Genomic DNA, 144,179 nt, shown 5'->3' with positions numbered 1-144,179 from the left:
TATGAAATAAATGTTGCTACTACTGCTACTAATTCTAATTCTACTGCTAAACATATTATTATTATTATTATTATTATTATTATTATTATTATTATTATTATTATTATTATTATTATTATTATTAACAAATAATAATAAAAATAATAAAAATAAATCATCATTAACATTAACATAACAACAACAACAACAACAACAACAACAACAACAACAACAACAACAGTGATTTATAACCCCACTATCCATTGTCACTCAGAATAGGTTTCTTTTGATTCCTGTGATCCTCTTAAGGTTTCTGTTTCAAGCCCCCTGAGTTCTTTGTTGTTTGTTTGTTTGTTTGTTTGTTTTATTGTTTCATTGACATTTCAGCACAATGGCAGGTTGATACTGAAGAAGTGCTTTTGCTATTAAATCATTATTAGTAAATGTATACAAATATTAAATAAGACAAACGATTTCGTTAAAACTGTATGAAATGTAAAACAATTATTGTTTAATGTATTATTATTATAATAATTATTATTATTTTTAGATTATTATTAGTTTTATTAGTTTTTATTAGTTTTTATATTATTAGTGTTATTAGTAATTGTTGTGTTATAAAATGTCCCCATGTTGCCCGTGATATAATAAAATGTAAATAAATTAATTTTTTTGTAACAAGTAGAAATTAAGATAATATTTTAGCTAAATAATAAAAAATATATATAAAAAAGCTAGAAAATGTATGTAAAACCTGCTTATTAACACCGTGTGATAAGTCTAAATCAATAAAAAAAATAGACGAATTGTGTTTAATGTAAAAAAAAAAAATTAAGTAAATTAAATTTATCTATTAAATACTCGATGAACGCGGATTTCATGTCGAGTAAATTTGACCTCTCTTGCGCTCCGTAGAATTAGAGTTGTTGCTATGGTGACGGTTGCGCGTGTACTGTGTAAGGGTGGGTTTCTAAGTGCTGCTTATAAACACGTCTCACCTGCAGCTTTGTGAGCGCGTGAAGAGGAAGAAAAGTAGATTTTTATAAAAGAAAGACAGAGTTGACTTGTTAAGTGGTTTATTAGTGTCATTAATGTCGTTCTTGGTGATTCGGGATGACTTCCACTGAGACGAGGAAGAAAACACTCAGATCGACAGGCACCAGGTCTCAGAGACTCACTCCTAAAGTCCCCATTATTACTAAGGAATCTGCACTAAACAGCCCGGATTTAACTGAGGTGAGGAAAACACTTTACTCTCAGTGGAATGAAAAAGAAAATGTAATAAAATAAGACACGTGGGCTGGACGACAGAATATAATATAATATAATATAATATAATATAATATAATATAATATAATATAATATAATATAATATAGTATAATATAACAATATATAATATAATATAACGTAACATAACATAATATAACAAAATATAATATAATATAATATAATATAATATAACATGGGGTCACGGTGGCTTAGTGGTTAGCACGTTTGCCTCACACCTAAAGGGTTGGGGGTTCGATTCCCTCCAACGCCTTGTGTGTGTGAAGTTTGCATGTTCTCCCTGTGCCTCGGGGGTTTCCTCCGGGTACTCCGGTTTCCTCCCCTGGTCCAAAGACATGCATGATAGGTTGATTGGCATCTCTGGAAAATTGTCCGTAGTGTGTGAGTGTGTGAGTGAATGAGAGTGTGTGTGCATAGGCACAGGCTCCCCGTGACCCGAGAAGTTCGGATAAGCGGTAGAAAGTGAATGAATGAAAGAATAACATAACATAACATAACCTAACATAGTATAATATAATATAGTATAATATAATATAATATAACATCCACATTATAATAAATTCTGTCAGGATACGCTTTACTGGCATATCTTTTCTTTAAAACATTTATAATATTTAACAAATAACTAACAATTGATGAAAAAAGTGATATTAAACTCTACTTAATCTAAAACTAGTCCAATTTATTATAGATTATTATTTAATAGTTTCAGTTTTATATATATTTAATTGCTTCCATATTTATTTATGTATTTATTTATTTACTCATTTACTTGGTTTATGAGCTTAAATACTTATGTGCATGGTTATTAGTTATTAGTTACTCAGACAACACTGACAGCAAAATGTGATGGGAAAATTAATTTCTTTTTATAGTATAGTATCAAAAGTCAAATAAATCCAAACATAAGCAACATTTTGTGAATTTATTTTTGGAATAAGCAATGAAATAGAGACAACCATGAACATTTTTATGCATTCAAAAAATTCAGTAATATAAAGCTGATTATAGACAATAAAAATTAAAGCACAATAAGGAAACATGATGGTGGAACAAGGAAGTACAGGACAGCATTCAGAGGAAGAGGCTAGTTAGAAAGGTGTGGGATGTGGAAAGGACTGAAGAAATTAGACATAATTGCAAGAAATCGCAGAGTGAATCATGAAGTGACAGCGGCCAAACACAAAGCATACCATGAGTTCAGAATCAGAATCAGAATCAGAATCATGTTTATTGCCAGGATCTGTAGGGTTTACATGTACAGGACTTTGTCTTGGTGTGTTGGTGCATAGTAATAGTTGAGAAGGAGCATAAATATAAGAAAGATGTAAAAAAAAAAAAAAGTAGCAACACGAATTGTACACTAAGGCAACATGTACAAAGTGGCCAGTGGAAAATATACAATTACAAATTTGTTTTTTAAAAAAAAAACAAAAAAACTCTACATTAGTGCAGGATATACAATAGTGGACCAGTATGAGGATGAAAGGTGCATCTATATGTGATGTATGGGTTCATGACTGTAGCAGTGAGGAAAAGACATGAGGCAGAGATGGAGGTAGCAGAGATGAGGATGTTGAGGTTGTCTTTAGGAGTGACGAGGATGGACAGGATTAGGGACAAGCACATCAGAGGGACAGCTCAGGTTGGCTGTTTTGGGGACAAGGACAGAGAGATTAGATTGTGAGGGTTTGGACATGTACAGAGGAGGGAGATGGTTATATTGGTAGAAGGATGTTGGAGATGGAGCTGTCAGGTGAGAGGGCAAGAGGAAGGCCAAAGAGGAGACATGGATGTGTTAAATGAGGACATGAAGGTAATTTGTGTGAGAGTAGAGGATGTTGAGGATATAGTTAGGTGGAAACTGATGATTCACTGGAGGTCACGAGACCTCTAACGGGAAAAGTTGAAAGCAGCAAAAGAATTTTTATAGTGTTTAAATGATTTTTGTTCTTGCTCGTGCAGCCAATAAACTTATAAAAGAAGGTGATGTTTGTATAATAACACATAAACTGACATTAATAAAGACATGTATAAATATAAATATCAGTGATCAGTGTCATGGCTTGGTTGAGAAGTGGGCGGAGCTTAAAGTCGCCTCCAGAGTTTCCATAATGTCATGAAAATAAGAAAAGAAAAAACTCCACCTATTTTCTGTTGAGTTTTGACCATTCTATCGATACAATCATGTCGAATCTACAGTTATGTCGAATGAATGTCTACAGATGCAAGTGAATCTAAAAACAAAAATCTGTAAAATAAGTTGAAATAAAAGTCCCAATGCATTTTATTTATATTCTGTTGTTTTTCAGGCTAGGAGGCATCCCGACCTTCCCCGTGTCATCAACCTGCTTCAGGATCCTATATCAGTAAGTCAAATAACCAGTCACATGTCTAAATGCTGTCTCATAACCCCACTTCCATCACTGATTATGTTATTCACTTCACTGGTGCACAAATGCAAATGTATTGGCACCCTTGAATTAGGAGAATGAAATAGATCACACCTGCACTGAGACATTTTGAGCTTCATCATTTCATTAAATGAATTCTAGGAAATTTTGAACTGTTCCAGAGGTTCCTATTGTGCCCCTAATTGTGATTAATGTTATTTCAATCCTACTGTAATGTTCCTACGATAAATCAAGTTAATAAACTTAATGCCACTAATTTTGCAATTAACAACAAATATTGTTTTTATTTTTTTTAGTGCACCCTGAAAGACCGACACATCTCCGCCTTGAAGCGAGTGACGAAGAGATGCCAAAATGGCTATGTATCCTCAATGGCTTATGAATTAGGAATATCACTAACATTAAAAAAGGGAAAACATCCCCAAGCCCCTCACAAATCTTCTCAGCGTTTGCATGCTTGCTCTGACGCTATCTGTTATCTGTGAAACACTTAGAGCGCCCTAGAGGGACCTCGAGCTACCTCATCACGAATCCTCCTGAGCCCAATTACCGACTCTTCACCTTTCTCAGCCTTTGGTGCTAATTCACATTAAGCGATTGAGATTTTGTCTTCTTCGTCTTTCTATGTTAAACGTCCAGTCTAATTCAACTCTCAATATTATCTATACATGCTGAATATTTGCCTTAATTTGCGTGACTCAGTATTTGCGAGATCTCCTGGACATCTTTCAGATTTTAAACATCTGCGCAGAAAAATCCGAAGAACATCCCGATTACACATCTATGCTGCGTGACCTTGTATACATATGCAGGTCAGATGAATTACCTACAGATGTTTAAGAGGCCATGCATTGTTATATTTTTTCTTTCTTGTTTCTCTACATAACAAAAGTTTTCTTCTCGTTATCTCGGCTTAATCATCTCGTGATCTTGACATGACAAAAGTTGTCTTCTCGTTATCTGGGCTTAATCATCTTGTGATCTCGACATAACAAAAGTTGTCTTTTCGTTATCTCGGCTTAATTATCTCGTGATCTCGACATGACAAAAGTTGTCTTCTCTTGATCTCGACTTAATTTTTCCAAGATCTCGACATGACAAAAGTTGTCTTCTCGTTATCTTGGCTTAATTATCTTGTGATCTCGACATGACAAAAGTTGTCTTCTTGTTATCTCTGCTTAATAATCTCACGATCTTGAACATGACAAAAGTTGTCTTCTTGTTATCTCTGCTTAATAATCTCACGATCTTGAACATGACAAAAGTTGTCTTCTCTTGATCTCGACTTAATTTTTCCAAGATCTCGACATGACAAAAGTTGTCTTCTCGTTATCTCGGCTTAATTATCTTGTGATCTTGACATGACAAACGTTGTCTTCTCGTTATCTCGGCTTAATTATCTCGTGATCTCGACATGACAAAAGTTGTCTTCTCGTTATCTCGGCTTAATAATCTCACGATCTTGAACATGACAAAAGTTGTCTTCTCGTGATCTCGACTTAATTTTTCCAAGATCTCGACATGACAAAAGTTGGCTTCTCGTTATCTCGGCTTAATTATCTCGTGATCTTGACATTACAAAAGTTGTCTTCTCATTATCTCGGCTTAATTATCTAATGATCTCAAAATGACAAAAGTTGTCTTCTCGTTATCTCGGCTTAATTATCTTGTGATCTCGACGTAATAAGTTGTTTCCCAGTGATCACGATTTATGTTTTTCGTGATCTCGAATTAACAGGCTGTTTTCCCAGTGATCACGACTTAATTGTCTCGTGATCTCGACATGACAAAAGTTGTTTCCTCGTTGTCAATCACTGACAGATAAGAAAGCAGTTTCAGTTGGATTTGAATCCCTGACCAAAGTAAAAGCGAATGCGATCATCCATGATGCGCTACTGCGCTTTTGCTAGAACACGTTCTTATGCCGAATTCACGAGAAAATTAAGTCGTGAAAACAAGAAAGAAAACAAATTAATAATCCATGGCCTGTTACTACCGTAATTACCTCTGTAATTCATGCCAATGTTTATCTTCAATACTAATCACTTTCTTGCTGTTTTATCATGAAGGTTTCCCTTCTTAAAGGAGAAGGTGTCTGATGAGATGAACTACGCCAGAGTTGTGACAGACTCGCTCTCTCAGATGGGTACGTCAACATCCTGCCACAGGGAATGTACAGTATACATTGTTGGGAATGTACAGTATAATATAGACAAATATAACAAACAATCCCTGCATCACCAACAAGCTATTCCCACCCTATAATGCCTTTTTTTGTATAGCTAACCAATCAGCATTAATACTGTTTCAAGCTCCGCCCCCAAAATATAAATCTTAGATACCGGAGTGCTGGTCATTGGAGAAGACAATCAGTCTACAGTTATCATGGTGTCTTGTTTTGTGTTATCTTAATCAAGCTGTGATTGATGAGAATCTGTTGTTGTTGTTGTTGTTGTTGTTTGTGGTTGTTTGTATTCTGCAGGTTGTCTGATGCGGGTGTCAAATGCTGCAGTCCAAGAGCAAATCTGTGCTTCCATCATATCACTCTACAGCTCTGACAAAGCAATGCACTATGAAAATGGTGAGTCTCTGCAACACAAAGTGTAAAAAGCTCTAATGTAAATGAACAGCAGGGAATAATGCAGGGCTCTCAAGTTTTGAAGACAGGCAAGAGTGACAAGAAAAGAAAAGAAAAAAGGAAACTGTGTTTCACCAGGATCACTGACCACATTTTAACCAAATACAAAGTATTTGTTCAATTTCCATTTATTAAGTTGTGTGTGTGTGTGTGTGGGAGAGAGAGAGAGAGAGAGAGAGAGAGAGAGAGAGAGAGAAAGAGAGAGAGAGATAGAGATTATGACTGGTGGTGTTTATTGTAAGTGTTTGTTGTCTTTTTGGACTCCTTTATCATGTGTAATGTTGCTCCCATTTAAAACAGTTCAGCACAAGCCCTGACATTTTTAGGGTCATGATTGAGGACAATGTCCCGTCCAGAGACAAGCTTTGTTCAAAGCGACCATCGAAAATACCCTCTCTAATGTATATGTTGTTTTTTTCATTGGTTGTTGTGTTAATTCTTACCCAGATACAATAGTGATATTTTCTGAATGGCTGTTGTGTAGCTTCTTCTTTTGATTGGCTGATAAGTGTCAGGCTCGACTAAGAGCTCCAGGGGAGACGCACTTGATTCCTGCCCAGTTCCATAGAGACAACGTTGCGGATAGATACGTTTTGGGCGCTGCGGCTTATTAAATATATAATAAATAGTACGTTTTTCTGTGTGAGAAATACAGTGTGTGGCGGGAGAGCGTGACAAAAGACCCAAATGTGTGACTGTCACTCTCAATTGTACTGAATGATACTTGACAGCCCTGATAACGTGTATGAATGTACAGTATGTGGCTGTGTAGGACGAGTAACTAAGGAAACCCACTTTACGTCATACATATTTAATAATTATGTGACATATAATGAACCTTGCACCATTCGTTGAACTGAACAGACATTTTTTAAAAAGGACTCACATTCGGATTTAAAGCCGAATACAGATATTTGGATCACTAAACAAACAGGTAGAGACCATCTCTCATTTTGTGATTCAGGTGTGTGTGGCACGAGCCTGGTGTACAGACGTGAGCTGGTAGAGCGCAGCGGTCTGGCAGAGACTCTGCTCATGTCACTGGCTCTTCTGGAGAAGCAGCTGGAAGTCAAACTGCATGTCCTACAGGCACTCCAGATCCTCTCCAGGGCTTCTGGTATTTAGCTCCATATTTATTCTGCAGTTTGCTATCATGCATTTAGTTTGTGTGTGTGTGCATGAGAGAGAGAGAGAGAGAGAGAGAGAGAGAGAGAGAGAGAGAGAGAGAGAGAGAGAGAGAGAGAGATTATCCAGCATTTTTCCTCTTTGTAGCAGTGAACTGTAGCTTGATCCTGAAAGCAGAGGGAGCCCAGAAGATCTGCTTCCACATGAACGAACCGGATCCATCTGGACAAATGCTTTTCCGCTCCACGGAGATCCTCTGGAACCTTTTAGACAACGGTTCTAGAGAGGAAGTCACCAAGCAGCTCAGCAACATGGACTGCATCATGTACGTTTAGTTTTGTTTCTTAAAGCTTCCTCCACTGGGGTACAGTATGTGTAGATGTTAGGGAAAATTTGTCCTGTGTTTCTGTAAAAAGTCTGCAATGCTCCTGCACCACAGTCTATGTCCACAATCAAATCTATACATTTATATATACTATCCATACTTTCATGCTTTTTACTGTTGCCAGATTGGTACATTGATAAATGATGGATTAAAGCAATAGTGCATTTTATATGTACAGCTAGAGTCGAGTCGAGTGTAAGTGGAATATTGGACCAGGTGTTTGAGACGATGTAGAGAATTTTCTCACTTCTCAAAATAAGTGGATGGTTGAATATCGGATGAAGATGGAATGATCTCTTGACTGAGTGTGTTTTAAACACCAGGGTCCTGAAAGAGGCTTTTTTGCATCATCTTCTCAACGGCCTCCGACATTACGACCAGCAGTTTCGCAACGACCTTCTGGTAATTACGACCTTGATCGCAGAAAACCCCAGCGCCCCGCTAATTGTAAGTACGGTGGCTCGACTACATGTCCTGCACAATGCTGTTATTATCCTCTTTGTATTGTTGTTTTAAATCCCACTCATCATTTTGCAGGAAAGTGGGTTTGCTAAGCAGCTCGTCCACTTTGCGACTGTTCCCGAGTGTAAGTTTTGTGAAATACCGTCTAATATATCGTCTTAAATAATGAGATGTTTGTCAAAAGTGTGAGCGGTTTGAGTTTTCTGTGCCGTGCAGTGAAGAGCCATAACCCGCTGATGCGAAATTTCAAGCTGTCCTTCACTAATGAGGACTTTGAGATGAAGAAGCTGCTGCTGAACCTGATTGTTGTTCTGTCCAGAGATCTGGCAGCTGTACAGGTGAGGATTCAGTACTACAGGTGCTTAAAGGAACAAATTATCTTCTGCATAACTCCAGCATATAGGATGTGTATGTGTGTGTCAGCTGTTTAAAGAGTGTCGAGTGATGCTGGCGTTGATGCTGCTCGTTCGGCCCGGTTCGTCCGAGAGCAGACGCAGCGGGAAACCCCAGCAGAATTGGACAAGCGTCCAGCAGGAGGAGCTTCAGCTGCAGGCGTTGGCCTCTCTGGCCACGGTGGCGCCGCTCATGCAGGACGAGTACATGGCCTGTCAGGCTAACACCTGTCTGCTCGTGCTTCTGGACTGGTGCACACAACAAGGTACACACACAGCCAAAGCAGATAATATCGACAACTCGGTCAATATCACACCCTGATCTGTATTTGAATTCTGTTCTCAACACAGCACGTCGATAGTCCTTGAAATGGGAAGTAGCATCATCCTAAGGGTCATTGTATCACATTATCAGCACATTTCCTGTTTGTTACGTGTCCTCGGGCCGTTGAGCTTATTTATCTCTTTTCCTCAGAAACAAAAAAAAATGGAATTTGCTCCTGTTTTGTTGCGTCTGTGTTCAGCATTAAATGCCTTTGTCATGTCCCACTCCACGGTGGTGAAGGGTTTCACAAGTATTTCTGTTTTTTTCCTACTACTAGGGAAATATATCCATAGAAAAGTAAATGTAAAAGTAAATGTCGATATCAAACCCGTTTCTGCTCTCTGAGATGCTAAGTGTTTGGTCATAAGCATCTAAAATGTGAAGGTGTTTATCTTCATCCACTAAAAGTCAGCATAAGGTTATCAACAGGGGGGAAAAACACACGTCTCACACTGAGAGCCAACAAAGTCCTGACTCACTTTACATCAGACTCACAGACAGAACATCATTTGTTTATGCTGATGGCAAATGTCCGATAAGTCGATTTCACTTCCACCGGTGTACTGTTCAAAAAGTCATTTACTTAAGAATTGAGGATGAGAGCCATTTATGATGTCAGATAACAAAGGATTAAAAAAAAAATACAGTGGGTGATATAGCAAAAATATCATCGATCACGATACTTGAAAAAAATGTCCAATGATACATGAAAAAAGAAACAGCAATTTAATTAATAAATATTTCAAGATGATTTCATCCGAATTGCTTTGATCAGAAAAGTGACGGTACCTAAACTAGGCTTGGAGTGACTCGTGCTCTTTTTCCTCTGTACCAGAAACCGACTCCGTCTTAGGCCAAGGTCAGGGCTTCCATTGCATCGGAGGTCGAAGTGGAAGGAAAGCTCAGATGCGCTACTGTCTGCGTCTGCTTCGCTGCATGGCCTCGCTTAGCAACAGCCTCATCAACCAGGACCTCTGTGACCAGGGAGCCATCAGCCAGCTCATTGGTGACCATACAGAGTTTATCTTGTGGCTCACACCTTCTAGGTTCTACATGCAAAATTTCATTCAAGCAGAAATTCCAATATTTTATTTTAGTAGAACTTAGTAGAAGAGTTCTTAGTGAATACATGCCATAAACCGATAGCAAAAGGAAAGCTTGTGGATCAGGATACAAATCTTTTGACTGTAAGAATTGATAGATTTCATATTGATAGATGTTTTATGGTTTGCCAGTGTTAGCCATCAGCTCTTGGATGGTAACAAACGCAGCAAGTTCATGCAGATCATACTGATATTCTATATATTGACTACATTTTATGGTGCTCAGGGTTACTGAGGCTATTCCAGGAGAGGAACGAGGAAGAGGATGCCGTGTCTCTGGAGATCCAGACCGACGTGTTGGTCACTCTGTCCAGCCTCTGTGAAGGAGACATGCACAGGAAGGTCAGACCGGTCATTACAATACTCTTATGTTTGAATAGAAGCTGGACGGTAACTAAAACTCGTGTGTGTGTGTGTGTAAGCAGGAGTTGTTCGGAGCAGAGGGCGTAGAGATGGTGGTTCGTTATCTGCAAACAGACCCGGTTCAGTTGAACAGCGGCCTGGGACACAACAGACTCGTTGTCTCGGCTGTGGACTGTGTGTGGTGAGTCATGTCCACACCGTACACACCTCAGAAATCTCTCGAACTAATATTATTAGTGTTCTAACAAACCTGACACACCTGACAACCTAAATTGTTACATGAAGACAGACCTGCAGTATGTAGAAATAAAGTCAGAATGATGAGCGTCAGAAATATTCTGTAGTATAAGTTTGTATATACTTTGCGTACAGTGATCACGTGAATGGTTTTTCTCACCAACGTGAAATCATGCAGGTCTTGCGTTGTCGGTTGTTACACCACAGAGGATTTGTTTTTGGAGAAGGAAGGAGCGTTTCTCTTACTTGACTTCATCCAGGTAAGTAACATGTGAATACAATAAGCTCAGATTTACAGACCAATCAGCAAAAAAAAACAAAAAAACTGCATCATTCGTCATTCGCTTTATTGTCAGTCGAGTCCCAAGAGCATGAATAGCGTATGGCTGGCGACGCTGCTTGAGCTGTGCGACAACCCCAAAACTCTGCCTCACATCGAGGCCTGGAAGGGCAAGAAAGGGCTCACTGCTCAGGCCATGCTGCTGCAGCTTTGGAGAAAGGAAGAGGCAGAGATCGGAGTCAAGAGAGACCAGCATGGCCGAATCGCTGGTTTGTACAATACACCTATTTTTGGTTCAAAATGTTAAGGGGCTCTCTGCTAGGTCGCCATTTTTACTTTACTTACGTTTTTTAAGCTGTAGAGAAAGGTTGTGTATATACATTAGGGACATTCAAAATGCATACATTCAATTCACTTTTTATTTGTATAACATTTCGAACTGTGCCACAGAGCAAATTTACAGAAATCCAGTGATATATAATTGAAATTTACTCATGATTAAATTCAGCCTAGATTTCATTTATATTGAGAATTTTGTATAGTCTAAAAATCCAGGTAATATTTGGCTTTATAAATATATGTCTCAGGTCATATTTAGGTTTTTTTTTCACTTATTAGAGGTGGTACAGTTTTCACAACACGTGCCGTTGAGAGATAAATGGAATTTTAACCATCATCTTTGTACACCGTGAGGGTAAATTGCACAATAACGCTGGGTTTGGAAGTTTTGTGATGAGGGGTTTCTCGCTGACAATGCTGTACATTGAATAAAAAAAATTGTGCAGCCACAAGTCCATGGCAGCACACAGATGCTGGACACAGGCCCCTCAGTTTGCTTCACTAACCTACAGTGAACTCAATTCAAAGCCTTACCATATCATTAATCTGCTCAGTTCTTTCAGTGCCAACATATATCACCGTTTCTTCTTTAATGTGTAGATGAGACGAAGCCTCTTCTCACCGTGCATCAGGAACAGGAGCTGCTGGAGTCCGTACCTGAAAACACACCAAGCCGTGCTGTTATGGATATCTCAGAAAACTTGCGTGCCAAAATCTATGCTTTGTTCTGCAGACTAGGTGAGAGAGGGAGAGGGAGGGAGGGAGGGAGGGAGAGAGGGAGAGGGAGGGAGGGAGGGAGGGAGAGAGAGAGAGAGAGAGAGAGAGAGAGAGAGAGAGAGAGAGAGAGAGAGAGAGAGAGAGAACAAATGCTAATGAGAAATGATTGTGTTTGCAGGGTTTGAGGATCCACCAGGTCTGACTATTGAAGACTCCATCACCTTGAGCATAGTGAGAAGTTACCTGGACTTTAAGGTTAGCAAAGAGCATGTGTCACTAACCTGAGAAGAAATCTCCCACTGGAAATACTGTAATACAATAAATTATGTTTTACTAATTCTGAAATGGGGGCACGGTGGCTTAGTGGTTAGTACATTCGCCTCACACCTCCAGGGTTGGGGGTTCGACTCCCACCTCCGCCTTGTGTGTGTGGAGTTTGCATGTTATCCCCGTGCCTCGGGGGTTTCCTCCGGGTACTCCGGTTTCCTCCCCCGGGCCAAAGAGATGCATGGTAGGTTGATTGGCATCTCTGGAAAATTGTCTGTAGTGTGTGATTGTGTGAGTGAACGAGAGTGTGTGTGTGTGTGTGTGCCCTGTGATGGGTTGGCACTCCGTCCAGGGTGTATCCTGCCTTGATGCCCAATGACGCCTGAGAGGCTCCCCGTGACCCCCCGTGAAGTTCGGATAAGCGGTAGAAAATGAATGAGTGAATGAATAATTCTGAAATGACACCGCTTTAAACACAATTAAACACAATTAAACACAACTGGTTTAATCAATCAATTTGATTCAAATGATTTTTTCAAAAAAGAGACACGTGTATATATATATATGGTTTTCCATTTTTAACGGTTGCTTGCTTACTTTTGTACTGGAGCTACAGATTTCGGCTAATGTAGCTAACAGGTAAGAGAAGGGTATAGCCTCTAGTTTAGCATGGTGGCAACTACAAAGCTTACATCATAGTCTTGTTTCAAACCATCGCTAATTAGCTAGGACGTCAGTCGTAGTACCAACTTAAAGCTGTAATTTTAGACTCGATTAGGAGGCGTGGCCTAAAGTGTGTAGGCAGGGTTTTTTCGGTTAGTAGTGATTCAGCTCATAATATTATACAAAGTTCTGTTATTTATTGAAGGCTTACGTAGCAGCTTATTCACAAATGAACCAAACCAAACTGCATCCTTTAGATGTTCACACAAGGCTAAACTGACAGCTCTGAGCAAACCTCCCACAACCAACATGACTCGTCGAATCAATAAACGTAAGATAAAGTGAACGAATGTTCCTTTTAAAAAAAGGTCTATATCCGTGCGCAGGTAGCCGAGGTGTGGAGCGAAGTCAAGGCTGAGCTGGAGCTGGAAGGTGTGAGACTCGTCAGTCCAGATGCAGAGACTCTCAGCTCCATCACCCAGAAGAGCGTAGAAAAAGCCAAACACATCTTTTTGCTGCAGAAGAGCATTATAGACCTGAAAGAGCAGGAAGACCTTCAGCAGGAGAAACATGCATATGAAGAGGTGAAGGATCTTTTTTTTTTGGGTTCACACATTTGTCACACTGACAGATCCAGACTGCTTATTGTTGTTTGTTGTTGACGTTCGTCACGCAGATCAGCTTAAACCACAAGCAGCAAGAGCTTACAGCTAAATCCTGGGAGAATCATGTTGCTAAGACGTCCAACTACAAGATCTTGAAGGTGTGTCTTATTCAGATTACTGACTGGGATGTGACAGGGTTCTGGTGTACTGATGACCCAATTCATTATACTATACAACCAGAGGTGGCAAAAGTACACACATCCTTTACTCAAGTAGAAGTACAGATACTCATTTTTTAAAAGACTCCAGTAAAAGTAGAAGTAGTGACTACACTCCTTTACTCAAGTTAAAGTAAAGAAGTATGGACTCTGACATGTACTTAAGTAAAACGTCGCTGATACTACTACCTGTTTAGTGTCATGCTGGTAACTGGACGTCATGTTTTATTTTATATATATATATATATATATATATATATATATATAAGAGCCACAAGAGTGTTACGAAAGGCAGGCACTGATGTAGGTGAGGTAGGGTGGAGTCAGCGTTCACATTCATCCCAAAGGTGTTCAGTAGGGATGAGATCAGAAAACAACCACATATAGCAGGGAAGGTCAGGTGACCCAATACTTTTGGAAATATAATGTATACCAAGTGTATCACCAAGGCCATATCCCAAACTGTAGGGAGATTCCAGCTCTGTCCTTGAAAACAACTCAATTATTGTGATGTTTTACAAATGACAAAATTAATGTTAATTAAATTAAGCACTTCGTGTTTTTTGGGTTGACACCAGGGGCGGCTCTAGGATTTCATCTTTAGGGGGTTTTTAGCCCTCGGTGAGAATTTAAAACAAGAAGAGTTTTATATTATATATTATATGACAACTCTGGTAATAAGATTAATGACATTTCACCGCTTTTGGTTGCCGTCTTTGCGTCTTTCCGCTGATTAACGTTATAGATAAACGCCTCCAGCTCTGACTGCGCGTGCACGCTGCGCGTACCTGTGCTTTTCTGTTCAAATAAAGCAGACAGCTGAAGATGCACTTTTGAAAGACTACAACACACGTGTAAAAGTATGGAATAAAAGCAAAGTAAAAAAAAAATCGCTCCTGGATCAAACTGATAATTTTCTTTCCCATCGACGACATGTCCTGCATTTTTACGTAATTGTTATTGTTTATTTATGAAAGTAAAAATGATCCTTATAGTTTAAGGGTGGCTGAGATTACAGACAGGGGGCTGAAGCCACCCTAAAAAAGGGCTAGAACCGCCCCTGGGTGACACAATTCACAACGCATTCGCCAGGAATCCTTTTTGACGCCGATTATTACAAACATCTCCCTCATATATGGCCATGTGTGTTCAGGAATGTCCTCGTTGTTAGTTATTTTAACATCGGTGACTCCCTCTGAATTAACATTAGCCATTCCTTTTGTAGGTGCTGCTCATTGTTAGCTCCGCTATCCTTAGTCTATGTCTGATAGCCAGTAAATAATACAGTACACCAGTCACATGGGGAAAAAGCCACACAATGATAGGATGATAGGCTGGAAACAGCGCTCAATGAGAAGGAATAATACTAAAAGTAACGAGTCCGTTTTGAAAATGTAAGAAGTAAAAAGTACAGATATTTGTGTAAAAATGTAATGAGTAAAAGTAAAAAGTTGTCCGAAAAATAAATAGTGGAGTAAAGTACTGATACCAGAAAAATGTACTTAAGTACAGTAGCAAAGTATTTTTACTCCGTTACTTCTCACCTCTGTATACAACAGCAGACAATATCACACACATGAAATATGCATGAAACCTAAAAATAAAAGATCAATGTGTTTCATAAATATTTGCCCCCTGTTCAATGGATTGGGTGTCATGGATCTAGACGAAATGTCCAGAATGTTCACGTGATTGTTCACGTCAATATTGTTTGAATTAATTTCATTAAAAAATCGGATAAATATTTACCCCCATTGCTGTGAAACTCGTTAATTAGTTCTAATCTAATCTAATCTAATCTAATCTAATCTAATCTAATCTCCTGAAATCTAATCTAATAGGCAGTGTTTAGAGTTTTTCTGTCTTTTGGGTTTTGTGTAGGAGGCAAAGCTGCTGCAGCAACGATCTATCGAGTCATCACGTCCGAAAGAGAAACCAGAGGGTTTTATTTTCCACTCCACGCAGATCCCCGGCCTGCAGACAACTGTAAGATCTGTATGCATGTATGTATGTGTGCGTGTATGTGTGTGTGTGTGTGTGTGTGTGTGTGTGTGTGTGTGTGTGTGTGTGTGTGTGTGTGTGTGTGTGTGTGCGTGTATGTGTGTGTGTGTGTGTGTATGTATGTGTGCGTGTGTGTATATGTGCTGTAATAACATAACCTCTTTCCCTTTCTCTCAAACACATTTTGGACATGTCCCTAAGGTCCAGGTGGTATCTGTTTTCATTAAAAGAATAACAGAATATTAAGAATGACTCTGTGTGTGTGTGTGTGTGTGTGTGTGTGTGTGTGTGTGTGTGTGTGTGTGTGTGTGTGTGTGTGTGTGTGTGTGTGTGTAACAGAATTTCTGTGGCCGTGTGTTGGCGATCGACAGCACCCCTACAGAGCTGACCGGTGGACCCCTGGCAAACACAGACCTCGCCTTAGAGAGGGTCCCTATTCAGGGCGGGGCGCTAAGGAAAGCGTCCTCTTCCAACTCGGACCTGGAGTTTCCAAACACCATCACTGTGAAATGACTGGATGTCAAACTCAAGCTCAAGACTGCAATTCTGCTTTTCTGTTGCTCTCTCTCTCTCTCTCTCTCTCTCTCTCTCTCTCTCTCTCTCTCTCTCTCTCTCTCTCTCTCTCTCTCTCTCTCTCTCTCTCTCTCACTCACACACACACACACACACACACACACACACACACACACACACACACACACACACACACACACACACACACACACACACACACACACACACAATGTAACAGCTCTGTGGCCTTCAGCAGCTGGAGTTCAGCTTAGATGAACTCTGCTGTCACTTTCACTCAGATATTAAAACCGTTAATTTAATTAGTTGTACTGAGATGATGTAAATCAGTATGTCACTGTTGTTGAACCAGATGTTACACTGAGTACTATTTTTGGGATTATATCACAGATGTTGTCAGATTAAATGGAAAAAAAAACAGGAAAATAAAAATATGTTGGATAGTATATCTTATGAGGAAATAATTCACACACACACACACACACACACACACACACACACACACACACACACACACACACACACACACACACACACACACACACACACACACACCTCAAGCATTACCGTATTCCATTTAGTTTAAAAATGGCCCGTGATAATAATAAGCAGACTCCCACGCAGTTACAATGCCAAATGTACATTTACAGTTAATTCATAAAGCTGCCATTTTCCCCCAAAGTAACTAAATTACACATGAGACAAGCCACAAGCACACAGTTTGTGGGTTAAAGATTTACTCAACAAACCAGCAATGTCAGCTTGACCTCATGGCCTTCAAGTCTGTAAGCTGATGCCTTAACCACTGAACTCCCACTGTAAACATGAATGGTGGATTCCAGAGAAACAGGAACAAAAATCCTCTATTAGCTGCTATATCACTGCTTATATAGTCTTTCAAATTGTGATAGATAGATAGATAGATAGATAGATAGATAGATAGATAGATAGATAGATAGATAGATAGATAGATAGATAGATAGATAGATAGATAAAGCAGAAAAACAAAGTAAACACTGTGGACTTTATTAAAAAACAAAGGATTAAATCAGGTAAAGATATTTATTGTAAATAGTTATTACTTGCAGTTATGGCACTTCTGGTTAGATGCATTTTGTTGCCTTGTACTTGTACATGTGTAATGACAATAAAATGTAATCTAATCCAATCTTATGTAATAGTAATAGTTATGTATATACTGTATATATTGTTATATGTTATAATCATTTAAATATCAGGTAGATGATAGCAGGTAAAGGCTTAAAAATAAAGGACTGGGAGACTTTTATTTTGAAATGGAGTGTAACGGTGCAGCTCGATGGAGGGCGCTTGATCTCCCGTGTTTTAACACCATATAGGCTTCAGCACAGCGAGTGTGTGGACTGCTGAGATTTAAAACTGCTGACCACTGAAACACTGTGAGTCTGATCAGATATTTATTCTGGGTATATTTACTGCCACTCTTACTGTTACTGTGTGTGTGTGTGTGTGTGTGTGTGTGTGTGTGTGTGTGTGTGTGTGTGTGTGTGTGTGTGTGTGTGTGTGTGTGTGTGTGAGAGATAAAGAGATGTGGCATGCAGGCATACATCTGTTCAAATCAAACATCTGGATCCGTCCAATGTTTCAGTGGTTTTATCATGTAAATAATTTTTTTTTGCACACACACACACACACACACACACACACACACACACACACACACACACACACGGGACATCTGGTCATTCAGGAGCATCTTTGTGTATCCAGTACCGGCTGGTTGTGCGGCCCTCCACCATTTCCACACAGTTTTTCTCCAGATGCACAGTTGCACTTGTGTGTGTGTGTGTGTGTGTGTGTGTGTGTGTGTGTGTGTGTGTGTGTGTGTGTGTGTGTTTAATGAACATACTTTGTGTCTTCTTGCAGCGTCAGTGATGTTGCATAACGCAGGATGAGTCTGGATACTGTTTTGCTCTAATATCTGGGTTAATGTGTAGCGCTGTGGGGAGTAATGAAGAAGCACAGCACGATTTCTGTGATCAAAGTTCATTTTGTCTGGAAGTCCTGCTGTACTATGTCTAGTGTCTTCTTACTGATTCCTATCAAATCATATCAGAAATATTCAGATCAGCAGTAAGAGCACAAGTGACTGAACCTTAATCCATAACTACTCCAAATAATGTGGAGACAGAAATGTTGGGTTTAAGCTGTTATCTCAGAATATGTGTATTACCAACGTGAAAGGGAAAACAAAACGTTTGGAAATCTGTCAGACGGTCTGGGATATATTTATGTTTGTTTGTATTTGTATTGTCCTTAATCTGGGATTAAGATCTGTCCTGAGCGATCAGATCGTGCACTAAAAATGAAAAAAAAAAAAAAAAGCAGATCATTTACAGTAATTACTTCATTTGTTCCGATTCATACGTTAGCTTCACGTGCTTGATGATTCCACTTATAAGTTTAATATTGAAATTTATATTTGTTGCTAAGCAATGAGCAAGTCAGAGGTGACGTGACAAGGGAAAACTCCCTGAGAAGACATGAGGGAGGAGCCTTGAGAGGAACAAGACGCAAAAAGAAATCTAACCTCATCTGGGTCACACCATAGATTAGATTAGATTAGATTAGATAGATAGATAGATAGATAGATAGATAGATAGATAGATAGATAGATAGATAGATAGATAGAAATACGTGTACAAATATAGATATAATAATGTATAATAATGATAACACCTATTGTTATCGTTAGTTTTCTTATTATTATTCTTCTGCCATTGAAGTCAATGGCAGCCCATAGAACCGTACGAAGGAAAGTTATGAAATTTGGCACACATGTAGAGGCCAGTCTTAGACGTTACTATAGCAACTTTGGTGTGTCTAGCTCAAACCCTCTAGCTCCACCAGTCCAAACAATTTGGGGACAGGTTGGCACACAATATGTCTTGGGTTCTAATAGAACCAGAATCAGAATCAGCACCACAGTGACACACACAGACATTTCGCAACGTTTCATGACAGCGCCACCTAGTGGCCACGAGATTTTCACGTTAAGTCACGTATTTTACGAATGCAATGCCATATCGCTACGGAACTTGGTATGGTTCATCAGCGACATATTCTGAGCGCATCTGATCGGCTTGACCCCGGAATCGCTGCTTGCAGCTATTATTATTATTATTATTATTATTATTATTATTATTATTATTATTATTATTATTATTGTTGTTATTAATGATAACAACAACAATAATATTAATAATAATGAACAAAGTATCATGCTTATTATCCCGATAACATCTATAAAACAGGTTTCTGTTATCACTTACATTAGAGCAGCTAGAAACAGTCCCTTCCTGGCCATGTATTTTTCTGTCTCTAAACAAGATGCATAAACCAACTTCAATCCTCAACTACCTCGATCCTCGAGCACTACAGCTTTACCTCATTTTGTCACAAAGCACAGACACTCGAGAATCATTCCATAAATCTCCTTACAGAAAACTTCACGTATCACCAGATTTCAAATAACTTGTTCTTAATCTGTCGGATTTTATAATTATTTTATTTTATATGTAGCATGAACCATACAACTTTCTGTTCTGGTTACTATAGTAACCATAAAATACTATCTTAGAATGAAATAAGATATGTAAAGCCTGAAATATTGACACAAGAGCTACAAACAGAAAATTAATCTTCTGACTAAAACAGAATTGAGACCTGTGGTTTTAAAAAACATGTAAGAATAAAGGAAATTAAGACTCATTATTAGATTTATAGATAAGATTAAGTTGCAAATAAATCCTGAATGCTTTAGTATCACAAATTCAGTACAAGAATTCAGCATTACTGCTGAGGGGTAATGAGGTTTTCTGGTTTAAAAAAAAAAGACTGGGCAGTTAGACACGTCTGGGCTTGTTTTGTCTTGTCTTTTAGACAGACGCTCTATAATGCTCTATGAACCCAGTCCCGGTTAGCATGTTCGCCTCACACCTCCAGGGTTGGGGGTTCGATTCCCGCCTCCGCCTTGTGTGTGTGGAGTTTGCATGTTCTCCCCGTGCCTCGGGGGTTTCCACCGGGTACTCTGGTTTCCTCCCCCGGTCCAAAGACACACATGGTAGGTTGATTGGCATCTCTGGGAAATTGTCCGTAGTGTGTGTGTGTGTGAGTGAATGAGAGTGTGTGTGAGCCCTGTGTTGGGTTGGCACTCCGTCCAGGGTGTATCCTGCCTTGATGCCCGATGACGCCTGAGATAGGCACAGGCTCCCCGTGACCCGAGAAGTTCGGATAAGCGGTAGAGAATGAATGAATGAATGAATGAATGAATGAATGAATGAATGAATTCCTTCACTAAGGCAGAAATTCATGGATTAATTGTCAACAGAAATATTTTTCAAAGCCATTTTCCCTCATAATCACTATACTTACTTAGCGTCATCTGAGTGGAGTCTCATTTCCAGCTCAGGAACTTTTTCAGGATTGCAGAAGTTGGTGAATTTTTTATTGACTAAACCAGGAACTAAATCATTGACTAAACCTGTATCGACTGCAGGAGTTTTCTGTATGACACACGGCTGACAGAATGGATGTTAAATTTGACAGACCTTTCTGTTCTGTATAATTATGTCATTTCCTACCTCTGGGTATACAAAAAACAGAGGGTTTAATGCTAGTCTTTTGTTAGCAGCAAGCTAGGATGTACAGATGAATATTGCCTTCATCAGCAATTAACAAGTCTGAATGAACAAGATTGATCTAAAGCAATTACAAGTGTACAGTACAATGGATCTATTTAGTGTTGATGCTGGGAGCCGCCATTTTGTTTTGACGTCGCATTGCTGGACTCAGGCTTCCAGACCTTTCTGTGTTGTCGTTTTTTTTTTGCAAGTAGTTTAATTCACAGCTATTTAATCTGACATTAAAGGCATAAATTAGCATTTTGTTTTCCTCTGGTGGGTCAAGTGGAGCCTTAGAGCCCATTTTAACCACACGGGTGGGTTAATGAGCTGACAGGTCATGTGTTTGAGCAGCTGTGCAGTGACTTGGGTTTCTTCTAGACATGCTTCAGGAGACACCAAAATACAGCTGATCTATTTTTTGCTCTTTTGGCTTCCTTGCCAGAGAAACGGGCAACAGATGGTTTAAATACTGTAAATGTTTATCCGTCATTTCTTCATAAGGAACTGTGTCGCCTGGCTCTGATCTGACATTTGTCTTGGCTGTAAGAAGAATGTATCACATTCCTAATGCGGAAGTGGTTAAGGTGTTGTGCTGTTAATCAGAAGCTTGTGAGTTCAAATCTCAGGTCTACCGAGCTGTCACCGGAGGGCCCCTGAGCAAGGCCCTTAACCCTCAAGTGCTCAGCTGTATAAAAAATGAGGTAAATCTAATTCGCTCTAGATAAATACATCTGCCAAAAGTAACGCTTCAGTGTGTACATGTGTCCGGTAGTGCATCCCAAATCTCATACTTCCACATTATTCTACTCCATTGTGTGAGTAGTTTGTTCACAAGCAAATTTTTATAGTTTATACTTTTTATATATATTATATTATAGTTTTATAGTTAATAGTTTTATGCTTTAATAATAAGCATTTTCTCTGACATTCTAATGAATATGAAATACTGATGTTGGGTGCTAAGTCTGCTCACAGCAGAGATGGGGGACTCGAGTCATATGACTTGACTCGAGTCAGACTTAAGTCGCAAATTTGAGACTTGATTGACAAATATTAAAAAAAGATTCGACTTTGACTTGACGTTCATGACTTGAGACTTGACACGGACTTGAGTTAAATGACTCAGAGATGCGGGACTCGTCATATGACTTGACTCGAGTCAGACTTAAGTCGCAAATTCGAGACTTGAGATTTGCTTGAAAAAATATTTTAAAAAAAGACTCGACTTGACTTTGACTTGAGACTTACATGTGTGACTTACTCCCACCTCTGGCTCACAGTAATGCCTTATAAGCTATTCTGTGAAAAACTGTGGTGTACAGTACAGACCAAAAGTTTGGACACCCCTTCTCATTCAAACAGTTTTCTTTATTTTCATGACTATGAAAATTGTAGATTCACACCGAAGGCATCAAAACTATGAATTAACACATGTGGAATTTTATACGTACATAACAAAAAAGTGTGAAACGACTGAAAATATGTCATATTCTAGGTTCTTCCAGCTTTTGCTTTGATTACTGCTTTGCACACTCTTGGCATTCTCTTGATGAGCTTCAAGAGGTCGTCACCTGAAATGGTCTTCCAACAGTCTTGAAGGAGTTCCCAGAGATGCTTAGCACTTGTTGGCCCTTTTGCCTTCACTCTGCGGTCCAGCTCACCCCAAACCATCTCAATTGGGTTCAGGTCCGGTGACTGTGGAGGCCAGGTCATCTGGTGCAGCACCCCATCACTCTCCTTCATGGTCAAATAGCCCTTACACAGCCTGGAGATGTGTTTGGGGTCACTGTCCTGTTGAAAAGGTGGTGTGTCCAAACTTTTGGAAGGTGTGTCCAAACTTTTAGTCTGTACTGTATATACTGTATTAATACCGGTTTATTATCATCATCTGCAAGAGATGATAATCTTAGACACATGCTAATACGTTAACGTGTTGTCGGCTGTCTGGTACACTGCTGCTTTAAGAGAGCTTCAGCGAATCCAGCACGCATTCTTACTGAAAAAGCAAGTCTGAGCACATTACTCTAATCTTATTAAAATACACTGGCTGGATAATTAGTTCTACACTGAGATCAAAGTCCTACTGAAGATGGGTTCAGCTTCAAAAGATTATTAAAAGCCTTTCTTGAGGCGTTTCTTTCCGATCTCCTCGAGCGCTATAGCACGACTTTGATGACTTTACGCTTACTTCTGATGACCGGTCATGGCCGAGTTATTAAAAAAAAAACTTTCTTAAAATCGCTTTTAAACTCTGGGACGGTGCTCCAGAGAGCATGAGGAACATCGTAGCATTCAAAATTCTCATTTTTTAGAATCTTTTACATTTTTTTTTGTCACATACAAAATAAAAAAATTGTCAAAATAAATATAGACAAATTTAAAAAAAAAAAAAAATATATATATATATATATATATATATACACACATACAGAGAGAGAGGGAGAGAGAGATCAATTCAGTATAAAATTGACTGTGGTGTGTTTCTTCTTCACTGTACATTTTATGACTCGTGGTGTTTGTTATTCATGATTCAAGATCGTTTAATATGAATAAATGAATCGTTTAATTCCTAATACACCGAAGCCCTTCAAGCGAGAGAAAAGCGAGCAGCCTTTTTTTTTCCTTTTTTTTCTCCTTGACCCTGGGCTTAGTGGTTTCCATAGCAACACAATGTGCTGATACAGGGCTTTGCAAATCCAGGCGGTAAAACGTGATGGTGTATTTTTAGTCCGTGTTATTTTAGGACACGTACAGCTGATGTCACTACGGATAGAAGGATAGTTCTCATCATGAGGCTTCTTGTGTCAAACCGAGCTTTTTGACTTTGCATCCCCGAGGCTTTTCATAGCAGGGAACTGAAACGAGTTTAACCTGCTGTTCCTCCCCGAGACACATACGAGTACAATGTGAGCAGAGCTTCTCTCACACGTTGGTTCCTCCGCAGGCAGCATGGCGGCCGAGCTCTCCACCTCCATAAACATCAAAGAGCCTCGCTGGGATCAGGGCACCTTCATGGGCAGAGCTAAACATTTCTTCACCGTCACAGACCCACGCAATGTTCTGCTGTCTAATGAGCAGCTTGAGAAAGCACGCAGGATCATTCAGGATTACAGGTACCTCAGAGTCAAACACACACACGCCGGTTTAATATCTGCTTGTTAAAGTGTAGGTCTTCTCTTTGGGGAGTTAAATTAAGTATTTGTATGAAAATATTGCATGCTTGTCATATAGTTGGTTCATATTTTGCACCCAGACAGGGTGTGGTGACTCCAGGTCTGACAGAAGACGAGCTTTGGAGAGCCAAATACATTTTCGACTCTGCGTTTCATCCAGACACGGGTGAAAAGATGCTGCTGATTGGACGCATGTCCGCTCAGGTGCCCATGAATATGACCATCACCGGCTGTATGATGACCTTCTACAGGTGAGTGTGAGAAAACACGTTTCAGCCAGAACAGCGTCCACACATGAATCCCGACGTTCCCGTATCACACTCAGAGGCACAGCCAGTCTGTGAGATCATGATTTTAGAAGAGGTTTAGAGCTTTACTTTGAGTGTGACATGTCTAGCAGGAAGCCTGTGCAAGCCTTCAGCTTCCCTGATTTGTTATTATACCAAAGCACAGAGAAGCATAGAGTCCACAGAGCAGTGTGGCTGCTTTCTGAGTGACAGGAATAAACTTCCCTTCTGCAATCAGAACGATGCTCTCTTCTCACTGACGTCTGTTATGCATAAAGTCTTGTCCACGTTGCAACATTTCCGTTATAATCATATCATAGAATAAAGAGTATATTGTTACAGTTTGAGGGAAAAGAAGCAAAAGTCTTGTCACTGTATTGTATGTGTTCCTCACACTGCATGAGTTGTCGTATGTGCATCAGGTCTCCGGTGAGCTTTAGCTGGCAGTGAAGCCAAGCACTAAAAACAAGACATATAAACACCAGAGTAAATTATTTATTAAAATACAGGTGCGTCAAGTTAATAACATTCAACGCATCTCAAACTCGAACTGCTTTGGTGATGATTTAACGTGAAAAATCCAATCAGCTTGTGAGTAAGTGAATAACTACAGTATTTGTTAGCTGTGGCACAAGATATAATACAGAAGAGGCAAACTGATACGATCCGTCAAAAAGCATTACACTGTATAACATAATATGAACTGAAACTCCTGACCTGTGCATTCAGTGCACGATTTGTGCATTACACTGCAGCTACGTGATTTGCTGACTGACTTCTGTTCTGTTACTGTTTATTGTCTTTTGTGTATTGCATTTTTTGTACTTTTTGTATCGTCTTGTAACTTTTTGTCTACACTGTCTTTTGTCCTGCACTGTCTTGTCTGTCTTGTTTGTCTTGTCCTGCACGGTTTGCACCAGGTTGCACAGTTGCACTTTATGTGGCTAAAGCCCTATTCGGACAGGACTAGTTTTCCGAACGACGGAGTGTCTGTGTTTTACATGTGGGCGTTGCACAAGACCACATGTCCAGGATGCGTGGATTGCGTATGGTCATATGACCGATCAATAGTAAAATAGCGGCGAAAAATAAAGTGTCACAACCCTGGAGTCGGTTTAAGTGTTTAAAAATGTTATACACGTTATAATAATATTAAAAATAATAATAAAAATATTTTTAAAAATGTTTAACATCATATGGTTTTATATAGAACTTCTCATAAACCCACTGGAATAAATACGTTTTTATATAATTTTTACGTTATGTAATTGACTATAGAAATGAAAAACTGATACCTAAAACTGATATTACAGGAGCCAGTCTTAACAATTTACGTATTTTGGCTCTTCTTGTTGATTTCATTTTTTTATTTCTTCGCAGGGTAACAAACACATTTAGAGCCATTATTGGTGTGCAGAAAGCAGAAACTTGAATACCGGTGCGCTAGGGTTAATACGGTAGTTCACGTTGACCAAAACAGACAAGAAAACGCGTTTTGGAAAAAACATTTTCGGCAATCACAGACATTCGCATTCAGACGGGATTAGATTTCTCAGAGGAGCGCCGAGTTTGCTGAAAAACAGTAGGTCATTTGCTCTGGATTTTTTACACAGGTCGTGTGAGAAAAAAGACAGACATGGCAGATTCGGACGGGATTAAAATCACAAAGTACGTCTGTGAAACTGAAATTTCTCTAAGGACCACCTGTAAAACTAGTCCTGTCCGAATAGGGCTTAAGACTACTTACAAGCCCTGTCTGTGTTTTATATAGCACCACAATCCTGGAGAAACGTTGTCTCATTTCACTGTGTACTGTAACAGCTACATATGGTTGAAATGACAATAAAAGCTTCTTGACTTGACTTGACTTGACTTGCATGTGTTACAGGGTGTACCTTATAAAATGGCCAGTGAGTGTGTACATAAGTTATGAGTTACATATATTCTATCACACTAAAACTGTTACACCTGTTTCTTGTTCTGTCCCATCACCAGGACGACCCCAGCAGTACTCTTCTGGCAGTGGATCAATCAGTCCTTCAACGCAATAGTCAACTACACCAACCGTAGTGGTGACGCTCCCATTACAGTAAAGTGAGCGGCTGTTTCATTAAATCCTTTCTAAATATCTTCCCAGACACAATGAACATCGTTAATAAACACCTCTCACCTCCTGTGTTCAGTCAGCTTGGCACGGCGTACGTATCGGCCACGACAGGTGCTGTGGCCACGGCTTTAGGACTCAACTCGCTAGCAAAGGTAGCGTCCTTCAACAGTGTCTCTAAACTCTTACGCGTGTGTGTTAGCGGGGAGACGTTTCAACACGAGGGCTGTTGTAAAAACACTCACAGGCTGTAACATGTGTTTTTAGTTTGTAGCCATTTTACCTCAGGCAGAAATGTAAATACAGACTTTAAGGCCTCAGGAAACAATTCCATTCTTTAATTTTTTTTCTACTGATTGATTAATTTATTGATGTTAATGTAGAAGGACGAATTTCTCTTTGTTTGAAGTATTTGGAGCTTAGAGAAAGTGTGCACAAGCTTTATTGATTCCAGATTTCATACAAAACTGTTTATTAACACTTTTTTTTGGGGCTTAGCAATCAAATGAGGAAAAACTAAACTACTAAATGAGCACTAACACAGTAAACACAAAGCTAAAGTAACAAATAAACAGTTACAGCTGAAGTTTTTACTCATTTATGTGAATCCTAATGTAAAGATTTGGATAACAAATGAACACTAACATAGTGAGCAAAAACTAAACTAAAAAACAGAATGCTAAGATGGTGAGCAAAAACTAAACTTATGAGCAGAATGCTAACATTGCTAGCAAAAACTAAACTACTATACTAACATACAGAATGTTAGCATAGAAAGCAAAAGCTAACCATGCTAACATAGTGAGCAAAAGTTAAACTAATGAACAGAACCATAACATAGAAAGCTAAACCACTAAACTAACAGAATGCTAACATAGCAAGCAAATGCTAAACTAACAAAGAGTATGCAAACATAGTGAGTAGAAGCTAAAAAAACGAACAGAATGCTAACATAGCGAGCAAAAATGCTAACCATAACAAGCAGAATGCTAACCTAATGAGGAAAATATAAATTTATAAGCAGAATGCTAACATAGCAAGCAAAAGCTAAACTAACAAACAATATGCAAACAGTGAGCAAAAGCTAAACTACAAAATGAACACTAACTTTCAAGCTAAACTAAAAGGCAGATGCTAACACTGTGCGTGAAATCTACAGTAAATATGCTAACCTCATTAGCAATTGATAGCAAAGTCGGCAAGCACAGAGTATTGTAATAATGTTTTTAGGGTCAGTGAGCACGATTCCTCTCTCTTGTGCTGTCGTGTTTAATTCTACGATCGAATGAAAGCCACAGAAAGATACAGATGTCAATCAAGGTCAATTTAGGTCTTTTTTTGTGCACAATGAACACAACACTCCAATGTTGATATCAAACGGATATTTTATTTGATTTATTTTTTCCTCAGCACGTCTCACCACTCCTAGGACGCTTCGTGCCGTTTGCCGCCGTCGCCGCGGCTAACTGTATCAACATTCCACTGATGAGGCAAAGGTAAACATGTCATCACTGATGTGTGACTTTCAAAGCAGCAAACAGCTGGATGAATGCGAGTCATGAGTTTGTGCTGTGTTTCACTCCAGAGAGCTGAAGCATGGCATTCCAGTGTTGGATGAGAATGGGAATCGTTTAGGGGAGTCTTCGAAAGCGGCGCAGCAAGCGATCTCACAAGTGGTGATCTCCAGAATCCTCATGGCTTCTCCTGGCATGGGTTCGTTCTTGGTTTATATCTTTACAGATTCCTTTTCGGTTCTAGTAGAACCAAGATTAATAACAAATGCTAAATAACATATGAATAATTAAATAATTGTGAGCTGACACATCCTGGAGTGTAAGGTGCATTCATTTCTTATACATTATAATGGTTGGAGAAAGTGATTTAAAAAAAAACAAAAACTTTCAGTTGAAAAAAATTGTCTTTATTTATTTTTATTTATTTATTTTCTTTTTTTAATAGCGATTCCACCGTTTTTAATGAACTCCCTTGAAAAGAAAGCGTTCCTGAAGGTAGGTCTTCGCCTGCTTTCTACAGTATTTATTAGCTCCTCGCTGTTCATGACTACAGCACAGCATAGTTTCACATGTTTGTTCTGAGCATGCTCAGTCTTCACGTCCCAGAGCATATATTACCCCATACAACAGATTCTATAGAAGCTCCGCCCCTCACGGGTTGATTTTGTGTCCCTGGTCTTTTCAGAGGTTCCCGTGGATGAGTGCACCCATTCAGGTCGGCCTGGTGGGATTCTGGTGAGTTGCCGCGGATGAAACGCTGGTGTATTAAACAGCTATTTTACAGCCACCTGTGACCTTTGACCTCTGTAAATGTTTCTTTCTACTCAGTTTGGTCTTCGCTACCCCACTGTGCTGTGCGCTGTTCCCACAGAAGAGGTGAGAAAATCAGAGCTGCTTTTATTTCTCAACTAAACGTCCAATTTAACAATTAAGTTTCACAATAAAACCCCCCGAGAAAGATTTACATTTTTATCAGAAAATCTATAAAATCTTTTCACAGTCTGTCATCCAGCTCAACGAGGCCATAATCTTTGCTGGAATATTAAAAGTTATATATATATATATATATGTATATGTATATATGTATGTATGTATATATATAGTTTATATAATTTATATATATATATATATATATATATAGATAGATAGATAGATAGATAGATAGATAGATAGATAGATAGATAGATAGATAAAGAATAAATAATGTACCATACATTATATCCATTAAATATGTGGATATAAAATTAATAAATAAATGAATGAAAGTAAAATATCAAAGATAAAATCATGATGGTTTTCATTACACGGAAATATAAATGACTTCATCTGTTAGATAACTATAATATAATGTACTATACGGTATCTACTCAAACACAGGGTTTATATGGTTCATAATTAAAAGGATATTAAATTGCATATATAAAATTTATTGAGCACATCATATAAACTAAATAAAAATGCCAAATAAAACAAGGGCTTAGGTTAAATACAGTAATTGGATCTGAATATGGTACATCAATGTGTGTGAATATGAACACAGAATGTTGTATATATCGTTAAAGTGCATGTTGTGCAAGTTGGGCAATTATGGAAAAGTCTGGCTGAGGTAGTGGGTGTTGTGCAAAGTACAGAAGTGCAGGCTCTGGGTGTACTGAAGGACTAAATACTGTGGTTTAGTACTGAATTTCTACTTCCATACAAAACTATTCAGCGGGATTAACTAGCATTGTGTGTGTGCGTGTACGTGCGCGCGTGTGCGTGTGTGTGTGCCTTTGTGTCTGTCTTTCTCTCTGTGTGTGTATGTGTCTCTCCCTCTCTTTCTGTGTGTGTGTTTGTCACTGTGTCTGTGTTTTTGTGTGTGTCTCTGTCTTGTGTGTTTGTGTCTGTGTCGTTCTCTGTGTGTGTGTGTGTGTCTCTCCCTCTCTTTCGGGGTGTGTGTGTGTGTGTGTCACTGTGTCTGTGTGTTTGTGTGTGTTTCTCCATGTGTCTGTGTGTGTGTGTGTGTGTGTGTGTGTGTGTGTGTGTGTGTGTGTGTGTGTGTGTGTGTGTGTGTGTGTGTGTGTGTGCATGCCTCTGTGTGTGTTTGTGTCTCTCCCTCTCTTTCTCTGTCTGTGTGTGTGTCTGTGTCTGTGTTTATGTGTGCATCTGTGTGTGTGTATGTGTGTGTCCATGCATGTGTTTGTGTCTCTGTGTATCTTGGTGTGCTTGCGTGTGTATTTGCTTTGGTCTATGCTTCTGTGTCTGTCTGTCTGTCTCTCTCTCTCTCTCTCTCTCTCTCTCTTTCTGTGTGTGTGTGTAGCTCCATGGCTGTGAGCCGCCTGGAGCCTGAGCTTCAGGAGAAGATCCGCTCCAGTCACCCAGGAGTGGAGAGAGTTTACTTCAACAAAGGATTATGAGAAGAAAAATACCTCATCTCCCTCTCATCAAACACGACCATTAAAACCCCGCTCGTCTCATCGTGTTTTTACAACGTGCCAAAGTTCCGCTCCTCTGTCCCTCCCGTCTGTCCTCGAGGATGTCCCCGACTCAGCTGTTTTGTAAGATGTGGTTCATAGTGACTGGTTTTTAATCAGGGGAATATTTTGGATGGTGCAGTTCTGTGCTAGTGTTAGAAAAGAAAGACTATTTGTCTGAAATGGTGCTCTTTCTGATTGGCTATGTCCTTTTATTTAATTTATTATTTCTTAATTACAGTGCAGTCTATCAGTACATACAATTCATTTCAGGTTTTTTTCACATTACATTTTTACATTACATCGGATTGGATTTGAAATGAAACAAAACATCAGAATTATGCTAGCTTTATATCCAGCTTCTTGGCATCATAGCTTTTTTCTACACCATTTCTGGGACCAAAACTACTTCCGATCATTGACGTATCTGCAAATCGAACATCACGATACTTTCGAAACGGTCGATGACTGCGCTGTAATTCTGTTTACTGCCAAACCAAAACCAAACCATCTCCATGTGCCATCAGTAATAAGGAACAAATGTGCAGGTGTATTTTCTGTTAGTGTTTTTATTGAGTGAGTAGTAATTTTTCGATGTTCATGTCTGAATGAAAGCTGCTTTCGACTTTTAATTGCCAAAAAAAAAAGTTAAAAGTATTAAAAGTTTACTTTAAAGGTACACAGAGTAAGAGTTTCCCTTTAATGTTCACAGTATTAAGAAAAAGAACTACTAATAACACTAGTAATAATATGTACGGTAATTATGATTTGCAACGATTTGGATTTTTGTACTTTTAAATTACTTTGTAGTCAGTTAATTATAATATTATAATAATATTTAAAGCTAAAATGATGGCGAAAAAAATTTCATTAATGGAATATGATGCAAACATGTGAAATGTGAAAGATATTTTTATTTTCTCTCTCAACTTCACATTCGAAATCTTTTTCTCTCTTTTATTTTGTTTCTTTTTAGAACCCCATGGCTTTATCGGAAAGGCTCATGTTTGCCTTGAATAATAATAGTAATAATAATAATAATAATAATAATAATAATAATAATAATTGGTTTACAAGCCGTATTATGAGACTCCTGCTTTGTGTACCTTTAATGAACAATCACGTGACCTCTTTTACCAGTGCAATTGATTTGACACGCCGCCAAATGAGTACTTCAGAAGAACTGAGCTGTACATTCATGGACAAAAAAAAAAAAGATCAATAAAGTGTTACAGACTGTAAAGTTCTCTGTATTTGAATCAGACATGATTTAATAACATTGCTCATGCAGGGACTCATGGTTCAGGTCATGGTTAATGAGTCCCTATGAAGTGTGTCAAAGTCCATCGAAACAGCGGAGCAGGTGATAATCACAGCAAGCTCACTGTTCACTACGACCTCATGTGTGTGTTGTTTAGGCCAAAGGTGCACCCTGTTTTAAGTCATCCAGGTTACCGGTCTGTTGTTGTTCATTAATAACTCATCATTAACAATAATACAGTAATAAACATGTAAGGAAGAAGACACTTGTGGTGTGCTGCTAATGGAAAACAATCAACCGAGGTTGGAGTAGGTGATGCGGTTAGACAGAAGACTACTTTCGACTATTAACCGCACTAAAGTTGATTAGTTTTCTGTAACAGCATTTTTACCAAAGTGTTTTTTTTTTTTTACTTGTAGACTTTTAATCTCTTCGTGTAGCTGAGGAAGCACTCAAGTATAACACTCTACCTGTAGTTATACTGACTTTAAAGGTGCAGTTTGTTTTTTTAAGTGTTTCTAGAATTTCAGAACAACAGTAGCACTACTAACTGTGATTTACAATCCCGTGCAATACATTTACTTGGTTTGTTTAGCTCAGAAATCCGTTTTATGTATTTTCTGGCCCTGAAATGAGTTACGCCTCCAGCTGGAACATGGCTGATCAGCTCCACCCCCTTTTCTTTTAGGTTTGTTAGTTGCAAACTGCTCCTTTAATGTGAGGGGTTTAGTGGGTTGATTTCATTGACAATGTCAGTATTTCATCCACGTTTTTTTTTTTTGTTTGTTTTTACTAATCAACCTAGAGTCAGTCAAATTTTCTAAAACCACACCACTCACACACGAGTCGCAATGATTAAAAACTTTCTTGATCACAACCTGAATTTCAGCATGGATTTGAGCTAAAAATCTTCAAAGCATAAAAGAAAAGCTCAGGACAATTTCAAAAAAACAACCTAAGATCGGTTTAAACAGAAATTTGTCACACAAAGACACAACACTACAAAGCTTTACCCAGTACTATCGTTTATTTCATTCTGTAAACTCACACACACTTTGTTTTTTATCTGTAACTTGAATTGTGATTTGAGAGAAATAAATCACAGGGTAAAACCAGCTCCAAGTGAAGAAGCACAATAAACCAACAATATTATTGATATTTAATGAGATGTTGTAAACTGTAGATTATCTAAAGCAAATAAATCATGTTTCAAAATATGGCCTCGTCTTTTGTCATTTTTTTAAAAGTCTATAAATAAATAATAATAAATAATAATAATAAATTTTAAAATGTGAAGAAATGATGTGACAAATATTTGCTTTTTGCAGAATTTGCAATTTGCAGACATCAATTAAATAAATATTAATTCCAACATTTTCTGTCTAAACAAGTGCACTTAGTGTGTAATAATCCTACAACCACCATGAGTTTGCATCTTCACCCCAGATTTGGGGGTTTCCTCCTAGTGCTCCGGGTTCCTCCCTCAGTCCAAAGATGTATTGTAGGCTGATTTACATGTCTATGTCTATGTGTGTGATTGTGCCATGTGATGCATTGGCACCCAGTCCAGGGTGTCCCGCACCTTGTAACCCTGGGATAGACACTAAGCTCCCTGCATCCCTGTGTAGAATAAGTGCTAGAGAAAATGGATGGATAGAACAGGGGCATTGCTAGGGTTAAAAGGGATGAGGGTTTTAGCCCCCTGAGACTATGACTCACCTTCTGTTGCGTTATTATTACATCACCAACTCTTCCAATGAATGAATGAATGACGACTAATGGTCGCATACTAACAACAGTTCCACCTGCTGACCGGAATAGGTACTGTTCTGTTTGACAGCTCAACATTTATGTTTTAAAACTGACTGTAGCAGAATGAACGTGTAAAGTAAGCACTAACGGACTGTTTGTACTAAGTCTTGTACTTTATTTGTGATGTAAAAAGTTTTCAGTCCTCACCTAGGGCTTTTTACAGGACATGAGGGATTTAAGCCCATGAAGCCCCTCACAATGCCACTTGGATGGAATATGATGATGATAATGATGATTGATGATGATGATGATGATGATGATGATGATGATTAGTAGTAGTAGTAGTAGTATATACTTAATAAATCTTAAAAGGACTTAATCTTAGTAAATAATTTTGATCTTTATACTGGTGTCTGGGAAAGAGAGTTATTATTTTGTGAGGTGAGACATCTACTGGTAATGAGCTACTAAACTAAACCAACTCACCAAACTTCATTCAGAGGTTTTACAAGTCTCTGGAATTGTACTGAAGTGAAAAACAATGTACCTCCAAAAATATATTCTTTCAGTTGCTGTTATGATGATGATGGAGGTACTTACTTAATTTCGGTCCTCATTAAACCGGTTACTGAGGCCTCGTGCCATGGACATGGGGGCGGGGTCATCATGCAATAGACCACGCCCACATTGAAATAACTTGTCGGAATTCATCACACAAACTTTGCCAAGAAGATAAATAAATGCCTCCTCACAGAATAGCAGAGTTAATGATTTTCCTTTAAGTGGCCCAGTGTGGAGTAGAGTTACTTCACTGTGTGTGAAGTGTGATTATTTTCCTACAGCATCATGCTCCAAATTTTATTCCACTTATACCACAGCGGTTTGTCCCAAAATAACAATATTCTATTTATTAACTATCGATTTGTTCTTTAACTATTAAACAAAACTTTGACAGTTACTTAGACAACTTCATATTATGTCATTCGCTCACTAGCTTCTCTGGTGACTCTCTGGAGACTCCTTCCATAATTGTAACAAATAAACATCTCCCTACAGAAAAATTTCTCAGTATCAAAAAAAATGATCAGCTTTTCTTTGTTAAAGAAAATCACACGAGGAAAACCTATGCTGAGTCATCAAGAACCCTACTCATGCTAAAATTTAGGATTTGTCTGAGTCAATGATTCTGACCAATCAGATAAGAGAATTCACCAGATAGAACTGTGTTTCAAAAAATGTTATCAGCCTTTTCTAAGTCTGTTGAATAGTTAGTGAAGGTAAAACACATGCAAGTAATCATCGATATGGGGTGTATTCTCTGTGCACATCTCTTCAGGGTAAGGCAGAAATCCCGTGCCAGGACGTTAGCATGCTCGGAGGATGGCATCTCAGCTCCACCAGCTGCATTTTAATGTGAAGGGGGAGTTTCTGTCAAGGGGCCCTGCTGAAAGTGTCAGAGAAAACGAAGTATCGGAGACCGAACAGATGAATCTGTAGACCTTCAGCTTCTCTTATAGATCAGAATGGCTGCTGTGGATGCAGAAACGTACCCTGTAAGTGTCCGTTTATTTACTCTGTATCCTCATGGTCATTTGATCTGCAGATATATCTATGTGGCGAAACCTGAGAACATTTGTAAATACACAGAGACAAACAGTTTGGATGATTACTGTCTTTCTTCATATCATGTCGTTATATTTTGAATTTGCTTAGTTTTAATATTTTTTTTTTCCTTAGATGTTCAAAATTGTTTTTATCACACGAGGATGTTTAGCTTTGTACAGTATTCACTAGACATTATAATGCTCTATTTGATCGTGTATGCGTATAGAATACAGGGTTGCCAGATTCTGCAGTGTTTGTCAGCTACCATCAAAACATTTTGAAAAAAAGGGGATCTTGTGTATTTTCGAGAAAAGTGACAGTGTTGGGAGGGGGTGTGTGTGTCTATAAAGAGGCCTTTATGTCGCTTGTGTGCATACAGTATGTGTGTGTGCGCATTTGAGAGTTGTGTATCAGTGCCAGCGTGTGGAACGGACTGCTGTGTGAAACACTTTGCTTGTGTTTGGAGAGAAGCTGGCACTGTGAATGTGGCACAGCTCTCCATTCAGCCCTGTTTAAAGCCTATCGTTATACTGTACATGATGCAAAAAACAAAACTGAACTCTTCTTCCTCTCTGGGTTTAAAAAAAAGGAAGGAAAGAATGTATCAAGATTTTATAGTTTATAATTATTATTAGATTTTATTTAGTTCATTATGTTTATTAATTAATAAATTAATAAAGTAATAAATAAATAAATAAATAAACAAATTAATCTATCTATCTATCTATCTATCTATCTATCTATCTATCTATCTATCTATCTATCTATCTATCTATCTATCTATCTATCTATATTTTTGTTTGCTTTCTTGTTTGTTGTTTATATTTACTTATTTGTTAGGTGCTTCACTCTTTGTTCTTTGTCTTTGTTTATTATTGATTAGAATTTTTGTTTGTTTGTTTGTTTATATATATGTAATAAGTTCCTATGTATTTTCATGCATAGTTATTTGTATGATTTTTTTTTGGTTAGTTTATTGTTTATTTGCTGGTTTCTATGTACCTGTTTGTTATTTGCTTGTTTGTACATACATAATGAAATATTCATAACATCAGACATGAAAACCTGAGCATCACTCTGTCACACACACACACACACACACACACACACACACACACACACACACACACACACACACACACACACACACACACACACACACTTTACTAGCACGAGCACTTTCTAGTGTTAGCAAAGTGTCACTGATGTTTTTTTCCCAGTTAGTGGTATTATATATACAATATAATATAATTATAATTGTATAATTTGGTAATTTTTTTATATTTGAAAGACTTTTTAACATTTGAAAGCATGTTACTTTAATGCTACTTTTCCTATGACATTTTTTTTTAGTTTAATCTGATCCGAACGAGCAGATGTTAGAATTTGGTGTAAAGTGTTTGGGTCATTTCTCTCACCACTCAGACTGAGGAAATGAGGACTCTGACACTCGGCGGCCATGTTGGATTTGACAGCCTCCCGGATCAGCTGGTTAGCAAATCAGTGTCTCAAGGCTTCTGCTTCAACATCCTCTGTGTCGGTGAGCAAGAACTCTATACAGATATTCTGATCACTCAGAATTCCTTCTTAGAGTCATTTAACTTCGATTCACACATGACAATCATTCATTCATTCATTCATTTCTACTGCTTATCTGAACTTCTCGGGTCACGGGGAGCCTGTGTCTATCAAGGCAGGATACACCCTAGACGGAGTGCCAACCCATCACAGGGCACACACACACTCTCATTCACTCACGCAATCACACACTACAGACAATTTTCCAGAGATGCCGATCAACCTACCATGCATGTCTTTGGACCGGGGGAGGAAACCCGTGTACCCAGAGGAAACCCCCAAGGCACGGGGAGAACATGCAAACTCCACACACACAAGGTGGAGGCGGGAATCGAACCCCCAACCCTGGAGGTGTGAGGCAAACGTGCTGACAAAATATCCAAGAGTTTCATTTTATTCATTATTCGCTATTCTAGCACACCCTCCTCATTTTTGTGTTCTTAATTCTCACTTTTGACCTTATTACCTATTTTGACCTCCTTACAACCAAACCCAATTACCAATCTCTCAAAAAAAAGAAATATATATAAAACACACTGGATATGCTATAAATATAATATATAATATAAATATGCTAAAATTACAAGATAAATGTCTGGTACAACTTTTGTGTAAAACCATGAGGCCTGATTTCTTTTCAGGTGAAACCGGGATTGGAAAATCAACACTAATGAACACATTGTTTAACACAATATTTGAAAATGAGGAGGCCAGTCACTATGAAAGCGGGGTGTATTTACACCCCAGGACATATGAGCTGCACGAGAGCAACGTGGAGCTCAAGCTGACGATCGTCAACACCGTGGGGTTTGGTGACCAGGTCAATAAAGAAGAGAGGTTTGTGAAATGATGTATTTTAACACTCTGGACAATGAAGTGGGAATAAAAGCTAAGCATGAGTAGGACATTTTGTTTTAGATTGCTAGCCTTTTATAGATTTCTACATGCTAATTTTTATTAAACAAACAATTTAGCTTTGTAAACAATACTCTTGTCTGTCAAGAAAGCAAATCTTTCCACATACATCAGATGTCACCAATCAACCAAGCCCTTTTTTTTTCTTTTTCTTTTTTAAAATCAGAGCTACGTGGCTAACGTGGCTAACAATAAATTCTTCATTCATATCAAGTTTCATGACACATTTACCTCAGAAAACAGATGCTAAATATGGTTTCTTTTCATCCCAAGCTTGTATTTAAAGAAATATTCGTGCTAAACATATAGCATATGATGATCTGAGCTTTCAGTACCTGTTAGAAAGTAAAAGATAATGGTACATGGTGTTATAAATGTTTATAGCTTGTGAAGCTTTAAGTCTAAGCTCATAATTGTCAATGTTAAAATGATGTTATGTATTATAGATTTTGTTTTCTGCAGCTATAAACCCATCACCGATTATATAGATTCCCAATTTGAGAATTTCCTCCAAGAGGAGCTGAAGATCAAACGTTCACTCTTTAACTACCACGACACGAGGATCCACGCCTGCCTGTACTTCATCTCGCCGACAGGCCACTCGCTCAGATCCCTCGATCTGGTCACCATGAAGATGCTGGACAGTAAGGTAAGATTTATTCAGCTACAGCACTTCTGCTGATTTGTGAACATACAGTAAGTGCTGTATCGTATGCATGTATACATTTGTTTATTTGTTCATACTTATTTATTGTTTATATTTACTTGTTTGATGGTTCACTGTTTATTTGTCTGTTTACATTTATTTCATGTTTGTTTATTATCTATTCATATTTTTGTTTGTTTATTATTTTCTTGGTGTTTTCAGGCATATTTTGTTTTGTTTTTTGTATTTGTTTTTGTCTGTTTTTGTTTACTGTTTTATATTTGTATTTGTTGTGTTGTTTTGTATTTGGGTTTGTTGCTGGTTGTTTGTTTATACAGACATCATGAAATACTCGTAACGTCAGACATGAAAACCTGAGCGTCATTCTGTCTGTCCTACACACTTAACTAGCACTAGCACTTTCTAGTGTTAGCCAATTGACACTGAAAAAAGGTGTTTATTTTTATTTTTTTGTTAAATTGCAGTTAGTGATATTAGTAGATATAGGAACAGTGAATTTGTATAGTATACCTGTCAGTATATCTGTCAGATCAGTGAATCAGTTTTTAATTCCATTTTTTTTCTTTTCTGCTTGGTAGGTAAACATCATTCCCATTATCGCTAAAGCAGACACGATCTCCAAATCTGAGCTTCATAAATTCAAGATTAAGATCATGAGTGAGCTTGTGAGCAATGGCGTCCAGATTTATCAGTTCCCCACAGACGACGAAGCTGTAGCGGAAATCAACTCCTCCATGAACGTGAGTGAAACTCCACCTCAGAATGTTTGAAAACGGTTATTGTGTTTGTACCGCTGTTGTGTCGGAGTGTTCGATTTTTTTGTCACAGGCTCATTTGCCATTTGCTGTGGTGGGAAGTGGAGAGGAGGTTAAAGTGGGAAATAAGCAGGTTAGAGCCAGACAGTACCCATGGGGAGTGGTACAGGGTGAGTGCTGATACGATACACTGCTTTATTTAGCATATCATGGGATATGCTACTGTACGTCCCAGAATGCATCGCTTCACACTTTCAGAATCATTTCTAAATCTTTCTCCTTCCTTCCTTCCATCTGCAGTTCTATAGGTTGTAAAATAAAATGTAAGTAGAGTGTGTGTGTGTGTGTGTTCAAGCGCAGTGGAGAATGAGAGTCACTGTGATTTTGTAAAACTGAGAGAGATGCTGATCCGGGTGAACATGGAGGACCTGCGGGAGCAGACACACGCACGTCATTATGAGCTCTACCGTCGCTGCAAGCTTGAGGAAATGGGCTTCAAAGACCCCGACACTGACATGCAGCCCTTCAGGTACTGCTCACAATGTTCAGATCAGTGTTTCTCTTCACTTAATCCTCAAAACAAGGCATAATTGAGATAAGATATTAGAGAGAATTTTATTAGATTATTCATAAGACCTCTCAGATCTCTCATATCTCTCAGTCTGCAGGAAACGTACGTGGCTAAGAGGAGAGAGTTTGTCGCAGAGCTGCAGCGCATGGAGGAGGACATGCGGCAGATGTTCGTCGTTAAAGTAAAGGAGACGGAGGCTGAGCTGAAGGAGAGAGAGAGAGAGGTCAGAGGTCATGGGTATTAATGAATCTAAACTTTAGTATACATCTTTATAATATTATCAGATTTAAATCTGCAGGTTCGTTTAGTGTGTTCTCATGTGTCTTTGTGTGTGAAGCTGCACGAACGTTTCGAGCGTGTCAAGCGTATGCACCAGGAGGAGAAGAAGACTTTGGAGGAGAAGCGCAGAGAGCTAGAGGAGGAGATGAACTCCTTTAACAGGAGGAAGATGGCAGCTGAAACACTGCAGGCTCTCTCACTCCAGACCTCTAAAGACAAGAAAAGGTGAGTTTTTACAGTAAATACACACCTTGTCTCCCCTTGTGTGTGTGTGTGTGTGTGTGTGTGTGTGTGTGTGTGTGTGTGTGTGTGTGTGTGTGTGTGTGTGTGTGTGAGAGAGAGAGAGAGAGAGAGAGAGAGAGAGAGAGAGAGAGAGAGAAAAGCAAAAGGTAAAGAATCTTCAGAATAAAAGTCACTCAGCAGTCTAAACCATCTAATCTTTAGCCTCTTCTTCCTTTAACTCAGAAGCTGCTGCAGCGTGTAACTGTATTTCTGTCATTCAGTTTCTCTGTCTTTTCTTTTATAGCTGAAGGATTAGCGGTTTTACATATTTATCAGGACAACATCATCTAATGGAGCTGCACCTTTCCTTCGTCTATAATAAAACACCAGCTCACAGCTCACCTGTAACTCCACTTACACTGTGCACATACAGTAGTAGCTGTGACTACAGAGGGACTTTCTGTGTCGGGTCACTACAGTCATCCAGTGTTACACACCATAACTCATCTCTCCTTCTTTCCTTCCTTCCTTCTTTCCTTCCTTCCTTTCTATCTTTCTATCTTTTTTTCTTTCTTTCTTTCTTTCTTTTTCTATTTTTCACATGTATTTAGCTCTTAGATTATTTTTTTAAAGAATTTCTTTTTTTGTAGTCTTTTATTCCTAATTCATTTCTTATTCTTTTTTCTGTCTATTCTGATAATTCTTTTTTTTAACTCCTGCATTTTGCTTTTCTTTCTTTCTTTCTTTCTTTCTTTCTTTCTTTCTTTCTTTCTTTCTTTCTTTCTTTCTTTCTTTCTTTCTTTCTTTCTTTCTTTCCTCATTCTTCACATTACTGATGATACTTCTTCTATATTTAACTGATAAAAATATCTTTATTACTTGTCATTTATTGCTTTATTTCTTATTCTGTCTTACTATTTTTCCTTTCTTTCTTAGTTTCTTTCTTTCTTTCTTTCTTTCTTTCTTTCTTTCTTTCTTTCTTTCATTAACCTCTGTAAAGTATCTCAGTTTTCTTTCCTACACTTTCCTCCCTTTCTCTTTAGCTCTTTCCTTTCCTCGTGTTGGGAAGCACTCATTTTAAGGTTGGTGACTACTGTATATGAAGCTGCATGGAATCAGAGCAGACTTTCTAATACACAGTCTTATTCAACGTTGTTGCTTAAATTAAGGCAGCGGTTGTAATTGTAAATGGTCTGTTATTAATACTGAGTCTGATATTAATCGAGTCTGATACTAACTGATCTGTTACACATCAGAATATGCTACCAGATGTTAATGGTCTTGTATTGAGTAAAGCGTGTTTTACTATTTTATAAACCAGTGATATTGTACTGACAAATCATGTGTTCATTTCTCAAATTAAATACAGGTTTTATGTATAAATTTACCTGACTATGCTTCAGAGCTACTATAATAGGATTTATTTCTCAGAGCAAAGGGACAGTGTTTTTGTCGTACCATGTGGCCTTGATAAAGCACCTGGAGAAGAGAGGCATTCTGGGACAATGAGTTTGGGTCAGATAAATGGCTTGAGAAAATCGTGAGGCTCTAAACGCATTACTCTAAAATAGAAATATGAACTTTTTAAAAACTTTTACTTCAATTTGGTAGTTTATATATTAAAAAAATACATATCCAATTTCATTAACATTTCTAATGCACAAATATGGCAGATCATATTTTACTTGTTTATTTTAAATTGTTCATGAAAACCTCTTTCGATATCTAAGATGAGTATTCTTCAAGTTGCATCGTAATTAGCGTTTGTATAACATTTTTTTTTTATTACTTTTGTTGCACTTAATATAAGCTAATAAAGATATAAGAAAAATACATTCTTAAAAGGTGTAATGTTCACTTAGGGTAAAAAAAAAGAAAAGAAAAAAGAAGACGAAGAAAGCAGCCGAGGTTTCTTCCTAACAGACATTTTAGCAAGATTTGAAATAAATGTTCGTGTTTAATGATCAGACTATCATACAATTGTAACACGAGGTATTGTCAGACCATTTTGGGGTCCAAAATCTCGAGACCATTTTGGTTTATAGAATCATTTTAGTTTGTAACTGATACCAAAAAAAATATTTAGTATTAAATTTTTTTTTTTAATTTTTACTTTTGTGTGTGTGTAATTTTTGTATTTCCCAGTAAACATTTTTTCAGCACATAACAGTTTCAATTAATAATAATAATATTAATAATAAAAAGACTTTATGTTGTTTACGGTGTTGATTCGACTTTGTGTTCATGTTCAAGTTTAAAGAAAGTTTGTATATTTGTAAATATTGCTGCTTTTAGAATATTTAGGCCTTAAGATTTACCAAAAAAAACAACAAAAAAAAAACAAATGACCATGTGTTTCATCTTATTTTAGTACTAATCACTACACACATGATGTGTCTCCTCCATACAGTGTGTTGTGATTAGTGTTATATTACTGTGGTAGTTTCTGGAACACACACACACCATGGTAACGGCGATCATTTTACACTGATCTGCAATCAGTTCGACTGGCACTTAAGCACTAAAAAGGCATCGGTCGTTGTAAGTAGGCGTGGCTTGTGACTCTACAACTTGACACCAATAAAAACGCAGTATGAAAGAACGCCCTTTTAACACCAACCAATGAAATGGTTCTAATGTTCACGACGCCGTTGTCTGTGGACTATAAAAGGTCGACGCGGCTGCTTGAGCAGCTGCCTGACACCAAGGGTCAGGGAGTGTGCTGGGCAGAAATTTAAATTCCTCGCTTTAAACATACACTTTATAACTATTTCAATTTCCTTTCTTTATCTTAAGCTTTTATTTAGCCTTTTTTTTAACTTGTTAAATTATTTCTCGCGCTTCTGAAAGCCTGTATAAAAGACCCGAAGGTAAGTTCGCCATTTTGTATTTATGTTCACTTGCTAGCTCGAGTTACACATGCTATCGTTTATGCTTTAAAACGTTAAAGGTGCATCGTATCTCATGATTTGTGTCGTACAAAAGATTGTGTGGTTTTCTTTTATCGTCTAAATTCTTATTAAACCTCATTTATTCTTCACGTAAAGCAAAAAAAAGACCTTGTGTAAAAGTTTCTAAACAATGTAAAGGTGTATAACTGTTTGTTTCAGTTTAAATGCGATTTTTATCCGTTTTATAAGTTTATAAATAACCGTCCATATGTTACAAAAGGTCAAGCTGTATCGTATCCTGAGCATGTCCAGACATAACACCCGAAGCGGTGACTTCATTTCTTCCCACCCGTATTCCGACACGTCCCGCCTCCATTTCTAGAATCGCCTAGATACGTTCAGCGCTTTCTTTGATTGGCTAGCGCTTCACTCAATCTGAATAATTAGGAACGACCAGCCAATCCTCGTGTAGGATTTAGCCCTTGCCATAATACGGTTGGGAAACAAAATCCTTGATTAACAGCAACCAATATGGATGACTGGCCTCCATATTCTGTGTTGCACTAACTGTGTATAATTTAACAAAGATGCATGAATTGCTGTAGTTTGATTAAACGTCTTGCTGACTTTTAACCAATAAATGATTGATCTCGTGTGTATTAATTCATTTAACTTTTTTCTGTCTTAAAGGTGCAGTATTCAGTAATTATACAAAATGTATATAGCTATAATAAACAAATGGATTCAGCCAAAGCCTTGGCAAAAGTTTTAGTTGCTTAGAAAACTTTGGAATACTGACTTTTCAGATTTGTCATTCATATTAGTCACTTAGCAAGCCACCTGTGATCCTTCACCATGATGGGTGTGGATGAGGGCTTGAAGGATTTTTCACTTTTCTCCCTCAGCTCCCATGATTAGTGCCTAATTTTCACTAATGTGCCTTTAAATGTAATCACAAACTGAGAAATTGACCAACATTTCAGCTGATTTTAAAGCTGCACGACGTGCTGTTCAACTTCATGGTGGTAACAAGTTGTGGTGGGTTTTTTTTTCCTGCAACAGCACAAGTGTTTCACTCCTTTACACGTTAGTGAAGTCCTAAAATCCATGGTGTTTTAAAATGGACACGAGCATAAATGTACTGAAATTTTCCAAGGAACAAATTTATGGTCTGTAACATGGGCTTGAACCTATTGTATGACCTTTTTTTAAATGTAGAATTACTTGTACTTTCAGGCTGACTTTTATTTAATAAAGGTTTATGCATAAATGACCTTGAAGGTATTTCTCGTCTGTGTTTAGATGATTGAGACGGTGAGTGGTGCAGAAGGTCTGCCTTTTGTGCTCCAGCTGAAAGCTCTTCTAGAGCAGGAGGTCCGGTGTCAACCTAAACTGTGTGGCCTCCGTGTCCTGGAGTCGGCCCATGACAACGGTATGAGGATGACCTCGAAGATGAGGGACTTTGAGGTGAAAGATCTTCTTTCTCTGACTTGCTTTTTTGGGTTCGGCGCTGAGACGTTCGCCCTCGCTGTGAGCCTCCTGGATCGCTTTTTGTCTGCGATGAAGGTATGACTCAGGTTGGCGATACAAGATGTTTACACTGTATATGTAGGGATGTCATTTTTCAAAACCCCCTTATCACAGTACGTGTCTTTGTTTTGTTTGTTCTGTAAAGTTGCTTTGAGACAATGCCAATTGGTAAAAGTGCTACACAAATGCATTTGAATTGAATTGCCCCTTTATTCTAGGGCAAAGTGGGATGAGGAACACAATTGTTTTGGCTAAACCTTTTTATTGTGTTCAGTTTAGATAATGATCCATGAGTTACCTGACCTGTTTGTGTAAAACCTGAGTTTAATTTGTCTCTTGTTCACAGATCCAGCCCAAGCACCTGTCCTGTGTTGGCCTTTGCTGCTTCTACATTGCTGTGAAGACCTCAGAAGAGGAGAAAAACGTCCCTCTGGCTAGCGATCTGATCCGAATCAGCCAGAACCGCTTCACTGTTTCGGACATGATGAGGATGGAGAAGATAATTCTGGAAAAGCTCTACTGGAAGGTTAAAGGTCCAACAGCACTGCATTTTGTCCGACTGTTTCACAGCTACATACAGGAGAAAGTGGATGCTGACAGGTGAACAAAACTGCCACTTTCTGTATTTACTGTATTAGGCACAGGGTGATTCTGTACTTAAGTTCCAGATGATTCAGTGGCGTTGACTCTTACCCCCCCCCCCCTCTTAACACACAGTAAAAAGATACTTATGGAGAGGCTTGAGGCTCAGCTGAAGGCCTGCCATTGCTCCTTTGCATTCACAAAGCTAAGGGTGAGTTTTTTTCCCTCCCTTTCCCCATAAATGGAATTGCTTTAATTCTTATTTTCACCATTTGTAAAACTTTATACCAAGTCCTTGTGGCTTCTAATGAATATATAACTGACTGCTGAAATACTGTGCAATGATTACTCTACTGCTACTGTCAGGGTGCCACTGATGGTGTCCTGCAAGTTGCAAGAAACCAAACAGTAATGACCTGTCTCTCTGTACAGCCATTTGTACATTTCATACATTTAAGTAATTTATTCATAACTGGGAGTTAATATTAATCACTTGCATTCCTCCTAAATGGTTCCTTTGCATTACAAGTGGGGCCTAAGGACAAAAGTGGCTCAGATTTATCCACAAATGACACTTTACAAATAAAGTTGCATTTGAAGTGACATTTTTTTTTTTTATTATTTAAAAATTTCCCTGAATGTTACTGATTTTATCTTTCATCAGCCTTCATTGGTGGCGCTGGCTCTGCTAGCTCTTGAGGTCGAGGAACAGCACGAGTCCGAGGCAGTACAAGCTCTGAGAGATGCAGTGAAGGATCTTCAGCACCAGCTGACAGTAAGTCATGTCTGGGTGTGCGTTATGTACAAGAAAAGCAAAATGCTAAGAAGGAGGTAATGTCAAAGTGTTGTGTACGTGTTGGGCAATTACTACTGTGAACCTGGAGGCTGAAGTCATTCAGCTGTATCTGTAACGTCTATCATGGCAGCACAGCAAAGACATGCTTATGTGGACCATATAGGACTAGTCAAAGATGTGAATTACAGGAAATCTTGCTTTTAATTTTTGAAACACTGTTTAAAATCGAGTTACATTACACACCCTGTTTGTCCTATTTTAATTCAGTGATTTTAATGCAAGCCCTCTGTCATTCTACCCCGTAGCTATCGCTCTGCTAAATATTGACCATGACTAACAGTTTTGTTCACCTGAATACAAAGATTTGATCTAATGAAGGTTCTCATTTGGGGTTTCTTCCTATAGATTAAAGATGGGGACCTGGTGTGTGTGAGGGAGCTCATCTCTAAGTGCCTGACTGATTATTCTTCCACCAAGAGCTGGAAGCCCAACAGCCAGAGACTGCGCTGGATCATCTCAGGTCGAACAGCTCGACAGCTGAAGCACAGTTACTACAAGATCGCTCATTTACCCACAATCCCTGAATCTGCTTTTTAAAATCTGCAGTGTGGCTTTTTTTTTTTCCTTTTTCTCCATTTTCTTTAATTTCTGACTAAATGTACTGTCTTGATATTGGCTTCTAGACAGAATGTCTGTATCAAGTGTGAAGATCTGTAAAGAAACTTTTTTTTTTTTTCCTATGAGCTTGCAAATATTTGACTTTGGGGAAACTCTAGTCAAGTTTTTTTGATGGCCCTCAGCCAGAGAAGGTTGTAACTCCGTGGTTTGACCGGCTCAAGGGTGTCTACGTGGCCTGCTCATTTAAATCGGTGCCTGATTGCGCCGGTTGTTTAAAGCAGTTGAAAGTATTGAACCGCCTAGGTCCTCAGTCCACTATGTGGAAGAGGAGGGAGAAGGGTTTTGTGATTAAACGAACATCAGAGGAACCAAGAAATCGGCCCAAAGCCCTTAACTCCCACCCTAGGTTGTTGCTGTCCTCTAGCACACTCCTGCCCAAGGTGATTATATAGAAGTTCCTTTTTTCTTTTTAACTGCTGTTTTGTTCAGCAGCGGTTAGTTAACGTGATCCGTCACTGAACGCTAAAACGACTGACCTTTTTGATTTTGTAGGTCAGGGTTTAAAATTAAACTACATGTATGGGGTCTAATGGCTAAAATTGTTAATCAGGACAAAAGTCGTTGTTTTCTCAAGGGTACTAACAGACAATTGAGTTGATTTAAATGTGTAATTTGATTTAACCAAATTAATGAGTGGTACCCTGAATGTGGACCTTTCAATAAAAGACTTATTGAAATGCTAACTTTTGCTCGTGTGTCTATTTTTTTTTTTTTTGTATCTGATTTAATCACCAATGTGTCGACACTCTGTAGTCCTTTCAATAATAAATACATGTTGCCAAACATTTCACTAGCCCACGAGGTCCTGAAATAACAAAAGGGGGGAAATGGTACCTTTTACTTGGATCTGTATTATGGGCCCAATGGCTTTGTGAGAGACTTTACATTCTGGCTTTAAAACAATCAATGAACATTTTATTTTTGCAGAGTTGGGTAGAGAATCGCACATCTCTTAACATTGGCTTTCAGAGATGGTGCACCCTGCCTTTATTGTCCCATTGAGCACAAAAAAAACCCCTGCAGTCTTTACAAAGTCTTATTGTCCTGAGTTATGTTACTTCTGTAAACTGCTGAAATCCGGTCCACCGCTGTGGAAGTTTCCAGAGATTTCTGCTCCACTGAAGTCAAACCCTGGATTCTGTAAGAGACCAGAGATGATAAAAAGGGTCTTTAATCTGATTCCCACAATCCTCCTGAAGCACATCATTCACCTGCTCTACTGTGCATCATGTGTACTTTAAAAGCATAATTGAAAACAGGGAAATGTTTGAATAACTGTTACGATCAGATGGGAAAGTCCAGTGTAATGGACTATATATATTACAAATATGATCCACAGAATATTACAGATGCACTCAAACACTGAAAAGTCATGACATTAAACCCCTCTGTCTAATTGTGTAGGTTCTCCTTGTGCCACCAAAACAGCTCTGACCCTTTGAGGCGTGGATTCTACAACAGAAAATCCTGTACGCTGCGAGTTGGAGCCTTCGTGGATCGAACTTGTTTGACCGGCACGTCTTACTGATTCTCGGTCGGATTGAGATCTGAGGATGTCGACTAAACACTGTCATGTTCCTCAGACCATTCCTGTACAACGTTTGGGGTGTGGTAGGACACATTATCCTGCTGAGAGTCCTCTTATATGAAATACTGTTACCATTAAGAGTTTTACTTGGTTGGTAACAATGTTTAGATCGGTGATACATGTCAGAGGAACATCCACATGTACTCCATGACTGAACGTTCACCCAGCAGTAGGCATCCTTGTGCCATATCGTCCCCAGGTAAGTGCACCAGGACATCCATGTGATGTAAAAGAAAACATGTTTCATTAGTTAGTCTGATGCTCACATCCCCATTGTAGATGATTTCAGTGGTGGACACGGGTCAGCATGAACACACCGACTGTTCTGCAGCCACACAACAAGCTGTTCTAACACCTTTCTATCAGAGCCAGCATTAACTTTTTCAGCAATCTGTGCTTAAGTAGTTCTTCCGTCAGATCAGACCAGACTGCTAGCTTTTGCTCTGCATGTGCGCCATCGATCACTGGCCTCTCATGACCCTTCCACTGGTTCACTGCTTGTACTTCCATTGAAGCATTTGTGGTAGGTACAAAACACCAGACACCAAACCTGATGTTTGGGAGATGCTCTGACCCAATCCCACCCCTTTAGAGGCACCATAACGTTATGGCAGTTCATACTCTAACATAAGGATTATTTTTTACAGAATTCTGGATCTGTCCTCAGACACAGGCTGTGAAACAATGGGGTAAATAAGTGAAGATTTAGGTGAGGTACCTCTCTCTGGAACCTCTCTAGGGTGAGTTTCCTCTGCATCTGGTCTTGCAGCCATGGGTCAGCGGCGTACTGCTCCTCTAGCAGTGACGTCCAGCAGTTCCCCGCGTCGCGGTTTGTCTTCATCAGAATGATCCTGATCAGCTTTTTGTCCTCTTTGAACCATTAAAAAGTCTTGATTAAGCACTGGCTTGGATTAACATATGCACTTATAAGACTTTAGTAAAAAAATAAATTCACCAAGTGTCCATGTGGCTTCATCACCCACCGTTGACCCGAACAACTTGCCCTGTGGTAGGAAAAAAAAAAAGGAGCCAGATTTGACAAATGCATCAAGCTAATTTCCGACACACTGCATCTCCAATGACGTCAGCAATACTTCTGTGTTCCATTACTATCAGTTCTTACATGACTAGATCGGTGTCTCCAGTTTGATCCTGTCTGTGTAGACAAGATGGTCAAGGTTTATTGATTTAGATGTGTTTTGGGCATTTGCATGCTAATTCTAGCAGCATATACACTGGCTTTAAATGGGTTTGGACATTGGCAGGTTGGTTTGAGCGAGTCAGGTTGGTCCTCGCAGGTATATTTTGATGGTTTTTATACGGCTTTAGACATGTTCAGGTTGGTTCTAGGCTATCAGGTTGGTCCTTGCAGCTTATTTGATGGTTTTAAAGTGGTTTGGACATTTAAAGGTGGTTCCAGCTGGTCATGTTGCTTCGAGCAGCTTATCTGATGGTTTTAGAGGGTTTAGCCATTTTAAGGTTGGCTCTAGTCATTCAGGTAAGGTCTTTTTTGGCGGTTTTAGAGGGGCTTGAACATTTACCATTGATTCCAGCTGGTCATGTTGCTTCTAGCAGCTTAACTTATATGCTTTTTATGGGGGTTTGGACATTTACAGTTTGGTTCTAGCTGGTTATATTTATTCTAGCAACGTATCTGATGGTTTTTTAAAGGGTTTAGACATTTACAGGTTGGTTCTAGCTGGTCATATTGGTTCTAGCAGCTTATCTGATGGTTTTATAGGGAGATTTTGACCTTTACAGGTTGGTTCTAGGTGGTCATGTTGCTTCTAGCAGCTTATCTGATGGTTCTAGAGGTTTGGACATTTACAGGTTGGTTTTAGCTGATCATACTTCTTCTAGCAACGTATCTGATGGTTTTATAAAGGGTTTGGACATTTACAGGTTGGTTCTAGGTGTTCATGTTGCTTCTAGCAGCTAATCAGAATCTGATGGTTTTAAATGTTTGGACATTTACAGTTTGGTTCTAGCAGCTTATCTGAAGGTTTTTTAGGGGGTTTGGACATTTACATGGTTTTATCTGGTCAGGAATGAAGGGACACTGACATACCAACTGGACCAGGCTTAAACCTGATGTTCAACATGCTAGTAAACCTCTAAGTAACCATCTTAGGGTCTAAGCTGTATTCTCTAAGCATGACTTTTAAATCTTTATAAACTACAGTGTACCTGGAGGTGAAATTTTACAGTTACTCTTAACAATAGTAAACTTACCTTGAAGATTTCCTTTCCTTTCACCACGAGCTCTATGTGTTTGCTGCCCAGGCTGCACTTGATGTCTTTGCTAGATGTCCCAGGAGGAACATTCACCTCTATAAACACCTCTTCCATGGTCTGGTACCACGAACCCCAGGGAGTTTGGCACACAACCGCTCCGCTCCTCTCCTCAAAGTGCACAGACATCTTCTCTTCCTGAACTCGTACTGAGAGCTACTAACAGTGAGTGTGCACTTCTCCTGGCAGTGTTTATAAACACACGTGTGCACACAGGGGTTTAATCCTCATTAGCGTTTTACAAACACAACCATAGACTAGTGACGATGGTGCTATCATGTTCTCGCTTGTTGTGGCAGTTTCTCTTCTTCTACAAAATAAAATCAGCAGCAGCTCCAAGACTCCACACCGCCACCTGGTGTCAGCCTGCGGGATAGGATTCATTATCTATCTATCTATCTATCTATCTATCTATCTATCTATCTATCTATCTATCTATCTATCTATCTATCTATCTATCTATCTATCTATCTATCTATATTACAAAACATGAAAGTGGATAATTATTTTTAAATACGTTAATTAATGAATTAATTGAAATTTATGATAGAATTTTTGAAATACACTAACTAACTAACTAACTAACTAACTAACTAACTAACTAACTAACTAACTAACTAACTCTCTTTGTTTCATAAACAGTGAGATCGTATTATCAATTTATTATTAATATTGTTATTATTATTATTTTATCTGATTTACTTTTCATTATTATTATTATTATTATTATTATTATTATTATTATTATTATTATTATTATTATTATTATATCATTCTGATATCTCTGATTGAGATCAGATTATGTTCAATAAATATGTTCCTTTTTTAATTAATTATTTTATTGACATTTTTTTGCTATCAAATTAAACAAAACAATTTCATCTGTGTCAGAAAGTGAAGTCATTATTATAATTATTTAACGAGATAATGAGACAAACAAACAAACAAACAAATATCCATACTCACTGGTATCAATTTTTTTTAATAAAAATGAAATAGAATTATATTTAGTTTAAAGAAATAAATGTATTTGTTAGTTTGTGTGTTTCGGTGTTTGTATATTTTAATGATGTAAAATGTTCACATATACTTAATTAATTATACAAACAAATAAACAAACAGTGAAATTAAGATATTTCAGTAGTGTTAAAAAGTTTATATTACAATAAATGCATACGTTTCTGTTTGTAGGTGTGCGTGTATGAGTTTGTGTATGTTTGTGGTTGTTTACATTTGCCCAAATTCTTGTGTTTTGTCTGATATGCATGTGTTTTAAACATTTGTTTCGGATTTACATTTAAGCTCCTTCTTCTCCAAAACTATACCCAAAGTAGATTTTCCTAAATCCTTTAACTGGATTATCACACACACACACACACACACACACACACACACACACACACACACACACACACACACACACACACACACACACACACACACACACACACAAGTCTGGATGGATTTTCTCTTGTTACTGAAAGATAACGCAGTTAGCACATAAAGACTCCTGGATAAGATGGACATTATATTATGCTTATTATGTTTAATCAGGTGAGCAGTTTGAACCTGAACTAAGTATAAAATGTGTATGTTGTAATCTGTTAGCATTCTAACAAACTTCATTTCGTTCTTTTCATCATTCATTAACCGGATATATCTAAAACTATTTATTACAGTTTTTAGTCCTTAAGGATAAAGTTTTGATGCTATTTTAATGTTATAATATCGACTTGTATAAAATTAAGCCAAAGTTTTAAAAATTGAGGTTTTGATTAGATTTTTTAATTTTTTTATTTGATTGATATGATTTTTACACTTATGATGTATATTCTACAGTATAGACTTGAGAATCAGAGAGCGGGGGAATGTTGTATAAGACATGTTTAACATACATTTCCACCCACCCTGACATGACAAAACTTAATGCATTTACTGGTTGCCATACCAACCGTGTGTGTAATTTACTTTAACTATTTTAGTGTAATTTATATTTCAGACACACATTAAATTTCAGCTATGTTTTCAGTGTTCATTTAGAATTATCTATCTATCTATCTATCTATCTATCTATCTATCTATCTATCTATCTATCTATCTATCTATCTATCTATCTATCTATCTATCTATCTATCTATCTATCTATCTATCTATCTATCTATCTAATCTAATCTAATCTAATCTAATCTAATCTAGCTGCCCAAAATAATTTACAGATAGCCTACACAGACAGTAAGTAAACAAACAGAGTTTTTTTTGCTTCCTATTCTTATTTATAAGAATAGATTTTTTTAAATAATTTGTAAGTTTCTAAATGTGTATCCTTAGATATCACAGTTTGTATTGTGTTTTATATAATATAATATAATATAATATAATATAATATAATATAATATAATGTTTTTTTTTTTAATGAAATCAGATTTAAAACAGTCATACAGTCATGTTACAACACTTCTCTTCTTTCCTGGTAAATAATTAAAAAAGTATATGGTTTATTCATAAAAGACATGATGTCAAAATAGTGGGAAAGAACAAAATAGTTTTGAACCCTAACTACTTTTCTGCATACTAGAGAACACATACAAACAAACAGGATGTTAGGTTTTGCCCTGCTCTCCCCTATACAGTAGATATTACATCACATATATGGATCTAATGACTGTATAAAAATGTTTTGTTCCTCAGTGTTGGGAATGTAATAGGAAACCAACATGAGAAGATAAGTCCGGAAAACATCACCCGGATTCTGGACCAGCTTCTTGAGGGCTACGACAACCGACTGAGGCCTGGATCAGGAGGCACGTTTCTCTTTTTCTATTTTCTCAATCGTAACTCATAACACATTATTAGTTCCAGCATGTGTGCACTTCCTTTATTTTTTATTTCTTGTTTCTTCTAAATTCTTTATTTAAATAGATTTTAAATAGTTGGATTTGGTTAAAATCCATTAATTGTTTTATTACTAAATTATTATTAAATATTATTATGTGAGATGTTTTTTATTATTATTATTATTATTATTATTATTATTATTATTATTATTATTATTAAGAATTACTAAGAATAATAATAACAATAATTATGAATTCATTTATTCACATTTTTCTAATATCAGATTAAATTACAAAAATCTATCTGTTCTGAAGAAAACTCTATTATAATTATTTAATGAGATGGAATTTTTTTTCTATCAAAAAAAAACAACAACCAACAAACAAAAATTTGCTTCAGATGTTTCTCAAAGCTTTTCAAAGTATTTATTATTGTTGTTGCTGTAATAAGGAGAAGGACAAGTATTAAAATCCATTGCCACCCTGACCAGGAACCAGGAGAAATGCTGACTGAAGATAAATGAATGACAGTCATTAGTTTGCATGGAGATATGCTCTAAAAAAAAAAATAAAAAAATAAAATAATTAATAATAATAATAATAATAAAATAATGTGAATCTTAATATGAATCAGATATGAATAAGAACAATAATAATAATCATCAAAATAAATGATATTTTATCTAGTTTTATGTCTTTAAAAAATTCTCTTAAAAAAAAAAAATAATTAATTATATATTATTATTATTATTATTATTATTATTATTATTATTATTATTATTATTATTATTATTAATACTAAGAATAATAATAACAATAATTATGAATTCATTTATTCACATTTTTCTAATATCAGATTAAATTACAAAAATCTATCTGTTCTGAAGAAAACTCTATTATAATTATTTAATGAGATGGAATTTTTTTTCTATCAAAAAAAAACAACAACCAACAAACAAAAATTTGCTTCAGATGTTTCTCAAAGCTTTTCAAAGTATTTATTTAATTCTCCATCAGCACAAATTCAGAAACTAAATCAGTGCTGATTCAATCAAACATGGGTTAGATGTACAGTATGTGATCTGTATCCAATTATTTTTTTTATAGATGATTTGTAAGTGAAATCTTTTCAAGAGACATCAGTACATTCTGACTAGTGTTTAATTATTTACGCTGCATTAATCAGGGTTTTTCTTTTATTATATAATGATATATTTTTATTGCTCATCTTCAACCACTGCTTCTTCATTGCCTCTGTAGGCTCTGTCACTGAAGTCAAAACAGATATATTCGTCACCAGTTTTGGACCCGTGTCAGATGTCGAAATGGTAAAAATGGCCATAAATGTTTCATGTATCAGTCATTGCATCAGCTTCAGTTGTTCTACGTAGCATCATGGTCCTGGAGGAACGTCGTCTCATTTCACTATGTATGTACTGTGTAAGCTATATATTGTTGAAATGATATAGTCCATTAAAAGCTTCTTGACATGACTTGAGTTGACAGTAATCATGCACATGCCTCATATTTAAGAAGCAGTTCAGTGGAAAATGAAATTTTACTCACTTCAAGTTAGACGTAGTTAATCATCACATGGGTGTCTAATATTTATTTCATGAAGTTTTGCACCAGAGCTACCATATTAAAAGAAGCAATTAAGGTACCATGTTAGAATCATTGTGTCGCTAATGGCTCATTTTAACTAATCATTTAGTATGATTTAAAGAATAGAGGAGCCTTTATTTTTATACCATATACATTACTGCACAGTGAACTTCTTTCTTCCATGTCCCAACGTTGGAGGTTCAGATGGCATCATTGGTTCTGGAGAGAGTGTGGAGTGTAGAAGCTCCTGTTCATCATGAACAGGATCCTCTTCGTTCACCGAATAATTTCCTGGGATGGAGGTTATAACTACAGCAGTGTCTGAGAAGTTTTTCCTCTATGTCTGACTCCATCCTGAGCACCATCTGAAAACTACAGATCAACCAGATGAAGGAGTTCCTCTATTGAATTGAACTGAACTGAATTGATTCGAAGTGCTAGTTTAGTGGTTAAGTTGGTGGACTCCTGACTGATTGCTTATGTGACTCTAAACTAGATGAGTGAGACCAAATACAGGTGAACAACCTTCAGCTCTTATGCATAACAGAACGGAGTTCACTCTGCTGTAGTGTGACAATTTTATTACAATTTTATTTAGCATCAAATGACAAAGCATTGCTTTGTGGTCAACACATTTGCGATACGAGGTTTCCTTGAGGTACTTTGGGTTCCTCCCCAGTCCAAAGACATGTACTGTCAAGTCAAGTCAAGAAGCTTTCATTGTCATTTCAACCACACATTTCTGACACAGTACATAGTGAAATGACCAGTGTACAGTCTGTATGTGACCATGACTTTTGTAAACATATGTACACAACAGGGGGACACGATGGCTTAGTGGTTAGCACGTTCGCCTCACACCTGCAGGTATGGGGGTTCAATTCCCGCCTCCGCCTTGTGTGTGTGGAGTTTGCATGTTCTCCCCGTGCCTCAGGGGTTTCCTCCGGGTACTCCGGTTTCCTCCCCTGGTCCAAAGACATGCATGGTAGGTTGATTGGCATTGTCTGTAGTGTGTGATTGTGTGAGTGAATGAGAGTGTGTGTGCCCTGTGATGGGATGGCACTCTGTCCAGGGTGTATCCGGCCTTGATGCCCGATGACGTCTGAGGCTCCCCATGACCCGAGAAGTTCGGATAAGCGGTAGAGAATGAATGAATGAATGAATGAATGAATGAACACATAGGATAGCAACAATTTGTGGCAGCATTAAGTTGTGATGTGCAAAAACAGCATATGTGAGAAAACAGTTAATATGAGAGGTACTGTAAACATAGATGTATATTGAATGAATGTGGGGAAAGAAAATGTTACACAGTCTGGTTGTGATGGCCTGAATGTACTGGTACCTTTTCCCAGATGGCAAGAGTGTGAGAGGTGTGTGGATTCATCCACGATGCTGTTGACTTTGTGAATGCAGAGTTTGGTGGAAATGCCTGTAAATGGAGAAAAGAGAGGCGCCAATGAGCTTCTCAGCTGACCGTACTAGGGTCTTACTGTAGGGTCTTGCGATACGAGACAATTCCCAAAGCAGGCAGAGATGTAACTGCTCAGGATGCTCCCGATAGTCCGCCTGTAAAACGTGGTCTGGTTGGGTGGAGCTAGATAGGCTTTCGTCAACTTTCATAAGATGTAGAGACTCTGCTGGGCTTTCTTGTTGATAGAGCTGGAATTGAGTGACCTGGTGGGGTTCTCTGCTGGGTAAGGTCAGTGTTCAGAGACAAGCTGTTGGCTCTTCACCAGGCTGTTAGCTGTTTTAACTACTCTCTACTCTCCTACTCACCATTCTTTCTGATAAAACCCACCATGGATGTTTCATCAGGCGAACTATTGAATTATTGATGATGTGGTTTAAGCTGTGGATTGCTACACAGTTTTGAGTCAGAGTAAACAGCAGTGGGCTGAGCACACAGCCCTGAGGAGTCCCATTGCTCAGTGTGGTGGTGCTGGAGATGCTGTTCCCGGTCTGGTCTGGCTGAAGTCTCCTGGGAGGGTTGTCCAGGATCCAGTTTCAGAGGAAGGTGTTCAGGAATGATTGTGTTGAAGGCTACGTCGTAGGCTGATTGGCATCTCTAAATTGTCCGTAGTGTATGAATGGTTGTATAAGTTTGTAAGTGATTGTACACTGTGTGAGTGGGTGTACCCTGCCTCGTGCCCCGAGTCCCCTGGTGGTCTGTGACCCAGTAGGATAAGATTTAGCCTGCTTTCTTAGCCATCTAAATTTGCACGAATTTCAAACAACAACTGAAGAGTCGTCTAGTTTAGCATTATTCTAATAATCTTTAGAATCTCACTTTAGTCAATTTTCACCAATATTTTCAGTCAAGAACATCAACTTTCACTACAAAAGGACATTTAACCTACATTACAAATGACCAACAATAAACTCTTTCTTTTGTCCCTCAGCAAATATGAGCAGATTTCTTGTTTAAATGCCAGGAACAGCTTAGAAACTTCAGAACTAGAAGCCGCAGACTTTTCCTAATCCAGTTACTATATCCTGCAGTGAAAAGCTCATCATGACAGAAGCTCATTTCACCAGTCAAATTATTGCATGTTTAAGCCATGGGTTTGTGGGTAGATTGTGAGACTGAAATTATTCTTGTGCCTTCGTTGCAAAACTGCAGATGCACACCAAACATGTCTCGGCAGATCTGTTAAATTTGGACTTTCAAATTCTGGTAGACGTCTTTTTTTTTTTTTGCATCTCAGAGACAGAGCATGTGTCCTTTCATTCAGGAGTTCACCATGGACATGTTTTTCCGTCAAATGTGGGTGGATGATAGGCTGGCGTTCAAAGGTCCCATCGAGATCTTACGCCTAAACAACCGCATGTTGGAGAAGATTTGGATTCCCGACACCTTTTTCCACAACTCGAAGAAATCCCTGGCACACAACATGACAACGCCGAACAAGATGTTTCGTATCATGCAGAACGGCACTGTCTTCTACACCATGAGGTACGTTTATATAGAAATAAAATCTCTTAAAACTCAGTGATGCTGTTTATCTTTCACTGTATACAAATGTATTCTATTTCCAGGCTGACTGTGAGTGCAGAATGTCCAATGATGCTGATGGATTTTCCCATGGATGGCCATGTATGCCCTCTCAGCTTCGGAAGCTGTTAGTGTTTTAAACATCATTACAATCATTATCCTTATATGACTTTTTCTTCTAACCGTTTGACATTGGTGTCATTCTGTGCTTCCTCTAGATGCATACACCAGCAATGAGATTGTATACACATGGAGAAAAGGCCTGGAAGATTCTGTGGTCATCCCTCCGGAGTCCTCCAACTTACTGCAGTATGACCTCATTGGGCAGACACTTTCCAGCAAAATACTGCATATCAATACAGGTTAATATTTCTGATATGGCATAGGCTTGCATAGGTATTAGAATTTTTTTCATTTTTCCACAATTTATTGTAAAATAACTGGAACTGAAATGGACTTATATCAGTATATTTTGTTAAATTATTCACCAAACTGAAAAACACAAACAAAATACAACATAAATCTGTCATTGAAGTTTTTGCCCTTTTTGTTAGAATCATTTGTTATTAGAAGTCACATGATTAGTTGAATTGAGTAGAAATACCTCAATATAAAAATAGAAAAGACTGTGACTGGGTAATGAGGGCTTTTTGAAAGAGTTTTAGAAAGCAATCAAGAGTCCGGAGTTAACTCAGCATGATGCTACAGTACCACCATCATGCTTCACTGTGGGGTTGATAACAATGATACAGCAGGTAATGCTGCTTCCTCACAGCTCCAGGGTCTGGGTTTAATCCTGAGCAGTCTTTTTTTTTTTTTTTAAACAATCTCCTCATGTCTCTTACCTGAAGTTACCACATCAGTAAGTACTCTCACCTAATGCCCAGTTTTCTAGGGACAGAATCCACAGATTTCACTGCTACCCTGCTAAGTACTGTATAAAGTGTTTAATGAAAACAAATGAACAATTCTAGCTCCTGGACTAATGTAAACATTTGACAGATTTGCAGTATTTTTGGACTCATGTCCAAATGCAAATGTACTGTATTTGCCATAATGATGGTTAGCTGCTTCTCCCCGAGTGTCAGTCTAAGGTGCTTAACTGGTCAAGGCTAATTCTTGCTGTCATCTGTCTTTAAAAAGAACACTGAAGGATAAAGCCTATTCCAGGCTCTGAGGCTATGGAGCTCCTAAGAGGAGAAGATTTATAGGTAGGCAAAAAGCAGCATTCCCCTGCTGAGAAGTCATCACTTCACTGTGGCATAGAGAGAGGGCATGGGCTTGAAAGGCAGGACTGTGGCCTAGTTAACAAATCAGAAAGGACATTCAGAGCTCCACTGTCCTTCTTGTCCCCGCAGTGCATCGGTTCTTAAGTGTCCTCATGAGTTCTGAAAGTGATTTGAAGACATAGTCTTGAAATCTGTTGCATACTATAACACTTTTCAATAACATTTGCTTTTAATTCATGTCCAAACAATACATCTGGTAAGTATGTTGTCTGGTATTCTGGTAGTCACAAAAAATGTTCTTAAATGCCTTCTAAATGCAATCTATAATATAATATAATATAATATAATATAATATAATATAATATAATATAATATAATATAATAGCCAAATGTAGATCATAATAATTTATTATAATTATAATTACATTACTAGATAATAATAAACAAATTTATTTTACCTTCTTACATCAAATCATTAGCGTTTACATTGGTTTGCTTTTGCACATCCTGCACTATTATACAGTTCAATCTTTCAATTTGTATTTTTTTATATTCATTATATTTTTTTAATCATACTCGTATGTTTAATAGCTTATAGTTGTTTTTTTTTTTAAATAATATGCTATATGCATATAATATAGTATGCTTCTTTGCTTCATTACTGTGCACCAGTACACTAAGATAAATTCCTCGTCCATGTAAGCCCATGGTACTTGATAATAAAGGTGAATCTGACTAGAGAATCAGGTGAATATTCTACCAGGATAGAAAGTTCAGCCTTTGATTAGACGTTTTCTCCTCATACACTGTTCACATTTCTTCTCTCTTTCAGGTCAGTATTCTGTCAAGATGGTCCACTTTTTCCTCCAGAGAAAGCTCGGCTATCATCTGATCCAAACATATGTCCCCCTCATCATGGTGGTCGTCCTGTCCCAAGTGTCATTCTGGATCAACAAGGAGTCTGTGCCTGCTCGCACTGTGGCTGGTAAGAGAACAATTTAACTGCTTGAATATGATTTTATGAGCTTTTATATATATATATATATATATATATATATATATATATATATATATATATATATATATATATATATATATCGTTTAATCTTAATTTTTTAGTAACATTTTATTATACTTTTTCAAACGTTTTACCAGTAACTCAGCTCTGATTGCAGTATCCCAGGTTTGAGAGGAAAGCTAACATTAATCTACTATTTAAGTTATTTTATGTTATGTAGTTTGTTTTTTATGTAAAATGTACACCAGGCATTGTTTACTTTTTTCTTCACTTCCTCCTCCGGCCCTGCAGAGGATGCTGTTCACGCATCAGAAGACTTTGAACATTTAGTACACAAACAATGACAACTGAAATAATTTTCTTTTTATTTTAGTACATTGCATTTAGCTTAAGAAATCAGTTCAGAGTAAATTAATAAGAATGAATGAATGATGATGATGATGATGATGATGATTATTATTATTTATTATTGTTGTTGCTGTAATAAGGAGAAGGACAAGTATTAAAATCCATTGCCACCCTGACCAGGAACCAGGAGAAATGCTGACTGAAGATAAATGAATGATAGTCATTAGTTTGCATGGAGATATGTTCTAAATAAAAAATAAATAAATAATAATAAAAAAAAAATAATAATAATAATAAAATAATGTGAATCTTAATATGAATCAGATATGAATAACAATAATAATAATCATCAAAATAAATGATATTTTATCTAGTTTTATGTCTTTAAAAAATTCTCTTAAAAAAATAAAAAAATAATTAATTATATATTATTATTATTATTATTATTATTATTATTATTATTATTATTATTATTATTATTATTTAGAACATATCTCCATGCAAACTAATGACTATCATTCATTCATCTTCAGTCAGCATTTCTCCTGGTTCCTGGTCAGGGTGGCAATGGATCCCTGCTACCGTGGGCGTACACACCAGTACACATCCCCCGCATCCCACAACACACACACACACACACACACACACACACACACACACACACACACACACACACACACACACACACACACACACACCTAGGGGTATTTTAGAGTCAGCAATACACCTACCAGCAACCCTGGAGCATATTAACTAAAAATACAGAAAGTAGGAGCAAAGTCTGAGCTTTAAGTCTGTGATGATAATTATGTGATGCATCATATTTTAAAGGCTTTTTATTTAATGTGCAGCTTTAACTACTTGGAAGATTACAGTAATATATCTTTAAATATCTACAAATGTTCCTACATTCTTAGAAAAAAATTGTTCCCTAGCGTTTCTTTGGCTCATTAATAATTTTAGCACTTGAAACTTTCTATGGCCTTTAAAGCTTTTCTTACAATCTGAACAACCCTTTAGGACGAATCAAATCTTTTTATTTTAGTTTTAAATTTGGCTAAGTTTAAGTTTCTTTTTGGACATTTTATTAAAAAAATGCTTACAGAGATGTTACTCAGAATGAATTTGACCCTGAGAGTAGCAAGAAGCAACAAAAGTGTGAAGGATGACAAAACTGAGCCAAAAAAGTGATTTCAGTTTCATTTAATCCTAAATCTAATTTATAATCTTACCTGCTATCTGGAGAAGATCCAGAGAAGAGGAGTGCTAATGTGTCTCTTTCCGTAAATCGTGTTTATATGGCTAAGAAAGCAAAAAAAAAAAAAAGTAGTAAAGTACCTCAGTGACTTTGTTACTGCCCTCAAGCACTAATCTTGATAAGATTCTATATGATTTTATTAAAGTATCGTTTAAATTAAATACTTGTGCTCATGAATAATTAAATAAAAAAAAACAGTTTAATTTTTTCCTTTAAAATATTCTGGAAATATTTTCCTAACATTAAATCCAAAAACAAAGGATGTTTAGTTACATTTAAAACATTAATACATAAATATATGTCTGCTTTTTAAATTTTATTTCTTTTCTTTTTTTTTCTTTTTTGATGTTTTAATGCATTATAAATTTAAATTTGGTAAACAAGCTGGTTGCAAATTAACCTCATTCTTTTAGGTTATTTTTTCTGTTTCTAATAAATCTGTTTTAAATATTTATTAATTCCAAAAAAAGAAGATTATTTATTAGCTACCCAGCAAACAAAACTGCTGTAATGGTCTGAATGAACTGTATATTTCCCTTATAATTTATTTCTTTATAGAAGAAAGGAGCCATCAGTTATAATGATCATTTCTTTTAACGCTTATGTGTTTAGAGAATAGAGATTTCTTTGTGCACTTGTGATTCAAATAATAGTTACAGTTGTACTCAGAGGAGATGCTAAGAGTTAAATGGTTAAATGTTTTAAATAAACATTACATACATACATATAAAAATATATTTAAAATTATATTCCCTAGTCAGACTTTTTCCATCATTAACATGATTTTATTTTGTAAGCAAATTCCATTTTCTTTCCTTATTATTTTATTTTATTCTAATTTCATTTCCATTTATTTACTCTGACTCTTTACGTAACACAGACGTAACAAAACGCAGTTCACTGCATACTGTGTACAACTGTGTTTGTGACAAATAAAATCTGAAATTATATTGGAAATGAATTCCAGAAATTCCAGTCCAGGATATCAGTGCCATTGAACTTGTTATGGTAATGTTACTACTGTACACTAGCTTGATGTAATGCCTGAAAACATATCTACATAACATGGTTCCATTCTACAGTATGTTTCATTTCCACCTTCTGTAATCTTCTCTGACCTACAGGAGTCACCACCGTCCTCACTATGACCACACTGAGCATCAGCGCACGCTCTTCTCTGCCAAAAGTGGCCTACGCCACAGCCATGGACTGGTTCATTGCCGTCTGCTTCGCCTTCGTGGCCTCGGCCCTGGTCGAGTTTGCCGCCGTCAACTACTTTGCCACATTGGAGGCCAACAGGATGAGACGTCGACTCTCCAGAGCTTCTGTGCTGGAGTACATCGCTGAGGGAAGTGATGATGAAGACGAGTCGGTAAACAATGCAGTGACGTCTTATTTACAGATTAAAGCTTTTATCTGTATGACAACTCATGCGCAGTAGAGAGAGCTTTAGTAGGAAGACATCCTTTCTGAAGAAGAAAAAGAAGATACAGTTTATTTTATTATTGTATAATATAGTAAATAGCACACACACACACACACACACACACACACACACACACACACACACACACACACACACACACAAACACACACACACACACACACACACAGACACATACACACACAAACACACATACACACACACACACAAACACACACACACACACACACACACACACAAACACATACACAAACACATACACACACACACACACACACAGACACACACACACACACACACACACACACACACACACACACACAAACACAAACACACACAAACACATACACACACACACACACACACACACACACACACACACACACACACACACACACACACATACACAAACACACATAGAACACAAACCAGTAAGAAAAGTTAATAAGCACATCTTTTACAGCTACGGTTGCAATTAAACTAGCAAGTTTATGCATTTTTTATTTCCAACATACAACACCGCTTATGCAGTTAAACAGAATAGTTAACTAGCTACGTTAACTCAGCTTCACTTAAGCTAATTATTGTTATTTTTTAAGTTTATCTACTGTATACACAGGGAGCACGGTGGCTTAGTGGTTAGCACGTTTGACTCACACCTCCAGGGTTGGGGGTTCGATTCCCGCCTCTGCCTTGTGTGTGTGGAGTTTGCATGTTCTCCCCGTGTCTCGGGGGTTTCCTCCGGGTACTCCGGTTTCCTCCCCCGGTCCAAAGACATGCATGATAGGTTGATTGGCATCTCTGGAAAATTGTCCGTAGTGTGTGAGTGTGTGAGTGAATGAGAGTGTGAGCCCTGTGTTGGGTTGGCACTCCGTCCAGGGTGTATCCTGCCTCGATGCCCGATGACGCCTGAGATAGGCACAGGCTCCCCGTGACCCGAGAAGTTCGGATAAGCGGTAGAGAATGAATGAATGAATGAATGAATGAATGAATACTGTATACATAAGAACCCTGTACAGTAAGTAATTTAAACCTATCATTGCTTCTGAACCTTATTACAAATGTATAAACTGTGTAGTTATTAAAAAAAAAGGAAGAATAGGAAAAGATTAATGGTGTTATCCTGTAGACTGTAGATCTCAGAACTGAGTGGCAACATGAACATAAATCCTGTAACTCTGATTTGCTCCTGCTCCCTGGATGATTTTAAAAGCTTTACACACACACACACACAGACAGACACACAGAGACACACACACATGCTAGACTAACACATACCGACAGAGGCAGATGTGAAAGCAATATTTCAATAATTCAATTTATTTATAAAGCTCACAGCTCATATTGCCAGAGAACAGCTTCCTAGACATCTGGGCTTGAACCCCTAGTGAGTGATCCAAAGGTTATTGTGGCAGGGCAACAGCATTTTGGCGCACGCGTGAGAAAGTAGCATAAAGACGAGCCAACACTCGCAAGGAGGTGGCCGCCTTCTGGCCCACACCATTTGCTTGTTTGTGAACTGTGCCACATGGTAGGCCTGGAGCCATGTCATGTCATATGTGCTGCCTAGGAAAACGAACCGGAGAAATTAATTTAGTGGATTATTTATAAGACACTCCACTGTGCATTGTAACAGGCTGAGCACATGTGCGATCCGTATCTGCAGTCCTGAGCTGGATATGCTAATATCACAAGCATGCGCTGTCTCAAGAGAATGTCTCCCGTGTGACCGGCTCACGCCTGGCGTTTTAAAAATAGCCACCGTATTAGAACCACGCTGCATGACTATTCTATAATCTCTCCTACCTGAGATGCTACGACTCCCCGGTTTCATCTCTCTGACGCATACTGGAGGAGGAAAAGGGGTGTGTGTTATCTGTAATACAGCCTCAGACGTTTCTTTTGATTGTGCTGGTTCCAGGTTTCCCATTGCTCAGGTCATTGTTTTAAATTTGGTTAAAACATATAAGATATAATGGTAGAACTAATTTGGACTAATTTGCTTAAAAAATGCAAACCAGGAAGCAAACACGAAAATGAAAACGACCACCAGACATAAGAAACTTATTCACATGCATGCTGTTAGCATCTCAACGTTTTTATTCCTCTGATCCTAGACGTTATCTGACACAAGCAACGGCGAGCGACAGAGGAGGAGACTGAACTCGGCTGCAGAAGCCCCAAAAATGCGCTTGCCCATCTTCCTGCAGCAGGGTTCAGCTATTCCACCCAACATCACGCTGGCTGGCCCCAGTGTCATCGATCAGTACGCTCGCGTGCTCTTCCCCCTCGCATTCGCCCTCTTTAACATCATCTACTGGTACATTTACCTCAGCAAGGATACCATGGAGAAATCGAGGTTTGTGTTCAGTAGGATGTATCGTAATGATATACATATATACATACATAGATGACAGATGATAGATGAAACCAATATTTTATCAGATTCACTTTAGTGATCTTGGTTACATTCCTTAAAGATAAGATACAGTCCTGAACTGCATTCATCTATACAGTACAATGAATGTAAAAGATAATATATTTCACTACTTCACTGTAGCAGGAATCATCAGCAAAGCTTCAGACAAACTGGATGATTAGTTTAATGATTAGAAAAAAATAAATACAGCAATTAACCTTTTTACCTTTTCATCTTTTATAAATCATTTTTTTTAATTGAAGTTTGTGCCCATGATAGGCTCCGATTCACGTCCAGGAACAAAACCTGATGTAGTCTTCTGTTATTGTAGATCATTCACTTGTAGGTTTAACGTGTGTGTGTGTGAGATCTGAGATGCTTTTCTGCTCACCCTGGTTGTAAAGAGGGATTATTTGAGTTAGTATAGACTTCCTCTCAGCTAGGTGTTTCAGCCTTGCAGACCCTCCACTGACAGGAGGTTTTTTTTGTTTGTTTGTTTGTTTTTGTTTGTAGCATCTTTTTGTTTTGGGTGCCATCACTCCAAGTCACTGAGATCACACTCTTTCCACATTCTGATGTTTCATATGAACATGAACATCAACTGAAGCTCATGATCTGGTGCCTGAACGATATTTTGCACCGTTCTGCTTGCTGCCACATGAATGATTAGATAACTGCATAGTGTTGCTAATTAATGCCATCCTAATTAGTCAAATTAATCACATTAATTAATTAATGAAATATCGTTAGGAGACGGTCGTAGTAGTGTAGCGAACGATAACAGACCAACAACAGTGTGTTTTTTGTATCTTTGTAGAACATATTATCTGTTCATTCTAGGCAGTGCTTTCTTTTGGCTTGTTCTGGTCTTTCTTTTTCTTCATCAATGCTGCATTCTAATTTCCTCAAACTGTAATATAGAGCACAGCTATTGAGCTTGACTACAAGTGGGCCAGATGAGAACATTAGTCCTGTGCCATAAAGGTTAGGCAAAATAGCACATATTACTGTATACGACGTGGAAAAACAGGGCTGTGAATAAATGAATAAAATGTCAATATTCATCACTTTTTTTATTATTCTTATCATTACTTATCTTCTTATTATTTTGCACAGTAAACACACTGTTTTAACATTCCGGTCGAGGAGAACATATGACGTTGGAGATGGAGAGAAATCAGACCCAAACACAGGGTATATATATATATATATATATATATATATATATATATATATATATATATATATATATATATATATATATATAATGTTATATTCATTATTCATAAATGATAATTTATAATTTTTATTATAACTCATACTTTTCTACCGCTTATCCGAATTTCTCGGGTCACGGGGAGCCTGTGCCTATCTCAGGCGTCATCGGGCATCAAGGCAGGATACACCCTGGATGGAGTGCCAACCCATCGCAGGGCACACACACTCATTCACTCACAAAATACGGACAATTTTCCAGAGATGCCAATCAACCTACCATGCATGTCTTTGGACCGGTGGAGGAAACCCCCGAGGCACGGGGAGAACATGCAAACTCCAGACACACAAGGGAATCGCAGGAATCGAACCGAGACCCTGGAGGTGTGAGGCGAACGTGCTAACCACTAAGCCACCGCCAGCAGGGAATTGTCCAAGCATAAGTTGACTGATTTATTTCACTTATTTACCAAGCTAGGATCGTTTCATTTTATTGTATACAGATATGAATAATTTATAAACAGAATTTCGCCTTTAATTACAATCTCGCTCATTAAAGTGTATAAGAACAGGCTTTAATTAATCCTAATAATTCACTTCAGCCACCTCAGTAAGCCAGGTTATGAAGATTAGCACAGACCAAGATTCCCTGTAAAGATTCTCCTTCATAACGAATGTGTGTCCTTGTTTTTTCCCCCAAGTGAATATGGGCCATTTCAGTATGAAACAGATGATACAGACAATCTCTGGCCACTTTACTGGGAACTGCATGCACATTAAGGTGAAGCGCTTTGGTTAATGTTTATATCAAACATCAGAATAAGGGATTAAATGTGATCTCAATGATTTGGACTGATGTATGTTAGTTGGTCCTATTTTCCCAAATGGTCCAGTGTGAGAAGGACACATTCCCCTCACTACTAATTCAATTCAATTTAATGGGATTATATTTGTATTGTGCTTTTAAAAGTGGACATTTTTTCAAATCAGATTTACAGAAATATAAAAATTCAGGATAAAAATGACAAAGCATAAAATGAAATTGATACATATTCGTCCCTATGACGAGCAAGAATGAGGAAACGGTGACAAGGAAAAACTCCAAGAGACGATATGAGTAAGAAACCTCGAGAGGAAAACCATTCTCATCTGGTTGACACCGGAGAGTAGGATTAAAAATAATGGCCTTTATGCAGCTGTACATAGTCAAGTGGAGTTGTGTAACCAGGAGCTTTTGAGCAACTTATATAAAGCCTTGAAATATGGAGATCTGAACACAAATCCAACCTGCAATAGTGCTTCAAAGCCAGAGCCTCCAAGAGCTTCTATCCATAGCAGTCCTATATATCTGCAAGTAGTCCACATGGTTAGCGGCATGAATTACATTTACAGCATTTAGTGAGACTTACATTTTATACGACTGAGCAATAAAGGGTTAAGGGTCTTGCTCAGGGGCCCAGCAGTGGTAGCAAGACAGGTTGGATGGCATGGATTTATGCTATTAACATCAAATCCTCACCCTGTTTCAGCTGACATTAACATATAGTAAACCAGGAGATGTTTGTTCCAGCCTGGGAAAATATTATAGCCTTGGATCCCTGGCAGGAGTTGATATAGTTTTCTGCTGTTGTAACTTACAGTATGTTGGTCAAGGCTTAACGTGTTCTGAGCTGCTTTTTTGCTCACCATGTTTGTATTTGTACTGTACAAATAGTTTGAACCCTTTTTGTGCCCTTTCTATATAAATAACATATACTGTACAGAGACTTTATACTGGATGCTTAAAAATTTTGCCAGGTTTACAGAAGGTATCTCTTATCTGCACTTTGTAACGGTCAAAGGTAAAGCTGTAACTTCAATCTTTTCACCATGAGAGCATTTCCCAGATGAAGGGATTCCTCATTGTTTGGTAACACAACAATCTGAAATAAAAACAAGAGAGGCTGGTGAATTAAAGCTGCTATAAGCAATAACAGGAGCTAACTTATCACGAAAAAGTTGCACAATGTAAAATGTAAAAGAACATTAAAAGTGTTCAGGCTGTAACCTTATAGAAAAATAACAAAGCGTGGAGGATTTAAGGTCCACTTCATCACCCCATCTTTGTTTCATCTCCGATAAGTGCATGGAATGTTTTTTTTCTTCAGGTTTTGCATTTGTAGGTAAAAACTAATACAGGCCACTGTAGAGTCAGTACTCTGACAAGCTTCACCGGTAACTAAGTCAGTGAAACATTGCCTCAGATCAAAGGCTCGGTACGGGAGCTGACGTGACTCCAGCTTCCTTTGATGCCTTCGCCTCCAGTGCTGCTTTATTTCATCTGTGAAACTAATCCATGAGCTCACGTTTTCTTAAAACAATAGAAGCATGTCCCATCATCTAGAACTAGTGTCTGTGTAATTACATGAATAATTAATGACTGCCTCGGGACTGACTCGGCAAATCCAGGAGCGCTTAAGGGACTGACTCTGCGCTTTCAGTGGATGAGGTTAGAACCCCGCTCTTGTTCCGGCAAGGACGTCTAACTGAGAGGCTAATCATATCAATGGGTTTCAGCAGCTTCCTCAAATAATGCATTAACATTCATTCATTTTGTTAGATGCTTTTTATCTGAAATGACTTAAGGTGAACAATATTAAAAAAAAAAAAAAAAAGAGTAATAGACAGATCAGATACCACACAAGAGAAGAGAGAAGTAAAGGTGTTTTTAAGCACAGTAATATTTGCTGAAAATCTCCATACATTCGGATAGCTTTAATGAAATATCTGCTCAGAGAAGAAAGTCTACCTCTGTGGAGTTGCTGAGACTGTGAACTGGATTAAAAACAAAAGAAATGTAGACCAACAATATCTAACCAATCAGTGCTAAGAGAAGTTTGGGATGTGGTAGCTCAGTGGTTCGACTACTGATCGGAAGGTCATTGGTTCGAATCCCAGGTCCACCAAGTTGCCACTGCGGGGCCCCTGAGCAAGGCCCTTAACCCTCAATTACTCAAGTGTATAAACTGAAATAAGACGATGTATGTCACTCTGGATAAGAGTGTCTGCTAAATGCTGTAAATGTTAGTTTCGTCTCTCTAGCCAATTTTTTCCTCGTCACTTCAGAAAGCTCTGCCGCTTGTAATAGCATGCAGGTATTTTCATCTAGGCGGCTTATTTGAATTCTGAATTCTAAAATAATTCACTCAGAGCACGCATAACCTCTGCCAAAATTACTGATTAAACCTTGAGAAAAAAACTGCAAAGCAGATGTATTCAGACATCTAAACTATGCTACAGACACGCAAGTAACCTTTAAACTCAAGGATTATACAACTAGTGAGAACTACAAAGGGTTAATCATTAAAATAATCAAATCAGTTTCATTTATCTGTAAAGAGCTTTTAACAATTCACATGGTCGCAAAGCAGCGTTACATAAGTATAGCAACAGAAGTGTCAAAAAACAGGGGTGTCTTCAGGAATAAAATCTAGACCCAAGTGCAGGGATAACAATAAAGATTGGTCTATTAGGGAAAATAACAAAGGCTACAAACACAAAACAGGAACTAAACAAACCACCAGAGACAGCAGCACCACAACAAAACACAAGGACTCAGCAAAAGAGCAAGCACAAGACAACAGGTATATATAGGGAGGACAATCATTGAAACACAAGGGGCAGGTGTGCAGAGGCGGGACAGGATTAAGGATAGGGCGGGGCTAACACGTATGAACAAAAACAAAAACAAAAGCACATGGCACAAGACAAAACAAAACCTGACAGAATGTCCCCTAGTGTCCATGCTGGGAATAGTCCAAGCCATTTCAGACAAATAGAAATTTTGAAATTTAAAATTAAGTCTCTCATTTAATTTATCTCTAACATCTATTCCTAATCAGCAAGCCGGAGGTGACGGCGGTGAGGAAAAACTGCCTGAAATTTTGTGAGGAAGAAACCTTGAAAGGAACTGGACTTGATGTACATTCGATTTTATTGTGTTGAGCATGTAGATTGGATTGTGTAAGATTAAAGAACAACAAAATATCAATACAATTCAATGCATTGAAATTCCTGATGGCGAGGAAAAACTTCCTGAGACGATATGAGGAAGAAACCTTGAGAGGAACCAGACAACAAATGGAGCCCATGCTCATCTGGGTGACACCGGAGTGTAGGATTACTAATAATGTCCTATATACAGCTGTATATTGCTGTATATAAGTGTGGTTGTGTAACTATACATATACACACAGTAGCTTTTGTACATGGTAATTTAAATGTAGTAGGTTTTGAATCATTTTAAGGTAAATAACCGGACCTCAAAGACTACCCTCATAGCTTGAATTAGTGTTAAAGGTAGACTTTTCTAGGTAAAAGATACACAATAAAACATCAAAATGAACACTTGAGAGTCAATTCAAGTCAACTAGACAGTTGGTACAGTTCTGTCATTCTTCCCGAGAATGTAAAAGAGCAGCACATATAAACATGGCTGATGTGCTTATAAAAGACCTGTGTTTTTAATCTACGTCCTTGTGTGCAGTTTGGTTTAGGGTTTGTTGAAGCTTAGATAAAATGGCACAGCAGCATTGACTGACATTATTCTGAAAGGCACCGCACAAGCCTTTTCTCTCTCCCAGTACACCATCGGGCATGATTTCACACCGAGAACAAATGATTTTCATCAAACATTAATCACTGACGTCACGATGCGGCCGATGAGTCGAGCTCGCTCTGAGAGACGTAATCTTTGCTCATCTCATGTTTGTGTCTTTGTGTGTTTTATCTCTACAGGGAGATGGACTGAGTTTCTCCACTGTGCAGTGTGCCTGAAGTATATCTGCTGCTCTCCTTTTGCTCACTATCCCTTTGTTCTTGGACTGTTTCAGTCTCCCTTTTCCACTCTCCTCGGCTGTCTCTGACTCCTGAGGTCTGATGAGGTCTGATGGAGCACAGGCTGATGTGACAGCTTGACAACAGTGCGTATTCTGTCACCCATATGGATCTGTGATCACACCCATGCTCCATGATCCTCTCTGCTGTATCTTAACCTTGTGCATGGAAAATGTGCCCTGCTTCTGTGGCTGACTGAGTAAGAAAAACATTGATGATCTAATGCTCAGCCCTAATTGGTGATGCAACATTGAACCAGTGCTTTCAGATCTCTCTCTAGAGAGCCAGACCTCAGAGCACTGGATGAAGAAAAAAACGACAGGCATCTATATTCTTCAGCAGCTTCAAAGCTTTTTTGTCCTGTACAGAAAACCCAAAATCTCCAAGACAGAGAGACAGAGAGAGTGAGAGAGAGACAGAGTGACAGAGAGATTTTTGATTTTTGCATTATATTACTAATTACACAACACATTTCTCAAAGATTCTCAAAGTTTGATGCTTTACATTAATGTTCAGATGGATTTTTGTAGATTTATTAAAGGTGTAAGTTTGGTAAGTTTTTACGCATGTCAATCATATAATTTTCATAAATGTTATAAAATAGATTGTAAAAAAAATCGTTGAGTGTAAATTTCAACATTGAATGCACATAGCTTGTCTTTTCAGTTCAGTCTTCAGCCCAAACTGACCAGTGTACATTTACTTTGCCTACATCTTCCTCAATGGTAACTCACAAGGTTTATGTAGTTTCATTAGAGAGTATAAGATAGGTTATGGTTAAGAGGAAAGGCTTACTGATCATGTTTGCCTTACAGTCACAGAGTTACTAAAATGACCAAAATTACAGACGGCTACTTTAAAATATTTCCATACTGCTTCTTTAAAAAATTTATCTCGCTAATTATTTTCCTGGGAAGTATCTTTAAAATGTATTTTATAAAACATTTCAGGCCACTTTTACTGGTTGAACCTTTGGGAGCATTAAATGCTTTTAGGTTCCAGTGTATGAAGAGTGTATGGCAAGTGAGGTCTATTTAAAATTGGACCAAACTGACCGCCTGTTTAATATAATAATTTATAGTATTGGTGTGTAACGCTGTCTAAATGCTGTGCACTGTAGTATTTATGGACATACAATCAATTTGTTTGTAGGATTTGTTTTTGCCTGTCATATTTTAAAAACTAATCTAGTGACACATATATGTATTGTTGCAAATGAGTCAGTTACAAGATCGATTATAATAAACCAATGGTTGAAATCTTCCTTATCGTGTCTCATTAATAACACCTTCAGCTCATTTAATAATTCAATGGTGTTGGTGCTTATTACAGTCACTTTATGTGTCACTGTCATCATTTCTATTATCGTAAGCTAATTTATTATCATGTTTTACTTTTCCATTTCAGTATCAACCAGTGACCTTTGTCCTGTTTTTTTTTCCCCATCAGTTATTAACTTATTTAGCCTCTGCTGTAGCTGACAGATTTTTTTTTCTATTGTGCATGATTTTAATTGCTGTGCAGCGATCCGTTTGAGCTCTTATAGAGCCTTTACATAAATTCCGCTTTAATTTTATAATCTCTGCAAAAGTAGTGGTCCAGTTCATGTTCATTTGAATGTGTTAACATTTTCAAAAAAAATAAATAAAAAATTACCCCTGATTAATCAGGCATATTGTGAATGGTCAGCTTGGTTAACCTGTCTTGTTAGCGAAAGCAATACATCAGAGGTTGGTTGTGTTGCATCATTGTCACTAGATTTGATGACAGTCAAATTGCCCAGTAGGTACCCTTACAGTTGCCCAATAGTGTGTCCTTACAGTGGAGAAAATGTGCTAATGTGACCTACTGGTTGTCCTTCAAATGGAATAAAATATAATGAAATGTCCTCTAGCTGGTCTTCCAATGGAGAATACATGAAGCAGTGCCCTATAGGATCTCTCTCTCTATGTGTGAATAAACATGATATCATAATACATAAAACTGACCTGTCCAGTGGAGAAAACAATAATATTCACCCTATAGGGAATACCTACCTATATGAGGACATATAAAGTGTGTAATTGGTAGCCTTGTGTGCACTTTCAGTGGAGATAACAAGATGCAATGTGCTCTAGGGGTGTACCTACAGTACAAGTGTTGTAATCCCTTCCAGTGGAGAATATGTGACTGTCCTGCAATGTGTACCTACCTGTGAGGAAACATTATGGCATGTCATAATGGGTGCCTTTAACATAGATAATGCATACAGTGCCATATAGGTTGTACGTACATATGAACAAAGATGAAGTGATGTAATGGCTGGTCTTCTAGTAAAAAAAAAAAAGTGATGCATTGCCCTTTAGGATGTACCTTTGTGTGAGGAAACATGAAGTGTCATAACCGGTGCATTCTGGTAGAGCAAATGAGATGCAGTACCATGTAGGCTCCCCTACACACAAGAAATGCCCTTTAGGTGTATTTTAGGTTGCTCCTGCCCCTCAGGCTGTATTCAGCCCTGACCATAATACAGTATACAATATGCATGCATGGCAATGACTACAACTGGTTTAATTTACAGAGCATAATGTAAAGTTACAGTTCAGATCTTAAAGCCAGAGGATCATATCGTTCTAGAGTGCCTAGCTCCGACCAATCAGAGCAGAGAAGATGCAACGCGGGCGTGGTTTTTGTACGACAGCAAAACGTAACGTGTCCACTCTTCTCAGTAGCAAGGCTACTCTTTAATCTTGAGGCTCGGAGTGCGCATGCGCGTGAGTCGCGCTCGGCTTTACTGCACTGGCTGGGACTGAAGTTGGATGCGCGGCGCGCGCTGTCTTCCTTCAGCTTGGTCCACAAGATAATAATAATAATAATAATAATCTGAACTATTGCAATGGAGAGGATGAGGAAATCGCAGTGTATCTTCTTGTTATGCCCCTTCATCATGACTGCTGTGTGCGCGCAAAGGTAAAAAAAAAAAAAATCAAAATAATTGAAAATAGAAGAAAGGATAATAAATAGGGTTTTTTTTGTTTTTGTAGCATTTGGAATTTTCTTACTTTGCATATGTTAGTCTGTGTTTGCTAGTGGATTTGCTGCATGTTAAATAAATAAACGTTGCGTTTTTAAAAAAAATAAAAATAAAATAAAATCATATATATTCCTGCAGCAGAGACCCTAGCAATATGCCTGTAGTGAAAGACACAGTGGACAGATTGATGAAGGGATACGATATCCGACTGAGGCCGGATTTTGGAGGTGAGGAATCCAAAACGTGCATTTGAATCATTTAATATGCATGTGATGATGTGCATGATGTGCAGGATGTGCACTGACTTGTAGCAGGCAACCTTGTCAATTCATCCTCAAGCAAGCATGAAGGCTATACGCAGTCTTTGGCATGAATGAATGAATACATTCAGGTTCGTTTCACCCCTTTTTTATTTTCAGTCATCAAATCAAAGCGGATTCGGTCTGAATACACTCGTGTAGACATCAGATCACTGCGCGTTTTAACTTTACACATTACGACATGTCTATATTGACATGTTGGACCATAATACACCTCCATCCACCTGTTCTAGGCACAGTAGGGTTAACAGTTTCCGTTGATGATGCTGAGGATCTCCATTTCACCCTGTGCATGTACTGTGAAGCACATTTTTGTCTTTAAAAAAATAAATTCTGAAATGCCCGTGAATTATGGATTGCTGGGGTTTTTGTAACCTAATTTAGGAAAGAGCTGCATTTTGTCTTATAGGTTTACATGTTGCTTCAGCTAAACGCAGCCCCATATTATTATTATTATTATTATTATTATTATTATTATTATTATTATTATTATTATTATTATTACATGCCATTCATATGGTTTCTCTCGTTTTAGGGGCTCCGGTGGCTGTTGGCATGAATATAGACATCGCCAGCATAGACATGGTGTCCGAAGTAAACATGGTATGTAACAGATTTTTCTTGTTAGATAAACCAAAGCATATATTTTAAGAAGCATACTTAAAAATGGGATGTGACGCGCTATAACCTATAGCAGGCACCATCATGATGATTTTGCACAAGTGTAGAAGTTCATTGGCATGCTGGAGTCTCTGCTCTGCGCTCAATTTGGATTCCAAACACACGCGCACACACACACACACACACACACACACACACACGCACGAGCACGCGCACGCGCGCGCACACACACACACACACACACACACACACACACACACACACACACACACACACACACACACACACACACACACACACAGCGCGCGCATCACGCACACGCAAACCCATGCTGCGTGTCCGATTGTCGCCCCCCACCATCAGTAATATGGAGCTGCACTAGTACAACCTCCTGAACGCATTGATTAAAAGACTGGATGATATATATATATCTATATATCTATATATATTGATTCAGCTAAACGCAGCAACATATAGATAGACATATACATATATGTGTGTTTTTTTCGTGCAAATGTAGTTCAAGGTGATCCTGTTCCGTTCTCAAGGAGAACCATCTCACATGGCGACCAAAAAAAATCCAAAAATCGTTCACACACTTCTTCTTGACATGATCACAGCATCACGGATGTGTTTGTTGCATGCATTCCATGCTGATTTTGATGTTGTCATATTGATATGATCTCCTGAATATCTAAAATGCTCGAGCATCTAATTAATACAGGACAGTCAGAGAAAGTTGACACGCGAAACAGCGCCCCCTGTTGACCACACCTCAACCCTGTGCTGTAATTAAAGGGAAAAATGCATGCAGTGAAATGAAAGATTGATGCGCCTCTGTTTTGAGCTCAATCATCATTTCCGAGGCCTCGAAGAAGCAGCGATGAATCCCTAAGGCCAATCATGACCGACAGTTCTGCCTTTTATTTACTAATAAATGAGCCAAAGTCAGTGATTTATTTTTCATGACAGCAGTGATGGGTAAACACAGCAGGGAAGTGCCTAATTAAATATATTTTATTAATGCTTCAGTAAGGCATATTCGTTTGTGTGAATTGCTGGTCACTCTGAAGTATAGCTGGAGGAGAGCTATGGAAACACAGAGGGCCAGTGTGGCCAAACCCTTTCAGGAGAAAGTAGCTTATGCATGCTCAGAAAGTCACTAGAAGTCACCAGATGACATTGTAATCTACACTGTATATTCAGTGATGAGCATTTGAATATCAAAACCTGTTCAATGAGCATGAAAAGGGCAAGATGGAGAGGCGGGTATGTTGATGACTCGTAGCTCAGATGGGTCCGCATGGTTTTTCTTCAGTTTCCTCTCATCTCCCAAAAAAACATACTCGTAGGTGAATTGGTTATTTTGTGCCAATAAATGTGTGGCTGAAGTGATGGATGGTGTCCCAGCCTATGAGAATAAAATACAAAATACTCCCAGGGTAGGCTTCATCTGAACCTAACCAGGATAAAGTGTTTACCGAAGATGGATGAATGAATGAATGAATGAATGAATGAATATTTAACCTTTTTTTCAAGGTTGCAGACAAAATGAAGCAGTGGTAGTAGTCAGGAACTAGACATGAAGGAAGCAGTAACAAAATGGATCAGTGTTTAGTCTTTGGGAGCACTGGGGATTAGTGATTAGTCTTTGGGAACACTGATCATCATTGATTGGTTGAAGTGTACTCTGGTGGTCAGTGATTAGTTTTTGGGAAAACTAGTGATCAGAGATCAGTATTTGGCACTGTTCAACAGTAATCAGTCTTTGGGAACACTGGTGATCAGTGATCAGTCATGGGGAACACTGGTGATCAGTGATTGGTTGATGTGTTTTCTGGTGATCAGTGATTAAACTTTGGGAATATTGCCATTCAGTGATCAGTATTTGCCACTGTTGATCAATGATCAGCCTTTTGGAACACTAGTGAACAATAATCAGTCTTTGGGAGCATTGGTGATCAGTAATCAGGCATTGGAAACACTGGTGATCAGTAATCAGTCTTTGGGAACACTATTGATGAGTGATCAGTCTTTGGCACACTGGTGATCAGTGATAAGTCTTTGGGAACACCGGTGATCAGTGATTGTTGTGACATGAGTTAGCTAGTTAACAAGCTAGCATTCACCACAGCAAATGTTGTACAACTGAAGTATTTTGTACCCACCTGAAAGCTTAATGCATAATTATACATTTATTAATTATTAATGCAGAACTTATAATAACAACCTGTCACAACATGAAAACATAGCAATATTATTAGAATTTGTTATAACTCTATAACTTTCTTCTTGTATCTACTTCCAAGCTCTTTTTTTTTTTATAAAGGATTTTGTAAAGCATGCGGCCAACTATGAATATTAAAAGTTTATACATATCGATTTAGGTGACATTTTATATGGCTGTCTGCTACCAATAAAAACAAATAGGTGTTTTCTGAAGTGTAAATGCACAATTTCATTAATGATAATGCTGTGCAGGGGGAAAAAGAAAGGACAGGAGCCAGTGCTTCCTGCTGTAGCCATCTTCGGTATTTTTTTTCGTCAAGAAAGCCAAGAGGAGCTGTAAAGTCGAAACATAGGCTTTTTATAGCATGCTCGGATATAAGACGGCAAATAAAAATATGGCAAAGGAACGCTACCACACAAAATGTAACAAGCTTTAATTAGTACTGCTAATAAAAAAATACATAATAACGCCTTATCAGACAATTTTAAGTGCTTATTTAAAAATGTTTCAATTCCTTGAAACGTGACTCTTATATTACTGACGTTCTACACAGGGAATATAATATTATGAAATTACTAAGCTTATTTCATAGATGTGGTAATTATGACCAGAAGTGTTAAATGGCTTTCAGGCCTGCACTAAGAGTCTAGGAATACTGAAAGCTATTCTACAGTCAAATCCCATTTATCATTATTATTATTCTTCTGGTAATGCTTATGGTAATTGGTGATATTTCTTCGTACTCTCTGAGCTTGTATAGCTGTTTAACATTGATTAAGTAGGCTGCCTTATTTAAGCTATAATTCTTTCCATGGGTCCATCCCTTTTCTTTTCTTATCTGCCTGGAACTCAGATCTTTTTTGGTTGTGGTTTGCTTGATTTAATTGAGTAGGTAACTGTAGATTCAAGTGGACATTGTAACAAGAAGGCAAAAGTGAAGGTAAAAATATCTTACGCCCTCTAGTGGCTGGCAGCAGTACAGTTTTTAACCCCGCCCATTCCTAAATTAAAGAAAGACATGTAGGAGAATAGAAGCCTTTATTTTGTCCCAAACCAATCACCAACCTAGAGCTTTAACCACTTAAGCCACTACTGCATTCAGTACAGATTTCTGAACTACTAAATTCAGGACAGAATTTCTGGAACACCGTTGTTGTTTTTACAGATTTAGTTGACCTTAATTTCTCCCCCAATATTTCTTTTTAGGATAAATGTGGTTTGTAGGAGCGTCTTGGAAGTGCATGCATTAACCTGAATCTTTGAACAGTTCTCTATCAGAGCAATGTTTTGTTTTGTTGTAAAACTGTTCTAACACACTATCAGTAGGGTCTTTGCTGTTTCTTTTAGTATGTTCTTCGTTTTTGACTTCCAAGGCTAGCTCAGTGACTGAAATTAGAATTAGCAAAACAAGTGAGTCTTTGTGCCATCAAGACAAAACAGCGAGTGAATTTGTGGCACAAAGGCAAAAAATGTGGCCGTATCTACTGAGCATGCTCCATGTGTCTGCTGTATAGACTCCAATTTAGTCTCTGAAGAGGCTTCAGAAACACACAATAGGAATGAATGGTGCCATGTTGTCCATTCATGTAATCTCTTCCAATTCTTTTGTTTTTGCTATACACTGGGAAAAAATGTGTATGAGTTCAGAAACGAATATGAAACAATAGACCAGCAAAACAACTGCATCTGATAAAAAAAAAAATCATATGAAGAAAAATCCAGAAACAAGAGTCAGGGACATCATCACCAACCTCCACAGGGCAGGGGTGTCACAAGGTATCACACAATCCACCATTCGGAGAAGACAGAAATATAGAGGCCATCGAACAAGATGCAAACCACTCATCAGCCATAAGCCTTGATTAAAATTCACAAAGAAAAACAGAGATAAGCGGCAGATGGTCTGGAGCAAGAGGACCCTCAACCAAAGTGAAGGAAATGCATGGTGATGGAAATGCAGAGGAAGAAAGGATCTGCATGATCTGAAACAAGCATGATGAGTCAAGCATTATGGAAGTAGTGTCATGGCTTGGGCTTTCATGACTGCTTCTAGAACATTCTCACTAATCTTTATTGATGATGGAACTCGTGGTAGCAGAAACATTTTCATTGCCAATTTACAGAGACATTTATTCGATACAATTGGGAGGAACTTCGTCATACATTACAAGACAATGACCCAGACCACTCTGCCTTCACAACAAATGACTTCATTAGGTTAAAAAGTGCAAGGATTTAGACTGGCTACAGTAAGTCTATCACCAGGCCTTAACGTATTGAGCAGCAATGTATCTCCTGAAGAGGAGACAGAATGGAGAAACTTTCCAAAATAAACAACATACATGTCATACATGGCAATGCATCCCTAAAGAAGAGCGCAATAGTGTGGTAATGTTAGTGGGTCACCAGGTTGAGACTTTTATGCAAGAGAGTGATACGAAACTAAATATTCTGTTATTTATTAGAATCTACTTCAACACTATCTGTTCATATACTTTTGCTCACCTGCAAATAAATTGGTGGGCCAACAAAGGTGTTCTAAGTTGTGTAACACGTCTAGATGTAACTATAAAAAAAGTGAAACTGAAACTATGATCTATGATCTCATATTCCTCTTGATATGTGAATCCCAAATTTCTTCAGTGTATAGCAAAACAACAAACGAACTAGCTTTGCCGTTCCAATATTTTTAAAGGGGACTGTACTGTAAATACAGACAGTGGTCGAAACCAATCAGGTACCTCCTTTGAGATCCTAACCAGGTTAGACCCAATAAACATTAAACTGTAAGTGGTTATGTAAGACATAAAAAGCAATCAGGATACATAGCTGTGGAAACTCTATTTGAAAACCAGTCACTGTTTCATAACCAACTTTGTATTTCAATTAAGAATCCTTAATAGAGTGTGTGAAGGATGCGGTCTACCAGCAGTGCTTGGATTCATTCCAGCTAGCCTATGCATTTTAGAATTTATTATAGTGTTTTTCCAGCTCTTGAAAGGTTGATAATTAGCTGATAAGTTAAATTAAATCCAGCGTATTGGGGAAGAAAAAATGTTTAAACGTGCCATGCATTGGAAAGTTGAGAATCATTGGATTAGTGGAAACCTTCTGGTATAAAATAAAGTTCCTCAAATCCCTTTATGATTGCAGCACAGCTTTATTTTATGAGCATAATCCAACCATTGGAATAATAGGCACATTAAGCAAATACATATTGTGGCATCATATATATTTATATAGAGCTTTTTATAGCTCAGCATCACAAAACCCAAAACAAGAACACTCTAGGGCTTTTCACACTGTGCTTTTAACCCGTTATGAAACCTTGCTCAGAAGCAGGGTTAGCAGTGCTTTTGCATTACAGTGCTAGTCATGTAAAATGTGAAGAGATGTGGTGGTAGAATGTTACCGCGCCTTGCTTAGCAACAGGCTTGGTCGCATCAGGTAGCAAACATGTAATAGGAGTTGGATATCAGCCAATAACTTTTTGTTGAAAATAAATAAAAAAAATTATCACTGATGCAAAATTGTGAGACAAGACTTTGTTTAAATGGGATTTGGTAGCTTAGTGGTTAAGGCAACCCAAGGGTAATACAATACCAATTGGAAGGTTTGTGTTTGGGTTTGAATTCCAGGTCCATCAAGATGCCACTGTTGGGCCCCTGAATAATTAACCCTCAGTTGTATAAAATGAGATAAAAATGTAAGTCAGTCTGTATAAGGGCATCTTCCAAATGCCATAAATGTAAGTGGTCACATTCTGGGTTTGTCCAATCATGGTTGCTGACACAAGAATAAGGTTAAGGCAGGGATTAGGTACAGTATATGCAGTGTGAAACGTCAAAGAAGACAACCTGAGATTTTGTTTAGCCGTAGTTTTCAATACGTCCCAGGAACTATTTAAAGTGTGAAAACCCCTTTTGAAATAATCATATAAAGTATATTATGTAAATATAAAGTAGGAGAAGTAACACACACACACACACACACACACACACACACACACACACACACACACACACACACACACACACACACACACACACACATACTGTATATATTTCCTACTCATTAACAATTAATCCTGGCTCTTTTCTCCTGACAGTTTTAATTGTTTTATTAAATATGTATTATGTAAATTAAGTAATTAAGTGGTAAATTAGATTTGTATCTGTAATACACAAATAATAATTATCCAAACATTACCACTTTGATAGTATGCTGTTTCGAATCAATGGTTCTTTGCCTAACATTTCCGGCTGGCAAAACAGGAATCTTTTCTGTCGGGGCTGCTTGAATACTTGGATTATAGTAACTTCATTTTATTAACTAAATAACCGAGTTCTTAGGAACCCTCTGTTCTTAGGAACATTTTCCCTACTGCTAAGACACCTAATCTAATTCATTAGTTAATTATTATGCCCTTAATGAGGAAGGTTATTTCATGTTAAGGATAGAGTTTCTAACTGTACAGGACAGAGAGTGCACAGAACTGGAGCTAAGACCCCATGTTAATAAAATCCCAGTAATTAAAGTTTAAGTGACTCACATTTACTGAACTTAAGCCTGAGTCATCAGTGCCGACGCTGAGAGAAACAACCTCGGTGAAAATATCTTCATCTATATTTATGTCGTCTGTTATTAATAATTACGATAAAGCAAATCTAAACCATTTTTTATTCATTTCATTTTTCCACATTTATTTCTGGAAATAAGCATTAATCTAAAAACAAAAAAAACAAACAAACAAAAACCTTAAACGTTCTTGAAAAATCTAAAATCAGCCTGATTGAATTTATATTTGATTTCCAATCCCATAATAAGAAATATAACACATTTGAAAATATTCAAAAATATTTTCACTTGCTAAGACGAGATGCCATGTGGTCTTTAAGGACAACAAGCTCCTAATCAATACACTATTATCGGACTGTATCTGACTGTATAATGGATATTATTCATAATAACGCTCTCTGGTGTTTATAACAGTTTATAATCACAGCCTTCAGTGTCACCCAAATGAGGATGAGGTTCCCTTTTGTGTCTGGTTCCTCTCAAGGTTTCTTCCTCTTCCATCTAAGGGGGTTTTTCCTCACTACAGCCACCTCAGTCACTTCAGGCTTGTTCATTAGGGATAAATACAAACCCATTTAAATATAAGTCTAATATTAATCTTGAACTCTTGTATAATATTAATCTTGGACCTTTTGTACAATGTTTCTTATGTTCTGTAAAGCTGCTTTTAGACCAATGTTAAAAGAATGGAATATCTTTGGGTGACATTCATCAGATAACTCAAAATGACACAAATGTGGTGGCTAAAGCAGAATAGTGCAATAGGACCTGATATTTAGCACTCAGTGGGGTCTGACATCATGCAGCCTCTCTGAAGATGCTTCAATAGCAGCCTTCAAGTTCTGGAAGAGACCCTTTCATTCCGGATTCATACATTGCTTCCATTTTATGAGATTTTTAAATTATTTTATTTATTTATTTATTTATGTAATTTTTTTTTTCCGGAACAGAATGAACATCAGACCAAGCATTAAATGATGACGAGGTTAAAACCTTTTTTTTTTACGTTTACTCTTTTTTTACTTATTGTTCTCTTTTCCGAGTGCTACAGTATACGTTTCGCCTCTACCTCCTTAACACACTGTTTCTCTCTCTCTCGCTCTCGCTCTCTCCCAGTGGATCATGTGAAGAACTCATTAGTCTTGTGTGATGCTTTAGCTCCAGACAGCTGGATGGCCTCCCAATTAAGAGCAGAACAAATGCTGTAAGTGTTGGGAGAGCAATCCAGTACTCCAGTGCGATGTTTCAGACCACTGCAGTACTCTCTCTGTTCCTCTCTGTCTCTCTGGCTTATGAAAAATTGTTTCATTTTTGGCAAAGGTAGTCCTCCATGACCAAAGGTCAGCCGTGTCGTCGGGCAGTGTTAATCCTTGGGCCATCCTCTGTTTTGTGTGTGGCTATTTTTGGACATTGTTTTTTTCTCCATGCTTTTGTTTTCCCCCCTGTGACCTTCTGCCGAGTCACACGAGTTTTGGGAACACAAATGGAAAGTTGTAAAATCATAATTGATCTTCTGGCGCTACTCGACATGGTTCTGATCTCAGACTGATGAACTCGTGAAGTTCCGGTACGTTTCTTCTCTCATGATGAATGCTCTTATTTAGGAGGGATCCCCCACTGTTTGGTGCCACGATAAATGCACAGGCTGAAAACAGGATCCTTTGAAATCCTAATGAATCCTTTTTTAAAGAAAGAAAGGTCCAAATAGACTTGTCCCAGCTTGTAGGGTAAATAATTACCAGGGCGGAAACGTTGCCTTTATAATGATCATTATCTTGACGAGCATTAATTCCTTATGTGAATAAGAGGAGTGGCTGTATGTTAAGCCACCAGATCCCTGACTGTGAGTTTAGAGAGACACATTGCTGGGATTTGTGCATATTCTGGGCAAAATGTCAGTAATTGTTGATCAGAATTTCTCAGTGTGTGCTTTATTTATTTCTTTTTTATCCGATCCCGTTCGACTCCAGATGGAAAAAAAAAAGTGTCATGTTATTTTTACTTAGGGTTGCTATGACAACGCCTCTCTACTGAGAAAATGTGTGCTTTAAGTTTGCTCCTCTCTGGTAGATAGCCTGTCTTTCTGTGTGTTTGATTATTGATTCTCGCCTCAGATGGTTTGGGGGGGATTTTCTCTTTTGTTCATCCTATAGCAAGAAGGTTTTTTTTCGCTTTGTATTTACATCTAACATTACCGAATGTTACACATCATGCCACGATTGTACGAGCGTGTTACAATTTAATGGCTGTGCATCCCGATTGAACAGTTTTCAGTTTATTGGCAAAGAAGATTTTCATTACAATAAATTTGATTTGTACATCACACATTATCATATTAATACATATTAATAGACTATGTGACAAGAATGAATGAATATCAGACTAGATACAGAATAAATAGACTAAACACAGTTGCGGCTTGTTATAGAAGAGGATTTCCTCATGTACACAATCCGAACTTGCAAGATCTAGATTTCATGTTATTGCTTCAGATTTAAATCAAATATGTTCTCCAAAATTACAAAGTGTAGCTATAACAGTTTAATTAAGATTTTTTTGTCATGGTCATTGCAAAACATTGATTTTGTTTTACCAAAGCAATCAGATTTAGGGCTGCAATTTTTCAACTATTCAATAAAATTTATGATGCCATCAGTCTTTTATAAGTGCCACTGAACACCAGCCGCAAAATAGCCCCAAAGCACGAATGAGTCGTTTCCTTAGTTGATACCTAGTTTGGGGGCTTTTCCTTCTTTTCTACCATAAGAGCCAATTACAGGTGTAATAAATCACTCTCTTTAACATTCTCCGAACAAAATGTATGAAAATCGTCTGAATGAAATGAACTAAATAAAATTGCTTTGAATATTTTCGAAACAAAACTTTCTACAGCTTTAGCCTTTCTTAAAAATATATAAATTACATGTATAAATTGCTCAGATTTTGATCGAATAAACAAAGTATATGATCGACTAAAAAATGATGAGCCCTGTAGCAGGAATAGTGCTCCAAAAGTCAGCTGAAATGCCCCATCTCTGAGGTATTTGGTCTTATTTAAAAGCTAATAAAGGGCTGCTTTTAAGTGTTATAACATGGTTGTATAACCATTTAATGTATGTGGCATGTGGGTTGTTGCAACCCGAAACACTGTGACTATGAATTAAGTGCAATGAGATCATGTGACCAGAACACTTTCTTGGTTTATAACTATATTTTTAATCCCACTGTAAAGTTTGATTGTTGCTTAAATCTAATCAACACCTGATTCCTATTGTAGGTGTAATAAATCTAATTAATGTCTTTCAAATAATCGTTCAAACTTTGGTGATGTTGGATGGAATCTCTGTATTGTCCCAAGATGATATTTGTTTTTAACTAGAATAAGATATATAGGTATAAAGGAATACTGTGGTGTCTCTGTACTCTGTATGAGGGTACATAGCTAGTGCACTGCTAATCTGGTACTAGACTAATACGAACCCTGGCATGTAAATAATTTGTATGATGTAGTAAATTGTGTGCTGTAAGCTACACGTTTTGGCCACAACCCATTCTTTTTGGGACTGAAAGCACTGGATGGAGATTACACACTACCAAGTAGTGCTCGTTACACTCCCACAAGAGACAAACTACAAGCGACAAGAGCGGCTTGTCGCTCGCTAGTGTGAACAGCGAGTTATTTCCATCCTTCACCATCCTCCTCAATGTGTGGAGGGCAGACAATATCCTCATCTGCCCAATTCCTGGCAATTTGTCCAGCTGTTCCAACTGTTGAAATTTCTTTTACAAAGGTACTGTTTGTGCTTAATAGTGCTACTTAGTATTATTTATATCAATTCGATTTGTGAAGGTCATCAATAAATGTCTGTCAGTCTGGTTTTCCCAATGCTGATGGACTTTATTTGTGTACAACTGGAAAGAGAGCAAATTAATGATGGACATTTGTTTGTATTACATTTTATTTTAAGTTGTTTAGACTGGCACTGAGGTACAGTGTGTAGCGATGTTGCAGGAACCCTGGTTCGGTCCTGAGCTCTGGTTACTGTCTTTTGCCAGCTGTATGAGTGTCCTCCTATCCCCTACTACAGGATAAAAGAATAAGGCAGTTGGCATCTGATCAGAAGGTTGTGAGTTCAAATCCAAAGCTGCAAAGCTGCCATGACCCTTAAACGTCAAGCGCTCCGTTGTATAAATGAGATCAATTTAAGTCACTCTGGATAAGGGCATCTGCCACATGCCCTAAATTGACTGTGTATGTGTATAGTGATCTGCAATGGACCCTATCTAGGGTGTGTTCCTGTCTCATGCCCAGACTCTGGCAGAGGTGAGAAGTAACGGAGAAGTAACGGAGTAAAAATAATTTGTGCGGCTTTTTCCCCATGTGACTGGTGTACTGTATTATTTACTGGCTATCAGACATAGACTAAGGATAGCGGAGCTAACAATGAGCAGCGCCTACAAAAGGAATGGCTAATGTTAATTCAGAGGGAGTCACCGATGTTAAAATAACTAACAACGAGGACATTCCTGAACACACATGGTCATATATGAGGGAGATGTTTGTAATAATTAAGGATTATAATAATAATAAAAAAGGATTCCTGGCGAATGCGTTGTGAATTGTGTCACCCAGGAGCGGTTCTAGCCCTTTTTTAGGGTGGCTTCAGCCCCCTGTCTGTAATCTCAGCCACCCTTAAACTATTAGAATAATTTTTACTTTCATAAATAAACAATAAAAATTACGTTAAAATGCAGGACATGTCGTCGATGGGAAAGAAAATTATTTATCTTTTTGATCCAAGAGTGATTTTTTTTACTTTGCTTTTACACGCGTGTGTTGTAGTCTTTCAAAAGTGCGTCTTCAGCTGTCTGCTTTATTTGAACAGAAAAGCACAGGTACGCGCAGCGTGCACGCGCAGTCAGAGCTGGAGCCGTTTATTTATAAGACGCAAAGACGGCAACCAAAAGCAGTAAAATGTCACTATTCTTATTACCAGAGTTGTCATATAATATATAATATAGAACTCTTCTTGTTTTAAATTCTCACCGAGGGCTAAAAACCCCCTAAAGATGAAATCCTAGAGCCGCCCCTGGTGTCAACCCAAAAAACACGAAGTGCTTAATTTAATTAACATTAATTTTGTCATTTGTAAAACATCACAATAATTTTGAGTTGTTTTCAAGGACAGAGCTGGAATCTCCCTACAGTTTGGGATATGGCCTTGGTGATACACTTGGTATACATTATATTTCCAAAAGTATTGGGTCACCTGACCTTTCCTGCTATATGTGGTTGTTTTCTGATCTCATCCCTACTGAACACCTTTGGGATGAATGTGAACGCTGACTCCACCCTACCTCACCGACATCAGTGCCTGCCTTTCGTAACACTCTTGTGGCTGATAAACACAAATATCCATCAGCACACTCCAAAATTATATATACATATACATACACACACACACACACACACACACACACACACACACACACACACACACACACACACACACACACACACACACACACATATATATACTAATATACTTTTTTACTTTAACTTGAGTAAAAGAGTGTAGTCACTACTTCTACTTTTACTGGAGTCTTTTAAAAAATGAGTATCTGTACTTCTACTTGAGTAAAGGATGTGTGTACTTTTGCCACCTCTGGACTCTGGATACCTCCAAATTTTATGGATAATTCTATTAAAGAGTTCTAATAGTTAAGCAGTTGAGCATTTAATAAAATGACACTGGCATATTACAGATTTCACATAAAAAATCCCTCATTTTTCAAAATGGGTTCGTGTCCCTAAAAACCTGTTTTGTTCTAGCAAAGCTAACTAAGATATCCAATCACCAAATCAATAAGTTCTCTTCAGACACTTTAACAGAGTTCGTTATCGTTTAACCTTAAAGCTGCCCGAGAGAACGAAATGGCAGTCTGTTTTCAAATCTGTTAATGTGTCGTCTCTATTTAGTAAATTAGGCCATTTTATTAAAATGTGTTAAAACAGCTGTAAAGCACAATCACCCATAGGGCATTGAGAGGGGGAGGAGGGTGGGGTGGGAGAGCTCGGGTCCTCCAGGGATGGGAGGTTGTAGGGGCAGAAGAAAACCATTGATGCTTACAAGTTTTTTAGTCTTCTCGTTTTCCAACCTGTAATTTTCCACTCGTGTTTGACCAGAGACTTGGACGAGTTCTGTGTTCTGTGACAAATTAATGAGATCTGCCAGTCCCACTGCAGGAGAACGAAAATACAGATGTGGACTGCTTACAGCAAATATAACCCTGTGGTGGACGACAGCTGGGAGACGAACCGGTCTAAACATGCATTTTGGGATATTTTTGGTTAAAAAAAAAGATGTTTTTTTTGGCATAAGTAAATGTACAGCATATGTACGTTATTCTTCCATTGCTCAGTTATGATGTGGATGCCAAAAAAATCCCTCATACTGTTTTTTTTTATATCAATATTAATATTAATATTTTTTTTCATACTGAAAAAATGTACATTTTTAAAAATTTTTTTACTGAATATAATGAAGTGCATTGTGTGTTTGAAGTAAAACTGATTCTAATTATCGCTTTTATTAAAACGGTTATGCGGTTACATAAGAAGCGAACTTCAATTTTTACTTGCAGGATGTTTAGTTTCTGTAGCTTGGATTGAAGATCAACTAGGACACACACACCGCGAGAGAGAGAGAGAGAGAGAGAGAGAGAGAGAGAGAGAGAGAGAGAGAGAGAGAGAAAGATTAGGTCTACACACTATGATTCCAGCACCTAGTCCTGATTTTTATTTATTTAATTTAGTTTATTAAGAAGAACCATGGGGAGATGATAATAAAGAATAACATATTACATCATGGAAAAGGTGTAAACGTTACGAACAGGTGGTGACACGGAAAAAGTGCCGACTGTGCAGCGAGTCTGCGATTATAAACCTCTTAGATTTGGGTTCTGCCACATTAAATGGAGATGTCCGCTGTATTTGCAGAGTGTCTGCCTTCAATAGGACTGCCCTGACAAATTACCCTGTCACTCTGTCACCGTCCCAGCATGAGCTATTTATCCGCAGAGCAGTTGGCACAGGGAGCAGTGCACTGCCGTTTCGGACCGATTTAATGCCACCTCATGTCCTGGCATTTCCAAAATACATGCAGGCAATGCAGCAGAGGTGTGTCTAAATAAACCTGGCACTTATTTTTGTGTTTTGTGTGTTTTTATGTTACACTTTAACATGCAGGAGGGTAATAGCATAGTTAAAGTGTATTTAGCATAGCATTAATGCATTAATGTGTTTCATTGTATCTAGTTGGAGTATTATAATTCTACGTTCTACACTTTCTTTTGAAAGTGAATCTGTTGCAGGTTTAATTGCCTTTCACTTTAATTTACCTGCAGTCCTCTGACAGAATTTTATACAGTGATACTGCCTGATAATGGAGCCAATTGTGTTTTAAATGTTGTGCATTCACCATAACCCCATTTCAGTTTTACATTTACATTTATGGCATTTAGCAGACACCCTTATGCAGAGTGACTTACAACTGAGCAACTGAGGGTTAAGGGCCTTGCTCAGGGGCCCAGCAGTGGCAGCTTGGTGGACCTGGGGTTCGAACCCATGACCTTCCGAACAGTAGCCCACTGAGCTACTGTACCACATCCCACAGTGTATGTGTGTGTGTGTGTGTGTGTGTGTGTGTGTGTGTGTGTGTGTGTGTGTGTGTGTGTGTGTGTGTGTGTGTGTGTGTGTGTGTGTGTGTTTTTCAAATTGGTTTCAAAATGAAAAAAAATTAAGATTCAGTGCTCTTTAGCCTTGAAGGTGTATTTCTAAACAATTAAAAAAATGTTGAATATTAAAGATTTCAGTATGGTTTTAACTCCCCAGTAACATACCACAGTCGGCCTCTGGACATCACTACATCGTTACCGTTATTAAAGAACGATAGAATTTATAAATATGAATAAGAATATGCAAATCAGTTTGTCTGAGTGTCACAAAGGCATACGAGAATCACTCATTAGTCCTAAATGAATGACTGACGGTCGTTGACGGATCACGTTCGACTCTGTACGTCACTGGATGAGGAAGAGATGGAGTGGAGAAGAAAACACAGGATGCTTCCACTAATTTGTCGATGTGAGCCAGTGAATGCTGAGCATGTGCACATTTGGGATTCACTGATATCGTAGGAGAGTAAACAGAGCCCAAAGAGGCATCTGCTACCATCTGTGACCAGAGCAATTATTCACTCATTCTGCATCGAAGCCACGAGGCGAAAGCCAGACCCAGGTGTTCCTGAACTCGCATCTGCCCTTAGGAAACCAAACGCACAAAACAACAGCCTTTATTTTACCAAACGCTCAACTGCCTCTCTTGAACGTGCTTTGGATTCATTTAGTAGCTCAGATTTATTGCATACGTACCATTGCTATGAAATTTAACCTGCTTGGTTGTAAAAACACTCTAAATGTAAATTTCTCAGGCAGAGATTTTATTTATATATATATATTTGTATTGTCTGCTACACATTTTTTCTGCACAAATACAATTAGGTCTCATATTTATTTAAAATGCATTGAAGTTTCAGTAGATCAAATGAAGAAAATGGAGGAATGTCTGCATATATTATGCTAATTAGTTGTAGTAGAAGTAATAGAAGTAGCTATTAACAGTATTAACAGTAGTTGTAGTTGTTTTTACTATTAATAGTAGCAGCTGTATTAATCGCCATGGTAGTAATAGTGGTATTTAATAGTGGTAATTATTCAATTCGATTCAAGTCAGTTCAGTTTTATTTGTATAGCACTTTTAAGAACGGACATTGTCTCGAGGCAGCTTTATAGCTCATAAAAATATGGTACAAAAAGTTATTTATACAAAGATTCATATTAAAGTTATATTTTAATGTGTTTGTATTTATCCCTAATGAACAAGCCTGAGGTGATTGAGGTGACTGTGGTGAGGAAAAACTCCTTTAGATGGAAGAGGAAGAAACCTTGAGAGGAACCAGACACAAAAGTGATTCCATCCTCATCCTCATTTGGGTGACACTGGAGGCTGTGATTATAAACTGTTATAAACACTGGAAAGTGTTATTATGAATAATGACCTTTCTACAATCAGATACAGTCTGATAATTGTGTATCGATTAGGAGGTTGTTGAAAACAACCTTTTAATCGATACACAATTGTTGGACTGTCATAGTAGTAGTAGTAGTAGTAGTAGTAGTAGTGGAGGTAGTATTAATAGTGATATTAGGGCAAGGTGGCTTAGTGGTTAGCACCTACAGGATTGTGGGTTCGATTCCCGCCTCCACCAAGTGTTTCCATGTTCCCGCTGTGTTTCTCTGGTTTCTTCTGGGCACTCAGGTTTCCTCCATAGTTCAAAACCAGAGTAGCCAGATTGGCATCTCTAAATTGTCTATAGTGTGTGATAGGGTTTGTGAGCATGTGTGTGTATGTAATTGGATTTGTAGTATTGGGCTCTGTACAGTAGTTTGTGAGGTAGAGATTTTGTAGTCTGTACTATAATGTTTTTTTTTATAACATGTAGTGTGGTTTGTGACGTATTCTGTGTTGTAGTGTGCAGTGATGTGTTGTGTGGGTTTATGGGAGTTTTACTGTGCTCTGGATCTCCTAAAACACTCATAAAGTTGGGACAGACTTCCCAGCTAAGGATGTAGCCTTATGTGACCACTACATGCAGAGGAGGATCTTGTCTTATCACTCAAGGTGAATATGCTCTCTGGAAGAGAGAGAGAGCTTAGAGAAGGGAAGCCAGAATGTCCCGGAGTGTGTGTGGGCGGTTCGTTATGGATTGACATGTTGTTTTCACAAAAAGCAGTGGTTTAAATTCACGAATTAATGTTGTAGTAGGAGTGTTGTGGTAGAGTGGTGATTCCATTGCGAGGATGTTTATCAGCACACAGTGTGTTTATGTGTGTGGGCATGTTTTCTTGTCCTCGTGGGGACGTTAGGACCAAATGTCCCCCACATGGGTAGGAATATTTGACAGTTTTGACCTGATATATATATGTATATATACTGTATATGTATATTTACAGATTAAGCGGCACTTTCATTAGTGTGGGCTGGGCACATAGCTTCATCCTGGATATTGTGTGTGTATATGTGTGTGTGTGTGTGTGTGTGTGTGTGTGTGTGTGTGTGTGTGTGTGTGTGTGTGTGTGTGTGTTGCCCAGCTGGGTTCCTTCAAAAGCTTGTAAAGTGCAGCGCAGCTTTGTCCTCTCCTACAGGACGTTCATCAGTGTGATATTTTGGGCAGACTATAGCTGGGTTTAAAGGCTCCCTTTCGGGTTGTTGCCAGAAAAGTAAAGAGGAATTGAGGGTTTGAAACGCCCCTAACACACACACTCACACACACACTCACACACACACACGCATGCACACAGACACTAACACACACACATGCACGCACACACACAGACACTCGCACACAATCACACATTTAGACACACACATGCATACACATGCATGCGTGCACAAGCACGCACACACAGACACACACACACACACACATGCGTGCACACACACAGACACTTGCAGACAATCACACACTGAGACACACACATGCATACACATGCATGCATGCACAAGCACGCACGCACACACAGACACAAACACACATACATGCACGCACACACAACACACATGCGCACACACACAGACACGTGCACACAATCACACACCTAGACACACACATGCATACACATGCATGCGTGTACAGACACACACACACTCACACACGCAGACACACATATGCACACATAGACACACAGACACACGCACATGCACATCTATGCAGATCTATATATCTATCTATTCTGGGAGACAGAGGTTAATTAGCAGAGTTTCATCATCAATATGGAAACTCTGGGAACTCCAACATGGACCCTATCTCCTATAAACTCAGAATATAAGACCCTCCTGTTTTCCATAATGCCAGTAAACTTTACCAATGTGGTCTTGTTAAACCAAACTGAGGAATAAATCCATGTGATTGAGCCCAGTGTGAGTTTGGAGACAATAAGCACCTGTTTTATGGGGACAGAAATAGCCTTTATAGCTCAAAATGTTAAAACATAGCTCATTCTCTGGGCTTCAAGTCAGAAAATGAATTTCCATAGATACTATTGTGTATAGTTCTAATGACCGAGTTAAAGTATATATTTGAAAGAAATGATACCTTTTTTACTAGCATATTGGTGTTTTGGGGCATTTTCAATCAGTAAAAACAAATGAATTATTTTATTATTATTATTAATTTATTTTACAAGTCTGATAACAAATTAGTCAGGACACTGTTAGCTTTCAGTGTCTAAAGAATCGTGACTTTGTGTTTAACTGCTAGTGAGCACGGAGATGAGAAATGGGTGGGGTTTGTGCTCCTTTCTGGGAAATACAGTAATTTATGCAATATCTCCAGAATTATCTCCACAATAACACTGAGATAACACAGAGATAAAATTTGCAGAACAACTCACATTGTTTTGATAGCAAAACACTGCATACAACATCTACAGTACAATAAATGTATAATATCTAAACCCAATAATCAGACTTTTATAAATGCAAACTTTTTTCTTTACCTACAAATACAAAATTTTATAAATCAAGCATTTCCAACAAAATCTAACCATCAGTGTACCACATTTGGTCACAGAGCTTCAAAATGCATTAATCATCCAGTAAAAAGAGTTAAAGAAAACCAGTAGCCTGGAACCCCTGACATGTATTTGTGCTGTGTTTAGTTATTCAGCTGCTAATTTGCTGGGTGTTGATGTTGATGTTCTTCTGTGAGAATGTACGTTCTCGAAGTTAGACATAATGTTACAATGGCGTATAACAGGGAAAAAAAATTCAGCCATCTCAAACATAAGAGATAATAATCAGGTTCCATTTCTCTGGAATACAAAAGATAAGAACTTTGTTTCTAACTTTCATTTACCATGCAATGTTAAATTATTATATTAATGAGAAACCCACTATGGATGTAGTGGAGATATCAGGACAAACATTGGACTGAGTGCCCCAGAATGCAGTATATGATGCATTTATGGTAATGGTTTGGCTTGGCTAGTTGGCTGGAGTTTATGGTGGTATTAGCATGAAAGTTGGTTTGGAAATAGATGAGAGGAGAGAAGAATCTACAGGCCGAGATAATAAAGCGCCTCTGCATGTTCCTTTTTGGCTGATGGATTGTTTTTTGACTTGATTGTCTTTCTCTTTAATTTACAGGACTACACCCTGACCATGTATTTCCAGCAGGCCTGGCGAGACAAACGTCTCTCGTACTCAGAGATCCCTCTGAACCTGACACTGGACAACCGCGTAGCTGATCAGCTGTGGGTGCCTGACACTTACTTCCTCAATGACAAGAAGTCCTTCGTGCACGGCGTCACGGTCAAGAACCGCATGATTCGCTTACATCCTGATGGCACTGTGCTGTATGGACTGAGGTAGAGTTTTTCCATCTATTGCCTTTTCCTTTCCTTATCGAACTAGCATGCATTTCAGATCAATACTCATGTAATTCAGCTCATAATTCAGCGATGCATTCTGTTTGCAAACAGTTAGGAAGCACCTCTGAGACCCTATGTTCTCATACATGGGTTTATATTCCTTTTTCTCTCATGTATTTTAATGAACCCATGCTAGCGGCTATATTTAATTGGGACAGATGATCGGCTATACTGTTCTATTTGTTCAGTGGTCAGTCTGCAGTTTTTGTTCCTTCAAACATTTAAACATCTGTACTGCAGCATATAGTTCAATGCTTCTGTAGTGTATGGATCAATAAAGGTAAATTATTTTGCTCTACTATGTAAAGGTTTATGTAAGCTAACGTGTAGTTTATATAACGTCAGCGCAGGGATAGGATGTTACGGTAGCAGCGCACCACAGGCGACAGGGAAGCGGCTCATGAGAAGACACTGGAGAGAAAACTGAACAATATTTAACAGCCTGGAGAGTGTGTGAGCTTCACTGTTAGCACCACATGCTTCTGGAGCTTGTCTGACAATGAAAAAATACACAAAACTGGCTTGTGCTGTAAAGTGGTACACAATCAGAGGTACTAATGACGTTTTCTCCTTTCTGATGTTGGGGGTTTAGTGAAAAAAACTTGTTGCTTGAAATGGGGTGCGTGTGTGTGTGTGTGTGTGTGTGTGTGTGTGTGTGTGTGTGTGTGTGTGTGTGTGTGTGTGTGTGTGTGTGTGTGTTTGCATGTTTTAAAGGGGAATGATTGCCTGTTACTCCACAGACGCACTGCTTCCTAAGCATTTAATTAAAAGGAGATGCTCAGTTTGCCTATCAGACACCAGAAGGTAGATGTGATTATCCTGCTCCTATACCATCTCTGTTAATATCCTATTCAGGTAAAAACTAACAGGCCCTGACATGCAGCTAGTCAAAAGGCAGACAGTCTGCTCTCACTAGGGGTGTGTATCTCTCCTTATGAGATTAGGAACCACATCTCAGTCAGATGTAAGAAATAAATATTTAAAGCAGACAGTGATTCAATATGGCTTGGAGCTGTTTTCAACGGAGACACAGTGGAATTCATTATTGTACAGACAACTACAGTTTAATTTTCAAAAACTGCTGGCTTTAAAACTTCCTCCTTCAGGTGAACTGACCTTCACAATAAACCCCACCTCTTTCAGGTGAACTGACAGATCACATAAATCCCACCTCTTTCAGGTGAACTGACAGGTCACATAAACCCCACCTCTTTCAGGGGATTGACATTCACATAAACCACAACCGGTACACCCTAGACAGCATTCCCAGTCTATCACACAATCTCACACACACTCACACACTACAGACAATTAAGACATGACAATATCCTACAATGCATGTCAATTTGATCCCCTAAGAACAAGCCAGTTGGGATGGTGAGGAAAAATCTCCCTGAGACAATATGAGGAAAAAACCTTGAGAGAAACCAAAACCAAACGTAACCCGTCGTCGTCTGGGTGACACAGGATGGCTTGATTGGCAGTCTCACAAGCCACACCTCCTTCGGGGGTCTGAATATGGATCAGTTTTTGCACAAAAATGAAAGTTTCTATTTTAATCATCAGGAAACAAGAAAAAGAACAGAGGAATTTCTACTCTTTATTGACTGCAGTAAAAATGGTAAAGAAAATATGCCATAAATCTTTGAGAGGATAGTTTTATTATATATTGAGTATAAATTAAATTCTACGATGTAAAATGAAGGTATCTAAACCTCACAGTGTAGTGATTATATAACTGCAACACAGCAAAAAAAACTAAGTTTTTCTGCAGTGGCCTTTGCATACATTCTATTCAGACCAATTGATAAATTTTTACATCCCTAACCGTAAATTACCGCAGAACACAAGCACTCCGCTCTCGCTGATAAAACTCACGTCTTTCTCTTTTATCTGATTTTCCTTTTTGCATACATTTTTAATGCACTACATTCATCACCCCGTGTGCTTCATTGTTCTTTTTTCGAAAAGACTCAGGAATAATGCGACGTAACAAAATGACACATTATTTATTCGGGAAAGTGTGAAGATGACACATGGAGGTGTGAGTGGGCTGAATAGTGTGTTTAAGTTGCTTTTTGGGGTTTGGGAAGATTAGACAGAGCTTGCACAAACACACCGCTATTTATAGTGGTCACAAGTCCCTTTGTGTAATCTACCATTTAGACGCTATTAAACAAGCCGCCTTGTTTTGTTGTGGCCAGACGCAAGGAAGACGAGGAAGATGACAGTCGCTGCCGAGAGGGACTGCTGGGTAGAGACCAGCGAGATTAGTACCTCTGTCTGTTTTTTTTTTTTTTTTTTCCGAGCATCAGTTCAGTCAATAGTGGTTTTAGCACGACAGGAACTGACTGTGAGATTAGGCTTCAGACCAATATTGAGTTTTTCAGTTTTGTTGAAACAGACATGTTTAACTTTGTAATATTTTGACAGAAATAATATTTGGATATTTGACGGTTGTTTGCATGCTGTTGCATGGATGAATATAATCAGTGGCAAAAGTGCCAATCTAGGTCTCTAATATATACAGGAAACTCAAGAATTATTGGCTCCCTTTTTACAGAATAGGCAAAAATACTAGGCTCATACTAAGCTCAGTTTATCAGGCTGTTAGTAAAGCTGTGGACATTTTTTCATGGGCTGAACAAAACAAAAATGAAAAAAAAAAGTGACACCAAACTGATTTTCTTCATTCTTATATATATATATATATATATATATATATATATATATATATATATATATATATATATATATATATGTCAATAAATGCCAATTAAGTGCAGGTTTATGATGCAGCCGATTTACATTTAGTGACCGCAACAATTCTCCATAACAAGCAAAAATCTCAGAGAGGTGAAAATGTCAAAATGATGATTAAACAGTGGGTTTGGTTTCCTCGTAAGCATGACATGCATTCATACTCAGAAAGTGCAGCATTTCAGCTACCACAGACACACAGTAACTCCTCCATCCTTTTATAGGATGCCAATACTTTCTTACCTCATTGGATGGCTAGTCTTTTTGTCTTAATTTATGGGTGTATTTACTTTTTCTTTCTTTCATGTCATTACATAAATCCGGTAAAATCAAAAAGAAACAAAAAAAAAACATTTCCCATCCTTCTGACAACATAAGAACGTCTTGAATGCATATGTGGCAAAAATATTGGCGTCCCCGATTCACAAATCAGACCAAACTTGAGTTTGCTTATATAACAGGCATGTTTTACTTGGTGATATTTTGACAGAACTATTTGCGTGTTTGCGGGTTATTTTTGCCGACGACAAATGTAATCATTGGCTAAGACTGCTCCTCTCAGATAGAAGCTGGCAGCGCTTGACGAAAACACAGTGAGCCATCCAAAATGGCAAATCATCCATGTCATGCATCATGTGCCAGCGTCCACATTGCCATGTCAAAATAAACGATGCTAAAGTGGTGTCACTTGACTGAAGACTTACAGAAGCCTGGAGCTACTCTATTTCTGCATTCTACTAGCTGGCTCTTATCATAGTGTTCTAATTGTTACATGAGAATTCACAATGCTTATTGACTCGGGTGATTCGGCTGTGTATGTGGCATGCTTTGTCATGGGTGGCCAGTAGATGTGTCTACATCTCAAGCACACCATCATAATAAAATGCTAGTCCAGAGCCCTTTTGTGTGCAAGCCTCAGTAAACAAGGTCATTTGGAATAAAGGTGCACAGCATGCCGAGGGCTATACAACAAACCTTGTGTGAACTCTGAAAAACGCAGCACTGCAGAAGGACATGCAGAAAGGAAACACAGCCGCTTGAACGAGCTAGTGTCTGCACAGATAATTATTAAAGAGCAGAAGTGGGCTCACTTAGGCACAGTACTGGTGTTTCCTCTTTGTGCTGTAAAATGGACTTTTTAAAGATATTGTTACAACCCGTTCGATCGGTTAACGTGACGCGAATAGTGGAACCGTGAATTGAGGTTTTTAAAATAACTCAAGGAAAACTAGATACTAGATTTATCATTTTAATTCAAATTCAAATTTAATTCCCAATTGAAAATGTACCCCTTAAATGTCCAGGTAGCTATAAGGGAGTAATTATTCAATACATACAAGGTACAACTGATAGCTGTATATAGAGGCTGGTAAAGTGTTTAAAATATGTTACGTGAGCATATCTACACAATTTATATTAGCTAGCTTAAAGCTTTAATATACAAATAGGGTTTAAGGTCTGACATTGCTGAAAATAAGTTACAAACACAAGTTATTCTCTTAATATTGATGACAGTTGTTGTGAAATATGCTACTTTGCTAGCATTGGGTTAACATTTGCATGTTTTCCATGTAAAGAGCTCCTTTGACAACATGTTCTTAGTTGTTTATAGACACTAACACAACACTGGAAGGCAGGTAACATGACATGGACACAATGCTGACACAAGGTGGACAGAACAGTGACATAATATTGATACAACATTGGTACAACATTGACACGACATGACATCGATATTGAAATAGCATTGAGACGAGAGTGACATCAGTGACAATACTAAAATTATGTTTACACAATGTTGACAACATTGGAACATGGGCACAACATTTTTTACAACAGTGAACCAAGACTGACACAAAATAGACATGACATTGAAATTACATTAAAATAACATTAAGATTAATGTGACATTGTTGGCACAATTTTGACATGATGTTGGCACAACACTAACATGATTTTTTGCAACAACATTGATGTAACATTGAGACAATGTTGATGGAGTTGAATCCACAGTATGATATTAACACAACACTGACAACATTGGAATGATGTTAACTAAACACCGGTACAGCATTGAGACAACATTGGTATGATATTAACCAACAGTGACACAACATTGGTACAACATTGAAACAACACTAGTATGACACTGACACAACACTGGCATGGCATTAACACAGCACTGACACAACATTGGCATGGCATTAACACAACACTGACACAACATTGGCATGGCATTAACACAGCACTGACACAACATTGGCATGGCATTAACACAACACTGACACAACATTGGCATGGCATTAACACAACACTGACACAACATTGGCATGACATTAACACAGCACTGACACAACATTGGTTTGACATTAACACAACACTGACACAATATTGGCATGGCATTAACACAGCACTGACACAACATTGGCATGATGTTTACACAACACTGACACGACATTGGCATGATGTTGACACAACATTGGTACAACATTGACACAACATTTATATGACATTAACACAACACTGACACAACATTGATATGACATTAACACAACACTGATATGACATTAACACAACACTGACACAACATTGGTACAACACTGACACAACATTGGTTTGACATTAACACAACACTGAGACAACATTGATATGACATTAACACAACACTGACACAACATTGGTTTGACAGTAACACAACACTGACACAACATTGGTACAACACTGACACAACATTGATATGACATTAACACAACACTGGTTTGACAGTAACACAACACTGACACAACATTGGTACAACACTGACACAACATTGATATGACATTAACACAACATTGGTTTGACAGTAACACAACACTGACACAACATTGGTTTGACAGTAACACAACACTGACACAACATTGGTTTGACAGTAACACAACACTGACACAACATTGGTTTGACAGTAACACAACACTGACACAACATTGGTTTGACAGTAACACAACACTGACACAACATTGGTTTGACAGTAACACAACACTGACACAACATTGGTTTGACAGTAACACCACTCTGACACAACATTGGTTTGACAGTAACACAACACTGACACAACATTGGTTTGACAGTAACACAACACTGACACAACATTGGTTTGACAGTAACACAACACTGACACAACATTGGTTTGACAGTAACACAACACTGACACAACATTGGTTTGACAGTAACACAACACTGACACAACATTGGTTTGACAGTAACACAACACTGACACAACATTGGTTTGACAGTAACACAACACTGACACAACATTGGTTTGACAGTAACACAACACTGACACAACATTGGTTTGACAGTAACACAACACTGACACAACATTGGTTTGACAGTAACACAACTCTGACACAACATTGGTTTGACAGTAACACAACACTGACACAACATTGGTTTGACAGTAACACAACACTGACACAACATTGGTTTGACAGTAACACAACACTGACACAACATTGGTTTGACAGTAACACAACACTGACACAACATTGGTACAACACTGACACACTGATGACACTGAGATGAGAATGATATGGAAACAATACTGATATGATGCTGACACAACATTTAGACAATGTTGATATGGCATTAACACACTATCGCTACGATGTTGGTACAATCCTGACACGACATTGACACAAAGTTGACACAACATTCAGACAATGTTGACATGAAATTGACCCAACATTGACAAGATGTTGACAACATTGTCTCCATGGTAACATACTAAGGTTTCAGAGGATGCCCAGGGCATATTGTACAGAGTATATTGTACTGAACTCAGTAAAGGAGGAGAAAACTGTCAAGAATAAAAAATAACCTGACCTTCACTTCCATATGTGGATGGAAATGAGCTGGAAAAGGAATTAAAGCAAACAGGAGAGATTAAGAATTACAGATAAGCACCACGAACAGAAAGATACCAATAGAGGTTAGAAATAAGGGAGAAATGGGACAGAAATGAAAGAAATAACCAAGAAAAAAGAGAAGAAGATGAATTAGAGATAACAACCAGGAGCCAGAGAGTGAAGATTAAGATTCAGAAGAGCAAGTGTGGAATGTAATGAGAGAGGAAAGGGGAGACAGACTGAGAGCAAGAGAAACTAAGGGATTGAGAGAGAGAGAGAGAGAGAGAGAGAAAGAGAGAGAGAGAGAGAGAGAGAGAGAGAGAGAGAGAGAGAGAGAGAGAGAGAGAGAGATTGCATTGATATGGACAGGGAAGAGACATGGAGAAAATGGAGACGTGAGAAGTGAGAATTAAAGGTAGTCAAAGAGGGAAGAAAATGTGGAAAGTGATGCAGAGAGAGGTGAAGAGCAGAAGCCAAATAACTATTAAAACAATATGAGAGAGATGCAGAAAGAGAGCCAAGAGATACAGAAGGGGAGAGAAGCAAATATCAGATTAATAAATGGAAAGGAGAAAAAAAAAGCCTAGATTCAGAAACACAAACGTTTAAACTGAAGATAAAGCTCTGCAACATTAATGTTAGTCTAGCTACTGTAGGCAGCCAGTGTTTGTTAGCTAGCCTGTATTTCAAACAGACACCCTATAAACAGTGAGAGGATATAAATATTCAGGCACTATATCCCGTGCAAATTGTAGTTCCAGCAATGAGAATGATCACAATAATCACATTACATATCTTTTGACCTTGTTCTTGTAAATATGAACTAAAATGTGTATCCCTAAGTGTTAAAGAATTCAGACACTATAGACACAATCTTTAACTTTCTAGATTTAAATGCTGTAAAAGAATTCTCAGTGAAGGTAACATTATGAAATAAATTGTTATTAGTTGAGAATATCTCAGTCAACAAGTAGCAATCATAGTGAAGGTGCTTCCTAAAGTTCTCAGGGACAACACTACTAATTCTTGCTTGAAAAACATTGACCCAACATTGGTACAACATTAACACAACACTGACACAACACTGGCATGATATTGACAACAATGTTACAACACTGACCCAACATTGGTACAACATGCATCATTGACACAACATTATTATGACATTTACACAATGCTGACAACATTGATACAACATTGACACAACACTGGTATTACATTAACACAACAATGACACAACTTTGGCATGATGTTGACAACATTTGACAACATTGACACAGCATTGACAAAACATTACTGTGACTTTAACACAACACTGTCGACATTAACACAACACTAACATGACATTATTATGACATTAACGCAACACTGACGACATTAACACAACACTGACACGACATTATTATGACATTAACACAACACTGACACGACATTATTATGACATTAACACAACACTGACACGATATTATTATGACATTAACACAACACTGACACGACATTATTATGACATTAACACAACACTAACATGACATTATTATGACATTAACACAACACTGACGACATTAACACAACACTGACACGACATTATTATGACATTAACACAACACTGACACGACATTATATGACATTAACACAACACTGACACGATATTATTATGACATTAACACAACACTGACACGACATTATTATGACATTAACACAACACTGACACGACATTATATGACATTAACACAACACTGACACGATATTATTATGACATTAACACAACACTGACACGACATTATTATGACATTAACACAACACTAACATGACATTATTATGACATTAACACAACACTGACGACATTAACACAACACTGACACGACATTATTATGACATTAACACAACACTGACACGACATTATATGACATTAACACAACACTGACACGATATTATTATGACATTAACACAACACTGACACGACATTATTATGACATTAACACAACACTGACACGACATTATATGACATTAACACAACACTGACACGATATTATTATGACATTAACACAACACTGACACGACATTATTATGACATTAACACAACACTAACATGACATTATTATGACATTAACACAACACTGACGACATTAACACAACACTGACACGACATTATTATGACATTAACACAACACTGACACGACATTATATGACATTAACACAACACTGACACGACATTATTATGACATTAACACAACACTAACACGACATTATTATGACATTAACACAACACTGACACGATATTATTATGACATTAACACAACACTGACACGACATTATTATGACATTAACACAACACTAACATGACATTATTATGACATTAACACAACACTGACAATATTGACACAACACTGACACGACATTATTATGACATTAGCACAACACTGACACGACATTATTATGACATTAACACAACACTGACGACATTAACACAACACTGACACGACATTATTATGACATTAACACAACACTGACACGACATTATTATGACATTAACACAACACTGACACGACATTATTATGACATTAACACAACACTGACACATTAACACAACACTGACGACATTATTATGACATTAACACAACACTGACACGACATTATTATGACATTAACACAACACTGACACATTAACACAACACTGACGACATTATTATGACATTAACACAACACTGACACGACATTATTATGACATTAACACAACACTGACACATTAACACAACACTGACGACATTATTATGACATTAACACAACACTGACACGACATTATTATGACATTAACACAACATTGCTATGACATTAGAGAAATCAAGTCAGATCAGTTTCTATAGCCCTTTGAGACAATGTTTGTTAAAAGCGCAAAACAAATTGCACTGAATTGAATGCTCTGGTCAGACGAACCCAACATACAGTAGAGCTGTTGTTGCATGCCATTTAGGAAAAAGAAGGTTTTTGAGTATGACAGTTCTCACAGAGAAGCATGGGGGTGGGAACATCAGGATATACAGAAGGTGAATTTATGTTGGTGAATTTATGTCACTGAAGGGGAAAATAAATAGAGCAATGTACTGGGGCATTAAGTGAATCTGTGGAGAAGACAGACATTACAACAAGACAACAACCTAGACTATATAGACAAAATGACTCAAAAAGTCATTATATGGCCTGGATAACCTCCTGAGATTACAGTATGTTGTACGGTTGTAAATATTAATGGTAATTATCTACCAACTCAGATGTCAGCATGATTACATTTAAATGTTTTAACCGTAGATTCAAGAACAGAATAGCAACGAGAAAAGAGATGGTAAATAAAGGCAGAGAAAACATTTATAAAGGTTAGTAAGGGAAGTAGTTACAGGGTAATTAAGAGAAAAAAAATAAACAAAATAATAGAAAGAAAGGGTGGTTTTAAAACAGATGAGAAATGAAAGATTGTGATAGAAAAAACAAAAGATTGAGATGGAGAGAAGTCCTGAGATGAGTGGGATGCAAGACGAAGAAATAGTCAGAAAGATCGTTGAAGGGGGGGAAAGAAGAGAGGATGTAGCGGTGACAGAAACAGCCAGTGAGGGTGAGAGAGATGGAGAACGAGGAAGAGGGAGATGAGGGCTGAGACACTATTACGCCATCCAGGTGAGTGTCAGAAAACACTTTTAAAAAGAGCAGCTTGTCATTCAACACCGCTTTCCTTGCCATGGCAACCGCTTTCTCCTCAACCTCACACACACAAGCATGGAGATGTTAACGGATGATGACAACGATGACGATGTAGCTACTGCTATAAATAGGTCGTTATTTTTACCTCTGCCATCTTGGCCTAATTTCCTTATTTCCCCAGTGCTTCCTGTGGACGTGTGATTATTGGGAGGTGGATTAGAAGGCACAGGAGGGCTGCAGGGTTTCAGCCTGATGCTTTCAGGTCACACGCGGCTACAGGGGGACGCTCATTTTTGCATTCAACCTATTCACATACTAGGCTTCTGAATCCCCATTGAAATGAAAGCATGCTCTTTTGACTGTGGCTGTTTAAAGGAAAAAAGCAAACCCTTGCACGCTTCATGTCTTATTATAATGTCAATAAATAACTTTTGGTTCAAGTTGTTGTCATGGAAACATAAGGATGAGGCCTGCAAGCCTTTGGCATCACTGGGTCTTGCTTTTAGACACAGAGCATTTTGGCTCAGAGCCACAGTTCTTTTGTGATGTGGAAAAAATCATAATGGTTTCAGCATCGACACCAAAATGTGCCCATTCTTGAGTGTCGATGATAACAACCTGATTCTGTCAAACAAATATTGTACATCATTAGTCAAAAATGCAAATTAGTCTAGAAATGTTCAAGGATTTTTTTTTAAACAATATAAACTATCACTAAATGTGTACAAGATACTGAAGGGAAAGTGGAGTTAAAATCTTTCTTTACAATCAGAGATCTACAGGCAGATTGAGAAAATTGGGAAAACCAGACCAAAACCACAGGAAATCCAGAAAGCCAAGAAGACCATCAGGACATAATGCTCAGAATTTAAAGAGGAAAAGGATTGCAAAACATACTAAATAACAAGAAGAAATGGTTCTTTATATTCTCTGAGGTTTTCAGATAAAAGCAGGAAACAGATGCTTAGAAGCTACACTTGATTCCAGCTGTTAATCAGTTGATCTCGGCTTTCAGTGGTTACAGTGGTGGCTCAAGTGGTTGGTGATTGGAAGATCGGGGTACAATCCCCAGCACTGCCAAGCTGCCACTGTTGGGCCCTTGAGCAAGGCTATTAACCCTCATTGCTCCAGTGGTGCTATATCATGGCTGACCCTGTGCTCTGATCACAACCTCCAAATTTGGGATATGCAAAGAAAGAATTTCACTGTGCTGTAATGCAGTGGTCCCCAACCTTTTTATCGCTGCGGACCGGTCAACGTTTGATCATTTTACCACGGCCCGCTGAGGGGGGGACATTGGTTATTTATATTTTAGATTGTTTTGATTTAATAATTTTAATGTATTTGTATTAAACTTGACTTCAAAATAAAATACAGTTACATCGAAAAATGAATATAAAGTGATTTAATCATTTAATCGATACTCATTTTTGCTAATTTGTGGGTTAAATTTGAGCAAAGACAATATACACGTACACCAAGCACTGTTAAACATGAGAAAGTACCGGTGAACAGAGAGAAGAGCGATACACACCTTCTCTCTCCACCAAAGCTACAACGCCACTGCCGCTTACAGCCGCTCAGCTCCAGACATCACCTAAACCCGGCCCGATATCACGATATTTTGCGCATGCGCGGTATTGGTGCGGCTTCAGGTGACGTCTCTCAGCTCCCGGTTAATTTCTCATTCATGGAAAGTCGCACAAACCCAAGAGAAATACACCACAGTAAATAAAATGGAAATAATTTAAGGTTCCTTGGGTGGCCCGGTACCATTTGATCCACGGACCGGTACCGGTCCACGTCCCGGGGGTTGGGGACCACTGCTGTAATGTATATGTGACAAAATAAGGGATTCTGTTCTAGTAGACTCAGGTGTGGCTTTTGCTTGGTAGGGATTAAAACCTGCACCCACATCGGCTCTTGCCAGATAAGATTGTTCAAACCCGCCATAGCTCAGGTGTTAACAATCAGATTTCTTGAAATGCTGACTGACTAAAAACTTAAAAGAACTACATTGAAGTCACTGGCATTAATATTTTTTTGATCAGTAAACTCATTAGAACTAGAAATGACGCGATTTTTTAATTCATATTTTATGTATACATTTACAGCATTTAGCAGACACACTTATCCAGGGCGACTTACAGAAGTGCTTTGATGCTGGTCTTCTTTGTTCCTGGATGGATGGAGGATCCAGTCAAGCTGTGCTAGAGGTTCAAAGGGAATGTACATGTGCATTAGAGTAGGGCTTGATGAGAGCCTTCAGGTAAATGAGGGCTGGACTGCTTTTGGCTTTGTAAATGAGCTTCAGTGCTTTATACAGTAGCTGATGTGGGCAGTTACCAGAAACCAGAAAAGGAAAAGTAATGGGGTGTGGTGTCTGAGAACTTAGAAAGCTTTGTGCAGCTACATTATGGATCAGTTGCACAGGTCCAGCCTTGAGATAACAAAAGTCTGAAAAAGTACCCGAGAGGCCTCAGAACAAATACTTACATAAATACAGTAAGAGCTGCTCCATATTTGTAGCCTGAGGCAGGATGCAAGGGTGTAGCAGCATGTGTATTTTTTGGGGAGCGAATCCAATATATATATATCATGGGTCAATACACTGGTAAACAAAGTTAAGCCCAACTGGTAATATCACAAGCAGAAGCAAAGAACACAGAAATTATATTTAGAAACATTCGAAAGGGAATTAATTGTGTTAAAGCATGTTAAGGCTGTTCATGGAATGCAGACACATCAGGGTATAAACAAGCTAAATAATATAATAATAATATTATATTATATTAATATAATAATAATTTGGGGCTAAAACAAAATAGGTTGGACATAATATGTAACAGACCAATAGAACGAGAGGGGCGGAGACAAAACCAAAGCAGGCACATGGGAAACCATTTACGTTTGTACATGTACAGCATTTGGCAGATGACCTTATCCAGAGTGACTTACATTTTATCTAATTTTATACAGCTGAGGGCCTTGCTCAGGGGCCCAACAGTGTGAGAGGACCTGGGATTCTGACATATAACCTTCTAATTAATAGTCCAACACCTTAACCTCTGAGCTACTACATCCATACAAACAAAACAAACAAAAGTGCATGGTAAAAAGCAAACCTGTGATAAAATATCCAAACTCTGACTATCTTCAAATGAATAAATAGATTTATTTACCTTATCTACTGTACAGTAGCTGTTCAAGCTAATAATATAACAAAATAATACTTATATCTATATCTAATTTGCTCGTGTATTATTATTTCATTTCGGTTTTGTTTTGGATGATCAAATGTTTCGCTTTTAATTTATTATACAGCAAAACGTCTTACGACATGCCGCGTCCTCCAACCTTCATGATGCTTATTCTTATTAAAACAGTGACGACGCTATAAATCTGTACGACACATATATGATATCCGAATCTCTCCACACTGTTTTCTGCACTTAGGTTAACTATCCAATAATGGAACCGCCCTTTGTTTATAGCTATGTCAATTCCTTCAGGTCTTATTATCAGATGTTATTACTTTTTCTGCATTGTTGTAATATTAAGCTTCAAATCAAATCCTGTGATAAGCTGAAATACGAGTGTGATTTGGGTATAAGATTTGAGTATTTTACCCACGGATGTATTCATATTAACCAGCGTTCTCAATTATTAAAGATAAGTGTCTCTAGATGAATTTAATTCCGAGGCACAGGAGTTTATGAAACCCTAATTACTGTAAAATGGTATCTTTTTTTCTTCTTCTTCTTCTTCTTTTTTTTCTTTTAAACAATACAATAAAGCGGCATTAATGAGTTAATGCGTCACTCTGCAGTTCACTTAACCCTTAATGTGAGATAAGCACTGAATAGTCAGTCGTCGTGTTCTGCTCTGTTCTGTGCTATTAACCATTTTATTGCAAAACAATAGAAAGGTGAGCGCTTCTTATTGTTAATTATTAATTTATTAATATTCTTCAGTTCAAGTGATATAGAGCCAGAAATTGCTGTCACATGCTTTGAGATCCTCCTGAAGGCAAGTGTGCATGAAGATGAGAGTGGAAATAAGAAATGGATGAATCTTAATAAAGTAATGACTTCTTTTATAAATACATCGTGTATTTATGTGATAGCCTAATGTCTAAACATTCTGAACATCATATCCAATTTAGCCAAATTTTAAAAATAGTTTATAAAGAAGAGTTGCGTATTAGAGTAGAAGATTATTGTATTATCGCCTCACTGCTTCAGGGTCCCCGGTTTAATCTTGTGCTTGAGATTCTGTTTGTTTGGAGTATCTGTGTGATAGGATTGTCTAGAAGTCATTACAAAAAAAAACCCCAACTGGGAAATATTTTGAGGCCAGTATAATGATTTTTTCCTGAGTCATAAAGGAAAAAATAATAGATCTGTGATGCTAATTATCAACGTTTTACATTGCCCTGAATTACTAATGACCTCTGTTGAGTGAACAAATGTTGCTCTTTGACATATATAAGCCAATATTCCATTGATTTGTTTGTCTTTCTTGATGTTGTGTAATCATGGGTCAGTGTGCTGACTTCCCCATTTAGCTCCACAGAGTTATTAGCACACCTACCGGTTCTTTCGGCTGTTCGCTGTTCAGGGTCACAACAGCAGATCATCTGGTCCACATATTTGATTTGATTCAGGTTTTACATCAGATGCCCTTCCTAATGCAACCCTCCCATTTTATCTTTGCTTGGGACTAGCACTAAAGGTTAACTCTCCCTGCCTGGGGCTCGAACGCAGGCCACAGAACTGAGAGTGAGGCTATTAGTGCACCTACAGGTTAAATATGTGAAATGTAACAGGCCCATTGGGGAAGGACATACACTGCCCTATTATCAGGTAAGGGACAGTGGACAGAACAGATAATAGGGTTGCCAAATTGGAGCAGTTTAAAAATATTCAGATGCCACCAAGGTTTGTTTTTTCCCCCCAATATCATTGGAATGAAATCTAAAGTGCAGATAATACATGTTTGTTGCAAATATTGTAAAGAATGGAAGAAGGAATGGGAAATTATGCAGTGGATATTGTTCGTACATCAGGAATGAGTCACCAGGGTGACCTTGTTTCCTACACAAAGAAAAGAAGCGAAAAAGGAGTTCATGTCGATTTTCCAGTGTTTTATGTGGTGTTTGAGAAGGAAATGGTAAATGATAAATACCACGATTGTAGTTCTGCTTATGTGCACACTCAAGCCATGTTGAACAAAGGTACTAAATCTAAATCGGCTCAAAAGGTGCTGCTAGACTGAACGCTGGAGGATATAGCATAAGTCAGGTGTAAAAGATTTTCAGCTTCAGTTCTTTTAAGGAAAAATAAAAGTATCTATGAAAAAATCTATGATCACGAGCGTCTGCTGGATGCTGCTTGAGAAACAGTGTTTTGCTGTTGTTGCTACGGTGATGTGAGAGACTTGTTGAATGTCTGATGGCAGACTGCAGTCCTGCAGAACAAGGCGTGCCGAGGCTTGTTCCAAACGGCCGTTTGAATTTATTAGCTGAACAGATCCATGTGTATGAAGCTTCATGTTGAGTTCCTTATTTTTTTTTTTTCTTTTGACATGAAAGTAGATTGAGAGCAGTGCTAGACTATATTATGACAGCCATATTTTCAGTGCTGCATCGTTTCTGTAGACGTTAAATAAAAGTGTCACGGAACGCACTGTTTACGGTTAGTTTATTTCCAAAACTATATATCCTGATACCTAGCGTGTGCCATAGAAATGTTGTGATGTGATTTTTCTTTTCATTTCACTCACTTCTGAGTGAGAGAACACATTCTGACCTGGAAAGAAGAGCTCTGTTAAAAAACAATCTGCTTCAGCTCCTGTTAAAAAGCAGGTCTTATTTCATTCTCTGTTTTCTAAAATCCCGACGTGCTCCGCATGGTGGTTGCTCCGGATGAGCGGGCCTTCCACAGTACGAGGATATTGAGCAATAAAATTGCAACACACTTCATCGCTTTTCTTTAACGTCACCACGTTTCACTTTTAAGGACAAATTCCCAGCCTGTAGTTATTTAGCCGTCGCCGGCAGCGATCAGCTCAACGCATTAGAGAAGGTCTATGTGTCCGACCCCATCTACTCTCCCTGTGCTTAAGTGAATTCAGCAGTGACTCCAGGTCATAGAGGAGTATGGGGATGAGTGTGTGTGTGTGTGTGTGTGTGTGTGTGTGTGTGTGTGTGTGTGTGTGTGTGTGTGTGTGTGTGTGTGTGTGTGTGTGTGTGTGTGTGTTGGAAAGAGAGAGAGGAGAAAACCAGGGGAGGTGAGAAGAGGGGTACTTCAGAATTGCTCTTGTCCTTGGTGTCCTTGAATGGTTTCAGTAATAGGGTGTGTGTGTTTTTGTGTGTGTGTGTGTGTGTGTGTGTGTGTGTGTGTGTGTGTGTGTGTGTGTGTGTGTGTGTGTGTGTGTGTGTGTGTTCTGGATTCAGGATCACCACCACAGCAGCATGTATGATGGACCTGAGACGCTACCCACTGGATGAGCAGAACTGCACATTGGAGATTGAGAGCTGTGAGTAAACCAGTCTCCTTGCCTCCATCCTTCTGTCTCCACACACACACACACACACACACACACACACACACACACACACACACACACACACACACACACACACACACACACACACACACACACACACACACACAAGCCTGAGCTCAGACCTCTGACGCCTTTAGCTTTCCTTTCACAATCATCCAGTCATTGATGAGGAGCTGTTTCCGGTGGCCTGGCCTACAGCCGCAGTAAATTAGAGCATTATAGCACTAATAAAAGCCCAACATCTTTGTGCTTATTAAGACGAAGGTCTTTTGAGTTTGGCTATTACTGTCTGTAATTGTGCTAATAAAAATTGAAAGGCATGGGTGATAGGATGATAGAGAAGTGGTCTCCTGTGTGTTTTATCAGCCCCTCTGGAGTAATGGATGTCCATTTGTGACGTGCTCGATGATGTGGCCCGTTTAATCAGCCACGCTTCAGAAGCATTAATCAGCACAAACCCCAGTGTCCTCAGACCCATGTCCCATTGTGTTACACTCTTTCCTCTTCTTTTTTATTTATTTATTTATTTATTTATTTATTTGTTTGTTTGTTTGTTTGTTTGTTTGTTTGTTTGTTTGTTTGTTTGTTATCTGTCTCTTTCCTTTTCTCTCTTTTTTCAGTCAACTATTTGAACCAATCACTCATGACTTCAGACAGAAAGAATTAAGGTGGGCTGTGATGTAACAGGAAAACAATTAATGGTGGCTATCAAATAAGAATAACCTAACCTATGCCCAAACTTGCCAATTAATAATAAAGTAATAAAGTTATTATTAATAATAATAAAAAAAATTATAAAAGAAGGACACATTGTACTTTTTAATCAGTGTAAAATGACAATTAATGTCGTTTTTTTTCTACCACCCAATTCTCACCCACCAGACAGCAATCCCTTATCATACACAGCTACAAGCTGACATACACCTGCTCATAGACAGACTCGAGGTAAATCTTTATCTGCCCTCTTTCACAAACACGAGCTCATAAATGCTCACGAGTGGCTACGTGTCGCTGTGATTGACAAGGGAGTGAAAGTTTAACTCCCCCTACCAAGAAAGCATGGGCAAGTTTGCTCCCAAATCATTAGACCATTGTTCAAAGCAGTGCCAGTGACACTCAGTAAGCAAAAAAGGGTTTTATATTTAATCATGTCAATCTATATACTCTAACATCCATAACTAAGTTCATAGCAAATGGCATGAAATGAAAATCCAGCATTTAGGATTTGATGCATAAGAAGTTATTAAAGAACATCGATGTGCCTAAACATTGCAATATTTTTTTCCATATTTCTATAAAGTTTATTTTTTGATAAACTGCACTTTTTATATGCTTTTCCACGCTGCTGATGTGGTACCCTGGTCTTTTAATCTCCTGGAGATGTAGATAGAGTGTACCATTCAAAAATAAATATGTGTTACGTAAATAGACTGTAATTAGTTTTTTGAATAATCCTTTAAAAGTACACTGTATGCAATGTTCTGGGTGCAAAGCTACAGGTTTGCGGGTACACTCTGAAATAAAAACAAGTATGAGATGTATACAGTATGATATTGGCATTCTATGCTTTGCTTACAGTTTTTAATATGAAAGTGTGTGATGGATCAAATCAAACTATTTACACAGAGTACAGTACTGAGTGGGGAAACATGACGCTATTCTATCCGAACCCCCTGCATTGAGCATGTAGTGACATCCTCCAGACACACTAGTCACTTTCCAGACAGAAAGATCTCCATTACAGTTTATAACATTATGCAAATGTTAGCTTGCTGACAATATCGGAACTTTAACATGTTCATATGCAGTACAGTCCCATAGACAACTAGAGTTTTCTTTTAAAAACAAAATATTTAGAATTCAAAATATTCAAAGTTCAGAACTGCAGAAGTGCAAGTGATCCAAAAAAATCAACAATATCCAAAGCAATCACCAAAATGTTTAGCCAATCACACAGAGATTCTGCATTTGTACCCACAGGCATTTATGGCCTTTCGTAGCTTTTTATGAGGGTGTGATGATATCCTATCTAATGCATCCATTCATGAGCGTCTGTGAGTTCATGTATGTTGAAGATGGTGAATAAAGCTTGTGTGATATTTTGTCCTGTGATGCTGCGTGAGCAACAGCTCGTAAAGATTCTTGGTGGCTTCAGGTGTCTTAAAGGAAGCACATGTTTGCTTTCAAAACCTCCCCGGGTTTTTTTATGGGGGATTTGGCAATAAATGAAAATGGGGAATAAAATCGGCCAAGAAAGAAAGGAAGGAAAAAATGACAGAAGTTAGAAAGAAAGAAAGAAAGAAAGAAAGAAAGAAAGAAAGAAAGAAAGAAAGAAAGAAAGAATGACAGAAGTTAGTAAGAAAGAGAGACAGAAAGAAAGAAAGAAAGAAAGAAAGAAAGAAAGAAAAAGAGAGAGTAGTATAGATCCCTCCCTCCCTACCCTTCCCTCCCTTCCTTCCCTCCTTCCGTCCTTCCCTCTTCCCTCCTCTTCCTCACTCCTCCCTCACTCCCTCCCTCCCTCCCTCCCTATCCATCCCTCCCTTCCTTCCCTCCTTCCTTCCTTCCTTCCCTCCCTTCTTTCCTTCTTACCTCCCGCCCTCCCTATCCCTCCCTCCATGACCTCCATCCCGCTCCCTCCCCTCGCCCTCTTCCTTCCCCCCTTCCTTCCTTCTCTTCTCCCCTCCCTCCCTCCCTCCCGCCCTCCCTCCCCGCCCTCCCTCCCTCCCTTCCTCCCTCCCTCCCTCCCTCCTTCCCTCCCTCCCTTCCTTCTTCTCGTCCTCCCTCTGCGGCTCTTCCTACCTCTCGCACGCAATCCAGCAATCACCTCCGCATCAAGCCATCCCTCACCTCCCGCCCGCCAATACCAGGAAAGTACACAATCAGACGATGACAAAAAGCTTAAACAAAGAGTGATATAAACTGAGAGGTTTAGCCAGTGTAAATAATAACACTGTAATACACCCTGAGCTGGAAAGGGCTAAAGGTTAGAGTTGTGGGAGTTCTGCATTGTTTATGGCAGGTTTGTACTATTTGTTTAGCTAACTAATGCTAGCTGACTTCTTTCATTTGTAAAGAAACGTGTAGCTGCATTTTCATTTCTATTAACACAAGAAACCCCTAAATCTATTCAGTATTCATGCTCCTTCTCTCTGATCATCATTTATTTATATTTAGATCTGTGTTCCCTGCTATCTAGATTCCAGAGAGAGTATCTCTAAGCTAACATTAGCTTGCTAGTCATACAATGCCAGGACTGGTCTTTTAATGTTGTACTCACAGTAATTCTATTTGTATCTACCCACAGTATTTAGTACTGAAGTCAGTAATTAAATAAAAGTAATAAGTAACTTAAGCACTTAAGCTAAGAGGGTTGGTATATTTAATGAACTGGATCTTATGTCCGGTAGAGGTTAACATCAGTTTGTGCTAATCTGGCTTATCTAGGTGGTTGGTAGATAACGTTCACTGCTTCACTGCTTCAGGGCATGTGGAGTTTCACATGTTCGTTCTGTGTTTGAGTGGGTTTCCTCTGGATTCTCTGGTCTCCTCCCACATTGTGTGTGTGTGTGTGTGTGTGTGTGTGTGTGTGTGTGTGTGTGTGTGTGTGTGTGTGTGTGTGTGTGTGTGTGTGTGTGTGTGTGTGTGTAATACCCAGAACCAACGCAAGCCTGGTCAGGATGCAGCAGTTACTGATCACGCTGTGTTCGGCTAGCTGAGCTTTATCATCACCAAATGCAACCATGAGCCAAAGAAACAAGACTGTTATTGTATTATAACGGTTTTATAGCATCTCTCATTGTTGCCTTATTTCTGAATGCATGCTACATATATGAAAGCAAAAAATCTCATACACGTGCACTTTTTGTTGTGATAAAGAGAGTTGACACAATTTTTTTTTTAAATCAAGAAATCTAGTTTAGATAGTTTTACCATCAACCTAAAACTCTGTTCAGATTTTTTTAAATATACACTTCAAACAGGGAAAAAAGTTCTAGTTTTATTTTTCTAGCAATTTATCAATGTACATTGCCTTAAAACAACTTTACAAAAATATAAAAATTCTGAGGAAAAATTTAGTAATAAGGGGGGCACGGTGGCTTAGTGGGTAGCACGTTCGCCTCACACCTCCAGGGTCGGGGGTTCGATTCCTGCCTCTGCCTTGTGTGTGTGGAGTTTGCATGTCCTCCCCATGCCTCGGGGGTTTCCTCCGGGTACTCCGGTCCAAAGACATGCATGGTAGGTTGATTGGCATCTCTGAAAAATTGTCCGTAGTGTGTGAGTGTGTGAGGGAATGAGAGTGTGTGTGTGCCCTGTGATGGGTTGTCATTCCGTCCAGGGTGTATCCTGCCTCGATGCCCGATGACACCTGAGATAGGCACAGGCTCCCCGTGACCCAAGCAGTTCGGATAAGCAGTAGAAAATGAATGAATGAATGAATGAATTAGTTAATTAATTAATTTAGTAATTATTAAAAAAAGTTTTAAATTTTATTTATATTTATCCCTAATGAGCAAACCTGAGGCAACGGTGGAAAGGAAAACCTCCCTGTGAGGAAGAAACCAGGATCTGGGAGATTAAGGTTGGATATCGGCCTATAGTTAGACAGCTGACGAGGTCAAGGCCGGGTTTTTTAATTAGAGTTTCTCGTTTGAAAGATTTCTGTACATAGCCAGTACGATGGGAAGAATAATTATTAGCATTGGTTTGCTTAATGAAACAGGACAAAGAGGTGTCATTTTAAAACCCATATTAGTTATTAGTTATTTTGCTTATACATAATGTCAATTGGAATATAATGACAATGTTAATAAAATGGCTTTCATAGCTGAAACGTCTTGGTGGAAAATGAATAAAATATTATTGTATACTGTGAATAATGTGTCTTTACAGGAATTAATTATTTTCTTTGCATATTCCAGCTTTAGAGAACAGGGTCAATATGATGGGTTCAGAGAACAGGGTCAATATGATGCAGTGACCCTTATGTTTAGAGAGTTAAGGGCCTTGCTCAGGGGCCCAGCAGTGGCACCTTGGCAGTTCTGAGGCTTGAACCCCAACCTTCTAATTGTGGATGGCCTTCCACAGTGTTTCCATATTTCATTTGGCTCTAAGTGGGAAGATTATAGAATAAAACATTTATAAACATGAAAGAAAAGCGGCATCACTTTCTTAGAATATTACAGAAATGTTATTTTTTTCGTCTTAAAACCCAACTCTCTTATAAAACTCTCAAAGGCAGAATTACTGAACATTCTGGTATTGTTGTGACTCGGTTAAAGAAGAATTGTTTGTTAATAATGTATTGTAAAAATATATTAATACTAAAAATCTATTTCTTAATGAACTTAATGATTACTTAATTATTTCATTCCATTATTTCAACTTATTTCATTTTAATAATTAAAAAGTTTAATTTAGTGTTTAAGGTAACTTAGAATTAGATAGCTTATAATGCTTCCCATACAGGAAGTAATTGTTGTTTTAGTGGATTTCAGCTGACATCTAGCTATTTCTAATCTTTCATAGATCATTTACAAATGTTAATGTATTAAAGGCTCAGGTACTCAAAATCTACCGGACATTCCATAATGGTCTTATCAGAAAATATAGAATTTAAATAAGTGTATGTTATGGGATATTCTGTAAGTCAGAATAACACTTCAGCATTTTTTTCACATCTCGAGATATACTGTACTCTCTCTCCACTCAGAACTTACCCAAAGTTTCTCTCTCTCTCTCTCTCTCTCTCTCTCTCTCTCTCTCTCTCTCTCTCTCTCTCTCTCTCTCTCTCTCTATTTTCTACTCTCGCCTCCTCATTACTGTCTCTAGAAAACCTCCTTCTGTGTTTTCTTTCCAATTCTCTCACACATTTATATGCTGTATAGCAAACACATCTTTTTCGAAAATTATTTTTTCCTTTCTGTCCTCATTTGTGGTCTGTCTATATGCGCAATGCAGGATTGTACAATCCCGAGTCTGAACTGCATTGTGTAACGCTATCACATGCAGCCTAATGAGGCATGAATCTGGGCCTGGATGTTTTCCTGGGTAAACTTGACGCTTGATACATTTTTAATTGGAACAATTCGGAGCCCACTGAGGAGATGGATAGCTCCTCTTCACCTCCTATTCAGGCTTGCTCGTCTCTAAGGAGGAGCGAGAGGAGTGACGTGGTCTGCTGACAGAAATCAGTCAGTCGATTGACAGAGCCAGACTCGCTGGCACAGAGATAATGGATTTAATAGGATCTGAATGACCAGCCTTGAGCTTTCCTCTAGTTTACTCTCTCTCTCTCTCTCTCTCTCTCTCTCTCTCTCTCTCTCTCTCTCTCTCTCTCTCTCTCTCTCTCTCTCTCTCTCTCTCTCTCTCTCTCTCTCTCTCTCTCTCTCTCGCTTTCTCTCACGGACAGAACGATAATACGGATACACAATGTGTACACTCTGCAAATTGTCGTGCAGCCAAAGTGCTTTTGCTCTTATCATTTTTACACCCTCCCCACCTCCATTAAGGAGTATGAATAAGCTCTTCTTAGCCTTAAGAAAAGCTCATCTTTGTAAAGTTTGTTAAAAGCCACTACCTGCCTGTTAAGTGCGACCCACATGATGCCCTTAAATATGAAGACTCTGAAGCACAGCTTTAATTATTTATAACACTAAATAGGGCAGCGGTTCTCATTACGAGTCGCAGCAGCTACACACTGGCGCAGATGAAGCTGGAGCCTTTGCGTAGCTGGGAGAGAAACACTCGGCAAGATCACTTCCTCAACCATGTGTATGCGTGGTTTTGTAAACAAAATCTGTCCCCACATTATTTAATTACAGCCTGTCTTGAAATGTTGGTGTTATTGTTAATATTTATCACATTGGGACATTAAGATTGTCACGTAAGACTGAACTGCTGGAGTTTATGCAACAGCTATTCACATTGCTTCTCTCATTATTGATGCGTATAGCCAGTCTTATTCTTTATTCTAACTACTTCAATTTAACATACCGTGTGCTCACGAAGGAACTGTGTGTTTCATACTCTTGTACATTTCCTAGCATAATTATTCGCCCTTTGAACTTTTCCATATTTTGTAGAGCTACAACCTGCAACCGAAATGGACTTCATTTTGAATATATGGCATGATTCTACAAAATATTCCATTCTATTGATGTTGGAGGGAAATGTATATATTTTGCAACATTATATGCATATACAAACTGGAAACATATTGAGTGCACAATTATTCACCACTAAATTAGTTCTGGTTCACAGAGTTTGCAGACATGATTAGTTGAATTGAATCCAATAATTGGGTCACATGAGCACAATATAAATACATCTTTTTATCGATTCATAGATCTGAATCATCCATTCATGTTTCCATCATTTGGCATACTTCCTTGTGAGAGTCTTCTCCTTCCTCTTTCGGCTGAACCTGTTAGGGGTCGCCACAGCGAATCGCCTGTTTCCACCTAACTCTATCCTCGGCATCCTCTACTTTCACACCAATTACCTTCATGTCCTCTTTTAACACATCCATATATCTCCTCTTTGGCCTTCCTCCTGACCTCTTACATGGCAGCTCCATCTCCAAAATCCTTCTACCAATATAACCCCTTTCACTCCTGAGTACAAGTCCAAGTCGTCTCAATCTAGCCGCGCTGACCCTAAAACTGCAAACCTGAGCTGTCCCCCTGATGTGCTCGTTCCTAATCCTGTCCATCCTCGTCACTCCTAAAGAGCCTCAACATCCTCAACTTTGTTACCTTCATCTCTGCCTCAGGTCTTTTCCTCACTGCTACAGTCTACTGTACACCTTTTCTTTGAACTCCCGTATACAGAGTGATGTATGTTTTTATACAACTGAGTGTTAAGGGCCTTACTTAGGGGCCCAGCAGTTGCAGCTTGGTTGACTTGGGAATAAATAAGTTTAAAAAAAAAGCCTGGGACAAAGTTCTGAAAACTTAGTTAGGCCTTAATTACAAAAATAATCCAAAACTTTTAACATCCTGTGGAGCACCATTAAATGCATTATTAAAAAATGGAAAGAATACGGCACAACTGAGACCTCTGAGATTGCCTAGAGGAAGCCAACAACTAAACGTCTGGCTAAAGTGGATTAGTCAGAGAAGCAATGTTAACTCTGTACATCATGCTGCCACCAGCCGAAATCGATGCCCGATACGATGCTACCATCACCGTGCTTCACGTTATTTATGTTAATATACTAAACTGCTAATTTTCTCATCTATATCCAAGCTTTTTTGTAGCTTTTTGGTTTCCTGTAAATCCACATTAGCTGTGCCAAAACTACGTGATAATGTTTCTCAGATAGGTGGTAAAATGTCACAACCATCATTCCAGTAATCTTGATTTGTTCTAACTAGATTTTCAGATTAAATGTTCTCACAATCTGCCCTTCCAGATGGATACACCACAGATGATATTGAGTTTTATTGGAGAGGAGGAGATGGAGCCGTATCAGGAGTGGAGCGCATTGAGCTGCCCCAGTTCTCCATCGTGGACTACAAGCTCATCTCGAAGAACGTAGTGTTTTCCACAGGTACATGATTGACTAATGAGTAGATAAGTGTTAGTTTTGACTAATACAGTAAGTGACTTGACCAGTGAGAATGTAAACAAAAATTCTTATAATGCTAAGGTATCTAATTCAAAGTAATGTTTTGTATGTTTAGCTGTAGCTTTTTAAGTAGCATCTTCAGAATAGTGGTACGATGAAAAACATTTAATTGTGCGTTCTTTTCATGTTTGGCAACTTTATCTCAAAATATCTTTCTCTTGATCAGGTTCATACCCACGTCTTTCGCTGAGCTTCAAGCTAAAGAGGAACATTGGCTACTTCATCCTGCAGACCTACATGCCATCCATCCTGATCACCATTCTGTCTTGGGTCTCCTTCTGGATCAATTACGATGCCTCTGCCGCCCGTGTAGCCCTAGGTATGCTTTTGTTCTGTGGGCTTCAGGGAACGGTTATCGCAAAATACAATCTTCATGATGCTAACCTGGTGGCTCGTAGCTCCAATCCTAAGATAAGTTGAACATTGTGTAAATATGCTTTTAGGCCAAATTGTTCTTGAATATTGGATTTGTTGGCTGCTCAACTTATCCTCACGGCCCTGAGAGAATCCTGTTCTAATTAAGTGTTTTCAGTGCTTTTGGCTGATGGTGCACATAGAGAATAGGATAAGATATTGTATCTTCAAGCGCATGGTGCAACATATACACAACCACATGAAATGTGTGCAGTGCAACAAGCAAAAAATGACTGTTTTAGTGTGACACACATGAAAGATAACACAGTATCCTTTAAACCACAGAGAAACTGAGCAGCATCATGATGATCCAGGTGATCTCTTTGTGACTGAATGGTTTTGTTGATCCAATAACGTTAAGGGATTTCACTTTAGTTTTTAGACTCAAACCCTACCTTGTAAACGTCAGCCCTATTGTAGCTTAGTAGAAGAAGATAGAAGCCTTTATTTGTCATATATACATTACACCACAGTGAAATTCTTTCTTCGCATATCCCAAATTTGGAGATTGAGGTCAGAGTGCAGGGCCAGTCATGATACAGCACCACTGGAGAAGAGAGAGTTAATTAAGGGCCTTTCTCAAGGGCCCAACAGTGACAGAGATGCAGTACAAGTTTACAAAGTTTTTTATTGAACTATTTAATTTTATCTAACTACTCTACTACCATTTAGTGCTGACGTTTCACTCCGACACACAGTCTAAGCATTTAGCTGGTTCAATTTGCAGCAATTTTCTGATTGACTGACTGAATTGATTAGCATGTTAGCTGGAAAACATGCATGCGTTGCAGGTTATGTTCTGTTCTTGTTCAAACAAAAACAGTCCACTTAGAGCATCAAGTCACGGACAAAACACAGGGACCGATTAACATCTCTGTTGTTAGCAAGTAGGAGGGAAAAAAATCTGCCATTTTTCATAAACCTAAATCTGCCAGATTAAGTTACGAATAAAAACCATGTTAGTAGATCATAATAAAGTAGCATGTTATAAAGCAAAGCTGAAGGCCTGTGAAGTCAGGTTTGTACTTGTTGGCTAAGTGGGTTAGTGTGGACCTGGATTGAACTTTCCATCTACAGGAATATGATTCGATTTGATTTTGATTCAGTGTGCCAAGATGTGATTATAAAACGATCCTTAATGTGCTCTAATGGATGTTGATTTTTAATTTCTATAACTTAATGTTTTTTTTTTTTCCCGGAATGACCACTTGGTGCTTTAAAAACATTTTCTTCCTTTGTGAAAAAAACACCAAGTTAGTTGTTTTTTATTGCATTTGACTATGAAGTCTTGTGCGTCTGTACAGAATCGTTTGAGACGAAATGCATCTAGTGAACTTATACGTCTCACAGCATTATTTCTGGGATATTTTGACGTTACTGACGGTTCCAATGCACATTTGCTGAAGTGCACAGCATGCTTCCAGGCTCGTGGATCAATTATATCATATCATCTGCCCCAAGCAAGAGGAAAGCTTTCTAATCATAGGCCTGAGGGATTCCAGTAGACCACCAAAAGTCCAGTACAATATGTCTAATGTGCACTGGATGCACAAAGTATCCTCCAGTAGAAACCCTAGATGCTTTGTGTTCAAGCCTTCTGGCCGCAAGCTTTCCCAAACTAAATTAGATGACGCCTGGGTTTGTGTGGGTGTAAAAAAAAATTACCTGACTTCAATAAAGAAGCTTTCCAGCTTTAGCACATCCATCGCTGATTTGATCTTCTGCCTCTGATTATGCTGACAGAATGATCACTGTATGGCTGTTTTGTGGATAGGAAGTGATTCACCATTTCTCCAGTCTGCACAAAAGGGACATGTGGAGTGTTGATGTGTTCAACCTCTGTGTTTAGACTGTTCATAGTGAAACACCATCGCTGTAATAAACGTGTACGTCTTTATTTCTTTCTCTGTTTCCTTGACTCTTGTTTTTCTGCTCTGTTTTTTTCCTACCTCATCTTTCGTTTTCTTTGTCTTATACGTCTTTCATTCTTTGTCTAGATTTCTCTAAAATGTACAGCATTTATAAGGTTTGTCCATAATCTCATGTGTGCGTCGACGGTTTCATTTTACATACAGATACTTAATATCTCAATCACAACGGAGGAAATCTAACAGTACAAAAAATGACACTTTAGTGTCTGTACTTTAGTGGTGATTTAACTTCAATCTATACTCTCTATCTCTATAAAAATCTATATTTGCTTTATCTACATTTTTAAACGTCACTCCATTTCTCTAAAATCAATCCTATTGTGGCTTTTTAGACGGTATGTTTATATTTTTGGTCATTTTTTCATACTTACGGCTACTTAGAAAGAAATGTGTATTAATACCTAGTACTAATCAATCACAGTATTGTATCGTTCATTTATGTCTGTTTATATTTCCCTATTATACACAGTAGCCATGAAACTTGTCCTCATGTGTATTTGTATTGGTTCTTTATAGACATTTTTTCTCTCCTAGCTAGTATTTTCTGGAGGGTTCTTTGCTGCTGTTTTCTGCATTGTGACATTTGGCTAGCTTGGATTGGAAGAGTTATGATAATTCTAGCCAACGTTCAACAAGCTGTTGCTAATTTGCTTAGCTGATATTTTCCTACATTCCTTGGTTCCTTTTCTACTTCAGAATGGTAGACGAATTTAAACTATCTTTGACCTATGTACTTTTATGTAAATAGAGTCTTTCAATAAATTTCCCAGCCCTGGTTCGAGGGCTATATATAAAAACAGGCAGTCGACTAAACAGGCAGTGTCGTGACTAAAAGAGCCACTTGGCCGTGCACACTGTACTGTATGTCTGGAATACAGCCTGAGCTGCGACTGGGAAAGATGGAAGGATGCTCTGCAGACAGATCTGCACATGGGAGTGTTACCATGCCTTCCCTTAGACAGCCATGTTGTCACATAGTTGATTTATGGATTCATCTTATAGTGCTTTTGAGGATGATAAATGGTGACGTTATATAAGTATTAAGTTTGCCTGAAGTGTGGTTATTTAATATCTTGTAATAAGAAGCTCCTCTGTTCTCTAGGCTGCAGTATCGCTTAAGGTTTCTCATAACTGTAGAGTGGGATTGAATCCAGTACCACAGAGACGTTTGCCTACAGAGAGATTACACCATTTGGGCTTTGGCATAACTTTGTCTTGAATAAAAAATGTTCCTGCATGAAGACAGCAAAAATAAATAACAAATAGGACACATTAGCGTTTAGAGTCATGGTTAAGAAATTTTATTGCTTTTTCTGTGGCACTGTTTTCACTATGCATCTCTATTTTTTGATGAAAATAAGCCAGAATTAAGCTTGCTTTCACTGCTGCAGCTTGTATGCAGTCACTGTGACTTTAGATGGAGAAAATATAGCGAAATTGAGCTACAACTTGATTTGTATTCAGCCTCAGTTAAAGTGGGACAGTGAATAAAAATCAGCAGTAAAATATATAAAAGTCCCATTTTTGTAAACCACCATAGATATTCTCAATAAGACCCTTTTTTTAAAATACTGATTCTCCATTTTTTCTTGCTCGCTTCTCAACTTGATTAGCTGAAAGGTAAAAAAAAAAAAAAAAGCAATTTTCTGAAAAGATTTACTAAGTCATTTTTCAACTTTATACAAGCTTCACTGTGACCCGAATAATTGCCAGCGGCAGTGTTTATTAACAGTGGCTGTAATTCAACCACCTTGTAGCCGCGTCCCTTTGGATTACATGCTAAACATGTGCTGCTGGTTGAAAAACAAAATGGCCTGTATAAAAGCATCATAAGCTTTCTTTGGCTGTCTTCTGGGGGAAAACCCTTACAGGTTCCATGTAGAACATGACAATTGAGTGTTTTTCTATCAGCAGTGGTCCTAAGTAGATCCATTTTAGGAAGCTAAGATCCAATAAACCCTTAAAGACCCTTAAAGTAAGAGTTTTCTAAATATCGTGACACTTTAAGTACATTGTAAATGCCTGACAGGGTCTAGATATTAAGAACAACGTTACCGATTATTTTCAGTTTGTGCTTCACACAAAGAGGTTCTTTAAAAGTAGGGTCTCCGATATTTGAGAAATGCTTCAGAAAACTGCGTTGGGCCACCAAACTAAACAAAAACAAAACTAACTTGTAGCCAATGAGCAGAAAGGGGCGGGTCTTGTCAATATGTGGCGGAGAGAGTGTTCAGTATGCATGTGTGACATTAGCAGAAAGCGGTTTTAACATTGACATGGAGGATAAAAACAATGAAAGAAAGCAAAGAAAGGCTTACGATAAGGCAAGAAGTAGGACGTGTTAATATAGGATCAGCTTTCCGGAGAGAAACTGGAGAGAACTGAAGGAGCGGGAAGTTGGCCGCATATTCACAGATTGGAGTTTCCTGAGTCAACTCCTGGGTTAAACGCTGTTACTAGCAAAACGCGGTTGTAGTTGCCTCTCTACATTACTACGATAGAAAAGAGATGTTATTTGTGTAGTAAAAGTGTTTACTCAGGAGTTTTTTACTCAGGAAATTCAAATCTGTGAATAAAGACACATGCACACTGAACACTCTCTCCGCCCATATTGACAAGAACCGCCCCTTTCTGCTCATTGGCTACATGTTTGTTTTGATTTTTGTTTTGTTTGGTGGCCCGAGTCAGTTTTCTGTAGCATTTCTCAAATATCGGAGACCCTTCCTTTAAGGGTTGTTAGTTTCGAAAAACATTAATCTTGTTTATGCATCATCAATTTGTCAGCAAAAGCATTTATGTTGTTTTTTAACATTGTTATTATTTTTTTATGCATTTTTTGTCCATTTACATTGAGAAATGTCCTGTTAGCACTTTCATTCTACGAGATATAAACAGATGTTCCGTCAGCAGCCTTCCTTTTTTCTTTCTATTGAAGTTTATAAAAATGCAGCTTGTCATGTTACAGAGAAAGTGCAAAGATTTCTATCATGAATACTTCCCTGTACCTGAAAACGTAAAGGAACAGCTTAGTTCTGATAGTTAGAGATACTTCAAAATATGGTAAACAAACATCTCATCATAGAAAACGTCACCGTATCAGCATTTTCAGTATCATTTTATAGAAAGATTCTTTTTAGCTGTTTGTGTGAAGAGTTCCCCACATAAGTCCACATAGGTTTGCATATAGAACTGTTATAGTCAGCGCTATACGTCGTCTGACCAATCAGAATGGAGCGATAGACAAAATAAATCCATGTACTGTAATATACGCTACGGTGCCAGCAATCAGTTATACAATGTGTCTTTCACTATCACTGTGCTCGAGTTGTAGGAGGGAGTTTGTTTTTAAACTCCAAGCTGAAAAGCTTGCCAGCGAGCACCAATAAACAAGTGTTATTGCACAGCAGGCAAGAAGTTATAATATTTGATAACACTGAAGAGAGTCCTAAATTTCCTGCGTGCAGAGGTTCATTTTTAGGTTAACAAGCTTTCCAACAAGACACAAAGAGACTGTAGTAATTTGTTATACTGTGATTATAGTGATATGAATTTTTTATATTGGCACACTGCTGTATTACGCTGATTTTATGAACCGCCGTATTATATTGTGTTGCCATACTCCTGTCCTTGGTGTGTTTTCTGCTGTTATCTTATGTGCAACAATATACTATTCAATATCATGCTTGCAGCTGATAGTGAAACAACCTCACAAACTCAGAAATCCAGGGTCTTATGGTTGTTTCCTGGGAATTCCTCTAGGCATTACTGCTACTACTTAACGCGGTTCTTAAAATTCTCGTCACGCAACGATCCAAATGTAAAACACACCTTTAGATATGATGGGTTTCTTGATTGAGGTTTTTTGTTCCGTTTTTCTTCTGGCTCTGGAATGAGTTCCGCCCCAAACAGTACAAGTGGAGTGAAGTGGAATAATGATGAAGGCTTGCCAATATGTTTATTGCGATTCTCCTCAGTGACCTCTAAACATTACAAGCCGTTCCTTTAATATCAGCACATATCTAGCGCTTTACAATTAATCTTACTGAAATGCCATACTGCTTTCCTTGAGTTACTTGCCCTTAATGTATTTAATCAGCCAAGACTTGTTTAGTTTAGTGTCTTTATTTTTTTCACTGGAATGACGAGGCTAATGATGCTAACAGTTAAACAAAGCCTATAGCCCCGAGTTTATCGTTGATGAAATTAAAATAAAGACACCCAGTTTTTCTTGCATCTTCTAGTATATCTGGCATAAGGGGAATTGTATATCCTTTATCGCTTTAAACTAGTATTATTCAACAGATCGATGTTTCTGTGTACTGTTACAACTGCAGGTATCACCACGGTGCTGACCATGACCACCATTAACACCCACCTGAGAGAGACTCTTCCCAAGATACCCTATGTGAAAGCTATAGACATGTACCTGATGGGCTGCTTCGTCTTTGTGTTCCTGGCACTGCTCGAGTATGCCTTCGTCAACTACATCTTCTTTGGTCAAGGCCCCCAGAGGCAGAAGAAGGCAGCTGAGAAAGCAGCCACCGCCAACAACGAGAAACTCCGACCTGATCCAAACAAGGTAGCGTGCGTTCAGATGCCTGCAGAGGAAAACGCGGATTGTTAGGGTTTGGGCATCCGCAGATGTTCCTCTGCAGTGGCTGGTTTGTTATTTTGAGGGTTATGTGTTGTGACTTGTAGCTGTGCCCTTTTCAGGATCAATGGTCTTTAGATTTTGCTACAACTCTGGAAATTCATCTTTTTCCCCCCAGCGGCATAGGCTTACTGATCAACCCCATCTAATGGATACTCAGTCACCAAGGGTCGTTTTTATTTTTTTGTTTTTTACACTCTGGCAGAGCAGAGCTCAGCTTTTGATAGTAATATGCGTTGACCTTGCCGTTTCACAGGGTAAGAGTCATCTCTCAGCTGAGGGCTGGCAGGGCGTCAAGCTGCTCGCTTCATAATCTTATTGAGCTGAATGAGCTAGATGTGCCAAAATCCTTCTCTCTTTGTCTCTCTCTTTCTCTCTCTCTCTCTTTCTCTCTCTTTCTCTCACTCTCTCTTTGAGTGTCACGAGCTTCTATTTCCCGAAGTAACAGTGCTGATTTTGTGTACTTGCAGTGGATGGTGGGAAATGTAGTTCAGAGAGACGATGCTCTGTATGCCAGAATGAAACAGAGGGAAATTGACGTGTATGACTCGATGTGGGATCCGATCTTTGCCGACGATGCTGCATTAGGACTAGGCGAGCAGAGACTTAAGGTACTGCCCTCTCGACTCAGAAATAAAAAAAAACAACCTGGATCTGCATCGATTATATACGCAATTAGAATGAATAATGACACGGATATTCCAACCACCTGAGTTGTTTTTTGTAATTCATCGATTTTGGTTGGCTTAGAATAGTGATGATCATCATTTCCACCACTTCCACTCCCCTTTTTTTCATTTGATTTGCTGTTTGCACCTGAAGCTCTTTCCCAATACGCATGAGTTTTACCATTCGTCCACTACAAACTTTTTTGTTTTGAACGGATGCTTAAGTGTTGAAAAGCAATAAATAGTTACCTAATTAGATTTCTGAACTGTTATCGTCTCCCGGTGCAGGGGAACTGATCTTGGTGGGGAAAATGGAGCATGTACACGAAATATCATAACAATGGAATGATATGTGTGCCATTAGGATCTGGATTTTGGTCATGCTATATTACGTTTCATTTAAGTTTTTCAAATGCCTCTGATTTCTTGTGGTGCTTTTTAAAATTATTTTTAAAACAACAGAAACATTCTCTAAAACTCTAGATTTGTTTGGCCTATCAGGATTATGCCATAGATCAAAAGGTTAATATATACAAAAATAGATAGCAAGAGAGAGAGAGAGAGAGAGAGAGAGAGAGAGAGAGAGAGAGAGAGAGAGAGAGAGAGAGAGAGAATCCAGATTTTGATGGTACAACTCATTTCAAATTATGATTTAAAAAAAGATTTTTTAAAACTGAATTTCAGGTTCCAGTTTCAAAATGTGACGGAAATTTTTAAAACCAACTAAAACAAAAAACAAACAAATAAACAATCATAATAATAATCAGATTGACAAAATTCAAATCCCAATATTACAAATATTAAATTATTGTCCAAATATTGTAACCTTAACGCACTTTGCCCTTTATCCGGAATATGGACTGACCTGCATCGACGTACAGACGGTTTGTTGACGTTTTTCCAGTTTTCGGATTCAGGCTTTTGGCCGTCCTTAAAAACTCTGCTTGAATTTTTCAACAACAATTATGTGAATTGTGCATTTGTTACAAAAATTTGTCAGTTTCAGCAGTTCGATCCGATTTAAATCAGCATGACAAAGACAAGATGACAAAAATGAGTTAAAAAATAAAAGGACAATGTGGTTTTTTTGGGGGGGTTAGTCAGTTTGGTGGTTAAATCAGTCGTCATTTTACAACAAAGACTAACACCCACGTTAGGAAAAGAGAGGAGCAGCGGGGTTGCTTTTCTCCTCAGTAAACAGAAGGAGCGAAACACAAGAATAGCAGGAGCATCTAGAGGAGCTCAATCTCATCTTCTACTCGTTTTTTCCAGCCTCTTCCTCTCTTCATTTCAGCAGCCTTTTCCCTCACCGCTCTTCTGGACCTTTGTCTTCATGAGTTCTCCTTTTCCTTTGCATTTGTTTGCCTGATTATTTCAATTTGCAGACAGAATTTTAACCATTATGTGGTTGAAATTCGGAAATGCTATACATATTTGACATTTTGCTATTGATTAAACAAGTAGTAATTGTATGTTTTGTATTGTGAAACAGAATTTTAATCTAAGCAACTGTGATCAGGATGTTACTTATATTAAAGGCAAAATGCAGAAACTACAGTTTGGGTCAATAGTGAGGCATGAGTTAGAAAATTGTTTTGGGCATTTCACTTTGGCTTTTAATAAAGTGACCATGTTTAAACCTTCTCTGTCTAAACATAATCCAAATGTGGTTTACAGCTTCTGGAATGATATTTATTCCACTAACATTTGCATTTCGATATCAAAATCCAAATTTGAATGCTTTATGTAGAAATTTTCTAGCATGAAAATATTTAATATTTGTATTTCATGATGTAACTCATCTCCAATTTTTAAATAAAACTCTAGAATAATCCAATTATTAAAAAAAATAAACAATTTAATTTGTTCATTTAAAGAGAAGCTGTATTCTGTTTTTGCCATGGCAGCCAGTCGAGAAATCTCATTGAATTGATTTAATTTAACTTAATAATTGATTGATTTAATTTAACTTAATAAGATATGATATACAATGTCAAAATAAAACAAAGACATTTTGATTCAAAACCAAATGCCTAAAATAAAACGTTTGTTTTTTTTTGTTTCAGTGGTAACATAGTTACTGCAGTTTGCCTGTGTAGAGCAGAATAATACAAGAGCTTTGCTTCCATGCTAATCACGACATTTCCATAACACTTAGTGTAGCTTCATATAGTTTTCAAATGTTTTTTTGAGCTCTGAAAAATGATCTCTTCATAAAGGTTAGGAAAATGTTCCATAAGACAGGTGTAATCAGGAAGTCATACTTTTCTACAGATGAATCCGGATGATATCCGGCTGACCACAGTGGAGATGAAGAACGAGATAGGTCCAGGTGATCTCTCCCGTGGTCTTGGAGACCCACGAGGTGCCATGCTGGCATATGACAGCTCCACGTTGCAGTATCGACGGGCAGCACTGGCGCGCCACAACTACGGCACCGGTGCGCTGGAGAAGAAGAAGAGCCGTCTACGCCGACGTGCTTCGCAGCTCAAGGTCAACATCCCTGATCTGTCTGATGTCAACTCCATCGACAAGTGGTCCAGGATGATCTTTCCAACTGTCTTCTCATTCTTTAATGTGGTCTACTGGCTCTACTATGTCCATTAAGAAGGGCCCAGGAGAGGATAAAGTACAAAAACATTCAAAAGATAAAATATATAAAACACTGAGTTCCTTTTGTTTTTGGAAAAAAATAGATTTTATGGAGGTAAAGGAGTCAGGATTGGCTCTTTTTTGTTCTGAGAACACCATAATGACTGACAAAGACAAATACACTAACACAAACGAGACTGAAAGTTGCAGAGTTTTAATAGATCATGTTTATTGTCATTCGTAACTTACTCTGTGGACAAATATTTATGCTTGTGTTTGCATATATTTTAAAGCTTTTTTTTTTCTGCTGAATACATCTATTTACTTTGTACCAATGCTATGTGTATCCAGAAAAGTTTTAGATTTTTTTTTCTTCTTTTCCCAGGGCTCATCCATCAATGCCCATTTTTTTCCCGTATAGTTAAACTCTAAGACATCTTTTAAAAGCATGCTTGGGTTTATTTTTTCGTCTACATCTCTGACTGTGAGATGAAGCACAATGCATTTTCATTTCAAATAGTTAAAGATCCTTCTGTTGTTAAAAAAAAAATACATGTATGATTTGGTGCAACACAGGGCACCGAGTCTCTAAAAGGAAAACAGGGTAAACACACACCAGGTAACTTCATCATTATGTTGCCGTTGTTATTGGGGCAGATGTGGATGGGTCTATAGGGGGCACTCTTTCCTATCAACATAACAGACTTTCTTCGCCCCTCCTATGGTGGGGACTCTGAACTTTCAAGGGCGATCGACTGGGATTTGAGCAAACGTCAGTTGTGTGGATTGTTTTGTTCCCCGTGGCTGGACATATTGAAGATTCTCATCATCCTCTTAATTCGACAAACTTTTGTCTGGCTTTGTTCCAGACCCAAGTCATCAAAAAAATCACACACTCCTTATCTCTATTCACATGGGAGTGGGACTTTAAGGCTGACTGACATCTCTCTGACATGATATAATGAACAAGGTGAGTTCCATAAAAGATATAATTATAAACCATTAACATTACCAATAGATTTAAGTTAAAAAAGAACTTATAGATGATATTAAATCATGTTAAAAGGAGTTTTATATAATTCATAGTTATAATATTAGGTGTTAATGTTACAAATCATTATTTACGCAGGTATATTTTGGTGTATTAGCTTTCTTATTATAAAAGATCTCTACTGGGATGCGGAGAAACATAATCTAAAGGAAGAAAACAGATTGAATCTTTCTCAAGGCCTTCACATGTGGAACTGATGGTATGGACAGAACAGAGAGTGTGAACGAAATAATGTTTTGAAGTCAACTTTTCAGAACAGGGAAGTATCTGGAAAGTGCAATCAAGGCATCTTGTAAGGTGATTTTGTATCAAATCCTGTACATTATAATGATATTTCATAATGATATGTAAATATATATTGTGTAATGACTGTCAAGAATAACGATATGTATCTAAATTAAATTATTAAAGCTGAATTAAGCTTTTCTTTTTGAGACATGTGTGGAAGAAAAGCAGGATGTAATTGCTAGAGTGGAAAAAGGAACAGAAAAAAAATAAATATGCTGAACTGAAGTACGGCTGTTGAGTGAAAATGTGCGGCAATTAAAAGTGGAACGCTGTGGTCCCAAAATATAGTTAAGTGAAAACTCAGAAATATCCATACATAAATCTATTCAAGGATTAAATATAGTAGCAAATAACTTTAGTGTGTGGTGAAAGAGTCGGTGGAAGAAGAAAGAGAAAAATAGGGGTCTAAGAATGCTGAGATGTTAATGAAAAAATAGGGCTTTGAATAACATTTTCACATTACATTTTTGTGATCGTTACCATATTTATATTTACAATGAAATTACTCCTACCTCAGTAGTACAGCATACAAGCTAATTATCCTCTTATACTGTAGCAATGCAGGCTACATTGCCTTAGCTAGCGCTACCTCAGGAGATTCCTTCTCTTGCTAACAAATACTGAGAAAAAAACTCATCTAGATCTTATATATGTGTATATCTTACCTAAAACATGCTATTAGCTCTCTTCTAATGATATTAGCTAGCTATAAGTAGCAAGAATGAGTTATCATTCTCACCAGATTATAGCTGTGGTATGATCTTATCCATGTTAGCCATTTATTAGTTAGCAAACAGCCTTACATGTTTTATTTATTAGTTAGCAAACAGTTTACATGTTTTAAAATACTTCCTTAGATTTAAGAAAGATATTATGTTTTTCCCCCCGAGGTAAAAGACAATTCACTATGTAAGGTTGATTCCTAGCTCAAGTTCAAGCACTAAACAACAGAATTGGTGTTTGGGCCAGGGTTGCCATGTCTGTGTGGGTAAACTAGCTAAAAGGTGGTAAAAACTAGCAAGAAAAAAAGTTAGCTTTCAAAAATGGTCTTGTATTAGAACATATAGACTTTTTATTAGGAATCTCAAACAATTATTCATTCAAGTAGGAATAACACAGTAACTCATACTACAGTATCATGCAGATACAGGTCAAGAGCATGAGTTAATCCTTTACATCAATATCAAAATGGGGTAAAAAGATAATTTCTCTGGTTTAAGTATTTCAAAAACTGCTGATCTCCTGAGGTTCACTATTAAATATTTTTTGCCTATATCCAAAGAGGTAAATATTTTTGCCTATATCCACTTTAGCCTAACAACCCTGTTCTTGGCTCTCAGGTGTGGAACATGATGTCGTCTTCTGCTTTTATAGCCCATCTATCTCAAGATTTGTTGTGAGATGCTTTTCTGCACAGAACGGTTGTAAAGAGCGATTATTTTAGTTACTGTAGACTTCCTGTCAGTCACATTTCCTGTCAGTCACATTTCTTCCTGTCAGTCACATGATCACATTTTCAAAAATACTCAAAGACCATCTGGAACCAACAATCATGCCAAAGTTAAAGCCACTGTGATCACTTTTTCCCGTCATTCAGGTGTTAGATGTGAACATTAAATTAAATTCTTGACATGATTTTATGCAGTGATCTTCTAACGCATGATTGGCTGACTGGATAATTGTACAACAAATGTGCAGGGGTACAGGTGTTTTTATTAAAGTGACAAGCTAAATATTCATTTTACAGAGAATTACACACGCACACACACACACACACACACACACACACACACACACACACACACACACACACACACACACACACACACACACATACATATCCAAACCTTGGGGCAATTTAAAGTCAATATATGACCTTTGAAAACCCACATAGAAATGCAGAAAACACTGAAAATTCTAAATAGACTCTAACCCAAGCTCCTGACTGAACTGAAGTGATGCTGGAGCTGTGAGGTAGCTGTGAATTTAAAAAGATTCAAATTACAATGTACACTCAGTTCATTTTAATTCTAACCGCAGCCAGCATATGTACTGTACAGTACACAGAACTTCAGTAAGAAACAGACTATACATTGATATTAAAAATATCTTAATATTAATAAACGTAGACTGATGAGTAGGTGAGGCATCTGTATAAATTGGTATGGATGTGATGATTTAAATATATCTAATAAATAAAGCAAATGCGTAGACATGGATCTGACTGAATTTTTGGCAAATGTACTTCAAGATTTGTAACAACCTACTTATTTAAATGTAATGTAAGAAATCATAAGAGGCCATACATTATTACATTTTATTTCTTTCTTGATTTCTGTTGATCACGACTTAATTTTATGATGATCTCAGCATAAAAATGTTGTTTTCTGTTAGCACGACCTCATTTTCTCATGATCACGGCATGATAAAAGTTGTTTTGTGTTGATCACAACTTAAAGGTATGGTCTCCGTTGTTTGAAAGCCAATGTCGACATTGGAAATCACCAAAACAAACACGCCCCTAACCAGAATGGGTCCCACCCCTGTATTTATAGCTCCACCCACACACACACATACGTAACCCAGGCAACTAATGGAAAGAAATGTGTCTTTATCATAGCTGAAGGGAAGAACAATACAATTGCAGATAAACAAACAAGCAAAAATGACACACAAGCATAATCATGTAAAGGACAAAGGCATATATTAGTTCTGTGTAACAAAGCAAAACCAACGTTACTCACCTATCGAGAAGGAAAACAGCAACCTCGGCGACTTAAGTAAAGTCGGCCGCATATTCACAGATCGGAGTTTCCCGAGTCAATAACTCCTGAGCTAAACGCTGTTACTACACAAAACACGGTTGTAGCTGCCTCTCTACATTACTACGATAGAAAAGAGGTGTTATTTGTGTAGTAACAGCGTTTAGCTCAGGAGTTATTGACTCGGGAAACTCCAACCTGTGAATATGTGGCCAAATTCCTGCTCCTTCAGTTCTCTCCAGCGCTGGAAAGCTGATCCTATATTAACACGTCCTACTTCTTGCCTTATCGTAAGCCTTTCTTCGCTTTCTTTCTTTGTTTTTATCCTCCATGTCAATGTTAAAACCGCTTTCTGATAATGTCACACACGCCCCTTTATGCTCATTGGCTACACATTAGTTTTTTTGTTTAGTTTGTTGTCCTGACTCAGTTTTCTGAAGCATTTCACAAACAACAGAGACCCCACCTTTAATTTGCTTGTGGTCACAGAATAAAAAATGTTTTATCCTGATCACAACTTCATTTTCTCCTGATTTCATCATCATGGATGATCGCATTCCCTTTTATTTTGATCAGTGATACAATCAAACTGAAACAGCTGACATGACAGATGACAAAGACGAGAAAATTAAGTCATGATAACGAGAAAACGGGAAAGAAAAACATATAATAATGCATGGCCTCTTAGGGCTTCCGTAGAAAGTACAGCATAGATGCTAAAGAAATGTAACTATCTAACAAGCAAAGTTATTTTTTTATGTTATGATAAGCTGTGAAAAATTGTGATAAAAAAACAACTGAAATTTGGACTGTGGGTGTTTCATCTTTTCCTGTGAGATTTAGGTGTTTATTCAAATCGATAAAAAGCGATATTACAGATAGAAAATCAAAAGGTCATGACGAGGTCTTTCTCAGAGATGATTACTGTTACACTATCTGTTTCAGATCCTAAGTGTCTGCCAAATAACAACATGCACATGCATTGCCTACGGTTCATTATCTCACATGCACATAATATCTGCCTTGGTGTGATCAAAGTATAAAAGGTAATAAATATTGCACTTTTTACTGACATGTTATTAACCTTTTAGAAATATTTAAAGCAGTGTACTGCCTCTTGTGCTGCATATTTGTCATCCATTTCTGGTTCGAAGTAGGAATTATGATATTATGTAGCAGAGGTGAATATGAGTCAGAGCGAGTGTGCTCTGCTGCCTATGAAGGATTTTTTATATCTTGGTTTTATGGCTGGCTGAGTTTTGGAGAATACTGATAAAACCAGTGGAATATATAATAGATGAAAAGGCAACACATCCGCTCCTGGTCTGGGAAAGGAGTGAGGTCTCTGACAGTCAGCCATAAGGGGACATAAAGGCAGAATGCATGAAAGTTCCTCCATAGTGAAAGAATGGCCCTGTAGGCCAGAAGGGTCAAAAAATTGAAAGACATGAGGAAAAATGATATTCCTCTCTTCCTTAAAAAAACAAAAACAAAACAACAAAAAAATACTCTCTCACTGTTTTCGCTTTTGTTGCTATATAGATTTCCTGGTGCGTAACCACAAAACTTGTTTCTGAAATTTTTCAACCACTGATGCTACTGTAGGTGGTTGAATGATTGAAAAAAAAAAAGAAAGAAAAAAGAAATGCAAAACTGCATGTGAAGTCCTGACATCTGAGAAAGCCCATAGGTGTTAAAATGTTAAATGGATTTTTAATTTTTTATTTTATTGAAGGACTTTAGAGAGCTACATTTTAATTGGACCAAAAAAAAAATTGAGTAATGCGCAATGAAAATTGCATTCAGCATTTCTTTCTCCCCTCTCATGCTCTGCAGAACCAAATTTGCTATGAACTAACGTGGTTCTACAGCTATAAGTGCTGAAAGGTTGACAAATCACCACAATATCAAGTGTATTTGCAAAGAAAATATGTCCCTTATGTCTCTGTCAGAAAAAAAGAGGATGATGGACATTCCTGTGAGCTCAGTGTGATGGACACTGAGTGGAGAAGAGGATTAAAGGCGTGAATCGTTTCCACTAGAAGGTGAAAGACTCATATCCGAAGCTGAGAAACGAGTCTGTTACACAGCAACCAGAGGAGACTCTATCGATTGGTGTTGTGGTACTCGAGCCTGGTCTTGCTATCACAAAACAGTGGTTTTGGTCTTGTCACAAACTCAAAAATGTCTCGACTCGACCTATTTTTTTCAACACCACTGAAAACCATGAACAAGTAGTTTGTAATGTTGTTGTTACAATAAAAGTGTAAATGTTTATCTCTGTTTCTTGACTTACTGTACAACATCTTTAAGCATCAAGTGACTATCAATTTCAATTCACTTCATCCCCAATATCCTCTAGCATTTCTCTAGCATGTCTTTTATTGTAAAATCCACCTTTTTTCCTTGGCTTTTAACACCTGATTTTGTCATTTTGTTCTTAGTTTGTTTTCTTGTTTTTATGTCTTGTATGAGTTGAGTATTTTATGTGTATATGTTCTTCTGTACATCACTTTGGTCAACTTTGGTTGTTTTAAAGTGCTCTATAAATAAAGTTTGATTGATTGATTGATAAAAGGACGCTGTCACCTCAGTGGCTGGGGTTCGATTCCTGGGCAGGAACCGACCCAATCACTGACGGGTTAATTCTCAGTGTTGGTCTCAAGCCTGGATACAAAATGTGAAGGTGGTATCAAGAAGAGCATCTTGTATAAAATCTGTCAGATACAAATCATAACAACACACGTATAGTATTTTAAGTAACAATGATGTAAATTAAAATTACACTGCAGTGCTTGGTAGAAAAATATTATTATTATTATTATTATTATTATTATTATTATTATTATTATTATTATTATTATTATTATTATTATTATTATTATTATTATTATTATTATTATCTATTATTTCCTGTGAACTTATATGAAAAAAAATCATAATACCAAGTACATGGGTTGTTTAAAAAGGGTTTTAGTCATGACATGGACTTGTGATGTGTGATGTGTGGTGTTGGTCACTTCTTGGTCTTTTCTTCCTGCTATACTAAGACTTTGTGTTCTTGTTCTTCATTCGTTCTCGAATAAAGCTGGTCTTAAACCCAACACTGCTGTTCGAGTATGAAACATTGCACAGTCTAAAGATATTTTGCCAAATTGATCTCTAAATTGCAAATGCCAAGTTATACTAACATTATACTAACTTTAACATTTATCCGCAACAAGAATTCATTTTAATGCATTCACAAAAAACTTTCTATTCCCGGCACACACACATCACACACAAATCGAATCCTTGCTCATGAGCGTGTTTTTCTGTTTTTGAACAGCTAATAATATTACAGCTCTGATTATGTAAGGAATAAACACGCCTGAGCACATTGAAATAGGAAAATGATCAATGGACTTGGTGGCATGATCCATTTATAGTTACAATTAATGTTGTGGAACATCCGCAAAAACAAATTAGTTTCTATTATCCTTTTATCACTCATGATATTGCAGCTATGAACAGTCCTTCCCTCACTAGCCTCTCGTTTTTATTTGCTCTTCAAGCTAATAACACAAGCATCAAATTTTTAAAGGACTATGATGTCTTTAAACAAACCTTACCACGTATGTCTTTGTTCAATTACAACAATTTTTTAAGCAGTTTTTTTATTACATTATGCTAAGCATTGGCCATTCAAATCCCTTTGAATTGCGTTAATATAAATTTGTCCATTTCAAATAGGGTTAGTGATTAATGAAAGTGAAAAACAAATGTGTGTTCAGTGAGTGAGGGATATGCAGGGCCATGTAACATTCAGGGGGTTATGGGTATCGTAGTTCAGTGCTGAGTCCACGTATCCTGGATAAACTGTGATATTAAACAGGCAACAGTATCAGTTTCTCCCGAACATTGGGCATTACATTTACAGCATTCGGCAGACGCCTTTATCTAAAGGGACTTACATTTGAATCTCTCTCTTTTTTTTAATACAACTGAGCAAGCGAGGGTTAAGAGCATTGCTCAAGGGCCTAAAGTGGCAGCTTGGTGGACCTGGGATTTAAATTCACATCCTTCTGTTGGTAACCCAACACCTTAACCACTAGGCTACCACATCCCATCATAATGTGCATGATGTGGGAATAAACCCTACATGGGACACCAGTCCATCACATGATTCCTACAAATCAGAGTAACAAAAAGCCTCCATCAAGCACTTGAAAGGTTCTTCAATTTCTTGCTTTCTTTCTCTTGGGAAACTTTTATAGATTTTATGAAGAACCATACAACAGGGTTTCCATTTCAAAAGAAAGTTTGAAACCCCTTTTAGAAGGAAGTAGTCTAGCTCCTGAAACTGACCTACATACGGTACATCAAAGCATTTCCCTTATCCCTATCTTATGATACTTCTCACACACACACTCAAATGTAAGAGGAGAAGAGCAAGTCATACTCAATCACGCAACATTTCACAGATGTGCAGGGTTTGAAGCAGATCCTAGTTTTTGTACTGCATCCTTCATTAGTGACAGAACACAAGACAGGCATGATGAAGAGAAATCTGCTTTCTGCACATTCAAGTCACTGCAGAACTAAAAGGCTCACTGCATTTTCTATTTTGTGTCTGTTCCTTTGGGGATCAGTTGAAGATATGGTGATAATTAGCACCAAAACGCCCAACTGTCCATGTCCATATACAAATGGCTGGGCAGTTGTGGTTCAAGAGATTAAGGCTCTGGGGTATTGATTGGACGATTGGAGTTGAAGCCCCAGCACTGCCAAGCTGCCCCTGTTGGGCCCTTGAGCAAGGCCCTTATCTCTCACTGCTCTAAAGGCACTTCACAAAGAGAATTTCTCTGTGCTGTAATGTATATGTAACGCAAAAAGGCGTCTATTAACACAATGTGCTCTAGCTTACCTCAGTCTTGCTTGAGTGATATTGAAATATTATTTATGTATTAATCATCACTTGTGGAAACTGGGATACAGCTACTGTTTTTTGCATATGTTTGTTTGTTTGTGTGTGCGTGCGTGTATGGAGGGTTGGATTGAGCTCTGCTTTAACATCTGCTCCATCCTCCTGTTGTGAGGAGAAGTCCAGCCATCTTGTGATGATTTGGCTGCACACTCCACTGCTGTGACTCTGCTGTCAGCTCGGCACTCCTAACACATGGTGCACTGCAGGCACAGGTGAGCAAGTCCCGCTCCTGAAATGGGCTTCATTCAGGTGTGTTGCTGTGTGTGTGTATGTGTGTGTGTGTGTGTGTGTGTGTGTGTGTGTGTGTGTGTGTGTGTGTGTGTGTGTGTGTGTGTGTGTGTGTGTGTGTGTGTGTGTGTGTGTGTGTGTGTGCACCATAAAGATGAAAAGAATTACATAATCTGATAAGACCTAAAGATGCTGTTTGTAAATACTTCGAAACATATAAAGATCAAATTCCTTATAAATGTTTGAATTTTTATTAACTGCCAAATGCTACCATGCAAAAAAAATAATAAATCACACACATTTATTCATTTTTCCAGTCCATAAATTAGCTCCACCTTAGATGAACTACAGTTGGTTAATTCCACTCTTCTTTCCATCGTGAGCTGTGAGGGCTTCAAAGCCTGCTTCACCTTATTTTCACAAAAGAAGCAAAGAGATAAAACTTTGTTTTAATATCTTTCTCCAAAAAAGCTGACTGCCATGCTGTCTAGTCTTGGTTTTTTCTCTCACTGGAAACAGGAGTATAGCCTTACTGTGAGTCAGACAGATCAGAACTGATTTTGAAGGTTTTTGGCCAGAAAAGTATGCAAAAGATATCAGAAGCTCTGAAAGGCCAAGAAAGAAAAGTCTTCCTGAAGTCCATAGCCAGCTACAGTGGTTCTGCTAAAATATGATTGAATGTCAGATACTTTTAACTAATAACAGGTTCCTACAAGACAGAGATAACTTAATATGGTTTTATGACTCAGAGGCAGGTAGCCAATGATAGCTGGCTAAAAAGCAGATACGCAATATTAAATGGATTCAGGTAGATTTAAAAGATATGTTAACATTGTTAACTGTCTTGCAGACATATGCATTTGGTTAGAAGATAACTTGTTTTATGAGAACCTGAAGCCTATTGATCGAACTCTGCAGGCAGCACTATCACAATCACCAAGTAGGCTACTACTACTGTACATCTCGTGTTTCAGTACAGTATGTTCCCGAGCTACCACTCATTATTAGTCAATTAATTAGCCCCACCCTGAATGGAACACAATGATATAATCCCGCCCCCTTCAGAAAATAAGTAAATAAATAAATAAGCAATTACGTTCCTTGTTTCTCAGCTCTTTCCTCCGAAGAAACAAGGAAAGAAAGAAACAAAAATAAGTAGAGCAAGAATAAACTTTTTTTGTCGAAACTTTAGTTTACACATGATCCTGCTTACAACCTGAATTTTAATATGTGCTTTTTATTAAATAAATAAATAAATAAATAAATAAATAAATAAATAAATAAATAAATAAATAAAAAACCAACAAAAAAAACAAAGTTATATTTAATATTCTATTTTATTTTTATTTAATATATTTAGTCCAAGGATTTAACTCATTGTATTCAAAATATGTGCCTTTCTTATTATTCCTTTATTATTATTATTATTATTTTTTTGAGAGATGTCAAGTCAAGTCAAGAGTCAAGAAGCTTTTATTGTCATTGAAACCATATATAACTGTTGCAGTACACAGTGAAATGAGACAACGTTTCTCCAGGATCAGGGTGCTACATGAAACAAAGACAAGGCTAAGGACATGTAAGTAGTCTTAGCCACATAAAGTGCAACTGTGCAACCTGGTGCAAACAGTCCAGGACAAAACAAACAAGACAGTGCAGGACGATACAAACAAGACACACAAGACAGTGCAGGACAAGACAGACAAGACAATACACAAAATACAAAAAAGAGAGTACACAAAAAACAGCGCCGACCGACCAGTGTCAATACTGTATGTAAATACTGTATATTGCATACAGTAATACTAGAATGAACACAGTTTCTTAGCATCAGGTATTTATACATCACCCGCTGCAATAAAAAATGGGATTGTGGTATCTCAGTGGTTAATATGTTGGGCTACTGACTGGAAGGTCACTTCATATCCCAGCATTGCCAAGCTGCCACCGTTGGGCCCTTGAGCAAGGTCCTTAACCCTCAACTTCTCAGCTGTATAAATGAGATAAATGTAGATCGCTCTAGATAAGGGTTTCTCCCAAATACCATAAATATTAATGTTATTCCTGTATAGGAAACACCTGTGTGTTTTCACTCTAAGAAGCGGCCAATCTCCTCCCTCTCTGATTCATCTGACTGCATTTTAAGAAGTAGCACTTCAGTAAAGATTTTAATGATGGTGGACTTTCACTTCACAGGCATTAAGAAGGTAGGGTTTACAAATCAAGGATGCATTAATTAGAGTTTTGGGAAGCATCCTATGTGTTTTAACAGAGACAGAGTTGAAACAGACAGGAGAGAGCCCAATTCTTACAAAACGCCCCTATGAAAATTGCTTAGCTAAAATAAACAGTACTGTAAATTGCACACTTACACCACACTACTGATTTGGAATGCCTTTCTTGCTTCTTTTTTACCCTCTGTCTATCTGTACACTTTAATCATTTCACTCGTTATTTAAGCACACAGACTGGAAGGGGTTTACCAGTTATTACTTTATTCTGACCTCCAAGTCTACTTACATACATTAGTTTATTGGTACTTTGGACACTGGATGTAAATCTGCTATAATGTATGCAGTATGGCGATTGAACGAGTTCCAGCCTGGCGCTGTTTTCACTCACTCCCCAGGAGAGCTCTGATTTCAGGTCAGCTGCATTAACACCCACTGTAATGAAGTCTCTGGGGACAGTTATGAATTAAACGTGCAACAGCACTGAACAGCAGTCTGGGGATTGTAATTAATTCAGTCTGACTAAAACAAAGACATGGACAATATGTCTAATTATTTAGGCTTACTGTAAAATCCATAGGAAGCTCAGTTAGAAACGTTGAACTGATATTGATTGATTGCTTTTGGCAAAAAAAATAAAGCTGGGCAGGTTAGGATTTTTTGCAGGGATAGAAATACATACGTCTGCCAAGAAAAGCCTGCAGTGTTGTTTTGGTATTAAGAGTTGTGATTTTTCTAAAACTTGCTTTGATTTTAATTGTTTAGCTAAATGTCGAATTGAATACATTTGTTTGTTTGCTCATTAATCAATTTTATTTGATTTATTTTAAAATCATTTTCATTTCTAGCTGTATTTGAAAGATTTATATTTCCCAAACAGTGTAGAACATTTGAAGAAATAAATCTGACCAAAAATCAAACATCTACAAGAAAAGTAGTCTGACTGATTAGTGTTAAATACTTTGCCCCTTTGCACTGAGGTGCAAGAGGTGATCAGACTGTTGGCTGTGGCCAGAAAAGTGTACGAAAGATATCAGAAGCTCAGAATGCCATTTCTAGCGTGTCTAAGGCAGAAACCACTTCATCACAGACAGTAAAACCCCTGCTGACATCCACATCAACCTTCAGCTGCTCTATTAATGTGATAAGATAATATTGTCTTTTGCTTCAGCAGCTCGTAGCCAAAAATAGCTGCATAAAAATGCAGACAATTAGTAGTAAATGCATTAAGGTAGATTAACATTGTTAGCTGTTTTGCAGGCATGTGTAATTTGTTTAGAGCCAACCAGTTTTACAAGAACCTAAAACAGGAATATCGTCCCAACACGAACTCTGCAGCAGACTACAGTATCTGTGATGCTTCAAAAAATGCGTTTTTATGTATTTACTTACATAATTAAATAATTAATTCTTATTTATAATTATCTTGATACATTTGATATGTATTTTGGTTTGTTTTTTAGCTTTGTTAATTACAGTTCTGTACTAAGTTGTGGAGATTTCTTCTGGAGTGTCTTTAAAGAAGAATGTGTGAACACAGACCATATGGTCCAGCATCAATACAATAGGCATAACTTGCTAACGGCATTGTTAATGCTCATCGAAACTGATAGTAGACACTTTAGCGTGGGTGTTAAAAAATGTGTATACTGTATGTAAAGTTTAATTGGGATAAAATATCCTTGTGCACGTCACTGACACTGAGTGGCCGTCATCCCCATCTGATGAATATAACAATAACAGTGTCTTACGCTGGATGTGATGTCATCAGGAATCATTGAGAGCTGTCTTTCTATTTGTAGATTTCTGCTTTTTGT

General features: G+C 37.9%; 7 protein-coding genes across 10 annotated transcripts; 6 read left to right on the top strand and 1 right to left on the bottom strand.

Moving 5' to 3' along the window:
* The first annotated feature begins 905 nt into the window (after positions 1-905).
* Positions 906-16,779, top strand: LOC113654920 (cilia- and flagella-associated protein 69). Its single transcript, XM_027165207.2, has 23 exons — positions 906-1,215; positions 3,581-3,637; positions 3,979-4,044; positions 4,385-4,494; positions 5,752-5,828; positions 6,165-6,263; positions 7,285-7,437; positions 7,593-7,770; positions 8,154-8,277; positions 8,368-8,416; positions 8,509-8,630; positions 8,716-8,950; positions 9,845-10,015; positions 10,339-10,454; positions 10,538-10,656; positions 10,891-10,972; positions 11,069-11,261; positions 11,932-12,069; positions 12,227-12,303; positions 13,365-13,562; positions 13,655-13,741; positions 15,683-15,787; positions 16,142-16,779. The coding sequence occupies exons 1-23, from the start codon at positions 1,093-1,095 to the stop codon at positions 16,313-16,315; spliced, it is 2,853 nt and encodes a 950-aa protein (XP_027021008.2). The 5' UTR covers positions 906-1,092; the 3' UTR covers positions 16,316-16,779.
* Positions 16,780-17,594: 815 nt separating this feature from the next.
* sfxn1 (sideroflexin 1) lies at positions 17,595-33,006 on the top strand. Of its 2 annotated transcripts, none has more exons than XM_027165209.2 (11): positions 17,595-17,751; positions 23,942-24,110; positions 24,251-24,421; positions 26,453-26,551; positions 26,641-26,716; positions 27,972-28,057; positions 28,147-28,274; positions 28,521-28,570; positions 28,761-28,810; positions 28,904-28,951; positions 30,375-33,006. In XM_027165209.2, the coding sequence occupies exons 2-11, from the start codon at positions 23,947-23,949 to the stop codon at positions 30,469-30,471; spliced, it is 969 nt and encodes a 322-aa protein (XP_027021010.1). In that variant the 5' UTR covers positions 17,595-17,751; positions 23,942-23,946; the 3' UTR covers positions 30,472-33,006. The 2 variants fall into 2 exon arrangements, with proteins under 2 accessions (XP_027021010.1, XP_047675659.1); XM_047819703.1 differs by having other exon boundaries at positions 17,656-17,765.
* Positions 33,007-34,822: 1,816 nt separating this feature from the next.
* Positions 34,823-40,750, top strand: LOC113654866 (septin-8-A-like). The gene is made up of 10 exons (XM_027165129.2): positions 34,823-35,094; positions 36,572-36,686; positions 37,366-37,561; positions 38,102-38,288; positions 38,885-39,046; positions 39,135-39,231; positions 39,422-39,590; positions 39,723-39,855; positions 39,970-40,136; positions 40,438-40,750. Exons 1-10 carry the CDS (start codon positions 35,065-35,067, stop codon positions 40,439-40,441), a joined length of 1,260 nt encoding a protein of 419 aa, XP_027020930.1. The 5' UTR covers positions 34,823-35,064; the 3' UTR covers positions 40,442-40,750.
* A 2,064-nt stretch (positions 40,751-42,814) lies between these two features.
* ccng1 (cyclin G1) lies at positions 42,815-47,293 on the top strand. The gene is made up of 6 exons (XM_027165216.2): positions 42,815-43,003; positions 44,327-44,590; positions 44,901-45,154; positions 45,272-45,347; positions 45,801-45,911; positions 46,338-47,293. Exons 2-6 carry the CDS (start codon positions 44,327-44,329, stop codon positions 46,527-46,529), a joined length of 897 nt encoding a protein of 298 aa, XP_027021017.1. The 5' UTR covers positions 42,815-43,003; the 3' UTR covers positions 46,530-47,293.
* A 210-nt stretch (positions 47,294-47,503) lies between these two features.
* Positions 47,504-50,815, bottom strand: nudcd2 (NudC domain containing 2). Its single transcript, XM_027165218.2, has 4 exons — positions 50,431-50,815; positions 49,154-49,202; positions 48,917-49,068; positions 47,504-47,748 (listed from the first exon to the last, which is right to left on the bottom strand). Exons 1-4 carry the CDS (start codon positions 50,617-50,619, stop codon positions 47,665-47,667), a joined length of 474 nt encoding a protein of 157 aa, XP_027021019.1. The 5' UTR covers positions 50,620-50,815; the 3' UTR covers positions 47,504-47,664.
* Positions 50,816-57,427: 6,612 nt separating this feature from the next.
* gabra6a (gamma-aminobutyric acid type A receptor subunit alpha6a) lies at positions 57,428-72,980 on the top strand. Its single transcript, XM_047819601.1, has 7 exons — positions 57,428-57,885; positions 57,969-58,051; positions 58,143-58,286; positions 59,986-60,138; positions 62,902-63,149; positions 65,339-65,580; positions 71,632-72,980. Exons 1-7 carry the CDS (start codon positions 57,647-57,649, stop codon positions 71,642-71,644), a joined length of 1,122 nt encoding a protein of 373 aa, XP_047675557.1. The 5' UTR covers positions 57,428-57,646; the 3' UTR covers positions 71,645-72,980.
* Positions 72,981-74,460: 1,480 nt separating this feature from the next.
* gabrb2a (gamma-aminobutyric acid type A receptor subunit beta2a) lies at positions 74,461-132,384 on the top strand. Of its 3 annotated transcripts, XR_003443596.2 has the most exons (11): positions 74,463-74,679; positions 74,882-74,970; positions 75,599-75,666; positions 94,761-94,981; positions 111,839-111,921; positions 120,365-120,502; positions 120,747-120,899; positions 127,260-127,504; positions 128,047-128,187; positions 130,519-131,806; positions 131,966-132,383. XR_003443596.2 is itself a non-coding variant. In XM_027165267.2 (10 exons), exons 1-10 carry the CDS (start codon positions 74,606-74,608, stop codon positions 130,849-130,851), a joined length of 1,545 nt encoding a protein of 514 aa, XP_027021068.1. In that variant the 5' UTR covers positions 74,463-74,605; the 3' UTR covers positions 130,852-132,383. The 3 variants fall into 3 exon arrangements, 2 of the variants coding, with proteins under 2 accessions (XP_027021071.1, XP_027021068.1); XM_027165267.2 differs by having other exon boundaries at positions 130,519-132,383; XM_027165270.2 differs by lacking the exon at positions 128,047-128,187 and having other exon boundaries at positions 74,461-74,679; positions 130,519-132,384.
* The last annotated feature ends 11,795 nt before the right edge of the window (positions 132,385-144,179 follow it).

The sequence above is a fragment of the Tachysurus fulvidraco genome, chromosome 10 (assembly GCF_022655615.1).
Source record: "Tachysurus fulvidraco isolate hzauxx_2018 chromosome 10, HZAU_PFXX_2.0, whole genome shotgun sequence".
Classification (NCBI taxonomy): Eukaryota; Metazoa; Chordata; class Actinopteri; order Siluriformes; family Bagridae; genus Tachysurus; species Tachysurus fulvidraco.
This window is presented reverse-complemented; position numbering and strand designations above follow the sequence as displayed.

Excerpts from the sequence above, each read along its gene's own strand:
- LOC113654920 (XM_027165207.2), top strand. The coding sequence starts at position 1,093 with ATGACTTCCACTGAGACGAGGAAGAAAACACTCAGATCGACAGGCACC. Across the intron at positions 4,045-4,384 it reads AGAGATGCCAAAATGGCTAT|TATTTGCGAGATCTCCTGGA; the intron begins GTATCCTCAATG and ends TGCGTGACTCAG. Across the intron at positions 10,973-11,068 it reads TCTTACTTGACTTCATCCAG|TCGAGTCCCAAGAGCATGAA; the intron begins GTAAGTAACATG and ends CTTTATTGTCAG.
- sfxn1 (XM_027165209.2), top strand. The coding sequence starts at position 23,947 with ATGGCGGCCGAGCTCTCCACCTCCATAAACATCAAAGAGCCTCGCTGG. Across the intron at positions 24,111-24,250 it reads AGGATCATTCAGGATTACAG|ACAGGGTGTGGTGACTCCAG; the intron begins GTACCTCAGAGT and ends TTTTGCACCCAG. Across the intron at positions 26,552-26,640 it reads GACGCTCCCATTACAGTAAA|TCAGCTTGGCACGGCGTACG; the intron begins GTGAGCGGCTGT and ends TCCTGTGTTCAG.
- LOC113654866 (XM_027165129.2), top strand. The coding sequence starts at position 35,065 with ATGGCTGCTGTGGATGCAGAAACGTACCCT. Across the intron at positions 39,047-39,134 it reads AAATCAACTCCTCCATGAAC|GCTCATTTGCCATTTGCTGT; the intron begins GTGAGTGAAACT and ends TTTTTGTCACAG. Across the intron at positions 39,232-39,421 it reads CCCATGGGGAGTGGTACAGG|TGGAGAATGAGAGTCACTGT; the intron begins GTGAGTGCTGAT and ends GTTCAAGCGCAG.
- ccng1 (XM_027165216.2), top strand. The coding sequence starts at position 44,327 with ATGATTGAGACGGTGAGTGGTGCAGAAGGTCTGCCTTTTGTGCTCCAG. Across the intron at positions 44,591-44,900 it reads GCTTTTTGTCTGCGATGAAG|ATCCAGCCCAAGCACCTGTC; the intron begins GTATGACTCAGG and ends TCTTGTTCACAG. Across the intron at positions 45,155-45,271 it reads GAGAAAGTGGATGCTGACAG|TAAAAAGATACTTATGGAGA; the intron begins GTGAACAAAACT and ends CTTAACACACAG.
- nudcd2 (XM_027165218.2), bottom strand. The coding sequence starts at position 50,619 with ATGTCTGTGCACTTTGAGGAGAGGAGCGGAGCGGTTGTGTGCCAAACT. Across the intron at positions 49,203-50,430 it reads AAGGAAAGGAAATCTTCAAG|GGCAAGTTGTTCGGGTCAAC; the intron begins GTAAGTTTACTA and ends TTCCTACCACAG. Across the intron at positions 47,749-48,916 it reads TAGAGAGGTTCCAGAGAGAG|AATCCAGGGTTTGACTTCAG; the intron begins GTACCTCACCTA and ends GGTCTCTTACAG.
- gabra6a (XM_047819601.1), top strand. The coding sequence starts at position 57,647 with ATGTGTCCTTTCATTCAGGAGTTCACCATGGACATGTTTTTCCGTCAA. Across the intron at positions 58,052-58,142 it reads CCCTCTCAGCTTCGGAAGCT|ATGCATACACCAGCAATGAG; the intron begins GTTAGTGTTTTA and ends TGCTTCCTCTAG. Across the intron at positions 58,287-59,985 it reads AATACTGCATATCAATACAG|GTCAGTATTCTGTCAAGATG; the intron begins GTTAATATTTCT and ends TCTCTCTTTCAG.
- gabrb2a (XM_027165267.2), top strand. The coding sequence starts at position 74,606 with ATGGAGAGGATGAGGAAATCGCAGTGTATCTTCTTGTTATGCCCCTTC. Across the intron at positions 74,971-75,598 it reads ACTGAGGCCGGATTTTGGAG|GGGCTCCGGTGGCTGTTGGC; the intron begins GTGAGGAATCCA and ends CTCTCGTTTTAG. Across the intron at positions 120,900-127,259 it reads TGCCGCCCGTGTAGCCCTAG|GTATCACCACGGTGCTGACC; the intron begins GTATGCTTTTGT and ends TTACAACTGCAG.